Genomic DNA, 121,896 nt, shown 5'->3' with positions numbered 1-121,896 from the left:
TCAGATCACTCAGAGACGCCGCAGTGACGTCTGCTCTGCTTGTAACTTACATGGGACTGCCCTCCGAGCCTCACTGGTCTGCTAGTGTTTAATCCCTTGCCATACATATGCAGTCTCTGGAGTACCGCCCTCTAGCGGTCACACATTCCGCTGCTCGTCTCACATTCCCGAGGTGGGGGCGGGAGGGGAGGAGCCAGTGCTGCCTGTCACATGACGCCGCTAGGTGTAGTCACATGACCCGGAGAGTTCTCGCGCAGTAGTCGGAGCCCCGGAGTTGTTTCGCTGCTTTCCGTGAGGTGACAGCATGGCCTATCCCGGGCTCCTCGTTCCCATCATCGTCATGACCGTGTTCTGGGGCATTGTGGGCGCCGTGCTGCCGTGGTTTATTCCCAAGGGACCAAATCGAGGGTGAGGATTAAAATAGTTGTGAGTTCTTCTTCGGAGTGTGAGCTGCAGTGAGCGCCATATTCCTGCGACTTCTCTGCCGGAGACATTTCTTCTCTATAGACATGACGTGTATGTGAGCGCTCCACAGACATTAGAAGGCCGGAGGGTATGCCAGGGCATGTGCCAGCCCACCATGGTGGGCCATAGAGAAGAGCCTCGCCAGTGACTGCGGGCCTGACCGGAGATAGGAAATGGCTGCTGCGTCCACAACTTCCCCTATTACACAGGACAAGGCAGGAAAGGATCAGTCACATGTACCAGGGCGGGTGGGAAACTCTGATGACCTCCTGACCGCTGCAGCCAATCACTGTGCCAAAAAGTGGGCCTAGATAGCATCAGAGAAGGAACAGCAGAGGGGAGTATTGTTTTCTTTCTTAATCACAAACAATCCTTTAATACTACATGACTGTAATGCCCACCGCTGGGCTGTCTGCCGGTCAGGGGCGCCCGACGGCGGGACTGTCTGCCGGTCAGGAGGGGTAGGAGCGCCCACCGCTGGACTGTCTGCCGGCCAGGAGCCCTAGTTTCCCTGTAAGGAGCTGTATTTGCATGTATGACTACTGCTCCTCCACTGTCGGTGAGCCTGATGGAGATAGCCGCTTGCACACTGGACTCGGGGACCCCCTTTCTCCTGACCACTGAAATCCCCAGTGGTCAGGCCCTTCATCTGACAAGTATTCCTCCCAGCCCCTGATGCATTTGCCCGCTCAGCCGAACTGTTCATACATGTGTTGATAATGGGAAGGGGTGAATAAGCCTCTCTGGTAGTCTTTGTCCTGTTGATAGGGACAATTTTCCCCAGTGTCTGGGGTAATTCCATGACATAAAGTGGCGGTATATAGCTAGGAGGCAGCGTGCGTGTGTATGGGCTGAACGCTACTGACACATTAGATAATGGTCTGGTTCCTCTTGAATCGGAGGTGTTGCTGGCATTCACCCAATATGTATGGTCACCTTTCGGCTCTGCTGTATGTATTGTTGGGGTTTTCCTTCATGAGTACAAACATTGGGTTTGCTTTCTGTCTGACACTGCTCTTTATGGGGGATCACATCTGCCTTTTCTGTAGTGTTCCTCCTTCCAGCACATCTGGTCACCATGTTGGGATTTCTTCCCTCTGTGTACCAGTCGGAGTTCTCTTTAGCTGTTGGCTTGTTGACAGTGCGGCCTCCTCGGCTAGTTTATAGTGTAAACCTTCATTCGCCCATTCGTGTACAAGCAGCTTGTACTCGGTGTGTTTGCCTGAGACCAGATGGGAGTAGACGTCCCCAGGAAAAGCCGGCTCAGGTTACAGGATATACTGTACACATACGAGACCTCTCCAATGACAATCAGCTATGATTGTGAAAATAGGATACAAATACATTTCTATTTACTTGTTCACCCTGTATCTAAACATGCACACTGTGAACACATGCCACGATTGTCCTGGGAATATTCTCCTCGGCAGGGGTCCCCAGCCTGTAGCTTGGCGTAAGGTGGGAACCCCCGGATGTAAGTGTAACTCCTCAGTGTGATTTCAGTGGAAAAGCTTTGGCTGTCATTATACTGGTAATAGGGGGCTCTGGGTGCCACTACTGTGAGGGGGTGGGGTCTTTCAGACCAAGGTCAGAAAGGTTGGGAACCCCTTCTCTTCGTTATCATGCCATAGTATTTAGAACTACATACTATGGGTTTATTATTACATTTATTTTATATTTGGTGGCAGGTGGATTTAAATTTGACTTTGGATCTTTCTGGAAAAAAAAAATCAGAAACCGTGTTTTTCTGTCCCTTTGTTTAGCACGCTATGTTTTGATTAATTATAAACAGTGGCCCCTTTGTGAATACCTCCCCCCTATCCATTTCCTATAGAATGTTTTCCACTGTACATTATACATATTTGCCTTTATTGAGAGGCCATGGAGTTTCAATGTTTACAAATGCTATAAAAGCTGAACAGAGTGCATTGGCTAGAGCTGTGCAGTGGCTTTATTCCTGATATTACATTGACTGGCTTTGTCTGACAGATGTATAGCTAATTTTCCTTAGCTAGCCTCCACTCTGACTAATGAAGATTGGCTGCAAGTGGTGGACACGTCTGAGTCAGCTCTTTATACGGGTAATTCAGTAGCTTGCTAGGATGCAGCATGCATATATACTAGGGTGCCGGGGACGATGGCTTTCAGCTGGATGGTACTGGAGGTGTATGGGCACTCTATGTTGATCTGTTTCCTCATTTTCTCCACCAGCCTTCTAGTTTATAGACATGCCATTTTCTGTTGTTCTCGGGTGTAGGGGTATGGCTATAGCTGGCCATACACGAGCGAGCTGTAACCGTACTTTTGTATGGCTGCTTTTTCACCTGACTCCCTTATACACATGAGCACTCAGCCTGGCATAGCATTGTTGTGTTTTCACAATGGAGAGAGAAGAAAGCCATTGTCAGACAGGCTAGGGATTCCAACTGCCCCATTCTCCTCACCCGTAACATCATCTGTCGGGGGAGAGTTGGGAGGCCCCCCCATATACATCAGATGGTTGGCCAGCTTTCCTCTATGTGTGGGAGGTGGCGGAATGCTTAGTGGCAAAGTGTCCTTATTTAATGTAAAGGCCTGCAGTAAAGATAAAGGTCTTGTATGGCAGGTTTAGTTTCTGATGACCTCTAATTCCTGCTCTTCTTTCCAGGGTCATCAATACAATGCTGGTGACATGTGCGGTCTGCTGCTACTTGTTGTGAGTATAAACAGCTGTATTTTGTGTCCGTGTGCAATGACTTTGATCCGCCCTTCTGACTAGCCATAAATATGATCCTATCTGTCTACTAAACACAGTACTGGGGAAAGGACTTCTGGGTACATCTCAAGTGTAAAACCTTTTTACTTATTGCCCTGAAAATTAACAAAATAAAGCATATTGGGTCGTAGCTAAATTCAATTCATTTTAAAGGTGAATTCACACGAAGTAGGATCTGTCTTTTCAAAGCAATCCGTTTTTTAATGTATTGGCAGCCGCAATCACTGACTCTACTCCTGGCAAATAGCAGATCATCGGGGGAAGCCGCTGCCAGCTAAATATTTGCCCTGAGGATGAATAGCGTACCATGTCATAAAAGTATGGCATGAGTCCACCAACAGGAGAGACCCTTAAATAGAGCAGGTCTGTAGTCCCGTTCATAGGGGAAAGGGTGCTGAGCAGGAGGAACACCCCACTGCACCCCCTCATTATGTTTATATGTCCTAGTAGGGCATATGAATGGGGTTGTCTTCAGACAACTTTTTGAATATATCAAACACCAATAGAAATATAGCTATTAAGGTATATATAAAAAATTATAGCCACTGTCTGTCACTGTATTGCACACATTACAAGCTCTTTTCCAACTATACTCTTACAGCTGCATTAGTTACATGCCCGAGGTGTATAACGCCTGGGGACAACTTCTAAGTCCCCTTATTTGTAAGGTTGCATGTAACTTGTACTGCCTAAGATTTTATTGAGTGTGTCTTTTACTTTTGTTGCTTCTTCTGATACATGGTGTTCTTGGTAAGATAAGCTGCTGCCAGAGGAGTCTGGCAGCGGCTCTCACATAGAGATCACTCCACTGTTTGGAGGAGTCTTGAGAGATGGCTGCTGGCTGAACGATCAGTGGAGCCATCGTACAGCCAACATGTGTATGTGGCCCCTTAGTCTCTGCTCTGTTTCTGATGGTTGAAAGGCTGAGAAATACCTAAGCCATATGCATACATATACTGTCTCCAAGATGCCCCCATACACAGTCACGCTGGCCTGAGCATACATTTTTTTTATTGCATATAAGAGTAGGGGTAAGACACTGCCAATTCACATTTTTCAGTTTTGTTATCACTCTGCTTTTTTTTCACCTAAAACTCTTCTTGTTTCATGTCTGGCAGAGTAATTGTGGCCACAAGATTGTCACTTCCATAGGGATCTAATCTATGCAGCATCTCTGTAAAGGTTTTTAGTAACAGTACAGCTTCTGTATAATGTGAAGGTGGGCTGCGTCTGCCCTGTCATAGAGAAGGCCAGCAGGTTGTCATGAGATGAATTTAGTCCAGACTCCTGGTCGGCTCCCAGTTTCCACAACACACGCTCTAGCTGAAGGCTGACGTTAACTCCTGCTTGCCTAACAAGCCTCCGTATGAAATCACTGAGTGCTGAACTCTATTCTGATATCTTTTAAATTCTTCTGTGAGCTGCTGTTTTTATTGCTGATAGACTACATACATTATGCCTTTCCCCAGTAAAAGCCATTTATGTAATCATTTGTTATATTTATAAGGATATGTTCAACATTTTCTGAGGATTTTGCTGCAAATTCTTTGTAACCTAAATGTTAGGAAGAGCCATAATAAGCAAATTTCACATTCCTATTCGAAAAAAGTTGTCCACTACTTGGACAGCTCCTTGTCATACCCCACGCTTGGCCCCGATAAAATAAAAAAGCTTATACTCCCCTCCTGTGCCAGCGCCTTTCCAGCGGTGTAGACAATCTAGTTCCCGGGGCTCTCATGCAGTTTTTATGACAACTGAGCTTGGCGCCCAATTAGCGCTGGTGTCGCTGGCCCTGCCTTCGAACAAATCCAACATCAAGAGGAAGTCAGGGCTGCTCTGTCACTTCCTCTTGATGTTCGATTTTTCGCCAGTGCTGATTGAGCGCCAGGATCACGTGTCATAACAACCGCGCGAGTGCCGACACCGCTGGAACGGCACGGGAGGTGAGAATAGGCTTTATTTTATCGGCACCAAACATTTACATGAAGAAGGGGTTGTCCTAGTATTGGACAACCCCTTTAAACCTCAGTAATCAAACATGCCATTGCTGTGCATTGTCTTGTACTAAAAGATCAAGGGCTCATACTCCTCTGCGAGAAAAATGGACAAGTGTAATCCGATAAAAAATCACATTGCACTCTGACTAATGTTATTCTATGATTGCCTGCTCATCTACAATTTTTTTTCTCAGATAAAACTGATAAAAAAATCGTAGCATGCTGTACGTGGTCATGTATATTGGACGAGACTCGCCAATGAAAGTCAATGGGTGCGATAAAAAAAATCGCAAGGCACGCGGACCATGCGTGTGCCATCCGATTTTTACGCACCCATCTTCTATAAAACCTGACATTTGATCAGCCAAGTACAGTAAATTCACAGTATGACCTGTCAGAATAGATGTATACATAGAGTAGATATATACATAGAATAGATAGAAAGGTGTCAGTGACATATATATATATATATATATATATATATATATATATATATAATTAGTGTGTGTAGTTTACTGTACATGTATTTAGCTAATAATTCAATACATTAAAGAAAAAAATGGCGTGGGGTCCCCTAAAATTTTAATAACCAGCTGAGGGAAAGCGGTCAGCTGGGGCTGATGTTTATAGCCTGGGAAGGGGGTAATACACATGGAGCTTCCCAGGCTATTAATATCAGCTCACAGCTGTATACTTAGCCTTTACTGGTTATTAAAATGGGGGACCCCCCAAAAAAATGACGTGGGGTCCTACGGTAGTTAATAACCAGCAAAGGCTAGGCACGCAGCTGCAGGCTGATATTAATAGGCGAGGAAGGGGCCATGGATATTGGCCCCTTCCCAGACTAAAAACATCAGTTCTCAGCTGCTCAAGAAATGGCATATCCATAAGATGCGCTTGGCCTCCGCTCTTCCCAATTGCGCTGGTGCGTTGGCAAGTGGGGTAATAGGGTTGGGGTTGATGTCAGCTTTGTATTGGCAGCTGACTTCAAACGCAGAGGTTAGTAATGGAGAGGCGTCTGTTAGACGCCCCCATTGCTAACCCCATAGTAATATTGAAAATTAGAAAACACCCTGAATAAAGTTCTTTATTTGAAATAATGACACAGACTCCTTTTATTGAAATAAACACTCCCCCGTCCCTCTTTTACCCATTTAGTATGGAAAAGGGAAAAATAATAAACCACCATATTCCTCACCTGTCTGACAAGAAGATAGTCCATTTACCCTGCAACATGTCTAGCTCTGCTACATCTAGATTCCTTGCTTAATGGTTGCGTGATACAACCATTCAGCCTGGCATCCTGCAGAGCAGCTCAGTGACTCGCTGTGATAGAAATAAGGTGAGTGCAGTTTATAGCCAATGAACTCCGTTCACCTCAATGATGTTGGTTTTTTTTTTGGGGGGGTGGGGTCCCTATTTTATCAACCAGTAAAGGCGAAGTATAAAGCTGTGAGCTGATATGAATAGCCTGGGAAGCTTCTTGTGTATTACCCCCTTCCCAAGCTATAAACATCAACCCCCAGCGGTCGACTTTCCCTCAGCTGGTTATTAAAATTTCGGGGGCCCCACGCCATTTTTTTCATTTGTTTATTACTTAAATGTACAGAAAGCTACACACGCAAAGCACTGATTATATATCTCACTCACATATTTCTATTTGTATCTATCTTTTTTTAAGAATATTTAATTTGAAAACTATCTTTAAACGACATACAAAATTACTCTATGTAATAGCCAATGTTAAAATCGCATTGCATACGAATGTCGTTCTGATACTAGGTGAGAAAAATCATGCTGTACTTGCATGACACTCTTCTGACCTTTCAGGAACAACATCGGACCGATTTTTATTTTTTTTATATTTTATTAACGGTGATGGGTATGAGCCCTTGGGCATATTTTCTGAGTGGTATCCTGGCTGTCCTCCTTACGCAGTGGCCCCCTAAGTTACAATATTTTCATAGAATGATCTGCCTTGGATCAATATAGCTATCTGCCCACGATGCAGAAATTTCCTGAGCATTTCTGCATCTCCTTGGCAGAAAAGACGCATGCGGATTTTATATGCGTTTTTTTCAAGCGATTTTGAACATCGCTTGGAAAAGTGCTTGGCAAGTTGGTCACACTATATAAATCCCATGCAACTGGCATGGATTTACAGTTATATGAAAAAGTTTGGGCACCCCTATTAATCTTAAGCTTAATGTTTTATAAAAATTGGTGTTTTTGCAACAGCTATTTCAGTTTGATATATGTAATAACTGTTGGACACAGTAATGTTTCTGCCTTGAAATGAGGTTTATTGTACTAACAGAAAATGTGCAATCTGCATTCAAACAAAATTTGACAGGTGCATAAGTATGGGCACCTCACCAGAAAAGTGACATTAATATTTAGTAGATCCTCCTTTTGCAAAAATAACAGCCTCTAGTCGCTTCCTGTAGCTTATAATGAGTTCCTGGATCCTGGATGAAGGTATTTTTGACCATTCCTCTTTACAAAACAATTCCAGTTCAGTTAAGTTTGATGGTCGCTGAGCATGGACTGCTCCCTTCAAATGATCCACAGATGTTCAATGATATTCAGGTCTGGGGACTGGGATGGCCATTCCAGAACATTGTAATTGTTCCTCTGCATGAATGCCTGAGTAGATTTGGAGCGGTGTTTTGGATCATTGTCTTGCTGAAAGATCCATCCCCTGTGTAACTTCAACTTTGTCACTGATTCTTGGACATTATTGTCAAGAATCTGCTGATACTGAGTGTAATCCATGCGTCCCTCAACTTTAACAAGATTCCCGGTGCCGGCATTGGCCAGACAGCCGCAAAGCATGATGGAACCTCCACCAAATTTTACTGTGGGTAGCAACTGTTTTTCTTGGAATGCTGTGTTTTTTTGCCGCCATGCATAACGCCTTTTTGTATGACCAAACAACTCAATCTTGGTTTCATCAGTCCACAGGACCTTCTTCCAAAAAGAAATTGGCTTCTCCTAATGTGGTTTTGCATACCTCAGCCGACTCTGTTTGTGGCGTGCTTGCAGAAACGGCTTCTTTCGCATCACTCTCCCATACAGCTTCTCCTTGAGCAAAGTGTGTTGTATAGTTGACCGATGCACAGTGACACCATCTGCAGCAAGTTGATGCTGCAGCTCTCTGGAGGTGGTCTGAGGATTGTCCTTGACTGATCTCACCATTCTTCTTCTCTGCCTTTCTGATGTTTTTCTTGGCCTGCCACTTCTGGCCTTAACAAGAACTGTCCCTGTGTTCTTCCATTTCCTTACTATGTTCCTCACAGTGGAAACTGACAGGTTAAATCTCTGAGACAGCTTTTTGCATCCTTTCCGTGAACAACTATGTTGAATAATCTTTGTTTTCAGATCATTTGACAGTTGTTTTGAGGAGCCCATGATGCCACTCTTCAGAGGAGATTCAAACAGGAGAACAACTTGCAAGTGGCCACTTTAAGTAGCTTTTCTCATGATTGCATACACCTGGCTATGAAGTTCAAAGCTCAATGAGGTTACAAAACCAAAAAAAGGGCTTTAGTAAGTCAGTAAAAAGTAGGTAGGAGTATTTAAAACAAGAAAATGATAAGGGTGCCCATACTTATGCACCTGTCAAATTTTGTTTGAATGCAGATTGCACATTTTCTGTTAGTACAATAAACCTCATTTCAAGGCAGAAACATTACTGTGTCCAACAGTTATTACATATATCAAACTGAAATAGCTGTTGCAAAAACACCAATTTTTATAAAACATAAGATTAATAGGGGTGCCCAAACTTTTTCATATAACTGTATATTGTGTGACCAACTTAGAGGAAATTTCTACTTCAAATGCTGCATCTAAAGTCAAAAAAAAAAAAAGAAAAGAATTTAAAAGGTAAAAAGAAAAAAAAATGTTATACTCGCCTCTCCGGCGGCCCCTGGTCTCCTCCCGGAGGCGTCCTCTCTCCTCAGCGTCCCGCGGTTTACTTGCAGGACCTGCGGTGGCGTCATTTACTCAGCTGATGGTCACGCGACCATCACCTGACTGCTGACGTCCGAGGTCGCGTGACCATCAGCTGACTAAATGACGTCACCGCAGGTCCTGCGAATACACCGCGGGACGCCGCCGGGAGGAGACCGGGGGCGTCCGGAGAGGTGACTATGAATTTTTTTTTTTTTGCTTTGTAATTGTTTTTTAACTTGCAGGTACTATGGTACCCGGGTTGGAGGAGAGCCTCCTCTTCTTCAGACCCGGGTACCTTCCGCACATTGAACCGCATAACATCCGCATGTATACATGCAGGTATTATGCGGTTCAATACAAGTCAAAATGGCACCCAAATTGGTTGTGCTGCGGATTTTTCTGCAATGATAATCCGCAGCTGAAATTTCCTCAGCATGCACAGCACATGTGGATTATCATTGGGATACATCCCAGACCTCTTACCAAGCGATTTTAATGTGTTTCCACGGCGGAAATGCTGCCGCGGAAAATCATTAAATCCGCATCGTGGGCATTCAGCCTAAAGGGAATCTGTCACCCCCTGGGAGATATCAGACCTCTACTATGGCCATACAGGGTATAGAAAAGTAAATCTATATATACCTGTATGGCCCATAGTAGAGGTCTGATTGCAGAGAAAAGTGTTTTTATCCACTCTGCTTCCCACAGGATTGGCGCTAGAGCGCGTTTTGCTTCATCCCGACCCCGTCTCTCCGTGCACTGCGCTGCAGGTTTCTATTGCGGCAGAAAGTGACAGTGACTCCCTGGCACCAGCGCAATAGATTCCTGCGGCGCAGTGCACGGAGAGACGGGGTCGGGATGAAGCAGAGTGAGCTCTATGTGAGCGGTGCTTTGCGCATGCCCGGGAGTCGGGGAGCACAGTGCACATCACAGGGCCCTGTGACGTGCAGGGGAGGGGGGAATATGGTAACTAATCACATAGGCGGGGATTTCGGGGAATAATAAGCTGATAAGCGGGGATTTCTTGGCGTCCCCCGGATGCCAAGCCTGTGGAAAACAGAGTGGATAAAAACACTTTTCTCTGCAATCAGACCTCTACTATGGGCCATACAGGTAAGTATAAGTTTACTTTTCTATACCCATAGTAGAGGTCTGATATCTCCCAGGGGGTGACAGATTCCCTTTAATCCAAGTTCAACAAGCAGTGCTACATACACTTCCAATCTATGGCACCTCTCTATGTTACAGTATTGCTGGGTGTTACCAAGTGTAATAATGCAACAATGTTGCAGGTCATCTAGCCTATGTCAGTATGTAGCTCTACCATTACTAGGTATTTAAAGGGAGTCGATCAGCTTAAAATGACTGGTAAAACAAAGCACAGGTTCTCGGCCCACCCTCAGTGAAACTTTCCAGCTCCTTATTTTTCTTCGGTCTCCACCCCCATGTGGTGTGATTGACCGCTTTGGCTTTACAGGAGGGTGGTAACTAGTTAGGAAGATGAACTGAACTGTCTGGCCACATTGAGGGTGCACCAAGCAGCTGTACTTCGTTTGCACAGCCAGTGTGTGCTGAAACACTCCTTTTAAAGGAGCGCTATAAAGTCCCAGGTAATGGTATGTTACCATGGTCACTCGTATAACTTGAGCATATGTTCATGGAAGATTTCAGCTAGATAGCTTTGTATCCAGCAGAATGACAGAATACTACTTTTTTTCTGAAGTGTAATTTAAAGGGAAAATGCCCTTAGAAAATAATATAAGAAAATTACATTTGGCTGTAGTCCATCAGCCTACCTGTAAGGCTATGTGCCCAAGAAGCAGAAATGCTTCGGATTTTTTTCCCCATCTCCCTGGCAGGAAAAACGTATGCGGATTTTACATGCGTTTGTCAAGCGTTCTTCACATGCATTTCTGCATGCGGGTTATCACGCGCTTTTCCAAGCGATTTTATCATCACTTGGAAAAATGCTTGACAACTTGGTCACATTATATAAATCCATGCAACCGGCATGGATTTATATAGTGTGACCAAGTAATAGTTGAAAAAAGAATAAAAATGGTAAAAAAAAATAAAGAAAAAACATACTTACCTTCTGATGGCCCCTGGTCTCCTCAGCGATGCGTCCTGGCTACCCGGCGGTTTGCGATGGTGTAAAAGAACCTTCCATGACGTCATTTAGTCATGTGACAGGTCATGTGACCACTGACTTTGCTGTACTCATGCGGATATTAAGCGATTCAATGCAAGTCAATGGCGCCGTTTTTCCACAAAATGAATGGACATGCTGCGTTTTTTTTCCGCAATGATAATCCGCAGCGGAAATTTCCGCAGCCTGTGCACAGCACATGCTTATTATCATTGGGGACCATGGGGCACGTATTACCAAGCATTTTTTAAGCGTTTTCGCTGCGAAAATTCCACGGCAAAAATGCTTGAAAAACGCATAGTGAGCACGTAGCCTAAGACCCAGATCCTCTTTCAACCACTTTTAGAACAGGTGGCATTCTTATGAGGTTGTCTGCTGAAATCTGTGGGAGTTATGGAGACATTGAAGCAAGCATCTTTCTTAAAGGGAACTAGTTATGTAAAAAAAAAAAACACTAATAACTTGCAGATATGGGGTTAATCGGTTAATCTGTAGGCTAATGTCATTTTAAATGTAAAGAGAGGAGAGAACAAGGCGCAATGGGTGACTCAGTATTGCAATTGTTAGAGGGGTGTGGGGATGGCTACTAACCTTGTGAAGTTGTGCACCTCTGCACAACCCCAGTGTAAAGCTCCAAAAGCTCCGCTCTGTTGGTGGCTGTCATCTATTTCCAGCGGCGTTCACAGATCCTGATCTGTCGGTGGTGGATCACGTGGTCAGGTTAGTTGCATGTAACGCCGAGATGGACGCCCAGCTTCACCAACACCCCCGGCAGCGTTCCGGAGGGGTTAGGGCAGCGCAGCTTGGAAAACCAGGGTAGTAATTCTAATTAAATTGCTCCCACAGGTGAAAGAACAATAGATTAAAGGCCGCTCTACCGCACCCCAACAGGGGGAAAGGGACATTCAGTGAATATGAATAGCGGTACCAGAGGGCCAATAACAGGGCAAAAATATTAAAAGGACTGGTTTATTAATACACACTAGTGTGTATTAATAAACCAGTCCTTTTAATATTTTGGCCCTGTTATTGGCGCTCTGGTACCGCTATTCATATTCACTGAATGTCATTCTAAAGTCATGCGGCGGCTGCTGCATTGAGCCTGACTACTGAGAGGAAATGTAATTTATTCCTCCCGGCAGTCTCAGATTTGTCATAGAGGCCCGGCTTTAGACACCACTCGGTACATAGTGAGCGGCAGCTGTTACTACACCCCAGCACTGAAAGCTGGTGTGTACTGATGCATTGCTGAGCCAGCTGTCAGTCAGTGCCGGGGGTGTGATTACAGCTGCTGCTCACTATGTACTGATTGGTGACTGAAGCCTCGTCTCTATGACTGAAAGCTCCAGACTGGCAGGAGGAATAAATTTTAATTTTCTCCCAGTAGTCAGCATTCAGTGCAGCAGCTACACGGCTTTAGAACGCTATTAACCTGCAGATTAACCCCGTATCTGCAGGTTAATAGCCTTTTAGAATATGACAGGTTCCCTTTAAATTTCATTGGAGATGATACAAGACCACATCTCTGCCTTAGAGAGGAGCAGTGCTATTGTACTTTTTCAGTGCATTCAATGGATGAAAAACGCTATGTTTTGAGGCTGCGTTTTCCTGCCAAGAGATGCAGAAATGGTGCAGAAATTTCTGCACACAAAATACTCAACGCGTGCACATACCCATAAGCAATTCCTTACATATCAGGAATGATGATGCATGATGTGCAATTCCTCCAATACAGTATACACTTACTAGCTGAGCGCACAGAGAATTGACATTCTGCAGATTATTTTCTGCACCAAATGTACAAGTCAAAAATACTCAACGTGTGCGCTTGACCCTTCATGTTTCTCATTCACTTTGCTGGCATCATGTTTTGCTAGCAAATCTGCAACGTATGCACACAGCCTTAAATGTACCTCCATCTTGGAAGTATCAAGGCTTAAAGAAAGCTGGTCATAAAAAACAACAGCATTAACCTGCAGCAATAGTGCCAATCTGCCGGTGAATACCACTTTAAACGTATGTGGGTGCTTAACTGGATGTTCGGCTGAAGGGAGTAAATGAAGTTCTAGCCTCCATTCACTTCCAGTCCAGTGGGTTGTAGCGGGGGCTCAGAGCATTCAGCGCGCTCTGCACAGTGAGGTGCTGTAATCATGCCCACTGATCCCTATGTGACATACTGAGACATCAGCAACTGTAAACTCCTAGTAGACTGCCATATATGTGTGGCATGTTATGTACCTGTAAATTAGCACTAAAGCTGCAGGAAGGTACTGACAGATTCCCTTTAATACTTTTGTTATTTGATTGCTTGCATATTTACACAGGGCAGTGATAAGGAACGAACCCCTGAGTGGACACTCGTAGACCATGTTAAAAGAATGTGTCTTCAGAAAATGACCTATTGTTCAAAGGTTTTTTTTTCCCATGTGTAATTATTTTATGCTGTTGTGCTACCCCCCAAGGGAAAAGAGTAAATGGAGCCATTACTAATCTCCCCCTACTTCAGCACTGCTCTCTTGCCGCTGCTCCTCTTTGTGCACGTTCTGCAGTGGTTATGTCATAACAATAGTGCACATGACCGCTGTAGGCAATCACTGGGCTCAGCGGCTTGTTTGGTCTACTTTGGCATCAAATAAAAATAACTTGGAGTGTACTGAATGTAGATAGGGTGGAGGTGGAAGTAGATCAAGCAGCACACTCCTATTTGATGCAAATAAGAAGGTCATTATTAATTGGTTCCATAAGGTATATGAAGATCAATTCAGTGCTGTAGGCCACTAGATATATCAACATTTAGACTCCCGAGTGTTTGTCGCAGTACTGATATAATAAATCAAGCAAGGTAGATGTAGCTACTATATAGCTAAAGGGAGAAGTGGAGAGTGATGGCAGCAGCTTTAAGCATGCATCGGCATATTGACTGACAGCCATCTCTGCACTGATACATTGCAGAAACTGCTGTCGGTCACACTAGTTGGGTGTACTTACAGCCGCCATTCATTATGTACTGTGTGGTGGCTGAAGTCGCATCAGTACGTCTCCATGACTGAAAGCCCAAGGCTGCTAGAAGGAATACAATTATTTTTTTTTCCAGTAGTTGGGCTTCCAGTGTGGCTGTCGCACAGCTTTAGAATGCTGTTGACCTGCAAGTTAATCTCTTGTCTGCAGGTTGATAGCTTTTGTGGATATGACAGGTTCCCTTTAATGTAAGTTTTTAAAAAGCATAGCCGGGCTTGGATATTTTTCTTTGTAAGAAAAGGCTTCCATTTTGTCACTCTACTACACAGGACATACATATAAAGAATATGGGAGATTGTTACATACAGTACACAATCACTACTTGCCAGATATTGCTGCAGCCCCTTTAATGTTATAGAAAAAAGGGATTTCAGGACTATAAATATCCTAATTAACAAAGAAGACTCAGCATTATAGATATCTGACCAAATGAGTCAATACATCTTCACAGAGTTGATAAAAAAAGAATAGAATATTATTGAGTCAACATTTACAAACACTAGTAAAAATAGCCATGTTAGCACTGGCATAAGGAAACTGTTTTCCATACAAATAGATCAATTGAGGTTAGCAGACTGTGCTCAAAGAAAAAGGGAAGACAGAGCATGGGCATATGGGGTATATGGAAAGTAGTAATGAAAAAGTACGGTCATGGCACCAGAAAGCATATATATGGAAGAGATGATATATATATCTCCCTCCTATCACCAGTTCTCTTTTGGTCTTTGGTAGGATAGGCCTTTTAATGTTGCTGTAGGCCTCTTGACAGCCTTCCGGACCAATTTTTATTTTTGTATTTTCTTCACATTTTGAGAGACGTCTAGTTCTAATTAATGTCACTGTTGTACCAAATTTGAAGGCACTGGCAGCACAGAATAACAGTTCAAAGTAAGTACTGCCACTCAGTACACTAAGGCACGTGGCCAATCATTTAATACCACCCCCCCCCCTGCTTTTTTTCCCTCAATTCCCCCTCCCACCTTTTTTTTGATTGACAGCTCTTGTTTCATAGAGCCAGAGAAGAGTGGAGATTGCAAACAAACAGGCGGGAAGGTATATATAAATGATTGTTCCCGCCATGATGCCCCAAGCGCCTGTACTTGGTCCCTTTTAAGCCACTTCTTGATGACCATCTTCAGTGTTCCTTGGTATATTTAATGCCTTGGAGATTATTTGTACACGTCTCCTGACTGAAAACTTTCAAGAATGAGATCCCTTTGCTGTGTTGTAAGCTGTTTTACAGATGACTTTTGCTGTAAAATGTAACTAAAAATGTCATGCAAATCCTATTAGAACAGCTAAGCTTTAATTTGGGTTAATCAGTATCATTATAAATGATGATAGCTGTGTACGGACTACTATTTAACATGAGTTTTAATGTGATTGGCTAATTCTGAACCAGGGCTGTGGAGTCAGTCGGAGCCCATTTTGGTAGAGTCGGAGTCAGTATAAAATGAACCAACTCCGACTCCTAAAATATATAATAAATTGGGTACAGTAGTTCAATGCAGTTTGTGGGGAATACTTTTTCATATGAATTTGGGAAAGTTATGAAATGTCCTATAAATGTCTGTCCTATTCCTTATCTAAGGGTCTAGACTTAGCTGAGATGATTCTGTGCTACAGTAAGTTTATCAATTAAACACGAGCCACGTATGAAGGAGTCGGAGTTGGAGTCAGTGTCATGGAAATTGAGGAGTCAGAGGTTTGGCTTACTGACTCCACAGCCCTGTTCTGAACACAATCGCATCCCCAATTATAAGCGGATGTTCCCACTTATTTTTGTTTTAAGTTATTTAAATGAATTCAGTTGGTCTTTTAATGGATCTCTACAGATTATGGGTGACATTAAGAGTATGTTCACACATGTTGGTTTTTTTTCAGCGTCACAGATCTGCAGGAAATCAAGTTGCGTCAAAAACGCAGGTTTTGATGCGTTTTTTGTGCGTTTTTTATCACTGTCCTTCTGTCTTTATTTATGCATGTACATAAAGTTCTGTGAAAAAAATAATCTCATTCTGGTTTTGGCATAGTAGGGGAGGTGAATTGTTCTGGAATAATTTAGACACTGGCAATGCATTGAGTTTGTATGACACTATTTACTTTCACACTATGGTCGGCCATTCAGCTGCTCAGGGCATTGTTCAATTTCACACTTCCCTGGGCCACAGGTATTATACAATCTCACATGCAGCTCAGCCAATGTTTACACTGTACTCCTCACTAATTAAAACTCTCCTAATACAAACTACCATCTCAGTGACCAAGACAAGATGGTAAAATCACAAAAATAAATGTGTTTCACATACTGTTGGACTTGCTTATTTTCACTAAAAACGCAGCAAAACCTGATGGCTATGTTCACACGTCATGGTTTTTTTTCAGTACCCATTACTTCCATTGGCTGAAAAAAACGCTGAATGGTGATTCACAATAGTTGATAATCACAGCTCACCCCCCCCCCCCTCTTTGTAGTGACATTTGCCTAAATCATTCCTAGAAAATATTTCCATACCAGTCAGTGAGTCTGCCGGAAAGAACAGGAAGTATGACTTTAATATTAGGCCTAGTGGCCACTATAAAGATATATGGTATATATAATTTTTTAAATGGTGAAATGCCAAAAAATGTAATAAATGCATTTTTTAACATAAAACCTTATGTAAACTAAAGGTAATTTTCTGCCGACACATTCCCTTTAAGTGAGTGTTTACAGCTGACCCAGCTCTCATTTGAAGCTTAGCAACCATATAAATATATCTATAAGGTTGCCTTGGAACTTGATGGCGTATCTCATTCACTGCATTACAGATGCATTCATCCTCTGTATACTGGATGTTATACTGTGGCATAATGCTGCTGTCGTTTTTCTCCACATTTCTATATGCTAGTCCATAATGAAAAAACAAAACCCTTTATTATTCCTCAGCAGTGAACTGAACCAAGGGATCCATCTCAAGTAGCTGCAGGAGTTTCTGGGGCAGCGTTACATAACCACGCTCTTTCCAAGAGCTCTGCAATCTCTGCCTAGCTTCCTGTGTTTTTTTTCCCTAAACCCTGCAATGCAACAAAACAAGGCTGGAAAGTGCGGAGAATGAACCTCCTGAGGACGCCACTCTGACAACATTCGCAGTATAGATGCAGAGTAACGGCACAATGTGGGTTCTTGTTTGTTCAGTACGATTTCTCCATAAGCTTCACGTACCATCGTCATGTCTATGTATCAGATGCAAGAAGCATACAAGAATGACTTTCTTTAATGGGATGCTTGTTTCTTAGAATGCATTCTTGAACAATAAGCATACTGGAGTAAGGTGCGGCAAATTTATTAGGAGGCACCTGCCTCTTTGGGCTGACCACACACTAGAAAATGAAATCTACGCCAGCCACTAATAAGTGGGCATATGTTTCAGCTACAGTTTATGCCAAATTTCTAGCTTCATATTAATGCATTTGTTATACTATAACCACTTCCTACTTTTTAGAAATTTAGATACGGCAAACTCAGAAGGTCACAAAATATTTTCACAAATATATCAGAAAACTGGTGTAACTGGATTGATATATTCCTCTGTCAATTAATTTGGTGTGATGGAAGCAGGAAAAATAATCAAGTTTTATGGTGCTTAGTATCGTTTACCCAATTGTCCAGTCTTCGATTCCCATAGTATGTGCAAAATAACATCTTGTCCCAGTGTGCAGTGGTTAGTACCTACCAAGTGGTCCAAAGAAGGTCAACTGGTGAACCAGCAACAGTATTCCCTAAAGCCAGTGGCCTCTTGCAGCAGGATAGTTCCCACTTCCACATGGCAAAAATTGCTCAAACATGATTTGAAGAAGTTGAAGGCGTTCAAGATGTTGACGTGACTTCTAAATGCCCCAGATCTACATCCAATAAAACATTTATGGGTTAGCTGAAAACACGAATCTGATCCATGGAGATTCCACCTCACAAAGGATGAACTGCTACAGTCATGGTGGCATCTGACACCTTCAGAGGTCTTGTGAAGTCCAGGCCTCGATAAGTCAGAGCTATTTTTTGGCGGTATAAGGCTGAACTACACAATATTAGGCTATTCGGTGTATACAACACTTATAGGGTTTAGCAAAAATCTCAATTTTTATCACCAGCTAATATGTCAGCCTATAATTTCTGCTCAAGAAACAAGTTATAGATTGCCATAAGGCGCGGTCGTCTTCTGCTGATTTATTGTTGAGCAATGGTGGGAAATTTGCTATAGCCTTTTGAGTTTGCTTTTCTCTTAGGACGCTTAATTTACAAAGTTCTAGATTATTTTAATTGTGTGAGTCTATAGCCTTCCAGACAATATAGCTGCACTTACACATGATTATAAAGCAGATATATACTTTTGAGACTTGCAGTACAAGTTTTCTGTAAATCTATATTTGGCCTGTATATAGGTTTCTCAGAATCTTTCTCCACTTTTGGTCATTTGTACAGTACCAATGATAAGTTTACAAGCTAACATGACCTGTCTCATTGAGTTTTTATTAAATGATAGCCAGTACTATACAATTGGGTTGCCTGATCTCTGGTCTTGATCAATTACATCTAACATGTTCTCATTTTATGAATGTCATCACATACAGCTGGCTCATTGCAATTCTGTCCCAGTTAAATCCTTTGTTTGGACCACAGCTGAATTCTGAAGTTATCTATTACTTGAAAAACCATTGGCCTTAAACCGGCTCACCATTTCAAGGTAAGATATGTAACTGACCAAGGATGGGTACACAGGACAGTTTCGTAATACAGGAAAATGTAGCTCCCATGACTTATAGTTTCTATAGTTTTTAACCACATTCTGTTAGATGCTATGAATGTCTGATATGGATGGAATCGGACAGTTGAAGAACATTCCTTTTAAAGACTCGGCAAACTGTTAAGAGCCCAAATATACATCAGATTAAGGATAGCTAAACCCAGTGATTTCGACAGGACTGTCCTACAGTCTAATATGTTTAGGGGTTCTCCCGATTCTAACACGACATGACATGAGGATTGGGCGGTTTTACTTAAAACGTCTGATCCTTTTGTTCTATAGGTAAATAAATCACTGTCAGACGTATCCGGCTGCAGTTTTCTCCTCCCCATTGAAAACACCAGAATGCTCGCCCAAGCACTCATGAATATGGGAAGTCGGGTCAGGTAGCTGTTAGCCGAAGGCTGTCTAAGGAATAAATTTCCAAGTACCTGAACCTTTTGTTCTTAAGGGAGATAAGCTGCAATCCGTTGTCTGGCCATTCTAAAGGCCCCGTCACACTTTAGTGACGCTACAGCGATCCCGACAACGATACGACCTGTCAGGGATCGTTGCTGCGTCGCTATGTGATTGCTGGTGAGCTGTCAAACAGGCAGGCTCACCAGCGATCAGGGGAGCAGCAACTCCTGGTTACTAGCTTGCTGAAGCAGGAGCCGGCTGGTAACCATGATAAACAGCGGGTTACTAGGGGCACACGCGCACCTAGTAACCCGCTGTTTATCATGGTTACCACTCTGCTACGGTGAGCGGGAGGTTACCGCTCACCGTAGCAGAGTGGTAACCATGATAAACAGCGGGTTACTAAGTGTGCCTCTGCCCCTAGTAACACGCTGTTTATCATGGTTACCAGCCTGATCGCTGGTCACACACAGCGATGTGTGCTGACCAGCGGGAGGGCAAAGACCAAAAAATGGTCCAGGACATTTAGCAGCGATCAGCGACCTCACAGCAGGGGCCTGATCGCTGCAAAGTGTCACACATAGCGACATAGCTGGTGAGGTCGCTGTTGCGTCACCAAAACCGTGACACAGCAGCTATCTCGCTAGCGATCTCGCTATGTGAGACGGGGCTTTACTCCCTCTCCCCATTCAACACATTTATCTTTGGCCCAAATAGCTAGAAAAAGATGTCAACTGACAAATATTGAATGTGAATGGCCACTTTATAGGGGTATCCACAGAATTGAAAGGTAGCCCCCTATTCTTGGGTTAGAGGATAACTTACTCATAGATAGGGTTTTGGTCACTGTTGCCCTCAGGGATCCTGAGAACATGCAGAACCCCGTCTTGAATGGAGCGGAGGCACGCATGCTTGATCTTTGCACCTTTCACTGTCTATGGAACCGCTGGAAACCAGGGCTATGGAGTCGGTAAGCCAAACCTCTGACTCCTCAATTTCCATGACTCTGACTCCAAGACTCCGCAGCCCTGCTGGAAACAACTGAACGTGTACTCTATTTCCTCCACCAGCCTCATAGACAGTGATGGAGCATCTCTTAAGCATGTGGGACTAAGGCATTCAAGATGGGACTCTGTTCTCAGGATCCCTGGGCTTCTTGTGAGGAAGAATGAGCCCAGTGAGTAAGAACATGGCTAGAACTGAATAGTGTGGATGTCTTCTCCGTATTGGGTACATTTTGTGTTGCATCAATGGACTTATTCCATAATTATCTGTTTTGCTCTCTTCTGTTTTTCAGGAAAAGAACTCTGAAGATTTGCCTTAATTCTTTCCAGTACCTTAAATGCCTTAATATTTGTATTACTTGAATTTTCGCAGTTAATGCATTTCTAAACCTTGGCTACGTTTCCTTTTTTCACTCTAAATATTAATTTTTTATGTTTTTTTTTTCTTTTTATTTGGGATCTTAGTAATTCTGCGGGTCTATTTGGGACTTGACGACTTTTAAACAAATACTAGGGACATGAAAAACTGGGGAAAAAAAATTAGAGACTTCTCAATTTTTCATTTGTTCGTCATGATGGATTTGTTATGAGGTGGAAATATCCTATGGTAGCATGGCTGGCTCATTGGCTCAGTATTATATGCACAAACTTCTGGAGCCTTTGGGTGACTGGTCAGTGCATGTTGGGACATTATAACACTATGATGTTACTTTGGTCCTCCTATCACAAGAACATTGGCTACAACAGGGAGGCACAGAGGAAGGGTGGGAAATATATTAATATATATTTTTAATTTTCTGACATTTTTAATGTTTGTTTAAAATCGTTGCCCTCCCCAAGTCCCAGACCCCAACCTGCAACATCACCAAATAATTTTAGACTTCCAAAATCCCTTAACAAACCATTGCACTCAGTTGGTAAGGGATTTTATATATTTTATACATTATTGGACACTAATGCAGGAAAAATAGTGTTCAGTCTTTTTCTCTCCAGTATTGAACGATCTCCAAATATGTGTGCCCTATTTATGTAATTCCTTCATGTTTCCAACAAAGTACATTCTGTTCCTGGTTCTTGTCATTGCCACAACTCACTGTGTGCCTTTTAGTCTGGCTCTTGGAATTTGTTTTAGAAGAATAAAAAATAGTTGTATGGAAATCATGAGTTCTGTTTATGTCCTAGACTGAATGTAGGTTTTCATCTGAAAGGTTTTACACAAAGTGAGATTAAAAATATTTGTACTCCTTATGAAATCAACAGTTTAAAGGATTAATCATGCAATGGCTATGTACTACTGTCCTTTGTAAAAAAAATATATATATACTGTGGATGTATAGATTTTTTTTTTTTACTATGCACAGTATTTGCATAAGTTTTGTTACTTTATGTTGCACTTGTACTACAGTATATATTATTTTCTAGTCACTTTGTCTTTTTATCATCTCCTTCTGCCTCCTGTGCATCCAGCTTCACACGACTGAATTTTTATCTGCTAAAACTACATTTCTCAGCCACACATTGCTTCTTCTCAGTGCTGCAGGCCCCTTACTGTTTTTGTGTTCTTCCCGATATAGAGAAATCTCAACACTGGTCATTTTTATTTCTAGGGATAAGGTGATAATTGATAAAGAATATAGGGCATGAGACTCACTATTTCACCAATATTCATTACTATTTATAAGCTCCAGATTTCATTGATGGTTCATGGGGATCTCCACTGCATGACCATGCTCTCCCCTGCGTGCATTGAATTGGGTGAGCTGAGGATCATGAGGATGCTGTGAGCAAGTCTGGGGGGGGGGGGGGGTGTTTTATTAATCTAGACAAACAGCCATGACCTTATTAATGAAAAAGACAGTTAGCCCGGGTCATTTGGTGCAAATGCAGCTGTTATCAGTGGGATGTTCAGCATACCACAGCTGTTAGATGTATTAGGTGATCGGAACATGTTTGACCATTGGCATTAACACCACTGAATGGCTGAACAGTGGTAATGGAAAGTCAAGAGTTTTTTTTGGTGGGGTGAAGGGAGGGTTATCATTATGGAGTGATGGCTGTAAATCGATGCAAAAATAGGTTGTATTTATCACACATGATTATTTCTGTATGTACTGAAAACTTGAGACCACATTGGGATTAACAGTAAGAATTGAAACCTGGAGGTCATATTTGATGCAAAAACTACGTGTTTTACTTTCGGAGTGTGGGCTGAGCAAGCATATAATTTTTGTCAAGAACATCACTACCGCTGCCACCAATCTTTCACGAACACCACCTGTGTTTGATGCCCCACTTCCCACTCCTATCACAATAGGCTGACAATGAGCTGAGCACACCCCACAGCCAGGTCTCACATCTACCACTCGCCGTTTTGATATGCCAGCGAGATGCAAGCACTTGGTGGGACACTAGCACAGCTTTCCTGAGCACCAGATAGGTACTCTTTTTACCCTGTGATTTACCACAATGCAACACAATCAAGCTATACTCTCTTGTGAGTACGTTTAGAGCAGCAAGGAACAAATTTATTACATTTTGATTTAATATACAAAAAGTACAGTGCTAAAATAAAGTGTATCCAAAGCAAACCGCCTCTAATCACTCGGCTATTTCACGTACAGCTGAATTGTCACGATGGCAGTGAACAGAGTGATGCTTGGCAGCTGCTATTCTTTATTCTAAAAAATAATTTTGGGTAGACAATATTGCTTACGGACCAAAATGAAATTTCCAATAAAATCAGTGATACTGCACGCTTTAGTTCAAGTGCATGGCCCCTGAGACAATATTTTATTAACTGATCCCATCAATGTTGGCAGTGTTTGCCATCAATAATGATTGGACATCTAGATCATATGGTGGCCAAATCTCTAATTAGCTAAATATCAAATCATTTAACTTCTTGTTTTAGTCAGCACTTTGACAAAGTATAATTTGATATTTGGCTAAATGGGTATTCTGATACATTCCTAAATCCTGAGATAGTTGGGGAGAGGAGAACCCTCACATGCTGGAGCTGCAGTCTACACCAACAATCTCGTCCCTCATGATGGGTAGTACACCTGGGACTGCTGGCTTCCCAACCAGTCGTCTATCATTCCAAATGACTGAAGAAGTAGGCCAGGAGCATGACAGTCCACTGCTCTTTACTGTTCCTCTCCCCTGCAGGAATCCATGGAAGTGGCACGGTCTCTTGTTAAAGCAATCAACAGCAGTTCCTAAATTTGGATCCCAGCAATCTAACATTGATCACATATCTTTGTTGATAGATACTAAATGCCAATAGTAGCAGCACGGTGGCTCAGTGGTTAGCACTGCAGCCTTGCAGCGCTGGGGTCCTGGGTTCAAATCCCACCAAGGACAACATCTGCAAGGAGTTTGTATGTTCTCCGTGTTTGCGGGGGTTTCCTCCGGGTTCTCCGGTTTCCTCCCACACTCCAAAGACCTACTGATAAGGAATTTAGATTGTGAGCCCCAATGGAGACAGCGATGATAATGTCTGTAAAGCACTACTAAATATGTTGGCGCTATATAAAAATAAAGATTATTACTATTAATAATTAACCTAAAGACACATCTTGTTCATGGTTATGCTGCCCTGTGTACCTATTTAAGCACTTTTGTAGAGATCACACTTAGATATTGGGTCCATGGACATGCCTTAGCCATGTGCTTAAATATTACAATATAAGCTAGTGGAACAACTTATTTAGCGGGATTGAAAGAAATAAAAGTGTAAGCAGCAGAAAAAGCAAAATCACTAATTACTGCACGGATATAGCATACACCAAAATTTCTGTTTTGTTTCTTTGCATGGAGGGGATGATAAATTCCTTTTATTCTTTTTAACAGCTTAACTTCTTCACGCTCAGATATATTGGTCATGGAACTGGTCAGAATGTGTGCAGCTGGCATAGGAGTTGAGCTTGTTCCACACATGGCAGATGCCTATAACAGCAGCAATCCGAGTTAGCTCAGATCACTGCTATTGACCCCATGAATTCTCCTGTCAATTACTGTCAGTAATCCCCATAGACTCCGTCACAATGCAATTGTGGGATGTAGATACATTGGCATGGCAACCAGGAGCCTGCTGAAGTGCCCCCTTACTGCCATGTTGTAACTCCACATTGTTGAAGCCACAGGCTGGGCTTCATAGGAGACCATGATTAGGACTACACTACCGTTTGGGGTCATTTAGAAATTTCATTATTTTTTGAAAGAAAAGCACTTTTTTTTTTTTATTAAATGAACCAGAAATACACTCTATACATTGTTAATGTGGTAAATGACTATTCTAGCTGCAAACGTCTTGTTTTTATTGCAATATCTACATAGGTGTATAGAGGCCCATTTCCAACAACCACCGCTCCAGTGTTTTAATGGTACATTGTGTTTGCTGTGTAAGAAGGCTAATCGATGTTTAGAAAACCCTTGCACAAGTATGTTAGCCAACTGAAAACGGTTTGGCTGATTTGAGAAGCTATAAAATGTACCTTCTTTTGAGCTAGTTGAGAATCTGGAGCATTACATTTGTTTGTTCTATGAAACTCTCAAAATGGGCAGAAAAAGAGAACTTTCATGTGAAACTCGACAGTCTATTCTTGTTCTTAGAAATGAAGGCTATTCCATGTGAGAAATTGCCAAGAAACTGAAGATTTCCTACAACGGTGTGTACTAGTCCCTTCAGAGGAGAGCACAAACAGGCTCTAACCAGAGTAGAAAGAGAAGGGGGAGGCCCCACTGCACAACTGAGCAACAAGACAAGTACATTAGAGTCTCTAGTTTGAGAAATCGACGCCTCACAGCTCCTCAACTGGCAGCTTCATTAAATAGTACACGCAAAAGTCAAGTGTCAACGTCTACAGTGAAGAGGTGACTCCGGTATGCTGGTCTTCAGGGCAAAGAAATATCTGAGACTGGCTAATAAAAGGAAAATATTAGTATGGGCAAAAGAACAGACATTGGACAGAGGAAGATTGGAAAAAGGCTTTATGGACAGGCGAATCAAAGTTTGAGGTGTTTGATCACACAGAAGAACATTTGTGAGACGCAGAACAACTGAAAAGATGCTGGAAGAGTGCCTGACGCCATCTGTCAAGCATGGTGGAGCTAATGTGATGGTCTGGGGTTGCTTTGGTGCTGCTAAAGTGGGAGATTTGTACAAGGTAAAAGGGATTTTGAATAAGGAAGGCTATCACTCCATTTTGCAACTCCATGCCATACCCTGTGGATAGCGCTCGATTGCAGCCAATTTCATTCTACAACAGGACAATGACCCAAAGTACACCTCCAAATTATGCATGAACTATTTAGGGAAGAAGCAGGCAGCTGGTATTTTATCTGTAATGGAGTGGCCAGCGCAGTCACCAGATCTCAACTCCATTGAGCTGTTGTGGGAGCAGCTTGAACGTATGGTACGTAAAATGTGTCCATCAAGCCAATCCAACATGTGGGAGGGGCTTCAGGACGCATGGGGTGAAATCTCTCAAGATTACCTCAGCAAATTAACAGCTAGAATGTCAAAGGTCTGCAATGATGTAATTGCTGCAAAGGGAGCATTCTCTGACGAAAGCAAAGTTTGAAGAAGAAAATTATTCTTTCAAATAAAAATCATTATTTCTAACCTTGTCAATGTCTGGACTATATTTTCTAATCGTTTTGCAGCTCATTTGATAAATAAAAGTATGAGTTTTCATGGAAAACACAAAATTGTCTGGGTGACCCCAAACATTTGAACGGTAGTGTATATACTGCAATACTGTAGCCTTTCATTATATAGACCAAGTGATCAAATACTTGCACATTCAAGTCACCTATGAAGACAAAATATGGTGAAAAGATTTTTAAAAATATTATAAAGCATACACATTCTAATCAACTCAACTTTCCCCAGTAAAAAATTAATTTTAAATGTATAAAAATATATACATAGATGGTATAGCCATATCTGTAAAAATCAATATATCACACTCTATAATTGCTAAAACCATATGGTAAACCTCATAAAAACATTCAAAATAATAAAATTGCCATGGTCTTGGTCACCATTAGCCTTTTGTTGCATTTTTGTGGGACTATCAAAACTCAATATGTACTACAAAAGGGGGGCAGTAAAATCACTACATTGTCCTGCTGTAGAATAAATTTGGAGCCAATCTGATGCCTTACTGATGGTATCTGCCTGTAATTTACAGAATGGAGGACACCTTTTAATCTTGACCAAATCCCCAACTCCATTTGCTGAAAGTCAGCCCCAACCTTGAATGTCCATTATGCTTCACTGTTACCTGCAGACACTCATTACTGTACCGTTCTCTGGTGAACAGACTGCCTTGTATTATAGACAAGTATTTCACATTTTGACTCATCAGTTTAGTGCACCCAATGCCATTTTTCTGTACCCAGGTTACTATATTTACATACATGTGCACAGTTGAGTCACTTGGCCTTGTTTCCATGTTGAAGGTATGTTTTTTTGGCCACAATTCTAACAAAGACCACGTCTGGTAAGACACCCATCTACTGTTTGGGGAAGTATCTAGCTATCACTGTTTGCTGCCAGCTCTGTGCTGATGCCACTGATGGACATCTTCCACATTCCTAGGTAAGTAAGCATGATGTGTCTTTCATCTGCTGCACTAAGTTTCCATGGCAGACCACTGCGTCCATAGTCCTCAATGTTTCCCATTCCTCATGTTCAATGCTCTGAGAAACAAAGGCAGAGACTTATCCACCATTCAGTACCAGGGAGGCATCTGATTGGCTCCAAATTTATTCTGTATCAGGAAGACCACAAACATACAGCCAACGTCATTAATTTAAGAAGTACCTTCAGTGCAAAGAACAAGGAGTCCTGGAAGTGATGATAGGGCTCCACAGATCCCTGATCTCAATACCATATGTCTGTCACTACATGAAGAGACAACAGGATTTTCACAAGGCTATATGCACAGAAGATCTATGATTAGTTCTCCATGATGTTTGGAACAACTTCTCTGCTATGTGCCTCCAAAAACTGTGCAACTGTAACGAGAAGGATTGATGCTGTTTTGAAGGCAAAGGATGGTCACACCAAATATTGATTTAGATTTCTCTGCATTTTGTTACTTGGTAAAATAAATTAACGCTTTGTTCTTTGAAAGCATTCTTACTTTGCAGCATTTTTCTCCCGTCTCAAACTGTTTCATATCAATGTATTATTGATCTGGGGAGTACTGTCGCCAGGTAACACCGCACAATTAATGCTGTAAAAACAAAACATTGGGAAGATTGTGCATTTCATTCACATCACCTAGAATTTTTTTTTCTCATTTTTCTGTACACTGCAGTAAAGTTGGTGGTATCCCTCAAAACTACAACATGAGCAATGGTGACAGAAAAGTGAAAATCTGAAAGAAGCATGATGTATGGGCAGAGTCCCTGATTCAAGCGCTGTATAACTTACTGAAGTGCAGCATGATATCATTTTGATAAAATCCCTATTTTCTCTGCTGCAGATCTAGCAGTTCTCTGAATGCTGAGCTCTATAACCCCACCCCCACCTATGATTGGCAGATTTCTGCCCATGTACAGTGTACACAGGGCTGTCACAGTGGTGGGGGTGTAGTTATACAGAGCTCATGAATAGGACTACATGGCAGCAGGTTTACTAGTCCTCTAGTGACAAATCCTGCTGATAAAACATTGATTGCATAAAAATACACTAAGCAGCCCAGTAAGTGACACATCATTGAATCAGAGCCTCCATCTCTACATTATGCTGCGCTCAGATTTGGTTGCAAAAACCTAGTGACAGATTTCCTTTAAGGACCACCTACTGTAAATTGACCATGCTATTGCACACTTAAGCCACATGTTAAATAGACTTTGGTCATGTTATTGATCACATAATCATGGGGAACATGATGCATAAGTTTAGTAAACTCTACCCATGACCAGAAGCTGTCTGCCCACCACCATTTCCAGTACTGATAGCTTTGGTCCAATTACTTTGTTGTATATGTAATATATCAAAGTAAATACTGTAAAAAAAAATCAAAATATAAAAATAAAATCTATTCTAGTCTTACACTGAAGAAAAAAGGCTAAAAAAAAAAGCTTGAAAATCACACAGTAAAAATAAGACCGAGAATGTTTATACAGTTTTTTATATGAATTTTTCAGGCTGAAAATCCACATTAAAAGTTTTCTAGCACATTTTTTGTGCATGGGGAGAGGTTTTTTCTTCATCAGTTTGAGCTGTCAAATTTGGCGATTTTTTATTTTTTTTAATTTTTTTAATTTCAAGCATAAATGCCTCAAGAACGGATATGTTGCTTATTTTTCCACCGTGGAAAAATAAAACAGCAGTAGTCATGTTTTCCTATTGAAATTACTAGGAAGCTTATTCAGATTATTTGGATTTTGGAGTAAAATCCACATTAAAACCTCCATGTGAGCATACCCTAATAGCTATGAGACCATCACATTTGGGCTTGGTGCACTTCAGTGCAGATTCGGCACCCAAACCCAAGAAATTTAAATTTAGTAATGTCATCCTCTGACAAGCCTCGTTTAGTTTCCTTCATAATTGTAATGTACCTGAAAAAAGTGTGGCATATGGATGATAATCCGTATGTGATCCATTTTTTATACACCCATAACTCAGTGGGTGAGTCTGATCCAGAATGAGGATCGAAGTCATTTCTGCTGCAATATTTTTTTTTACATGCGGATCATCGGCCTGTGTGTAAACGCATTTGTGAACTGTCACATTGACTTGTATTGGTCAGTGGGCTGTCCGTATACTATTAGTTTCGCATACAGATAGCACACCGAACAAGACCTTTAAAGAGGGATTTTCAGTTGCACCATTGTTACATAACTTTGGAATAGAGGAGCTCAGAAGGGAAAGAAAAACTTCCAGAATCTGTGGAGCAACAGAGATTGGAGGAAGTACTCGGGGTAAATTAAAGGTCCTGTGTAAAGGGAACACATGCCTGACGTTAGGAACCTGTCCCTGAACGGGCCTTTCCAGAGTGTGACCAGAAGCACAGAACAGAGACAGAATTGGATTGCAGGAATAAAACAACCAGTAACTGGCTACTTTTTCCACTGGTGATAGATTCTCTTTGAAATAGGTTCTTCAGAGGTTATGAAAAATAGCATTGCGTTTTATTATTTTTCCCATGAAACCTGACTGAATCCAAGGCGTCCTATTGGGCAACACGGTGGCTCAGTGGTTAGCGCTGCAGTCTTGCAGTGCTGGGGTTCTGGGTTCAAATCCCACCAAGGACAACATCTGCAAGGAGTTTGTATGTTCTCCCCGTGTTTGCGTGGGTTTCCTCTGGGTTCCTCCCACACTACAAAGACATATGTCAATTGTGAGCCCTAATGGGGCTAATGTCTGAAAAGCACTGTGGAATTAATAGCACTGTATAAACAAAGCATAATACCGCAGATGTGAGCACAGGTGCAATCCCCCATGGATTTCTCCTCGATACCAAATCCCCCGCCCCTGTTTGCTTCTCTGATTATTATTATAGCGCCATTTATTCCATGGTGCTTTACATGTGAAAAAGGGGGTGTACATAATAAAAAACAAGTACAATAATTTTGAACAAAATGAGTCAGTGACTGGTACAGGAGGAGCGAGGACCCTGCCCGCGAGGGCTCACAATCTACAAGGGATGGGTGAGGATACAGTAGGTGAGGATATAGCAAGTCGTGCAGCGGCATGGTGGAGCGATGGTTACTGCAGGTTGTAGGCTTGTCGGAAGAGGTGGGTCTTCAGGTTCCTTTTGAAGGTTTCCACGGTAAGCGAGAGTCTGATTTGTTGGGGTAGGGGGGATGCACGGGAGAAATATTGTATGCGATTGTGGGAAGAGGAGATATTGCTATGTTTGTGGGGGGCTATGGAATCATTGCTCACTAAAGGTAAGAATGGGCACTACTGTCGAGGGAGGGGGTAGATGTCTGTGTGCTCACTGAGGGCAAGAATGGGCACTACTGGAGAGGGGGTAGATGTCTGTGTGCCCACTGAGGGCAAGAATGGGCACTACTGGGGAGGGGGTAGATGTCTGTGTGTCCACTGAGGGCAAGAATGGGCACTACTGGGGAGGGGGTAGATGTCTGTGTGCCCACTGAGGGCAAGAATGGGCACTACTGGGGAGGGGGTCGATGTCTGTGTGCCCACCGAGGGCAAGAATGGGCATGACCGGGGAGGGGGTATATGTCTGTGTGCCCACTGAGGGCAAGAATGGGCACTACTGGGGAGGGGGTAGATGTCTGTGTGTCCACTGAGGGTAAGAATGGGCACTACCAGGGAGGGGGTAGATATCCTCAGTGGGCACACAGACATCTACCCCCGCCCTGGTAGTGCCCATTCTTACCCTCCGTGGGCACACATACATCTCCCCCCTCCCTGGTAGTGCCCATTCTTACCCTCAGTGGGCACACAGACATCTACCCCCTCCCTGGTAGTGCCCATTCTTACCCTCAGTGGGCACACAGACAAGAATGGGCACTACCAGGGAGGGGGGGTAGATGTCTGTGTGCCCACGGAGGGTAAGAATGGGCACTACCAGGGAGGGGGTAGATGTCTGTGTGCCCACAGAGGGTAAGAATGGGCACTACCAGGGAGGGGGTAGATGTCTGTGTGCCCACGGAGGGTAAGAATGGGCACTACCAGGGAGGGGTAGATGTTTGTGTGCCCACAGAGGGTAAGAATGGGCACTACCAGGGAGGGGGTAGATGTTTGTGTGCCCACAGAGGGTAAGAATGAGCACTACCAGGGAGGGGGTAGATGTTTGTGTGCCCACGGAGGGTAAGAATGAGCACTACCAGGGAGGGGGTAGATGTTTGTGTGCCCACGGAGGGTAAGAATGGGCACTACCAGGGAGGGGGTAGATGTTTGTGTGCCCACGGAGGGTAAGAATGAGCACTACCAGGGAGGGGGTAGATGTTTGTGTGCCCACGGAGGGTAAGAATGGGCACTACCAGGGAGGGGGTAGATGTTTGTGTGCCCACGGAGGGTAAGAATGGGCACTACCAGGGAGGGGGTAGATGTTTGTGTGCCCACAGAGGGTAAAAATGGGCACTACCAGGGAGGGGGTAGATGTTTGTGTGCCCACAGAGGGTAAGAATGGGGAATACCAGGGAGGGGGTAGATGTTTGTGTGCCCACGGAGGGTAAGAATGGGACTACCAGGGAGGGGGTAGATGTTTGTGTGCCCATGGAGGGTAAGAATGGGCACTACCAAGGAGGGGGTAGATGTTTGTGTGCCCACAGAGGGTAAGTAAGGGCATGACCCGGTTGGTAGATGTATGTGTGCCCTGGGAGCGTAACAATGGTAACGACCTTCTTGGTAAATGTATGTGTGCACCAGGAGGGTTAGTATGGGCACAACTCGGGGCAGATGTATGTGTGCCCGGCTAGGGTTACTGGTGAGGGTAAGAATGAGCATGTCCCAAAGGAGAGGGGTAGATGTGTGCCCTCCTGGGTGATAGCTGTATGTGTGCCCAGCTATGGCAAGACTAGGCATGACCCAGGGGCTGGCTGTATGGGTGCAGAGATGGAGGAATGGGCACAGCCTGGGCGATGACGTGCCAGCATGTCATACCAGCGCTTCCCTGTGTGGCATAGCCCCCTCCTCGTTGTGGTAATGAATGAATGGAAAGCCCTCCCACCCAGGGATTCCCCCTCCACACACAGCGATCACACGTATGACAGTGACAGCACGCTGCAGGATGCCCCCGGCCCAGTGCTGGCACATCACACAGCGCGAATGCCCCCTCCCGTACGGATGGTGCAGGGTGGCACTGGGCAGCTGGGGCAAGGTGTGGGGCAGGGCAGCTACCCGGGCTCTACCGCCTTCTCTTCCTGCTCACAACTGCTTCACGTACCCCCACCCCCCATATTGCCACCCATGACAGCAGGAGCGCTGATTGGCCAGGCTCGGGTACCAAGCCGCGAGGATTGGCTCTCCTGCTAGTCACGTGGGCGGGGAGTCACGCGCTTTCCGGGAACCCGTCAGGAAGGAAATAAACAAAACAAAGCAGAAAGCATGGAGACCGTCCGGGGGGAAGAGCGGCGACGGCGGCGGCAGAGAGGCGGCTGACAGGGCGCACCGGGCACGGGTGAGAGCACGGGGCGCCTGGGAGAGTGGGGAGAGTGCCGCTGGCCGTGTGGCAGCAGTGTGACCCTGGCTCGTACCTGTGCCAGGGCTGCACGGCGGGGAGGCAGGTGAGGGGGCGTGGTGGCCAGTCACACACCGTGCCCCCCGGGGTAATGACCTCTGCTCGGAGCACACGCCCCCTCCCGGTGTGTCCGGGAGCTGCTGTGTGCCGGGCTTGTCTCCATGCTGTGCTGGCCGCGCTGGTGGCAGTGCAGGGGGTGTGTTGCTGGGTAGAGGGCTCTGCATGGCCAGGGGGTGTGCGCTGAGGGAGGAGCCGCGCCGTTTACATAAGCAGCCCTCCGTTGCTGGCCCCAGGTTTGCTGTGGGGGAGGAGGCGCAGCAGCAGCCGCGGCTCCTCTCCCCTCTCCCTGCCGCCCGCCCCTCACATTGAATGGAGCAGGAGATTGTTTATGTGTCCGCTCACAGCAGCTTTGCTGGGAGGAAGAGGGCGGGAGCGACTTGAGTGACACTGCATACTGTCCACTCACAGGCCTCGCTGCGAGGCGACTGTCCAATCAGCTGCCTCCTAGGCTGTGACGCGGGTTAGGTTGCGTCCTTGCTGGAGCTGAAGCCATGTTGGCTGTGTACACCAGAAAGGGGTGTGTATGCAGGGCTTGTTGTTGTGTGTGGCCCCAGTGCAGCATGGCAGTCAGACAGGCCTCCTCTCACCCCTCAACCTGCTGGCCTGACCCTCCCCTGTGTATTGTGGGCATACTCTGCAGAGCCAAACTTCTGGGCTGCCAGTACTTGTGCTGCTGTAGGGTATGTGCCCAGCTGGGCAGTCCCCTGGCCCCCCACAATGCTCACTGTAACCTTACTGCTTCCAGTTTGGAGCAATGCTTTATTTCTGTGTTGTGGGCTGAAGTCATGTGATGACATACAAGTCTTGTGTAATAAATAGGCATTATACTCCTCTTGAGCCAACTTTGAAGCGCGTTACTGTGTTGGACAGTGTGCACGTGACGCCTCACTAATCCTAGTCAGGTAAGAATGGTTTTCTGGTCATTATATAGGATTTATGCCCGGTGTAAGTGCATGCACCTGTCCAAACTTCGTGTACAGACCCCCATATTCACACATCCGGGATCACACGTCCATGCTCTGATCACAATACCTGGCCCAAACGGAAAGTGTCCTGCTACATCAGGTTCAGGTCAGGAGAGCTGTCAGTCAATCCAGGTATTGCCCTCTAAGCGTGCACCATCGAGCACGGATGTGTGACCCAGTGGCTGGCTGTGGCAGTTTCAGAGGTAACACCATTTTGCAGACATATCCTGTCTACATTTCAGTACCAGTTTCAATAATACCATTTGATAATATTAGCTGAAATAGTTATCTGCAAATTGAAATTTTGCCATTTTGTGTTTTTTCTATATAAAACATACAGTTGAAACCAGAAGTTTACATACACTATATAAAAAGACACATTCATGTTTTTCTCGATATCTGACATGAAATCAGAATAAACCTTTCCTGTTTTAGGTCAGTTAGGATTACTATCATCTTTAATATTTGCCAAATGCCAGAATAATGAGAGAGAATGTTTTAAGGCATTTTTATTATTGCAAAGTCAAAAGTTTACATACATTTCATTAGTATTTGGTACCATTGCCCTTAAACTGAATGACTTGGGACAAATGTTTGGGATATTCTTCCACAAGCTTCTCACAATAGTTGGTCGGCATTTGGGCCCATTCCTTCAGACAAAACTGGTGTAACTGATCCAGGTTTGTAGATCGCCTTGCTCGCACATGCCTTTTCAGCTTTGCCCATAAATTTTTAATAGGATCGAGATCATGGCTTTGTGATGGCCACTCCAAAACATTGACTTTGTTATCCTTAAGCCACTTTGTTACCATTTTGGCAGTATGCTTCGGGTCATTGTCCATTTGGAAGACCCGTTTCCGCCCAAGCTTTAACTTCCTGGCTGATGTCTTGAGATGTTGCTTCAGTATTGCCACATAATCTTCTTTTCTCATGATGCCATCTAGTTTGTGAAGTGCACCAGTTCCTCCTGCAGCAAAACAACACCACAACATGATGCTGCCACCCCCGTGTTTCACAGTTGGGATGGTATTCTTGAGCTTCCAAGCTTCTCCCTTTCTCATCCAAACGTAACGATGGTCATTATGCCCAAAAAGTAACATTTTAGTTTCATCAGAGCACAGGAGATGTCTCCAAAAATTAAGGTCTTTGTTCCTGTGTGCATTTGCAAACATGAATCTGGCTTTTTTATGTTTCTTTTGGAGTAATGTCTTCTTCCTGGCAGAGTGGCCTTTCAGCCCATGTTGATATTGACACAATCTTACCAGCTTCCGCCATCCTCTTCATAAGGTCTTTTGCTTTTGTCCTTGGGTTGATATGCACATGTCGGACCAAAGCACATTCATTTCTGGGACACAGAACCCGTCTCCTTCCTGAGCGGTATGATGGCTGGACATTCCCATCTTGTTTGTACTTACATATAATTGTTTGTACAGAGGAACGAGGCACCTTTAGGCATCTTTAAATTGTACCCAAGGAGCCAGACTTGTGCAAGTCCACACTTCTCTTCCTGATTTCTTGGCTGATTTCTTTAGACTTTCTCATGTTGCTACACAAAGAAGCAGTGTGTTTCAGGTGTGCATTCAAATACATCCACAGGTGTGTCTCTAATTAACTCAGATGTTGCCAAAAAATCAGAAGCTTCCAAACACATCACCTCATCATATGGTCAGTATAGCATTGTTGAAAGGCATAGTAATCTTACTGTGTGCAAACTTTTGACTTTACAGTAAGTAATAAAAATGACTTTAAACATTCTCTCGCTCTCATTATTCTGGGATTCAGCAAATATTAAAATTATGGGTATCTTAATTGATCTAAAACGGGAAAGGTTTATTCTGATTTCATGTCAAATATTGAGAAAAACATGCATATGTGTCTTTTTATATAGTGTATGTAAACTTCTGGTTTTAACTGTATTTTTACTAATATTCGGCTCTCATCTGCTCAAATGAATGTGGATCGCCGGGTATAGAAGGTTAGGGATATTTGGTAATAAGCCAATAGCAGTCTGTAAAGCCAGTTTCACACATGCGTGTACCGTCGTAGCGAATAGTTTTATGCTGAACACAAATTTTGGTTTTCAAAAAATTTGCTGCTCAATATTTACAGTGTTGACCCTTCTACAATCCGCTTTGTCATGTGGATATCAGCTTTGAGGCAAAATCCTGAATGATGACAACCCATTCTTGTCTAATCAGTGCTTGGAACTTATCACAATTTGTGTTTTTGTTTTTTTTTTTTGTTTGTCAATCTGCTTTTTGAGAATTGATCACAGGTTCTCCATGGGATTAAGATCAGGGAGTTTCCTGGCCATGGACCCAAAATGTCAAATGTTTTGTTCACTGAGCCATTTAGTTATCATCACTTTTCCCTTGTAACTTGTTGCTTCATCATGCTGTAAAAAGCATTGTTCATCACCAAATTACCCCTGAATCATTGGGAGAAGTTGCTCTTGGGGGATGTTTATATGTCATTCTTTATTCATGGGAGTTTTCTTAGGTAAAATGAAAATCAACCCAACACATGAATGATCTCAGGATGCCTTACTGTTGGCATGACACAGGACTTACGGCAGCGCTCACCTTTTCTCCTCTGGACGATCTTTCTTCCAGAAGTCCCAAGCAGTCTGAAGGGGGCTTCCTCAGGCAAAATAACTTTACCCCAGTCCTCTGCAGTCCTGTCCCTGTACATCCTGCTAAATGTCAGTCTGTCTTTGATGTTTTGGTTTTTTTTTTGGAGAGAAGAGGCTTACCTACTGACATCAGGTCTTTGCCTCACTGTGCGTGTAGATGCACTGACACCTGCCTGCTGCCATTCCTGAGCAAGCTCTGCTCTGGTGGTGACTAGTGTTGAGCGAGTATGTTCTGTCCGAGTATGCTCGGGCCGAGCTCCGAGTATTTATAGCTGCTTGGTGATATGGTTGAATCCCTCCCGTGTGCATGATTTGCAACTGTTTGGCAGCTTTATTACGTGTGAGGAATGTGTAAGAAATAGACATTCCTCACATGTAATAAAGCTGTCAAACAGTTGCAAATCATACACACGGGAGCGATTCAAACACATCACCGAGCAGCTGTAACTACTCGGAGCTCGGCCCGAGCATACTCGGCAAAAGGGTTAATAGAACATACTCGATCAACACTAGTGGTGACCTGATCCCATAGCTGAATTCTCCTTCGGAGTCTGTCCTGGCGCTTACTAGACTTTCTTGGCTTCCTTCTTCACAGCAATTGAACCACTCTCTTTGAATGGAGTTTTTGTGATTGTTAATTTTCATGGCAAGGAATTTGGCTATGTGCCCACGATGCAGAAATGCTCCGGATTTTTCCTGAGCGTTTCTGCATCTCTCTGGCAGAAAAAATGCATGCAGATTTTGCATGCGTTTTTCCTGCCAGGGACAAGCGTAAGTGAAGCGTTTTTCACATGCGATTTCACATGCGGCTCCTTATTTTTAGCATCACTGGGAAAGTGCTTGACAACTTGGCACACTATATAAATCCATGCAGCCGGCATGGATTTATATAGTGTGACCAAGTTATAGTAAAAGAATGGTAAAAAATAAACATTATATTCGCCTTCCGATGGCCCCCGGTCTCGTCCGGTGTGGCGGTCGCGTGACCTGTCGCATGACTAAATTACGTCACGGAAGGTCCTTTTTAGATCATCGCTATGGAGACCGGGGGCCATCAGAAGGTAAGTATAATGTATTTTTTTGTTTTAAATTCTTTTTTTTTTTTTTACAGGTACTATGGTACCCGGATCTGGAGGAGAGTCTCCTCTTCTCCAAACCCGGGTACCATCCGCACATTGAATCGCTTAATATCCGCATGTGTACATGTAGTCACGCGGATGTTAAGCAATTCAATGCAAGTCAATGGCGGCGAAAACGCCGTGATTACACAAAATAATTGGTAGTGCTGCGGATTTTTCCGCAATGAATAATCCGCAGCGGAAATTTCAGCAGAATGTGCACAGTACATGCGGATTATCATTGGGGAACATGGCAGACCTTCTACCAAGCGTTTTTTAAGCGTTTCTGCAGTGGAATTGCTGCTGCGGAAACGCTTAAACGCATAGTGGGCACACAGCCTTACTTTATAATTATTTGCAACTCATCTGATCAATTCATAACAATCTAGGGTTAATGCGAATTACCACTATAATGACAATAATGCAGCAAAATTTCTGAAAACCAAAATTTCAGTCTGAAAACTTTTGGCCATGATTTCCGGACTGACTGCAGCAATCCTGACCCAAACTCAACAGTTTTATAGGCATGTATGAGGCTTTTAAGCTCCGATCAGGAGACCTGCGTCCAGTCTGCAATTCACTACATACATGGACTGTGAAGATCTGAACAGTATTGATCAGTGGTGAACATATAAACAGCGTCCAATCCAAGATGGTATAGTTCAAAATCTGAAGTTTATTCTGCCATCAAATTACAACATTTCGACCCATTATAGGTCTTTGTCAAGGATCCGTGACAAAGACTTATAATGTGTCGAAACGTTGTCTTTGAGAAATTATGCACCAGATTTTAAGGATAGTTGACTTTTGATCATTTCGTTCTTCTTGGCTACATTATTCCTTTATTGACCAGGGAATCTTTTTTGTGTTTTAATTTTTTTTCTCATTTTCTTCCATGAGCCATAACTTTAGTATTTTGCAATTGACATAGCCCTAAGAATTTTTTTTTTTTTGGGGAACAGTCATAGTTCTGAATGACACCATTCATTTTACCATATAATGTACTGACAGATGGGGGAGGAGGCGGAACTCTAAGTGGGATGAAATGGGGGAAAATATAATTCCAGCATTTTTGGGGGGGTTTTGTTTTCACTCTCTTCATTAGACCTGATTGGCTAGGTCAGTGCGATCATGGCGATACCGAACGTGCATACATTTTTTTTTCTTCTATCTAAAAGACATTTATTTTTTTTGTGTTCCTTATACCTGTGCAAATGTTAATGTACAGTAAAGTAGTGTCATTGTGTTTGATAAACTTACCGACCACCATCTTATCCGGTGTCCAGCGATGTTCCGGCTCTCTTCTGAGACACGTGACCAGTCGGGTCCCACCGCGCTCTGTGAGCCGAAAGTGGCTTTTATAATCTAAGTCAATGGAGTCTTGTTCTGACACTCTGTAGGCCTGCATTGATAGAGCCCAGTGTGATCCAGCAAGTCTGAAGAAGAGGACCGAAACGTCGCTGGAAACTGGGAAAGACGGTGATCGGTAAGTATAGTAACATGCTTGTACGATACTACACTAACGCTTACACAGGTTTATGGCTAAAAAAAAGTAACAAATGCTTCTGTAAGTGCTGAGAGAATGCTGTAACCAATATTTGCTTTATGTCGCCATTTTTACCAGATCGCTAACATATTTTTATTTTTACGTTGATTTGAGACTTATTTTTTGCATAATGAGCTGACATTTTTATTGATTTTTTTTATTTTTTATTTTTTACCCCTTCTAATTGCCTTTCTTAGGGAGCTGAAGTAACAAAAAAAAAACCCTCATTTCTTGTATTTATATTTGTTTTTTCCACTTTACAGTGTTTACCATACAGGTTAATCAATTTCATGTTTAGATCACTCTTTTGCGGACGACACGATGCCAGATATGTTTATTTTTATTTTTTTCCCTTTAACGGGAGAAAAGTGGGCAGTATGGATTTTTGTGTTTATTTTTTTAATCATCTTTAGGAGACTTGTACCTGTGATTGTTTATCACTTGTACTATAGTATTGCACGACGTAGTAAAAATCCCATCCCCCGATGGCGCTCAGCCTGTGGTTGAGTATGAAGATGGCAGCCAGGGAGCCTTCTGTAGGCCAAGTGCTACTGTTGTAACCCATTGACACCCTGCAATCACAGCTTCATGTTGTCAGATGTTGAGCAAAAGTACATTTTCTATTAGTTGCACACTTTTTTTTTATTAACCTCTCATAAACTGCTGGAAAACTGTCGCTTTGTTTTTGGTTGAATGTATTGACAGAATGGCGGGTTAACTATTAAGTTGCCATGGTAGCAACCAATATGGCTGCACTTCCTCTTATAATTCTTGAGAATAAGACTGCCATAGCAAAACAATAAGAGGAATATTTGGAACTTCTCTTGGATATACAATAGTAATTTTTTGTTTCCTGTGGAAATCCTTTTTAAGCAAATTTGACATGAATTAGAATCTCCCAGTGATGGGATCAAAGAGCGATAATGAGAACACAGAGAAGTGCTGTCTATCCCCATCTACACCGCTCCTGAGCAGGGTCACTGTGCTGCCTAGCTCTGCCCATACCTCACCAGCACTAGTGATATGGTTCCTGTTCTGCTGCCACCTGCCAATTGTTCTGACTCTTGGCAAGGTTACATAAAGGCTTTTATTGCATTGTAATCAGACGGAAACGTATAATCGGGTGGATCATGCACTCATTAAAGGATATAGACCATTCGTGACTTTTTTTTTTAAATACAGCACGTTAACTGCATGTATTTTGGGTTAAAAAGAAATTAACTGTTTTGTGAGAAAAAAAAGAAGCATTAACAATCGAATAAATGAATGAAAGACAAATACAGAATCTCATCTTTATAATTGTAATGTATCCGTGTAAAACACTTAACATACATATAATAACCCATACATTCAGTCCGGTTTTTATGCATAATGGACAAGCCAATCCAGAATATGGATCAAATATTATTTATTATGCTCACTTATTTAGCCCCATCGTATCCTACAGCACTTTACAAACATCACCGCTGTCCTCTTGGGGGATTTAGATTGTGAGCTCCAATCACTGCCTGTAGAGTGTGACGAAAACACTGGGAGAACCTACAGACTGCCGCAGATGTGACCCTTGGTGGAATTTGAACCAAGTACACCAGAGCTGCAGTTTTAACCACTGAGCCACTGTGCTGCCCATATATCAAAGTTGTGCATGCTGCAAATTTTTTTTGGGGGGGCTTTATTATTTTACACAAATACCATTGGTCTGTGTGTAATAACGTTCATGTGAACTGCCACATTGATTTTTATGGTCAGTGTTATGTCCGTATGCTGTTTTGCATACGGAAAGCAAGCAGACATTTACTACGCTTGTCTGAATGAGCCCTAAGGCCACGTTCACACAATCAGTATTTGCAAATTGCCTCTTCAGAGAGGAAGAGGACTAGAATTCTATAGCGCCACCTATTGGAAGCAGCGATCCTTCAAGTCACAATCAACCCTTTAACGAGCCTTGCAATATGACTTAGGATAAAAGCCAAAGCGGAATCTCAATTTACAGACAGTGTTTCGGGCTATTGCCCCTCGTGAGTGCAAAGTATGAGATCTGATTTGGCTAGATGAGAGGCTCTGGACTGAGGTCTAAGGGGTATCGTTTCTCCTTGTGGAGAGTGACATACCGGATCTGGCATGTCAACGTAAGGAGGCTTTTTCGCCATGCAATGCTTCTCTGCACGGCGAATAAGCCTCCTTACATTGGTATACCAGGGCCGGTATGTCACTCTCCACAAGAAAATTGTCTCTTCAGAGGGTTAATTTTAATTAATAGATCTTGGAATAATAATAAGTTCCACTATTGGATATGATTAAATAAAATATTCCTGTGCTGAGATAATCTTATAAATGTTCCCCTGTGTAATGGCTGTGTCTGAGCGTGTAAGGAACATGGTCTGGTCATACCACATCTCCTGGGCAGGGAAGGAAGTAAAAGAGAGAATACAGACATTTCAGCATGGGATCACAGCTGATTCTTTGAAGTAAAATATTGTTTAAAAACAGGCAGGGAAATGTTTTACCTCACAAAGAATCAGCTGCAATTCCCTGCTGTAGTGTCTATATACTCTTTTGCTTCCTCCCCTGACCATAGCCGATGAGTTGGCATATCAGCCGGGGGCCATTAGTGTATGTCTATAAGGCACAATACACTGCGATACAGGATATTAATCTCAGATATTGTTAGGCCATCACTTGACCTGGGGGAGATTTTATCCATTGGAATAGCTTGTAAAAAAAAAACAAGCAACTTTCCAATTTACTGATTAAAGAAAATCTGTCAATAGGATCGCTCCTCCTAAGCTGGCTATATGGTTATGAAGGTCATAGGAAGCTGAATAAAATATCTTGATATCTGTGATCCAATGTCTTAGTCCAGAGAACGCCATGTTTTTCCTATATGTAAATGAGCTGTTAAGATCTATGGGCCTGACATAGATCTACATGAGTATCTGCTTCCAGAGCTTAATTTATATGAAAGGGGGCGTCACCAGTGTGATATGTACTGAAGGACACTTTGCACCCATAATCTCACAGTTCTGCAGTTAGAGCTGAGCTAGCACAGCAATGAGACATAGTTCACTTCGGTTGTACTACTAACACATTTGCACTGAAGGTGTCCTCTCATTAGTGTTTCAGCTTCTATCTCACAGACAGTGTGTGTGTGGAAAGCAGTACAGCAGAGCTGCCAGCCCTGCTATTGTGTTTGCTATGAAACAAGGTTCAACTCTGCTGTACTGTGTTGGCTATAATCAGGCACAGCTCTGCAGAGGAGCTGCCAGCACTATGAGATGATGAGTGCTGCTGCAAATGTCTGTAATGAGACGAAGTTCCCCGCTGGTGTACTGTGTAATCTCTGCTGTACTGTGCTAAGCCCCGTCTCACATGGCGAGTTCGCTGCTGTGTCACGGTTTTGGTGACGCAACAGCGACCTCACCAGCGATGAGCGATGTCGCTATGTGTGACACTTTGCAGCGATCAGGCCCCTGCTGTGAGGTCGCTGATCGCTGCAAAGTGTCCTGGACCATTTTTTGGTCGTTGCCCTCCCGCTGGTCAGCACACATTGCTGTGTGTGACCAGCGGGAGCAGCGATCAGGCTGGTAACCATGATAAACATCGGGTTACTAGGGGCACACGCGCACTTAGTAACCCGCTGTTTATCATGGTTACGAGCCTGCTAAAGTGAGCGGTAACCACCTGCTCAGTAGCAGAGTGGTAACAATGATAAACAACGGGTTACTAGGTGCGTGTGTGCCCCTAGTAACCCGATGTTTATCATGGTTACCAGCCTGCTCCTGCTTCAGCAGGCTGGTAACCAGGAGCAGGACATCGTGGAAAGATTCTTTCCACGATGTCGCTGCTCCCCTGATCGTTGGTGAGCCTGCCTGTTTGACAGCTCACCAGCGACCACATAGCGACGCAGCAACGATCCCTGACAGGTCGTATTGTTGTCGGGATCGCTGCAGCGTCGTTAAGTGTGACGGGGCCTTTAGTTATTTATGATCTCACTGAAGAGCTGTGTATGATTGAGAGCAAAACATGCACATTGCCTCGTTAAATTTCCTAAAGAAGCATTGCATGGCTTATAAGCCTCCTTACACTAGCATGCCAGGCATGTCACTCTCCACAAGGAGAAAGTCAACCCCTTAGATATGAGAGCAAAGTGTCAGTCATTACATATCACACTGGTAATGCCCCCTTTTATTTAAAATAAGCTTTAAAGGCAGAGTGTCAAGGAGATCTGTTTACAATTATTTTTCTTTTTTTACTGTTTATAGCTTAAGGTAACCGTCCATTGCTGCTGTCAAGCAGTGGTGGACAAATATGTACAGTGCTGTCAAGCTCTTTTCTATAGAGTTTGTAAACTGTCCAGGATCTGTGGTTTACACTGTTGGGTCCTAATGCCAGCCAGATTGCCTGTCACTGCTCTACTCCAGTGCTGCCAAGGCAAAGCCTCTTCTAGCTGCATCACAGGGTGCACAGTTTGGACACAGCAGAGAGCTGGGAGGCTGGGGAGTTGTATGTGGCTTAAAATCACCATTGCAATAACTCTTTAATACAAAAAGTAAATTGGAAAATTGTATTACATTTCCTAAAATTACAATAACCCCTTAGTATATCAGCAAAGAGTTCCAATTTCAGGGGCCTGACTGCCCCTTGATGTCTGTCGTGGCGGTTAAGAGCTTCTTTTCCACTGGAGATAGCTAGTTTCTGTGTATAAATTGCATTACGTTACAGAAATGCCCTGTGAAGTTGATGGGACAGTGAATTTATGTTCTATGTAGCTCAGTCATACGAGTACAGTAAAATATAAATATACATTTATAGGGGATCCACAAGCTCTATGGGTTGCTTAGTTGGCTCTCTCATAACAATAAGTGACCTTTGGAATAAAACACGTTTGTTGTTTTTGGACTGACACCGCTCCATACATTGTGTAGTGGCCCTGAATGGGACTGCAAGCCCTCTCCTATTTACATGTGTGGGGGGATCATGAGAATTTGTAGTACCGTGATTCACAGCCACTATAAATGTGGAGCTGTGTTCCTTCCAGTGCATTGTGGTCTTTTCAATTGCTTGATTAGTGGGGGTAGTTACTCCAACTGAGGACAGGTCATCAATATTAGTCTTTGGAAAACCAATTCAAGGCCCTCGTTAACATGTCTTATTTTGGTTCCTAAAAATGTTTTTCTTTTGGAAATGCTAGATATGTATTTTGTTATGTACAAATTATCTTGGTTTCCTGTACTTGTATGCATTTGCGATTACGCAAAAAGAGACTGTATTTTGCTTTAGAAATGTGTTGTCATTGATGCCTGCACATTTTTTCCACTGGGGGAAACCTTACACTGACCATGACAAATGTGCTATGCCTTAAATGTCTTCCTCCTAGATTCTGAATGTTGTGTAATCAAGAGGAAAGGTTGTGCAATGGATGCTTGACCGGTTTACAAACATCACTTGCTTTCTAAACACTACTTCTGTAGTGAAGCTTCTATTAAACCTCTAGTTTTGCCTGATTTTAATCCCTTCCTGCCATGCCAATTCTATGGCACGAGATGTAGCGTTTTTAATAGCTCCATTCACTTTACTATTAAATTTATTGGGAAGTATCAAAAAAAATCTTTGTGGAATGGAAGGAAAAAACAGCAATGGCATCTTTGTTCTTTGAGAGTTGTTTGTGTGGCTTTTACTGAGCTGTAAAAATAAGACCATAACTTTATTGTGCAGGTCAGTTCGATTACAGCAATACCTTCTTATTGATATGTGATATGTTAAAGTTTGGACTTTTGGAAGCGATAATACCAAATATATTTTTATTTCACAAAATGGAAATGGGAGTAGTTTTCAGTGTTTCTTTTGGGATATTTTTTTCTACTATTTTGAGCCTTTATTTGACCTATTTACATGTGGATCTGCAACTCTTCCTTTTCACCCATTAAGTAAAAATGAAAACCCCCTCACTTCTGTTGTATGAAGGGTAATGTTCTTGAACAGTAAGACACTTTGATATTCACATCTATGGTGGAAACTCTTACAAATGTTGTCATTTTAACCGGTACAAATAGTGCATCGTACTGCTCTATTGCTTTGGCAAAATGCCGGCTTCTGTGCTTGAAATGTAATGATCCCTGTTGTAGTCAGCGGCGTCTGTTTGGGTGCTGCATGTGTCCGGCATGCAAGGGATCTGAATTTACAGATTTCTTTTCCTGTTATGAACTAAACTATTGAATACTAGTAGCACAGATTATGAATAATCTAGAACCCCAATTCCAGAAAAGCTGGTGCACTGTGTAAATTGTAAATAACACCAGGATGCAATGATTTGGAAATCTCCTATAACCATATGTTATTCACAACAAAATCTAGAACCTATCAGAGGTTCTAAGTTACCTTTTGTTTTTTTCCATTTCATTGGAAAAAATTAACTCCCATTTAGTAATTGATGGCAGCAACACTTCTCAGAACAGTTGGGCTAAAGCCATGTCTGCCATTGTGTAGCATCCCCTCTTCTTTTACAAAAGCCTGTAAACATCTGGGAAGTGAAGAGACCCGTTTTTGGAGAATAATTCTGTCCCATTCTTGTCTGATGTAGGATTCTGTCTGCTCAACAGTCTTGTGTCTTCTTTGCTGGATTTTTTTGTTTCATAATGCGCCAAATGTTTTCTATTGGTGAAAGGTCTGGACTGTTAGGCGGCCAGTTGATCACCCGAACTCTCTTTTTCTGTGAACCCATACTATTGCGGATGCAGTATGTGGTATGGCATGGTCTTGCTGAAATATACACGGCCTTCCCTAAAATAGACATTGTCTGGATGGTTGCACATGTTGCTCTAAAACCTCTATATAATGCTCAGCATTAATAGTGCCTTTCAAGATGTGTAAGCTGCCCATGTCACAGTGACTTAGTGACTAATGCAGCCCCATACCATCAGACGTGTGCTAACAATGAGCTCCTCTTCCATGGTTTCCATAAAGAATTTCATATTTTCATTCATCTGACCACAGAACAGTTTTCCATTTTGCTTCAGTTAATTTTGAATGCGCTTTGACCCAGAGAAGACTTCATTGTTTCTGAATCGTGTTGACATAATTCTTCTTCTTTGTATGATAGAGCTTTATCTTGCACTTGTGGATTGCACGGCGTACTGTGTTCACTGACAACGATTTCTGAAATATTCTCAAGTCCATGCAGTGATTTGACCTGCCAAATTATTTCTGTTTTTACTGCAGTGCCACCTGAGAAACCCTAGTTCACAAGCATTCAATATTGATCTTCGACCTTATCATTTGTGCACATGGATTTCTCCAGAACCTCTGAACTTTCTGGTGATATTTCCTATAGATGTATTTTCAATTTTACATTGAACATTTTTTGTGAAATTGTTTTGCAAATTGTATACTCAGATTGGGGAGCCTCTGACCATCTTTGCTCCTGAGAGACTCTGCCTCTCTAACATCCTCTTTTTACTCACAATCATAGTTGCAAATTGACCCTCTAGCTGTTATTCTTTAGTGCCACTTACTCTTCCAACATTTTTTAACCCTATCACAACCCTTTTGAATTGTGTTGGCGACAGCAATTTCTAAATGAGTTAATTTCATCAAATTAAATGGAAAAATGAGTAGCTTTTTGAATTTTCAGATGTGTTCTGTTGTGAATAAAATATGGCTACAAGAGATGTCCAAATCCATTGCATATTTTGTTATGCACAGCGTCCCAACATTTTTAGAATTGGGGTTTTAAAATGAAGCGTGTGTTTTAGAACGGTTTTAAATACCTCTGCTTCCTGTCTTTCTGGAGCCTTAATTCTCTACTTGTCTGGTTACAGTATTTCACACATGTAATGTATATACATAGACAATTAACACCTTCCTGACATCCAGCTTGTATGGAACATGCCCTGTGCTCAGGAGCAGAGTTGTAAATCTGGCACCTGGCTCTTACCTAGCTCTGACAGCTGCTCTTGACTACTTAGGTGATGCTGTCAATCGGTTATGGCAGCTTATAAGTAGATTCTTTGGGGTGTATTTTCTGTTTCTATCTCATTCAACATGATTGCTTGGCGTTGATGGGCTTTCATGGCAGCTGGGGCATGCTGAAGGCCAATATCATTGCCGTCTTGGCACTCCATTATATGACACAAGCAATATTACAGTAGCTGATAAGTCCCCCTCGGAGGAGGGGGTGGGCTATAAAAGTAGTTTAAAGTGGATCTGTCGCTTGTTAAAAATTGAGTGAAACACGTTGTAAAAATCCCTGACTGTGTCGCTCTTTTTTTGTCTTTTTCTGCATCACTCCATTGCTGAGATATTCACATTTGTTTCTCCTGGAAATCTCGGCTTTGCAGTCTAACCGGGAGTTTCTTCTGAGCCTTCTCTGAGGGTGTGCGCTCTCACCCATCTCTGCATATGCCAATTACAGCTTGGCAGCTTATTTAGCAGGCTCAGACGCTGAGCTGTGATTGGCAGAATCTGAAACAATGGAGTTATAGCGCACTCCCCAAGAGAAGACTGAAGAAATGTCCTGTTGAACTGCAAGCAGAAATTTCACATTCTGCACTCCAGAGGAAACCAATGTGAATATGGGTATTTCCTTGCTGAGGTAGTATTATTTATTTATGGCATGGAGTTACTCCTCACCAGAAATATTGAATGCACTCGCAGTACCCTTACCTAGGTCATTTTTTATTTCTTCTCAGGTTCTGTTTGTGACGCAGGCTCTGGATGGAGTGCCTGTGTTTCCCTTGTCCTCTCTTGTGAATCTCTACTCTTCAGTGTATGTATACTTTTTTTGATAATAAAAAGAAGCTTGTCAAAAGGTCTTTGGAGAAGAAGAAAACCCATTCAGGACATCTGGAAGAGCCTGGCTTTGAAATGCCTCAGGTGAGTTTGTATTCAAACAAATCATCATCACACAGGTAGTAGAGAAAAAAATAGGAGAACAGTTAGATAGTGAAGTTAGGGATCGGTAGGGAATAGTGATGAGCGAGTATGTTTTGTTAACCTTTTCACCGAGTATACTCGGCCGAGCACCGAGTATTTATAGAATGCTCGGGCTTTACGTTTTCGTCGCTCCGTGAACATGATTTGCGACTGTTTGACAGATTTTAATACATGTGAGGAATGCCTGTTTCTTAGGCATTCCTCACATGTATTAAATCTGTCAAACAGTTGCAAATCATGTTCACGGAGCAACGAAAACTTAAAGCGCGAGCATTCTATAAATACTCGGTGCTCGGCCGAGTATACTCGGCGAAAGGGTTAACCTAACATATTCGCTGATCACTAATAGGGAATTGTTAATGCACATATATTAGAAAATAGCTCAGATTATGGCGCTAAATAAATAGGGATTCACAATGAAATTTACTTTGACATCGGATCACCCATTTAACACCAAGAACAGATCTTGAGATTTCTCATATCCCAACAGTCAGACTCCCAGTGATGAGCAAGTGATCACTGAAATGATGTATGGGGGATAACTTATTATTTTGCGAATACCCTATTAAATACAGTTATGGTGTCTCTTGTTTTGAGCCTATGAAGTTTCTATCTATTGATCTTGGATTTCCGCATAAAATTGCAGCCTAATTGTGGCGTTTTGTAGCAATGACCGCTTTTACAAACTATGATCTGGTTGCAAAGAGTAAATATGACCTTAAAGACTTAGAAATGAAGTCGTGAACATAAAATATTCCATAGAAATGTGTCCAGTTAATTGACATAAAATACAAGTGCTTCTCACTAAATTAGAATATCATCAAAAAGTTAAAGGAGTTGTCCACTACTTTTTATTATCCCCCTAATGTATTCCCCCCCCTGGGGGGCCCATAAGGGTTTTTGTAAATGCCTTGCGTTGCAGCTACTGCCTGTGAGCTGCGCTATCACTGGCCGCTCACAGGCTGCGCTATCACTGGCCGCTCACAGGCATCACGTGACTCCGGCTGCAGCCGGCTCTGACATCCGCTGATGTCACGTCATGTTCTGGGTGCAGTCGGGGGTCGCTCTCTTCTGCGTTCCACGGTGGATGCTGGGTTGTGGGTGGGGTTACCCCGCGCGTCACACCCGGCATCCACCACGCGCTTTCCCTCTCATTCATTGTGAAAGCGCGTGGTGGATGCTAGGTGTGCCGCGCGGGGTAACCCCACCCACAACCCAGCATCCACCGCTTGGACCGTGTCACTGATGTCACGCCTCACTTGACGTGACATCAGTGGCAGGTCACGTGATGCCTGTGAGCAGCCCGCAGTAGTGCCACTCACAGGCAGTAACTGCAACACAGGGTATTGACAAAAACCCTTTTGGGCCCCGGGGGAATACATTGGGGGTATAATAAAAAGTAGTAGCCATCTACTTTAATTTATTTCAGTTTTTCAATTCAAAAGTGAAACTCTATATAATGAGTCATTACAGAGCGATCTATTTCAAGTGTTTATTTCTGTTAATGTTGATGATTATGGCTTACATCCAATGAAAACACAAAAGTCATTATCTCAGTAAATTAGAATAATTAACAAAAACACCTGCAAAGGCTTCCGAAGTGTTTAAAAATGTTCCTTAGTCTGTTTCAGTAGGCTCCACAATCATGAGGAAGACTGCTGACTTGACAGATGTAGGCTGTCATTGACACACTCCACAAGCTACAAAAGGTCATTGCTAAAGAAGCTGGCTGTTCAGAATGCTGTATCCAAGTATATTAATGGAAAGTTGAGTGGAAGGAAAAAGTGTGGTAGAAAAAGGTGCACAAGCAAACGCGATAACCGCAACCTTGAAAGGATTGTTAAGAAAAGGCCATTCAAAAATTTGGGGGAAGATTCACAAGGAGTGGACTGCTGCTGGAGCCATTACTTCAAGCTATCACACACAGCCGTATCCAGGACATGGTCTGCAAGTGTCGCATTCCTTGTGTCAAGCCACTCATGACCAATAGACAACGCCAGAAGAGTCTTACCTGGGTCAAGGAGAAAAAGACCTGCACTGATGCTCAGTGGTCCAAGGTGTTGTTTTCAGATGAAAGTAAATTTTGCATTTCATTTGGAAATCAAGGTCCCAGAGTCTGGAGGAAGAGTGGAGGGGCACACAATCCAAGCTGCTTGAGGTCTAGTGTGAAGTTTCCACAATCAGTGATGGTTTAGGGAGCCATGTCATCTGCTGGTGTAGGTCCACTGTGTCTTATCAAGACCAAAGTCAGTGCAGCCGTCTACCAGGAAATTTTAGAGCACTTCATGCTTCCCTCTGCCGACAAGCTTTTTGGAGATGGAAATTTCATTCTCCAGCAGGACTTGGCACCTGTGCACACTGCCAAAAGTACCAATACCTGGTTTAAAACCAACAGTATCACTGTGCTTGATTGGCCAGTAAACTCGCCTGACCTTAACCCCATAGAGAATCTATGGGGTATTGTCAAGAGGAAGATGAGAGACACCAGACCCAACAATGCAGACGAGCTGAAGGCTGCTATCAAAGCAACCTGGGCTTCCATAACACATCAACAGTGCCACAGGCTGATCGCCTCCATGCCACGCCGCATTGATGCAGTAATTGATGCAAAAGGAGCCCTGACCAAGTATTGAGTGCATTTACTGAACATACATTTCAGTAGACCAACATTTTGGATTTTAAAAACATTTTTCAAGCTGTTGTTATAAAGTATTCTAATTTACTGAGATAATGACGCTTGTGTTTTCATTGGCTGTAAGCCATAATCATCAACATTAACAGAAACAAACGCTTGAAATAGATCACTGTTTGTAATGACTCTATATAATATATGAGGTTCACTTTTTGTATTGAAGAACTGAGATAAATGAACTTTTTGATGCAATTCTAATTTAGTGAGAAGCGCTTGTACATGCTTGGTTTCTTTTCTCGAGTCAGTTGCTAGGTTTCGATTCCATGTCTACTCTGGGTGTAGTTATTTTTGGTTGATGCATTTCTGTTTGTTAAAGATCTGTAACCTTGTTTAGCTAGACTGTATAAAACAGGGCAGATTATTTGTCTGCCACATTATAACAGAAATTCCATGCTAATATACAGTTCCCTAGGACAATAAGCTATTTTGCAAAGCAACTATCTTTATATAGTGCATTGTGAAGGGAATTGTTTGCCATCGGATTACTCCCTTTCCGATTGGGAATTGTGACTATATTTGACTCTGCTGTAGTCTTATAACTGTTTTTTCTCTCTCTCATCTCTTACATAAATGTTTTTGTTTGTTTCTTTGTGCTTGTATTATTGACACTTGTTTTATATTCTTTCTATCCCTCCATAGCCAAGTGTAAGTGGAATGGATCCTCCTTTTGGGGACGCTTTTCACAGTCCTGCATTTGCTGAGCAGACTTTAATGAGCACAGAACTTTTGGCCACCAGCTCTGACCCAGACTTCATGTATGAATTGGTAAGCCGTGGTCACTAAAAATCCTTACATTACTAAAATCAGTTGGCTAGTTAAGCCATTTTAGATGCACAGAGCTAGGTTTGATGAAGAACTGTTCAGATGTGCTGTTTAAAGTAAGTCTGTCATGTCCCTGCAGCTAGGATTAGTGACGGACACGCTGATTTCAGCGTTCTTGCACCTAGGAATTAATGTGAAGCAGTTTTTGAGACCTTGTATGTTCACTGTGCAGCAAAGAGTCTATTGATATCATTATATGTATGATCTCCTCATTCTCTAGATTGGCAGATTTCTCTGTTACTATGCATAGGTCGAAGCCTGTCTTCCAGTTGCTGATTGACAGGGGGAACCCACATAATGGGAATCCTTGCTGCATTCATGCACAGTTTAACATATAATTTCTCAAAAATGATTTCACATACACAATGCTAACCCCGATTATTTTTTTATTTTTTTTGCACACCTTGTCAACCAAAGGTGGGCTCACAAGTTTTGTGTTTATTAGAGAAATACACTCTTTTGTATAATGTCTCTCCAGGATCGAGAGTTGGGTTACCAGCAGAGCCCAACGGATAATTTTCTAATGCTGGAAGACTGCAAAGATTTGGAATCCTTGGACTCTTTGGCTGACATCCTGGGAAATGGTCCATCCCTATCTTCTCACTGGGAGCAGTGGGACACTTACTGTGAGGATCTGACAAAGTATACAAAGCTTACAAGTTGTGATATTTGGGGAACCAAGGAGGTGGACTATCTTGGCTTGGATGACTTTTCAAGTCCCTATCAAGATGAGGAGGTCATCAGTAAAACCCCCACACTTGCTCAGCTTAACAGCGAGGATTCACAGTCCGTGGTTGACTCCCTTTGTTACACAGAAGGCTTATTAGCCGCTAGAGCTACATTTCTTCCAGGAAAGAAAGTGTCCTCTGGGAGGGTTAGTGCTCCAGTTAGCGCATCTAAGACTTCTCCAACTGACATGCCATCATCTGATTGCTCCCTAAAAGCCGTCAAGGCTGCTGCAAGTTCACAGATGGCAGCAAAGACTAATATTTCTTGTGAGGAGAAGATCAACATTCATGTGGAATGCAAGGACTATGTAAAGAAAGCAAAGGTAAAGATCAGCACGGTACTTGCTACCCGACCGACAAGCACAGTGGTTGCACTAGACGCATCCAAGGAAAACACGTGTTTTTGCGGAGCAGTGGCCAAAAAGCAGGAAAGAACAATTGGTGAGACTTCATTAGGCCGGAAAAGCTGCGCTATCTTGCCTTTTAGAGAGACTCAAAAGCTATTTTGCCCACCTCAGAATGTGGTGACCATTGGCGCCGTGGAAGGGAATGTTACTGTATCTGCTTCCGTTTCTGACCCCTCACAAAAGAAGGAAGAGCACAACTACTCACTTTTTGTCTCAGAGGGACTTACAGAGTTGGTCAAGGGTGAAGGACCAGGAGAGGAAGAAGATGAAGATGAGGAGGTTGATTTGGATGAAGAAGATCACGATGAGGGATTTGGTAGTGAGCATGAGCTGTCTGAAAATGAAGAGGAAGAGGAGGAGGAGGACGAAGAGGAAGAAGACTTTGAGGATGATAAAGATGATATTAGTGACACCTTCTCTGAACCAGGTAATAATTTGAATACATAAAATGAACTGTTATATTTGATTCTGAACTTTAATATGCCAGACTCACAGGCCATAATTGTGAATGGTGTGGGTGCTGAGACCCGTACTGATGATGATGATCAGTGCTTTACCCCTTCGGCTGTGATCAGCTCAGCTATCCTTGTAGGTCGGTGTATGGACTCATATACTGTGTTTGAGCCTGTACGCCTCCAACTCTGATTTTCCATGGATCAGCTGAGCATAGCTAAAAGGGCACAGTGTAGGGTACACAGCGCTGTACACCGCAGGGTGCTTCTGATTTTTAGTTTTATGCAATCGCCACACTAGTTTCTTTATTAATCAGAACTATTTGATGTGTCAAGAACTGGAACTTCAGTTAAATCGTAGTTACACCCTAGTAACGATTTAGTCTTAATAGCCTCAAAGCCTCTGAAATAAATGAAACAACCTTGTTATACTTATTACATTTTCATTGCAGAAAATGATAGGTTTCACTAATCCTTTAATACACGCTTCCTACGATTATATATCCTGGAAATCAAGGGAGCAGCTAAAAGAAAAGCAGAGGTAGTAGTCACATCAAACACTGCTGCCAGATGGAAACACTAGTGTTGAGCGCAAGTGCTCACTACTCGAGTTTTGCATTGGGTGCTCTGGTATGAACAGAGTATCACGGGTGCTCAAGTACCCGCCCGTATGTTTTGCAACTGTTAGGTTATGTGCCCACGATGCAGAAACGCTCCAGATTTTTCCTGTGCGTTTCTGCAACTCCCTGGCAGAAAAAACGCGTGCGGATTTTACATGCTTTTTTTCAGCCAGGGACAAGCGTTTGTCACGCGTATTTCACATGCGATTTCGCATGCGGGTTGTCAAGCGCTTTCCAAACGATTTTAGGATCACTTGGAAAAGTGCTTGACAACTTGGTCACACTATATAAATCCATGCAACCGGCATGAATTTTATATAGTGTGACCAAGTTAGTTTAAAAAAAAAAGAATAAAAATGTAAAAAACAAAACAAAAAAAAAAACCCATTATACTCGCCTTACGATGGCCCCCGGTCTCCTTCTCCGGTCTTCCCATTGTCTCGCGGTGGTGTAAAAGGACCTTCCATGACGTAATTTAGTTATGTGACAGGTCACGCGACCGCTGACGTCATGGAAGGTCCTTTTACTCCATCGGGAGCCAAGACGTACCGGATAGAAGACCGCGGGCCATCAGAAGGTAAGTATAATGTGTTTTTTTTATTTTAAATTCTTTTTTTTTTTTTTTTATTACAGGTACTATGGTACCCAGGTCTGGATGAGAGTCTCCTCTTCTCCAGACCCAGGTACCATCCGCAGATTGAATCGCTTAATATCCGCATATGCACATGTAGTCATGCAGATGTTAAGCAATTCAATGCAATTCTATGGCGGCCAAATTGCCCCAATTCCGCAAAATAATTGGTAGTGCTGCGGATTTTTCCGCAATAATAATCCGCAGCGGAAATTTCCGCAGAATGTGCACAGAACATGCAGATCATCATTGGGGAACATAGCAGGCCTTCTACCAAGCGGTTTTTAAGCATTTCTGCAGCGGAATCGCCGCTGCTGAAATGTTTAAAAAAACGCATAGTGGGCACACAGCCTTAGACAGCCAAAAAATATCTGCGGGGACTGCCTGCCATACACGGACAATCCACGCATGTTTTTTGGTTGTTTAACAGCCTCAAAACACACAGGGTGGGGACTCAAGCATGTCACTCGAGCACCCGCGATACTCTGTGCATACCAGAGCACCCGATGCAAACTCAAGTAGCGAGCACTTGCGCTCAACACCATTAGACACCAGTATTAATGACCAGACTTCACATTGAGTCCAGAACTTATACCTCTGTTAGGCACCTGATATTCAGGAAACTTGCATTGAAGACAACGTCAGTACCTAATGAATCTTTACAAGACCCCTGACTTTGATAGAACACTATCATAACATGGTTTTTACTTTAGGTTATGAAAATGACTCTGTTGACGACTTAAAAGGGATAACGGCTGTGTCATCAAGGAAAAGAGGGAAACGGCGGTACTTTTGGGAATACAGTGAGCAGCTCATGCCTTCTGACCAAGAAGCAATGCTGAGACCATCTGAGTGGAACAGAGACACTCTGCCCAGTAATATGTATCAGAAAAATGGCTTTCATCATGGTAGGTAGTATGATAGGTCAGGCAGTAGTGCCTGAAATCATCTCATCTAGTTCAGTTGTAATGTGTTGGCTTGTGCTGTTTTAATTAGCTGCCAGTGATAGATTACTTGAGATCTTATCAGGAAGTGATTAACAAAAAGTATTTAAAATTTAATAAAAAAAAGTTAAGAATAACTTTGGACTTAAAAGTATCTGTAGCGTAAATACTAATAATTAGAATTAAATGGATTGTCCACGCCTAACATTGGTGGTTCATGAGCAGGTTATGCCAAAATTGTCCTATCAATAGAAGAAAATGACAACCAAGCTAGGAAAGTGGCATACCACTTTATCATCTGCAGACTTGTGGTGGGCGCATTATGATCAGTGATGACTGGGCGTCCCTTTGCTGTTTCCACATTATTCTACTGATAAGACATTGGTGGTATATAAGAGTATGTACATGAGAACATCTGCTAAAAGATTGCATTTACAATCTGTATGGTAATATATTTACTGACAAGTGAACTAGAATTACACCTTAAATGTTTTGTGGACAGGCAAATACACAGTAAAGAAGTCTCGCAGAACTGATGTGGAAGACTTGACTCCCAACCCCAAAAAGCTTCTACAGATTGGAGGGGAGCTACGTAAACTGAACAAGGTGATCAGTGACCTGACGCCTGTATCCGAGCTTCCCGTAACTGCCAGGCCACGCTCTCGAAAAGAAAAAAACAAACTGGCTTCCAGGTAACTTATCCCATATTGTTTGGTGACTGATGAAGGTGTTAATTTAAATATATGAAAAAGATAAACTGTAGGGCTTATATGGTTCAGAAACAAACCAAAAGTCATTTCACGCAATGAATGAGTGTCTTGCTCGTTTGTTTGGTGATCGGCAGCCTGTTCACACTGCACGATTATTGGGAATGAGCATTCCTAGTAATAATTGTTTCCCAATAACCGTGCAGTGTAAATGAACTTATGAAATCTGCCTATATCTGCCTTGTGTAAGTGCAGATACTGGGGGCTGGACCTATGTACCAATGTTCTCAATGTGTGGAGCATTTTCTGACCTTTTTTCACATCCCCTGAATTAATTTATAAGTTTGTAGAATGTTTTTAATAGACTTGGCTACTCCTTCAATTGCAGAGCTTGTCGGCTAAAGAAAAAGGCCCAATACGAAGCTAATAAAGTTAAGCTGTGGGGCCTGAATACAGAATACGGTAAGTTCTTAATAAGCGCATATGACATTCTGTATGACCTCTCTGCTGATGTCGTTATTGGCATATACTGTATATTATATATATATATATATATATATATATATATATATATATATATAAATATATATATATATAAATATAAATAAATTTTTACCCCTTAATGACCACAGATACGTATTAAAACAGCGGCAGCTAAGGGGCCTTATTCCCTCATTGCCGTTTTAAAACAGCAATTGGGAATAAGGGTATAGGGCCTCCCAGAGTCTGAAAATCTCCAGGGTTGGCTGAAATCCTGGAAAAACACGATCAGGGGCAGATTTTCGAGTCCCTGATCACGTGATTGCCGTTATTCAAGCATGTCACTCGAGCACCCGATGCAAACTCATGTAGCAAGCACTTGCGCTCAACACTAATGATGATATATTCACAGAATTTACTAACATTAGGTCATCGTATTGAAGTATTTTTTGGGTTCAAAATGCTCACTATACCCCTGGATAAAATTCTTGAGGGGTGTAGTTTCCAAAATGGGGTAAGTTGAGGGGGCTTTCTGCTGTTTGAGTGCCTTAGGGGCCCTGTAAATGTGACATGTCACCCGCAATCTATTTCAGCCAATTTGTTTCCCAAAATTCAACTATTGCTTCTGCCGTTTGACCAAACAGAACTTTTTGACTACATTTTGGGGTATCGCTGCGCTCATAAGAAAGTTGGCAACAAACTGTGTAGTCCACCCTTTGGTGTTGCCTCTTGCAATAGTGAGAAATTTAGGGCTAAAGCAAGATGTTTGTGAAAAAAATGAACTTTTCAATATGATGACCTAATGATATCAAATTCTGTCGTACCTGTGGGTTCAAAATGCTCACTATACCCCTGGATAAAATCCTTGATGGGTGTAGTTTCCAAAATGAGGTCACTTGTGGAGGGTTTCCTCTGTTAAGGCACATCAGGGGCTCTCCAAACTCAACATGGCGTCCTCTCCCAGCTATTTTTCATTGAAAAAATCAAAAGGTGCTCCTTTCTTCTGAGCCCTGCTGTTTGCCCAAACAGTAGTTTTCTCCCACATATGGGGTATTGAAGTACTCAGGAGAAATTGTACAACAAATTTTGGAGTCCATTTTCTCCTGTTATCCTTGAGAAAATAAAAAAATTGGAGGTAAAGTAAAATTTTTGTGGGAGGAAAAAAAAAAAAAAGTAAAATGTTCATTTTTTTTCCTTCCACATTCCATTAATTTCTGTGAATCACCTGAAGGGTTAATCAATTTCTTGAATGTGGTTTTGAGGGGTACAGTTTATGGATTAATGTGACTTTTGGGTATTTTATGTCATACGGGCCCCCCAAAGTCACTTCAAATGTGATGTGTACCCTAAAATTACCGGTGTTTAAATTTTGTTGGAAAAATGAGAAATTGCTGATCAGCTTTTAACCCTTCTAATGTCCTAATTTTTTTTTTGTTATGTTTCAAAAATTGTGCTGATGTAAAGTAGACATGTGGGAAATGTTATTTATCAACTATTTTGTGTGGTATAACTATCTATGTGATTTAAGGGTTAAGTTTGAAAATTGCAAACATTTTTAATTTTGTCAAATTTTCGATGTTTTCATAAATATATACGCAGATCATGTCGACCATGTTAATAATTAAATTTGAAGTACAATACGTCACAAAATAACAGTCTCAGAATCACTGGGATCCGTTGAAGCGGTTCAGAGTTATTACCACATATAATTGACACTGGTTAGATTTCAGAAATTTGACCTGTTACTTGAGGTCAAAATTGGCTCCGCCATTAAGGGGTTAATATATTTTTACAGATAATTTGCTGTTTGTGATCAATTCAATCAAGCAAGAGATCATGACTCGTATGCAGATTCCATGGGAGGAGTGGTCAGCAAGCATGGAACAAAAACTGGATAATCTTATCAAGGATACACTAGGTATGTGCGTTTTTTTCCATTTCAGAGTACAGTAGATAATCCTATCCATTGTATGGGAGCCTTTAGGATGTGAGGATACATACCAGCCTAAAGCTGGCCGAACCCGCATTCTGTTGTGTATGGGAGTCTCCAGACTTACCCTGTACAGATAATGTCTGGAAAGCAAAGGATTTGGTCTGCTGAATTTGCCGCCAGAGGAGTTAGGCTGTGTGCCCACTATGCTTTTTTTTAAGCGTTTCCGCAGCGGCAATTCACCTGCAAAAACGCTTAAACGCTTGGTAGAAGGCCTGCCATGCTCCCAAATGATAATCTGCATGTGCTGTGCACCTTCTGAGGAAATTTCCACTGTGGATTATCATTGTGGAAAAATCCGCAGCACTGCCAATTATTTTGCGGAAGCACGGCGTTTTCCCCGCCATTAATTGCATTGGACCGCATGGAATCCGCATCACTGGATCTGCAGATGCGGATTCCATGCGTTTCAATGTGCGGATGGTACCTGGGTTTGGAGAAGAGGAGACTCTCCTCCAGACCCGGGTACCATTAGTACCTGTAAAAAAAAGAATTAAATAAAAAATATACATTATACTCACCTTCTGATAGCCCCCGGTGTCCTTAGCGATGCGTCCTGGCTTGCCGGCAGCTCGCGATGGTCTAAAAAGGACCTGCCATGATGTCATTTAGTCATGTGACGGGTCACGCGACTGCTGACGTCGGCGGTCGCATGACCTGTCACATGACTAACTGACGGCATGGCAGGTCCTTTTAGTCCACCGTGAACTGCAGGCAATCCAAGACGCATTGGATAAGGACACCGGGGGCCATCAAAAGGTGAGTATAATGTATATTTTTTATTTTATTTTATTTTTTTTACAGGTACTATGGTACCCGGGTCCGGAGGAGAGTCTCCTCTTCTCCAAACCCGGGTACCATTCTTTTACAGTCACACTATATAAATCCATGCCGCTTGCACTTTCCAAGTGATGCTAAAATCGCTTGGAAAGCCCTTGACAACCCGCATGCGGAAATGCATGTGAAGAACGCTTCACTTCCGCATGTCCCTGGCAGGAAAAACGCATGTACAATCCGCATGCATTTTTTCTGCCAGGGAGATGCAGAAGCGCTCAGGAAAAATCCGGAGCATTTCTGCATCGTGGGCACATAGCCTTAGGCAGCAGCGCTCTCATAGCAAACAGAAATGTTAGTGTATTATTATTATTATTATTGCGCCATTTATTCCATGTGAAAAAGGGGTATAATACAAGAACAATTACAATAATCTTGAACACAATGTGACAGCGACTGGTACAGGAGGAGCGAGGACCCTGCCCGCGAGGGCTCACAATCTACGAGGGATGGGTGAGGGTACAGTAGGTGAAGGTAGAGCTGGTCGTGGAGCGGTGGTTACTGCAGGTTGTAGGCTTGTCGGAAGAGGTGGGTCTTCAGGTTCCTTTTGAAGGTTTCCACGGTAGGCGAGACTCTGATATGTTGGGGTAGAGAGTTCCAGAGTAGGGGGGAAGCACGGGAGAAATCTTGTATACGGTTGTGGGAGGAGGAGATAAGAGGGGAGTAGAGCAGGAGATGTTGTGAGGATCGGAGGCTGCGTGCAGGTATGTAACGGGAGACTAGGTCGGAGATATATGGAGGAGACAGGTTGTGGATGGCTTTGTATGTCATGGTTAGGGATTTGAACTGGATTCTCTGAGCAATGGGGAGCCAGTGAAGAGATTGACAGAGAGGAGAGGCCGGAGATGATGAGGGCGTGCACTAGTGTTTTTGCAGATTCATGGTTGAGGAATGTGCGGATCCGGGAGATATTTTTGAGTTGGAGTCGGCAGGAAGTGGAAAGGGCTTGGATATGTGGTTTGAAGGAGAGTTCCGAGTCCAGGGTTACCCCAAGGCAGCGAGCTTGAGGGACTGGGGAGAGTGGGCAGCCATTGACGTTGATAGATAGGTTAGTTGGGAGGGTTGAATGAGATGGCGGAAAGATGATGAATTCTGTTTTGTCCATGTTAAGTTTTAGAAATCTGGCAGAGAAGAAGGATGAAATAGCGGACAGACATTGTGGGATTTTGGTTAGTAAGGAGGTGATATCGGGTCCAGAGAGGTAGATCTGTGTGTCATCAGCATAGAGGTGATAATGAAAGCCATGAGACTCTATGAGCTGTCCCAGGCCAAAGGTGTAGATGGAGAAGAGCAGGGGTCCTAGAACTGAACCTTGGGGGACACCGACAGATAGGGGGCAAGATGAGGAGGTGGTCTGTTAGTGGGAGACACTGAATGTTCGGTCTGTTAGGTATGAGGAGATCCAGGATAGGGCCAAGTCTGTGATGCCGATAGATGAGTCTGTAGTAAGAGGGAATGGTCCACTGTGTCAAAGGCAGATGACAGGTCTAGGAGGAGGAGGACAGAGTAGTGTCGCTTAGATTTGGCGGTTAGTAGGTCGTTGGTGACTTTAGTCAGTGCAGTTTCAGTAGAATGGTGTGGTCGGAAACCAGATTGTAGGCGGTCAAAGAGGGAGCAGGAGGAGAGGTGGGAGGACAGCTCAGAATGGACGTGTTGTTCCAGTAGTTTTGAGGCATAGGGGAGAAGTGATATGGGGCGATAGCTAGACACGAAGGATGGGTCAAGGGAGAGCTTTTTGAGGATGGGGTGTGATTAAGGCATGTTTGAAGCATGAGGGGAAGACACCAGTTGTTAGTGACAGGTTGAAGAGGTGGGCTAGAGCTGGGATGAAGATGGTGGTAAGGTTTGGGATGAGGTGGGACGGGATTGGGTCACGTTTACAGGTGGTGAGGTGTGATTTGGAGAGTAAGGAGGAAAGTTGATCTTCAGAAATGGTGGAGAATGTAGTTTTGGAGGAGGAGGGTTGAGTAGGTGTGGGGGCTTTAGGCAAAAGCTTTGTCTGATGGTGTCAATCTTCGGCTGAAATAAGAGGAGAGGGAGGAGGCACTGGGGGACGGAGGAGAGAATTGAAGGTGTTGAATAGTTGTTTGGGGTTGTGAGACAGGGAGGATATGAGAGATGTGAAGTATGTTTGTTTTGCTGCAGTGAGTGTGGACTTGAAGGTAGTGAGGGACTGTTTGAATGCGATGAAGTGCTTATGGGAGTGGGACCTTTTCCATCTACGCTCAGCAACCCTGGAGGCCCGTCGCAGTTCTTTAGTTAGGCTGGTGTGCCAGGGTTGTCGGTTGATTGTGCGAGCCTTGGTATGTGTGAGGGGGGCGACCAAATCGAGAGCTGCAGCTGTTGTGGTGTTGTATAAAGTGGCAGCAACATCTGTATCATGTAAGGAACTAATGTCTGTAAGAGGGAGGAGGGATTCAGAGAATGAGTGTAGGTATGTATGGGTGATGGAGAGATGGTTGCCGGCCAAACAGTTATTTAATGTGTGTGGGAGCCTTTAGTATAGGCAGCAGGAGTCGCAACAGCTGTAGCACAGTTTTTCGTTTTGAATTGTCCCATCCAAAATATTTATGGAGATTATGGTCCACTTTTGTGGCCTGCTGCCAGTTTGTACCAAACCTCCAATAAAAAATATATTCCTTTCTGACTCACTGGTGAGTGTGGGGGTGGGGGGGGACCTGAAAATGGAAATTCAGAAACCTTGTGTAACTGCTGAAAACAGGAACCTGTATGGGAATGTTGACAGAGCAATTGTAGTGTACACAGTAATTATTGTATTTCCATTTGCAAGTTCAACTTCTACAAATATGAAGGGTCAATTCTGATGGAATTGATCTTTAGCATACATTGCACTTTGATTCATGACTGATGAGAATCAACCAGACTCCAACCTATATGGCATATTCATATCAGTAGACATATACACCCAGGACATTAGTTGTTCATTGGAAAATACCTTTCCAATAACTAAACTGATGCCTGATTCACACTTTTCTCTGTCATTAGGCAGCAAGGGTGTTGTGGTGACTTTTGTCCGTAAAGGCCTTTTCACCTAGGGTGATCTGTTGAATGACCATTAATAGGAATGTCTGTTTCTGGTGATTGTCAGTGTAAATGTGCTTAGAGATCAGTGTTAATTTGCATCCTTTACACATGCATAAAAATCCTCAGTTGTTGGCAGCACATCTCTTCTTGTAAATAAGGATATGCTGCCCGCAGTGATGCAAACTACACAGTGACAACCAATTGTAGTAATAATTGTCCATTATTATACTGGGTGGGCCATTTATATGGATAGACCTAAATTAAATGGGAATGGTTGGTGATATCAACTTCCTGTTTGTGGCACATTAGTATATGGGAGGGGTAAAACTTTTCCAGATGGGTGGTGACCATAGCGGCCATTTTGAAGTCAACCATTTTGGATCTAACTTTATTTTTTTCAATGGGAAGAGGGTCATGGGACACATCAGACTTATTGAGAATTTCATAAGAAAAACAATGGTGTGCTTGGTTTTAACGTAACTTTTTTCTTTCATGAGTTATTTACATGTTTATGACCACTTCTAAAATGTGTTCAAAGTGCTGCCCATTGTGTTGGATTGTCAATGCAACCCTCTTCTCCCACTCTTGACACACTGACAGCAATGCCGCAGAAGAAATGCTAGCACAGGCTTCCAGTATCCTTTTTCAGATGCTGCACATCTTGTATCTTGATGGTATGGGGTGCAAAGATAGTGGGGCCATTCTTCATCAATGGAAACCTCAATGCCACTGGATATCTGAAACTGCTACGTGATGATGTGTTGCCCTCTTTATGCACTGAAGATGGCACGTTCCCTGAGTTTTTCCAACAAGATGGTGCACGATCACATTATGGGTGTCAGGTCCGAGCATTCCTACATGAACAGTTTCCTGGAAAGTGGATTGGTCGTCGTGGGCTAGTTGAATGGCCACCAAGGTCTCCCGATCTGACCCCCTTAGACTTTTATCTTTGGGGTCATCTGAAGGCAATTGTCTATGCTGTGAAGATATGAGATGTGCAACATCTGAAGCAACGGATACTGGAAGCCTGTGCTAGCATTTCTTCTGCGGTGTTGCTATCAGTGTGTCAAGAGTGGGAGAAGAGGGTTGCATTGACAATCCAACACAATGGGCAGCACTTTGAACACATTTTATAAGTGGTCATAAACTTGTAAAAAACTCATGAAATAATAGTTACGTTAAAACCAAGCACACCATTGTTTTTCTTATGAAATTCTCAATAAGTTTGATTTGTCACATGACCCTCTTCCCATTGAAAAAAATAAAGTTGGATCCAAAATGGCCGACTTCAAAATGGCCGCCATGGTAACCACCCATCTGGAAAAGTTTTCCCCCTCCCATATACTAATGTGCCACAAACAGGAAGTTGATATCACCAACCATTCCCATTTAATTTAGGTGTATCCATATAAATGACCCACCCTGTACTTTTCGCACATTCATGATGATTGCCATTTGTTAGACTAGGTCCGACTTCCTATATTATATTATAATAGCTGCTGAAAAGTGATCTCTACAAAACCGGGAGTATAGGGAGTCATATGTTTTAAGCAAAATGGCATGTGTTTTTGTAATAAAAATGAGGATATGGAAAAATTAAAAAAAATATATATCAAAGATGTGTGAATACATGTAACATAACAACCTGATTTTTTAATAATTGGGCATTTCCTGATAACTTATTCCCTTTTAAGCATAATTGTTTTACTCGAAGCCTAATTTTTTTTATAAACCTAATCTCGTCTGATTCTTTCAGGTTCATCAGTAGCCAGCCAGACATCTGAGTTTGTAAATCAAGTTTTGGAAAAAACTTCAGAGGGAGATCCCACTGGTGGCCTAGTGGGACTCCGTATACCCACTTCAAAGGTGTGACGCCTTCTCTTCACAGCCAGTGCTGATGCGTCATCTTCTCCCAAGTCTGCACTAAAAACTTCAATTTTGCATGTATATCCTCTCCTAATCTGTTATGGTTCTATTTAGCAGGTTTGTTGGGTGGAGTAAGCAAACTGACATGCCGATAAGCGCGAATACCCATTGCATGGAACTCTCATCACAATGTCTGGTTCTTCGTGGCTACTTGTTCATAGAGTACTATTGGCAGCAATTCTATCATTGCCATGAAGTTTATATATTCAATTTAAATGTGCAAAAAAACAAATAGGCAACATATAATGTATTTGTAGTGTTTGTCTTAGAGTCAGAAACCAATTTATTTTTTCCTTTTTAGATTCATAGTTTTTAGCTAATGCCAAAATTAGCTGGAATAAGCTTCAGACACAAGTGATAATAAGCCACTATCTGAAATGGGAGGTAAAGACATGATTCCTGCTCTGAATGCAGAACTTGCACAGGTACACTGCACTAAATGATGCGGTAGCTGTGCAAATGTCAAAAAGTGGCTTTATATATAATGTGTATTTGTGGATAAAATAACATTGCGATTGCTGATAGTTTGTCGCAAGTGGAACTTTGATCTTAAAGACTCATCTTTGTGCCTTGTTATTTGCGGAGTGAAAAAGACTCTTCTACAGCTTAAAGCCGTTAAGGATTTTTGTATGCTTTAAAACATAAGATATTTTAAACCTTGTAGTGTAGTGGCCTAAGATGCATAGTTTGGTGCATATTTATCGGGTTAAGCTTCAATGTTTAAAAAAACAAAATCCTTGTGACTTCCTCTCTTTTTCTTTTTTTTTCCGAATGTACATAGGAACATGTTAAAAATGTAGATATGTGCCACAGAGTCTGTGAATTGTAATAGATACATAAAAAGTAAAAAAAAAACAAAAAAAAACAAAAAAAAAAAAAAAGAAAAAAGGTGGCTCTTGAACTATAAGCCGCACTTTTTTTCCTTGTTCGTTCTTTTTCTTCTCTTTGGTACTTTTAACTTGGAAAAGAGAGAAACAAAAATTGCACATTACTTTGATTGTTTTCTTTTTATTTTGTACCAAAGAAAAACACATTGAGGTGGCAGACTACCAGTCAAAGTAAAGATTTGCACAGCTTATAAAATACTGTAATGAATGTAAAAATAAAAAATATAACTATATATAAATATATATAACAGAGGTCAGCGGAATTCTGGGACAGCTAGGGAATTTAACAAACTGTGAATTTTTTTTTCTTTGTAGTGGTCCAATTTTATGAGTATCAATATATACATTTGGAGGGTGCATTCACAGTCTTGTGTCTACATTCAAGAGACCGATTTTTCCCATTGTAGATAAAGAAAGACTAGATTTTTTTTGTTTTATTAGAATATTGAATTTTCAGATTTTTGGAGGATAGGTGGAGCTGCTACATTTCATTTATCTAGTTCTACTTCCAGAATCTGATATTTCCCATCCTAGCAAGGTGGTATGAAACTGGTAGGCCCATTGGCATTGTAAAACAAATAAATATATATATAAATATATCTATTTTTGCTATTGTAACATGCACCTGAATATATTAATCTTCAGACCGAAGGGTAGAAGAGAGACAGAAATTTAAATATTGTAATATTTGCCAATATTTTTTTTTCTTAATGTTCTTGATCATTCAGAGCATGATCTGAAAGATATAAAAAGGTTTATGATGTTAAAAAATAAAAATAAAAAAAAGTAAAAAAAAAAATAGATTTTATATTTTTGTATTAGTACTGCAGGAACTGCTTCTTTGGATGTTAGGGACTTGAATTTATTTCATGTTTATGAATATGTTTTTATTTTATCCTGCATGTAGTATTTCTGCAGTTGCATGGAGTGTAGTAATACTCCTTTCCCAGTAAAGAAAGTGCGGCAGGGGAGTGGCTCTATATAACTTTGTAAAAAACAAAAAAAAAAAAAAAAAAGCAAAAACCTTTAAAGTCAGTGAGTTGAAGTGGATGTCTGTTCTGGCTCGGTCCTGATCAGTCTGTGGTTGGCTCACTAGTGGATTTCTTCACTTGGATCAATCTCTGCTCTTTAAAGCAAAAGGCACTGCTTGAGTTTCCATTTCCGACACGTGTATCTATAGCCTTGTTGCATTCGGTTCCAATTTATTCATAGAAATTCTTGAAGTATATGCCATAAAAATGAAATGATGAATGTTGTAGATTATGCTTTTTTTTATTTATATGATGTCCTATGGTACTGTGGTAGTTGTAATGCCAAAAATGAGATGGCTTCCTATGATGTGCCTTATATATTTTGTAAATTTGGGGGGTTGATTTTTTTTTTTTTTTTGTGTATGGTCTTAATGAAGTCTTAACTATCTAACAACCTGTGCGATACAGAAATATTCATCACATTTTCCTTACATTTTAGTTACCTAGCGAACACCTGGTCTGTAGAATGCAGGCATGGTATATTAAACTTCACTGTTGGGGTACATTGTTGGTTGTAGTTTTATCACTTTGTGCACAGTAAATGGGGAGTTTAGGAGCGGTGAGCCTTGCTGGAATGAGCTCTGGATCAGTGTGAACGTCTGTGCTGCTGAACATTAGCCTTATAGCCATAGCAAGCTGCATGTAGGGTCAGGTCTGTTGTCACTCTGTTAGGTAGACTTCATACGGTTAATCCGTTTCATTTGAGTCTCTGTTTTATACAGCAATATTTTTAGTCTGGGTTGGATTCTTTATACAACAGATTCAGGGAAATCTGATATATTTGTTGGACTTTTAAAGCCTTGATATATACTATTAGATGGCATACAGTGCCATTATAGCTTAGTATATTGTTTTTCACATACCACTAAAAGAGTCCCTTTTCAATTTTTATTTCCTGAATCCATAGTACACATGAAAATAAGTAACTTTGTAATATTTCTTATTAGAGAAATCTTTTTCTCTCTCCTCCTGGACTGGTCATTATTTTTTAAAATTCGCAATTTACAGGTAAGATTTGTATTCGGTGAAGACACGTTATTACATTACTGGGATGGAAGAGGACCATTGTTACTGGTGAGATTCTATGGACATAGGAGATAGAGGGCCGAGCTCTTGCCTCCTCTTACCATGTCCTGTCTACATAGAATTTCATCTTCTATCTCATTAATGTGAAAATCTGTATCAATGAATACAGATTTTACACATTAATTCCAAATTTTGAGAATTGATGATTAGTCCTGGCAGAGAGAGAAGCAGTTTTCTCTGATAAGATAATATTACAAAGTTGCTTATTTTTGTGTGTACTATTGATTCATGAAACAAAAATTAAAACGTCTGTTATTCTTAAAAGAGGAAGTTTCACAATTTTTTTTCATGTTGAACTGGACACACAATTCAGAACTTTTTTTTTTTCTTTTTAATTGTCTCGCCTCTCTTTTGGGGAGATATTGGCAATCAACGTATTTGGCACCTAATGCATTAACCTTTTATAAAGCTGAGTGTTATCAGACCGTTTTCACTGAGGGTATGTACTCCTTCTCCAGTCATAAGAAGACAGCAACACACAAAAGAAAGAAGAACACATCCACACCATAGCTCAGAGCAGGTTTCTCAGTGTATGAAATGTATGACACACAGCCCTGATCTTTTGGTCTAACCTCCTGCATGATTTGAAAGCACAGATGATTAACACTTTTCAGGTAAGGTCCCTGTGAGGGGAGGGGAAGCATATCTGAGTTTAGCCATGTCACATTACACACCCTTCTGTCAGCTTTGCTGTACTGCCTGTTTGGAGATGAGAGCTCAAAGTGTCAGCATCACACTTTTATGTCTCTTATGATCGACTTTTACTCGTTCTGCAGTGAGATTACAGCAAGGTGTCATTACATTTCACGCAGGCATAGTCCAGAACAGGCAGGTTACTCCTGTATGAGATGTATTGACAACCCTGCTTTCACTGCAGAGCGAGTACACGTTGCTTGAGCACAGCAGACATAAGTGTGATTACATCTCACACACTCCGTAATCACGAAAGCTGATAGTTTGTAATGTGACACCACTAAACTCTGCTGCACTGCCTGTCTTCCCACAGGGACCTTATCTGAAAAATGTTGGTCATCTGTGCTTTCTAATCATGCAGGAGGTTAGACCAGGAGATCATAGCTGTCTGTCATACATCTCACACACTGAGATATCTGCTCTGAGCTTTGTTGGGGGTGTGTTCTTCTTTCCTTTTGAGTGTGTTGCTGTGATTGAACAGCATCATACAGGTAGTCAAGTACATGCCCTCAGTGAAAACTGCCTTAAAACACCCACTTAAAAAAATAAAAATAAGTTATTTTCTAAATTTATCTCAGGTTGCAAATACTTTAATTGCTAAGATGAGCTTTCTCCTCTCTCCCCTTTGAAACACTTGAGTATTTTGGCTGAGCTGAATGTTCATGTTTATGGAGGAAAAGGTAGCGATGACGGACAGCCAAATAAGTGCTCAGCTGTGAGCAGTCATGTGCATGGCCAGCTTTACATCTACACTAAATGGACTCTGTTTTGGCACCAGTCAGACGAAAGCTGGCTAATCATCTATTGAGGATGGGGATGCTACAACTTTCTTCGAATAGCAGATCTCGAGGTAAAGATGATTTAGGCATGTTTCATTTCAGAATGCCTGATACTTTGATTTCAAGGGAGTTATCAAGGTGCCATAGGCATCTGGCATTGACCAGTATCACCATCAAGAACACATGCATGCTCAGTTGAGCGTTCATATGTATAGGGGAAGGGGAGAGAGCACTAGCTGTTGGCCTGCAATCTAATGTCTATGGCCACTTTGAGAACATTTTTGGCATAAATATTAGGAGTATTTAATGGTTTATTTGGTTAAAACAGAGCCTTATTTCCAGTTTAGATCTTTTCTGAAAATAAGTTTGGATCTCAGAAAAAGAGGTTATATAACACGGACTCAAAATGTAACACTGTAAAAAGCCTTTAAACTAGGTTCATGCTTTGCAGGCATAGGCGGAAGAAATACCATATTGGCATCCATTTTTAAAGGGCATAGCAATTTGGGATTTTTGTAATGTTTTAGATACAGGTGAGAAACACCAGTGGTTCCCAGAGTGAAAGGTCCTTCTGGAACTATTATACTTAAATAAATGGACATTCACATTGGTGACAGTATGATGCCATAGATTCTTCATTATGGAAATGAATGGTGGTCTTAGACCAGAGGGATCACCAAGATGATGATCTTGCATGTATGTTTTTATGTACCTATAGTGAGGGAGGATACACTGAGGCTCTATACAATTAAATGACTTGAGACCTCAATCATGTTGCCATGTTATATGCTTACTACAGTAGTGATGGCATTGACATCGCCTTTTTAAGTATTTCTTTACGTAGCATGGTTTTTTGGAGATCTACTGTGCTACAGATTTCCGACTTATACCCTTATGAATGCGCCAAGCTTGCTAGATGCAGGATAAAAGTTTGTCATTGGTAAGCTGGTGTAGAGAGCTGACCAGACACCATGAAGTTGCTTTTATGATTTGATGAAGAGTTCACCATGACTAGAGACATTGTGCACTTTCATATTGTGCAAATGATTGTTCCGCAAGATCAGAATACCAGATACTTTATGACACAATTTTCCAGCCCGTTATCAATGCAAACAATCATGTTCCATTGCAGGCAGTGGGCATTGAAATGATCTCTTCTGCATATTAACAGGGTGGTAACACAAATAGGTGGCAAAGATACCATGATTTACGGTGCAAGAGCAACACCTTATTCAATAGAGGCAAAATATCAAATACCTTACCTAAAGGCAAAACAGGATAAAGCGGGAGATGCTGAGTTTGGGAATATGTAGGAGCCAATACATCAATTGTTTATGGCAGAGAACTGGCGTATAACACTTTGTCTGGTCCCAACATTTTTGTACAATGCAGAGTTGTGCAAAAACTGTTGTGAAATTTGACATTTTCATGGCAGTTTCAAGCAGCTGCACCATATTGGGCATAGCCAGGACATGGAATGGCTGCGCCCGCCTGTTAAATTCATTGAGTGTGGTGGCTTTAGCTAGAAATGTTACTCCGGTCATGACTTGAGTAACATTTCTGGCAAGGCACACGCCACTGATAAGATGCGCCAAATTCATTAACTGGCGTTTCTCCTCTTATTGAATTTGGCACATCTTATTCCTGCACCCCCATCATTAAGACTGGAATATGAAACCCCAATCTTAATAAATTGGGGGTCATGTAGTGTTTTATTATTCACACTATGGCTGTGGACTCATGGGGTTTTACAACATTTAACCATTTTTTACATTAAAATACTACATCAAATGATAGAAGTTAGAGATGTATACAGTTTTCTATCCGGTGTTGCTACATAGAATGGTATAAGTGACCTGACAGCCACTGTAAGCACTGTATGTCATGTCTGCAGCCAGTGGTTGCCTGAACCATAGACCTGCGTCCACCTCCTACCTGCCAGCACCTTCCGTGCCTCTTCTGACTAGTAGGCCCAGCTCAGTCATGTGTGCTTCATGTGGCAAAAATGACATTGCGCCGGGCCTACTAATCAGAAGAGGAGCCATGATAACACATTTATGCATTTCACTTTGTATGTTGGGAGAATCCCTTTAATTCACTGTTAATGTCCGGAACTAAAGAACAGACTGGTCTGTTTTGAGTCTTAAGGGAGATCTAACAGGACATGTTTCATTATGTGAAATTTGCTCTCCATTTGGGTTCAGTAGAGAGATTGACTTCATCGTATTAAAATTGGTAGATTGCCTAGTAGAAATATGGCTTAACTTCAGACTCCGCACTGCATTTTCCATTGATGTAAGCGGCAATTACTGAAAGTCCCAACCAATTTTCAGATCTCACATTGAACTATTCGTTGTGTTACAATAGACGTGTGCCTCTTGGCCCACAAACTGAAGAAGTCCTCTTTGGTAGCTGCTACATTAATGCCCAACTATGTTTTGGGAGGTGCTCCTATTCTTTTTGCACTTTGTTGTCTGATAGGAGGCCAGATCGTTCCTCATGACATTTCTATTTTTACCTTATTGGTAATTCTGTTTGTAAGTTGGTGGAAATTTTGGAGTGCCTTATAACCCACTGGTGTTGCTTCCTGGTTTGCTTCCTCAAGATCTGCTTTTGAGGGGTGAAAAAAAAGTTTTCCTTCGAGAAATACAGATATTTTTGAGTATATGTTCTCTCTGATATTCTTCTTTTGCCACCGTTTGTGTTCTGCAGACTTTTTTTCTGATTCTTCTTGACACAGAAAGCGTATAAAATGACATCCATCAGCTGATGTTTGTCAGCGCAGCGCACAATTGTAATGCCAAAACCCTTTTACCTAGGGTATCTTAATGTACTGTATACTTCAGCCCTTTACTGCTGTAATAACATCCCAAGCCATTTCAGTAGTAAACTCTAACTTCGGAAAACACATCACCACTTCCACAAATCCTGTACTTTTTGGCTTTTGCATCTGCCAACTGCTTTATGACAAATACAGGGCTATGTAAGAAAACAACACTCCAACCATCTTGACACCTTGCTACCTACACTTGTGTCCACACCAGTAACCCTGCTCTGATGTCCTTAAAAGCACAAACGACTCAGGAAACACGCTAATACAATTCAATATTTAGCAGCTCTTCTTACTCGGTATGGTATTTGTCACATATTTCATGTCTTGAGAAACTTGTGGGATGTAATGTATTCTAGATTGCTGTTGGACTGGAATGTGTATTGCATTAGCTTTCTCTTTGCGGGGCCATCTGTATTGGCTGGTATAGTTCACTAATGACAGACTGTGTGGATATGAGTTGCTGTGCTTTTTGGGGTTTTTTGTGATTGCCTTTTATAGATTTTTTGACACATTCATGCTTTTCATAGAATGGGTTAGGCTGAGTTTACATTCACGTTGTCATTTCTTGTTTTCTGATCCATCAAAGGATTAGAAACCCGAAAATTTCAGTAATACTATGTATTGTGCTTAGTATGTGTGGCCTTCAGGAAACAATTTTACTTTTTCATGCATTCTTTTTGGATTAGTGTAAGTTGTAGGGAATTTGTAGCAGAAATTTAAGAGAGAAATAATTCTGGTTGGCTGTTGTTTCTAGAAAATTTAGACGCAAGGCCCAAAGATAATGTTTAGGAACCAGTTACAGCATTAGACCATTCACATCAGTGCTAGTATTACCATATTTCTGTTTTTGTTATAGGAGCAGAGATATGAGAAGAACAGTAGTGCCTGGTGTCATCGGCACCTAAATGGACTCCAATGACTATAATCGGGTCAGTCTGGTTTCCATCATGGCATCCAGCATTTTACCGGAGCATACGGTGCAGCATATGCTACACTATTTATTCCAGGTAAAATGGGGGGAGCCTGACCGGTCCTCCTAACTGATCCTCAAACCTTGTTGTGTATGGAGCTCAAGTTGGCTACCAAACAGATACATTCTCAGTCGTACATCTGTAGGGCCTCTACAAAGATATTCAGCACTTTATAGCTAGGGTTATATAGTGACTTTTTAGCACCCACACAATGTAAAATTTATGTTTTTGGTGCTGTTTTGTTGTGATTCATCCACTATTGAGATTTGCAACGGCCATTAGACATGTTTCAGTTGAGTGGCAATTGCATTTGACTGCAGCCTGTGACCAAAAATCCAGCAGTCTACTTGTAGACTTATGCAGTGTGACCTTATCCACAATCATTGCATATGATTGTGTAATGTCACATTACCAGATTTATCTTGCTCAACCAAATTTTAGGTGTATCCCTAGCCTTAATCTTTGTGCAAGACCTACAGAGTTCACATTTCATGCAGGCGTAAAGATGTTTTGAGTTGAAGAAAAAGAAAGTGTGGTGATTTTACGGGGAGGTACAGTTTTTCTTGACTTTTCCCCAAATTATTGGATCATGGGGACTAGTGAACCTGTCAGGAGGCCATAGTATGGAACAGAAAAAGACGACCGTGTTAAATTAGTCTATATTGCACTTGTGTGAGACTAAAAATGCATTAATTATGCCATTCTGTGCATTGTACTTTCTCTGTAGTTGTAGTAGTCTAAACTGGGCCTTGCTTTTCTGCTACTGGACAAAGAAGGGCAGTCATTTCCCCGTATAACAGAAGGGTTTCCTTTTGACCAGAACCTTGCACCCACAGACACTTATCTCCATCTTCCTAACCCTTTTGGTGGTTACCGGACACATTTCGCGTTGCTTCTCCTGCCTCTGTGGCCATGCAGTGTTATTGCCAGCTTGTGTAGAGCGCAGGTTTTATGAGACCTTCTGTTTAGGTTGTTCTAAGTGACACTTTATTATCTTGTAAGTATTTATGTGTATATCAGTTAAGCACTTTGTTTCAAAGGAAATAGATTTGTTTTACATCTATATATTCAGATATAGTTTCCTGCCAATTGCTGCTAACTCTGGACAGCTCTGTACGCTGCAGCAATACTTGACATAAGAAAAATGTCGCTGGCAGTTAAGATACAGAGAGACGTTAAGCCTCAGGTTAGATTGAAATCACACGGTTGTCTATTTGACTATTGTCATCCGGGACATGGTCAGACAGTCCTGAATTTCGATATTACTACTCTACAGGTCCTGAATGTTGCGGAATTTAACCTAAGTGTTTGTGTTTTGCATGAAATATTTTAAGATTAATGTGCAATCTTTGATGTTATTAAGGAGTAGGTTGCATGGTCAATTTCTTAAAACATGTTTCCCTTTTAAACTTTTATTTTACAGTTTATATTGCCATGTAATGTACAGATAACTTTGAGTAACTTGGGTAAATCTATTGCATTACCTGTGCTGATGGATATTTATTGGAAAAAGTCAAACTTCTAATGGATACGTGTCTAAATAACAGTTTAGCAGAGTATCTACAATGCAGTGGGATAGTTTTTGTACCATTTAGTCTATTGTATCCTGTATGGGTGAAGGCAAATTCTGCCCATAGTGAACATCACATTATGTATAGAGATTGCGGGTCATGGATGGAGACTGAGATTGGCCAACTAGTATTAGGGAGCAGCGCATTGGAGAATGTATGCTTTTCACCCAGCATAAGCCACCCAGGAAGAGACCATCTGGAAGACCATGTCTACCGAATGTAGAAGAAATGCTGGGAGATGCCAGCTGTGTACTACAATCCAGACTATACCAGGTTTTAGTACAACATATGTAATACAGTGTATTTACCAAGTTACTCAACCTAACCTTTTATGTAGAATATAGGGTTATTTCCATCTTAATCATGGCTGAGACTTGAATATCTGTCTCTCTGAGTTAGCCACGGGATATTAGAGAATTGGAAACACGGTGTAGCACAGCTCACATGGCCATCTGTAATTCCCTATCGTTACTATGGAAGTTTTGGAAATGGCATAACGCAACCTACTCTGCTGTTTGTGGAGGTCTGACCTCCTGTGCTCAAGGAGACAGATATTACAGTCTCTGCCATTACTGGGAATATTTAGAGATGAGCATTTTGATGCAAGCTGCCATTGTATGGCTTCCAGTCCTCTACTGGCAGCCAGTCTTCACTTCTGCACCTGGCATCATCAGCCCAGCATCCTTTGCGTTTCCTGCTCTAAAAGGGCTTGTCCACTTTCTTTTGTTAGTGCGGCTTTCCTCACCAAGTGACCAGCACTTCTGCCCACAAAATGGCTGCTGATGGAGGGTCATGTGAACAGACTTGTCCCTCAGCCTCCTCCAATAGAAAATCAGCTTTCCCATGCGAGATGATTTACAATTGGACAATACTTAAACTAGACAGTCGCATGCTCCTCCACCAGCAGCTATTTTATGGACTGAAGTGCTGGTGAGTTTGTGAGGAAAGATGGCTGGCAAACCTCTTGCTACTTTTGTCATGATGTCTTGTGAGATCTTGTGATTAGGCCTTATGAATGTCATGACTTGGCAGAGCCTAGCAAGTGCCCGAGGCACTAAAGATACCAGGAGTAGATTGGAAGACCATCTGCCATGCACTGAGGACCAGAGTGGACACAACACCAGGGCAGCGCAAATGTAGGGTCTCATCTCTAGGAATATCCCTTGAATTCTGAGTATACCATACTGTCAAGTGGTGTTCAAAGGTGAGCATAAGCTTTAAGAGAAGGTACAATAAGGGACTTTTTATGATCTTTTTCCATAAACCGCCTACATGTAACCTTTTAAAGCTATTCTGGGTATTAAATACAAAATGTTGGTATGGTCCGATCATACAGAAAGCTCTTACAAACCAACCCCCACATCCTTTTCTCAGGCCGATCTAATAGAAGATAATAAAGCAATTGTTGTAACCCAGGACCAATATGACCATAAATCCATAGACGTAGGGAAACTGTCAGCCTGGCCCAGTCCACCAGGAGCCACCGTGCACCCTCCACATAATGACACAGTTTCAAAGGAAAGCTGTGCGGCTTTACACATTAACCAGGAGACTCTGTGGTATTTAAAACAGTCTAGATATGGTTGTACTTTCATGCCAGTAATATTCTGCTTCCTCTATTGTCATAAAACATATATCCATATATTCTATTGTCAATCTTCTAGTGTACTTAATGCTGTCATGAAGAAAATGTATGTAATACATCAATATATGTTGATTTCTGCATTTTGTGTCCTTGGGGACAGCCAGATTCCAGCTACATAAGGTGGCCTAGCTGTGGGTTCAGCTTGGATTTGAGAATCCTATATAACCCACCTGTGTGTGTTGTTAACATGTAAAAACTCAATGTTCCATTTTGCACAGCATGCACACGTCACGCAAGGCTGAGCTATCTCACCAGAAGAAACCTTACTGGATTTTATACCTGGGGATGTTATCTCTGGGTTATAGATCTGGTTAAACTTGATTAGGGCAGTTGTGGGTCTAGGAATGTCCCTGTGTGGGGGAAATCCTGAATTGTAGAAACTCGTCACTTTAGAGGCGACCACCGTACAATTTTGTCATTTATCTTCTGGTACTTGCCCATATTTGGTGCATTTATTGCGGTGGTCTCTCACTATTTTCCAAATTTGTGCTCTGATTGCCTAATTCTGAAGCCAACAACCAAATGAGGTTATTGGGCACAAACTCTATTCCAGTATTACTGTCTCTTCTTTATATACTTATTGACTGTTTGCTGCAGTAGACCCAACAGGGCTCGGCACTTTGGATGGTCACGTATAACACTTAACCATTTTTCTTTGGATGGTCACGTATAGCACTTATTAAGGAGACCTACGTCTTGTTTGTTAACCCTTGCCTGTCGTGCGTGTGATGTGGCTTTTATAACTGTGCCTTACTTGTACATTCAGAATAGTAGTGGGGCATGTCCTAGGCCCTTGTTGACTTGGACCATTGAAGAAAAAAAAAACTTTTACAATGTGTGTGTTATGGATTGGAAAAAACAAAACAAAAACCTGTACATTTGAGTGCCTCTCCTGTCATGGGCAATGCTTGCAAACAATCTCAGCGATCACATGATGAGTGGAATAAGATGTCATTACAATAAAGTTGTATGTCAGATTCCATTTTACTTTGTTATAGCTTTGGGCATTTTTATTTATGTTCTATTCAATCTCCTGCAGTTTCCATTGCTAATATGACGTTTATTAATGTTATTGTAAGTCTGCATACTGAGTGGCTAGCTAAAGTTCGAAAATGCTGGAGACAGCAGTATCACTCATTTTACAGTAGAGCCCACTTCTTGCAGGCAATTTTTATTTTTCAATTTAGTTATCAATAAAAGCTCTAATTTTACAATAAAAAACTAAAAATTGTATTATGAATAGATTAATCTCACCATTTAAAAGAAAATCTAGTACTAAGCCCAAGAGTTGGTGCGAGTTGCTTTTGCGGGACCTGCTTTATGTGCCAGGCCTGTAATCTGTGGCCGCTGGACGGGAGGCCTGAAAGTTGCCTCCTACCTCCCTGCATCTACAACTCTTCATTTATTTAACCAGCCTAGAGTGACATCACCTGTGTCATGTGACCACGATGGCGCTGCTCCAGGCCAGCTAATCAAAAGGAAAGCTGTGGATTCCAGGAGGTAAGAGGCTGTCTGCAGGACTCCCGTCCTGCGGCCACAGATTACTGACATGACTGATGGGCCAGATCCTGTAAATCGATTCCCACAAACTCTACTAAACCTGCAGGGTTGTGGGAAAATCGTATTTCCTACTTGTCTTAGAGGCTTCCATGGCCGGACCTCCACTCATGTATATGACTCCTGCATTCTGTAATTGGGCAATTCTACGAATATCAAAATATTGGGCAATTACTCATAATACAATTTTTTCAATGTTAAGATGAAATGGCTCCTAGTTTTGAGATTGTGTTTTTTCTAGGAATAACCCCATTCAAATAAGTTATAACTTTGTCAGCAGTCATACATGTGATAGTACTTGCAAGTAGTTGCTACACTGCTTGTCTCAGTGCCTCTCCACAGTTTAAGGTGGGTTGATTTTATTTTATTTCCCAAACTATAGTTTTACATTGCAAAGTCACTCAAAACTCGGTATCCTTTTCCTGCCGTGGATACGCTCTGGAAGCTCTGCTTAATGCTGCTACAGGTCCTTACCCTATGTTCATAGGTCTTCATAGTATTTTTGCACGAGATTTAGCAGATGGCACTTTAGTATGTTATATTGCTGATTCATTCTAGTGGGCTTGACCCATAAATTAGCTGCAGTCTTTCTTTGTACTTGCTGTTCTGGCAATTAACAGGCTGCTAAATGGTGTCTATAATTGTAAGCCGTGTTCTGCTTCATCTGCAGAAAGAAGTCGCCTTCCAGCGAGGATCATTACTTGGTCCTGTGAGAGAGGCATCCGTTTGTTTGTTGCACTTGGCCTTTGCACATTTTTCTTTGCTTGATATATAGCAGCCTTCCATTCCATACTAGATAAAATCTAGATTGACTTGCTCTGTGTTGTTTTAATGTACAGACGTCCTTATTGTACCACTCACTGTAGGACTTTACCCCATGGACTCTAAACACACAGGATGAGGATGTGTAGCTGGAACCCAATCTGGAGTTTGTAATACAAAAGTTAAGATACTGTAAAAAAAAAAAAAAATATTGGTATTTAAGTTTATTTTTTCAGTCTGTTATCTTCTGTTTGCCTTTTATTTAATAAAGCTGTTTGTCTCTTCACAGACAAGATGTGTATGTGCTTTCTTATTTCTAGCCAATCCTATTGTTTAGCCCAGTCTGTTTCTTATTAAAGATTTGCTTACAAAACAAACCCCCTTCCTACTACTCAACCAACGATGAAGATACAAGAGGATCAAGTACGTAGATCACAGCACTATTTTGATTGAGTAGTAAAAACTCTGGAAAAAGAAGATATACTAGGGGGAGAATACTCGTCAGCATTACAGACAGGTTAAGGAGGTATACCTTGAGCTTTAAAAAAGAACCATCTATATTTCACCAAAATCGAGACTTCCTCAAAAGATAACAATTACAGAATTGGAACGTTTGTACAAAAAGCAAGGCAGGAACATTGCTCAGCAACCTTAGTATTAGATTAAAATATTGTCCCTATTTTTAAGTTGCTGACCTACCCCTACTATAATTCAGATGGGTGGGTGTCCGACTTGCAGTACCCATACCGATCAACTGATTGAAGGGGCTGTCGCACACCAGAACTGGCACAACTCTGTACATTGTGTTGGGACCCTGAATGGCACTTTCTCTTCTCAGGTGCACTTGAATGGAGGAGATCTACAGTACCAATGACAACCAATCACTCAATGTACCGAGCTCTGCCATTTCCAGCGTGACAAAGTCTGTTTAGTCAGCTCCTCAGTGGGTTTACCTGGAGTCTGGCCGCCATTGATTATAGATGACCTTTCACAATAGACCATCAATAGTGACCTTTCTGGACAACCCATGACACCCTCAGCGTATATTTGATCAAAGTATTATTATTTTTAACTGGTAGCTCCTTAACGACTCTAAAATATACACTAGTGCAGTGCCTAGAATTGTATATTTTACTACAGATTGTCCATATTTTCCTTATTGATCCAAGACATTTACAATAAAAATGAGGCAGATTTGCAAATAGTCTTGTTTCCTGCTAAATATGGGTATACAGCTCCAATACAGATATGTCTCCATGGTTACAGACTACAAACCCCGTGTAGTCCCATCCTTCAGTAATGTACCCATCCCCTTCTTGCACACATATCAAACGTATACTAGCACCTTGAAGTTTAAACTGGTTTTGGCATAAAATATGACGATCACATGGACTGGGCAGCCAAGCATAGAGAAATATAGTAGCAATATATTCCTATTGTTTCATAAATGCTTCCTACATTATCATTTGTATGTGGTCATTGCTAACTGGTGCTCTATCCACAGACCGCATGTATCAGGCACGGTTTGTATGATCGCTGCCAGGGATGTTTGGCTTGGAAATACTGCAGTGTTTCAGACAAAAATGTACTTTAAAAGCTTCTTTGGACCAGACAGCTTCTATCTGCCTGCCCCTTGAGTGACCGGTCTCTCGGCGTGTGTATAGGAAGAAACCTGTCACTCATGGAGAGCAGGCGGGGGACACCACCAGGGACCTGCCTGTCTAACTAGTCATTATGCAGATCGGTCCCTAGCGGCTATTTAAGTATGTTTTTCTCTGGAGCGTTTCAGAGTCAGACATACCTGGCTGGGATCATACAGGCAGTGTTTGATATACGCCGCTTGTGGATCAGGCAGCATGCATCAGCAGTCAGGCAATCAATCAATCGTTCTGTGTGCATAGACTTGTGGTCAGCCATTTCTAAACACGACATTAAAGCTAACCAGTCAGTTACAAAAATATGCAGAGAATAAATTCAGTTAATTTCTCCTTGCAACTACTCGCTGCATTGGGGCGATGCAGACGGCAGCAACAGTCCTCGGTCACTATACACTGTGTGGCTGTAATTACTCTCTCTGCACCTTAACTGATAGCGTGAGAGCAGTATATGCACGGAGCAGGCTGTCAGTCACGGTGCAGGGGGAGTGATAACAGCCCGCTCATTCTGTAGTGCGTGCAGTCTGCTTCAGTCCCTTGCACCATACCGATGACTGGAAGCAAGCGGCTGCAGGGGGAATATACATGTTTTATTCTCCTTGTAGCCGCTGAACATTTTAAATCACTATTTACCTGCAAAGTACCATTATGTCTGCAAGTAAATAGTGTTATAAATTCCCTTTAAATTACAGCTGATTAACGTGCATGTAGATGTTCGGTCAATGTGTGTAAACCTGGCATAAGTGTTCATCCATCAACTTTGCAGATTATAGTGCAAAATTGCTGCACATTTACTGCCGACTTCACAGGCATTTCAAAGGGTGATACCCATGGAAAAAATCCACAGCATTGACAAGCCGCCCATGTCACATCCACTATACTGCTCAATCTACGCTGCTGATTTTTTTTCTACAGGGTGTGGATGAGATTTCGTAAACTATAAACCCAACAGTGCAGAAAACCTGTGGCGTAAATTGACCGGTGCTACAGATCTGAAATAACACAAACTTAATTTCAGCCTCAGATATTCTCCATCGACTTTGATTTTTGCAATGTGAAAGGTAGCGTCTGCGGTATATCTGTAGGAAATATATCAGCACAATTCCTGTTGTGGAAATTCTGCAGTAAATATTCCTTATCAATAAATGTCACCGTATCATAATTCCATAAGGCTCGCTGGCACTTTACAGCTGACCCCAGTAGATTGCGGCTGCGCAAAGAGTTAAAGGGCTTGTTTCCCACTGGACAAACCCAGCTCAATAAATTCAGGATCCTAATTAAAATAAACATATTGTATATCCCCTCCCCCCCCCCTTCCCCAGCAATGCCATTCCAGCAAAATGGGCGCCACTGTTCCCAGTGAGTGACGTGACCTGTTGGAGTGGCTGCGGTGCTGATATCACATCTACTGCACGGCAGCCAATCAGTGAGCCCAGTGGCTGTGCCCATGTAGAAGGAACACTGTCTAGGGGGCGCTAAGCTGATTGCTGCACTGTCGACATGACGTCCGCACCACTGCCGATACCAGACACTGGGAGCAGCGGTGGAGACTTTCCATTGGACCCGGGGAAGGTGAGTACAACACAGTTTGTTGTCGTTTTAACAGACAGCAGCCAGGGCTGAATATTATCTTTAATGACTTATGACGTACTATGTCTGTTATAAGTTGTCTCCCTGCCTTTGATGCAGGCTCACAAGCCTAGCCCGCATCTTTCCCAGCAGATAATGGCTGAAGTATTCAATCGTCATCTGCCTCTGACAGGGGCATTTAAAAGATTACTAGTGCTCCACCCACGGCTGTTAATCTGTGACAGCACATCAGCGGGGGGAAGGGATGATTGCTGTTCTATCTCCTCATCGGCGATCCCGCGATGTAATCGCCGATGTGTTGCTGCTGAAGACCCCGGTGTCTGTGTGGAAACCAGCCCATGGCGTTCATAGGAGGTGATGATCTCTGCTATATACAGCAATGCTCTGGCATTGCTGTATATAGCACAAGCGATCAGACAATCACATGTCCAAGTTCCCTTAGGGGACTAACAAGTACGGTGAACAGTATAAAAAAAAAAAAAAAAAAGTTAAAACATATACTAAAGTTCAAACTCCTTTTTCCCCATTAAAAATTAAGAAATACAAAAAAATACACATTTGGTATCGCTGCGTTCATAAAAGTCCAATCTATGAAAATGTAAATTAATCCGAACATTAAATGGCGTAACGAGAAAAATAAAACATCAAAATTGCAGTTTTTCAGCAGCTATAACAATAGAAAAAAAAATTAATAACATGCGATCAAAACATTACCCCAAAATCATATAATGAAAACAAAGGCTGGACTACGCCCACTTGGCTAAATGACTGGATTAATATACAGGTGAGAGGGGGCCATATTTAAGGAAAGGAAAGAGTATGTCAGCACCTACAATGACTATTTAGAAAGCAGTTTGCTCCCTATTTAGTGGCAATGGGGCCATTGTATCAAAGCTATCAAGGACAGAACTCGGCCTGTAAATTCTGGCTGCACAATTTGGCGACCACACGCTAGATGGCGATAGAGCGGCACGTTGAACGCTGCTTCCTGGCTTTTGAGCCACATCGCGCTCCGTAGCAGGCAGGAAGCACAACTGCCATGGCGACTTCCCGGGACGTCCACGTCGAGATCTGTCACCAGGAGATTGTCAAGTATGATCTGGAGATCAAAGCGCTGATCCAGGTAGGTGATCGGCTGCAGCTGCCCCCGGTGCTAGCTTCCCAGGCTGCTCGATCTCTGGCCGAGTGTGCAGCTGTCACCATCAGATCCTGACTTGATATTAGATAGGCTCATGTCTGCAAATGAATGGAACTACTGAAAATGCACGTAATACCAAGCTGTCAGGAAATCTCTGCCTGCAGTGTCTTGTATTAGGAGAGCTGGGTGACAGGCAGGCTTAGCTGGTATTGTAGGGTTGTCACCAGCCCTGAGGTCAGTCTTTCCTGATTGATGCAGGAGAAGGGGCTGATCTGCCATTTAAACGTTTGTCTCAAGCAGTACCATCCGTGTTTTCCCAGTAGTATGATATGTTGACAGCGCTGCAGCCAATCACTGAGCTCAGCAGCTCTGTCTGAGTTGAAGGCATGAACCACTCAGTGATTGTCTGCAGCCCTGTCATCACTGCTGCCAGTAACAGAGCAAGGAGCATCTGCGGAGGCTCAGCACCGGACCCGAGGAAGGTGACTAAAGGACAATTTATTATTTTTTTTTTTGTTACAGACTGCACCCGGAGGTACAGATTTTTTCCAAGGCCAGTTTCACACATCCGTCTTTGACAGTCCAAGTAAGGACCATGATGTCCGAACCGGACGCAGATTCCTGACCTGAATTCAGTGGCCTAATAATCACATATGGCCCTATGGGGGTCTCATTTTTCCCTCATCTAGCCACTTAGATGTCACGGTCACTGTGCACCTACCACAGCATCTAAATGGTTAAATTCCTAGGATCGGAGCTAGACCGAATCACAGCAGGTGCCTGCTGTACAAAATAGCCAGCACTCGCTGGGTACGGCGCGGGTCAGAGCTTGAGCCTGCTCCATATTTCTCCCTTAAAGGAAATGTTGGGCAGACACTAGGCAGGGGTGGGGCGATGCAGGAAAGGACCCCACATCTCAGGGGCCCCATAGCTGCTGTGTGGTACCCCACTGCTCTGTACAGGACATCTTATACGATATATGGGGCCCTATGTATACTTTGTATATGACCCGGCCTCCCCAGCTCACACTTTGTAGTCCACACTTCATTCCTGTAGAGACCCTAAGCTCAACTAGAAGAGGTGCAGGGTGGGCATCAGTAATGCAGATAAAACCTCGAGTTTATGTTCCCAACATCATCGCCCGGAGCTTGTACATGGTGTGCAGAGCCGCTGGACGCCTGAGATGTACTTTTGCTTATAAATCTCTTCCTGCCGTTACTAGGACATCCGGGAATGTGAAGGCCCCATAACTACACTGAACGACCTCAACGCACAAGTGAAAGACAAGTTCCGCCTGTTGAGGTTGAGAATCCAGGTAGGATGGAGTTCTCATGGAATCCACTGTAATGATGGCTGACCTAGCGATAACCTGGGATGACGGCTTTAATTTTAAAGGGAAGTTATTACTGAAACAACACTTTTTTCATTGCCCAATAACACTGATCCTGAATACTGGATCCAAAACACCAAACCTGTGAAAACCTTCCCTGAGGAACCCTAACTGTTGTCCCAATGTACGTTACATCTGCACACTGCGACAACCAGGCAGTGTTGGTGCTGCGACATTTGGGGGCACATTCACTAATATTCATATAACCACCAGGGGCGGACAGTGAACATGCGTGCATTAATGAGCGCCATCGAACATGTCGCAGCGTCTGACTGCATTTACCCAGAACCAGTTCTCCTCTCTTGGTGACCCCATGATTTTGTGGAGCAGACTTTGGCAACCACTGCTCAAGAGAAAACGACAACAAGGTGACCAGGAGTATGCCAGCAGTGCCATATGGGACGGTCACTCCATGAGATCTCTCTGCCATTTAACACCTTAGTATGGTTCTAAAGAGTTAAAAGCAAGGGGCTCATTTATTACTGGTCCCTGGGTTTACACTCACGGGTGAAATGAGTTGTTTGCACATGTTCCCTGCCACCCCAGTTCTCAAAATCAATGGGGTCTCCAGATATAAAACATCCTATTGGTATGTCATCTCTTACTGAGATGTGAACCCATCTGCTAATGCATGCTGATCTGTGGGCAGCATATATCATCTACTGACTGTATGATACCAGCCAGGTGTGTGGGACTTTCAGACGCTGTGGCATTTCATGCTTTAAAAGCCCCCGCGAACTGAGTCGCACTGTAGACTAGTCGGTGGTCCCCGGCGGCTTCTCCTTGCCCGCTGCCCTGGATTGCCAGGTCCCTCCCTACTTGCACATTCTAGGGGCAGCATGTATGATTTGTCAGGTTCTTTGTGTGTAGTTAGTTACATTCTTAATTTTACTTTTATACCCCTTTGATTGTCCTGTCCCATGGGTAAACTGTGATACTTATCGGTTTGTGTATTTCCTGAAAGGATCTGGAGCAGATGTCCAGAGAACAGGACAAGGAGTCTGACAAGCAGGCGTTATTGAAGGAGATGGCGTGTCACAAGAAGCAGATGCTCAGGTGTGTATAGGGTCTGACAGAGCCCCAGCTGATGACAGACATCCGGTATACTCTGTAGCCCCATCACTGTAAATCTGGTGTTGTGACTTATGGGCACTGTGCTAGGAAGAACTGCAATCATTGGGGATCCCCAGTGGTGGGATCATATGTATACCCTAGTGATGTGACCTAAATGTACGTGCTTTCGGAAATATGTGTAATTAACCACATGGGGATGTAATACCAGTGTGTGCCCACCAGCTACAACAAGGCATATCTCTCTTTTATATAGTGAAATTGAGCAATTTGTGCTCTACATACCTCAATTTTATAAGTATAGTCTACATGACAGTAATCCAGTTTACATGTCATGTATTCAGTGTTTGGACGTATCGTGGCGGACACAGTGTGCTGCTGTATTCTTTAGTATGTACAGGCTCCAATATGGTCAATGGTGACTTCCTCCCTGCAGAAGTCTTGTCTTATGCAGCACAAAAGATCATTTCACTTGACGAACAAGCATGTTGCACGTTGATCGGGCAATCGTTATACTGCGAGATAAATGTAAATGCGCATTCACCGGGACGATAATGGTGCAGTGTAAATGGACATTAGGTGCATTTCCTACCTGTGTGAATTGCACACAATCTGCGTTGTGTTTAGTCATTTCCACATCTTCTTCATTTTAGCAATCAGACGGTGTGGAGGAAAGCAAACCTTTCTTGTAAGCTGGCGATCGATAATGCCGAGAAGGATGAACTTCTTGAAGGAGGCGATAATACAAGGCAAAGGTACGCTTCCTTCTCTCCCATGACGGAAAAAGGTTTTTAACCTATTAAAAATGTTTAAAGGGACAAGTTGTAGAGTCTGAGGGCACCATGTTATAGAGCAGGAGAAGCTGAGCAGATAGATGTAGAGGTTTGTAGGAAAAGATCCAGCGTGACTTGGATGGTATGAAATTTATACTCAATCCAGGGTTAAGAGTCAAGTGGGCGGGGCCAATCGGTGTTTGACAGCCTTCCTCGTATATAAGTGTATATGACAATAAGTATCCAACATTGATTAGGACCGCCCACTTGACTCAAACCCAAAATGAGCAGAGATTTGAATGGATAAAATACAAGTTCCACTAAATAATTTCCCACAATCCCCCACCTGATGTATAACCATGCTGCCGGCAGGTCAGACTGTATCTTTAATGTGACAGCTTCTTTTTAAGGAGGCCATAGTAAATCTCCACTCTTTGTGACTGAAACCTTTAAAGTGGAAAGTGATTCATACCGTCCCTGTGTCAGTGCAGGCCACAATCAGGTTAGTGGGAAATGCTGTGATGGGGACCTTTTATCATAACTGAGAAATATTTTAACCACTTCACTACTGAACATTTAACCTCCTCCCAGCTTTATTTTTTGGCCTGTTATTTAAAAAAAAAAAAAAAAAAGGTCGTCCGGCCTTAGGCTTTAGGTCTGCTGTCACTCTATGTAACTACAGACTTGTGAATCCTCACATCTCGCGTACTGCACTCTGTGAGGATTCTCCAGCCCCAGGTGCGGTGGTAATGTGCAAGTATGTGATATGCATACTTCCAGCCACATTCCGACTAGACTCTATCAGGCCTTGTTCAATACACTTGCATTGAGCAAGGCAGCGCTCCTCTAGTTCAGAGGTCCCCAACCTTTTTTGCACCAGGGACCGGCTTTAAGCAAGACCAGTTTTCCATGGCCCGGTGGGGGTGGGGGCGGGGCTTTGGTCATATGGGGGTGGGGTTATGGAGGGGTGGAGCTGTATGGGGAGGATACTGGCGGGACCTCGGTGTACAGCGCTGCTAAGTAGCAGCATTGTACATTGAGCGTCAGTGTATACAGCGCTGCTGCTTAGCAGCGCTACACACTGAACACCGGTACCGGGAGCCGCGTCACTGAAGCCAGTCTGCTGCCCCAGCACGCCCCACATAGCATGTTCTGCCGGGGGCGTGTCAGTGAGGAGAGCCTGCCGCCCCACCCCGTCAGGAACACACCATGCTGTGCAGGAGGGCCGCGTCACTAAGACCCGCCCCGTGACGTACAACAGGTACCATGCTGTGCTGTGGAGGGCTGCGTCACTAAGACCCGCCCGACGCCCCACCCCGTCCTGCATAATGTTCTCTGCCGGGAGCTGCGAGCTGTCACGGCTATGGCAGAAAACATTATAAATCCACACAGAGCGAGCTCTGACCAGGCGCAGGGCCGCGGAGCTAGCTGTCAGCGGCGCCGCGGACCGGCTGAAAAACCCCAACGGCCCGGTCCTGGTCCGCGGACCGGCGGTTGGGGACCTCTGCTCTAGTTGGCACGTGACCGCATGTTGCAAATCACATACTTGTGGTCACGCTCCTTCTGCACCCAGCATCGAAGAGTCCTCACAGTGCGCAGTGTAAGGATTCACAAGTCTGTAGTCACATAGAGTGACTGCAGACTTGTAGCTTAAGACCGGACAACACCTTTAACCCCTTCTTGCCTCAGCCATTTTCCGTTTTTGTGCTTTCGTTTTTTGCTCCCCTACTTCCCAGAGCCATAACTTTTTTTATTTTTGTGTCAATATGGCCGTGTAAGGGCTTGTTTTTTGCAGGAAGAGTTGTACTTTTGAAGGACACCATTAATTTTACCATGTAGTGTACTGGAAAACGGGGAAAAAACTTCAAAGTGCAGTGAAATTGCAAAAAAAAGTGCAATTCCACAATTGTTTTTTTTTTTTTTTTACCATGTTCGCTAAATTCTAAAACCGACCTGGCAATATGATTCTCGAGGTCATTATGAGTTCGTAGACACCAAACATGTATAGGTTCCTTTTTATTTAAGTGGTGGAAAAAAAATCCAAAGTTTGCTAAAAAAAAACAAACAAAAAAAAAAAAATGTTGCCATTTTCCGAGACCCATAGCATCTCTATTTTTCGTGATCTGGGGCCGGGTGAGGGCTTATTTTTTGCACACCTAGCTGATATTTTTATTAATAACATTTTGGTTTAGAAATTATGTTTTGATCGTCTATTATTTAATTTTATTTATGTTGCAGCGACCAAAAAAACATAATTCTGGTGCTTAGATTTTTTTTCTTGTTATGCCGTTTCCTGATCGGATTAATTCTTTTTATACATTGATAGATCGGGCGATTCTGAATGCAGCGATACCAAATACGTGTATATTTGATTTTCTTTTAATTGTTTTATTTTGAATGGGGCGAAAGGGGGTTGTTTTGAACTTTTTATATTTTTTTTTAATATTTTTAAAAGCTTTTTTTTTTTCTACTTTTTACATGCTTCAATAGTCTCCATGGGACCTTCAGCCCTAATATGTGTAACAAAAGTGCTCATCTGCTATGGGCGGCGCTCATAGCAGATCAGCTATGACAACCACAGGGGTCTCCTGCAGACCCCAAGTTGTCATGCCAAGCCATCGGCAACCTGCAATTATGTGACAGGGGCGCTCCGATGGGTGTGGTTTGTGATGCGCTTCCGCCGCAGCCATGTTAAATGTCGCTGTCGGAGTTTGACAGAAGCTTTTAACATGTTAACTGCTGTGGGTGGGTCACGATTCCACCCGCGGCTGTTAGGGGCACATGTCAGCTGATCAGATCAGCTGTCAGGTGCCGAGAAAGATGCGGGCTCAGCGCCGGACCCCACATCAAAGGGGGAGACCCGACATGTGTCGCACATATACGCCGCATGTCATGAAGTGGTTAAGGACCCCAGTGTCATGCAGCCTTAAGGGAGCGTAGCTTTTAACCTCTTTCGGACAAGGTCAGTAATAGTACGTAGCTGCGCACTGGGACTTATGGACCAGCTACGTACTATTACGCGTGCGGCGATCGTTTGATTGTCACAGCTGACACCCGGTGCTATGTGCAGGGAGTGGCCCCGCACCGCTCCCGGCACATTAACCCCCACAATGCTGCGATTGAAGTCGATCACAGCATTGCGGTGGCAAGGGGAGAGGTGATCGCTATACTCGCCTCTCCTGCCAGCGTCCAGCGATGTCTGCGGCGGCTTCGGGATGTTGTCATGACGACCCGATGTTGTCATGACGACCCGATGTTGTCATGACGACCCAATGTCGTCATGACGACAACCGGGTCACCAGGAGGCAGGACGTTACTTTGGTCATGCGCAGTGCATGACCAAAGTAATGTCTCCCCTGTGTGCAACGCTGACAGGCTGCATGGCATAGGGAGCTGCTTCTCTCTATGCTATACACCCAATCAGGCTGCAAAAAGTGAAAGTCCCATAGTGGGACATAATGTAATAGTAAAAAAAAAAAAGAAAAAAATAATCCCTAAAAAAAAAAAAATATATATTGAACCCTTAATATTTATTTATTATGAAGAAAAAAAACAACAATAAAAGTACACACATTTGGTATCGCCGCGTCCGGAACCGCCTGACTTGTAAAACTGTCCCACTAGTTAACCCCTTTAGTGAACAGGGTTAAAGAAAAAAACGAAGCAAAAACAATGCCGCTGAAAATGTCATCTTGTCCCACAAAAAACAAGTCGCCATACAGCTCTATCATCCGAAAAATAAAAAAGTTATAGCTCTCAGAATAAAGCGATACAAAAAATTATTTTTTCTAGAAAATATTTTTTATTATGTAAAAGCACCACAACGTAAAAAAACGATATAAATGTGGTACCGCTGTAAACGTACGAACCCGAAGAATAAAGCTGTATTGTTGGTTTTTGTTTATTCTGCCTCCCAAACATAGGAATAGAAAGCGATCAAAAAATGTCACAGGCCCGAAAATGGTACCAATAAAAACGTCAACTTGTCTCGCAAAAAACAAGCCGTCACATGACTCTGTCAGCCAAAATATGGAAAAAATATAGCTCTCAAAATATGGCGATGCAAAAACTAGTCTTTGCAAAGAAAGCGTCTTTTAGTGTGTGACAGCTGTCAATCATAAAAACCCGATGTGAATCTGGTATCGCTGTAATCGCACCGACCCGAAGAATAAAGTCGTCTAATCACTTATACCGCAGGAGGAACGGTGTAAAAGAATAAACCCTATTGTTGGGGTTGTGCTATTGTTGGGGTTATTGGTAGGGTTGGTTATTGGTAGGGTTGGGGTTATTGTTGGGGTAGGGTTGAGGTAGGGTTAGGGTTGGGGGAAGGGATGGGGTTGGGGGTTGAGTTAGGGTTGGGTTGGGGGTAGGGTTGAGGTAGGGTTGGGGTTATTGTTGGGTTGAGGTAGGCTTAGAGTAGGGTTAGGGTTGAGGTAGGGTTAGGGTTGGGTTGGGGTTATTGTTGGGGTAGGGTTAGGGTTGAGGTAGGGTTAGGGATGGGGGTAGGGTTGGGTTAGGGTTGAGTTAGGGTTGGGGTTAGGGTTGAGGTAGGGTTAGGGTTGAGGTAGGGTTAGGGTTGAGGTAGGGTTAGGGTTGAGGTGGGGTTAGGGTTGAGGTGGGGTTAGGGTTGAGGTGGGGTTAGGGTTGAGGTGGGGTTGGGGGTAGGGTTAGGGTTGGGGTTAGGATTGGGGGTAGGGATGGGGGTAGGGTTAGGGTTGGGGTTAGGGATGGGGGTTGGGGTTAGGGTTGAGGTAGGGTTGGGGTTGAGGTAGGGTTGGGGTTGAGGTAGGGTTAGGGTTGAGGTAGGGTTAGGGTTGAGGTAGGGTTAGGGTTGAGGTAGGGTTAGGGTTGAGGTAGGGTTAGGGTTGAGGTAGGGTTAGGGTAGGGTTAGGGTTGAGGTGGGGTTAGGGTTGAGGTGGGGTTAGGGTTGAGGTGGGGTTAGGGTTGAGTTGGGGTTAGGGTTGAGGTGGGGTTGGGGGTAGGGTTAGGGTTGGGGTTAGGATTGGGGGTAGGGATGGGGGTAGGGTTAGGGTTGGGGTTAGGGATGGGGGTAGGGTTAGGGATGGGGGTTGGGGTTAGGGTTGAGGTTGAGGTAGGGTTGGGGTTGAGGTAGGGTTGGGGTTGAGGTAGGGTTGGGGTTGAGGTAGGGTTGGGGTTGAGGTAGGGTTGGGGTTGAGGTAGGGTTGGGGTTGAGGTAGGGTTGGGGTTGAGGTAGGGTTGGGGTTGAGGTGGGGTTGGGGTTGAGGTGGGGTTGGGGGTAGGGTTGGGGTTGGGGGTAGGGTTGGGGTTGGGGGTAGGGTTGGGGGTAGGGTTGGGGATGGGGGTAGGGATGGGGGTAGGGTTAGGGTTAGGGATGGGGTTGAGGTAGGGTTGGGGTAGGCTTAGGGTTGGGTGGGCTTAGGGTTGGGGTTGTATTAGGGTTGAGATTTTTTCAAAAGTAAAGAAAAAAAAATGATGACGATATGGCGACCAGTGTTGAGCGCAAGTGCTTGCTACTTGAGTTTGCATTGGGTGGTCGGGTATGCAGGTGCTCGAGTCTCCGTCCCATATGCTTCTCGGCCAAAAAAACGTTGCTGGGATCGCCTGCCATGCACAAGCGATCCCCGCATTCTTTTTTTGGGTGTCTAACAACCGTGAAACATGCTTGCGGGGACTCGAGCATGTCACTCGAGCACCCGCGATGCATGGTGCATACCTGAGTACCCAATGCAAACTCAAGTAGCGAGCACTTGCGCTCAAAACTAATGACAACTTATTCAATATGATGACCTAATGTTATCAAATTCTGTGTCGTACCTCTGGGTTAAAAATGTACCCTATACCCCTTGATAAAATCCTTGAGGGGTCTAGTTTCCAAAATGGAGTCAATTGTGGGGGAGCTCCACTATTTAGGCTCATCGGGGCTCTCCAAAATCAACATGGCGTCCGCTAATTATTCAAGCAAATTTTACATTCAAAAAGTCACACAGTGCCCCTTCCCTTCCGAGCCCTGCCGTGTGCCCAAACAGTGTTTTTTCCCCACATATGGGGTATCTGCGTGCTCAGGGGAAATTGCACAACAAATTTTGTGGTCCATTTTTTCTTGTTACCCCTGTGAAAATAAAAACAATGTGGATCTAAAGTAACATTTTTGTGAAAAAAGTTAAATGTTCATTTTTTTCTTCCACATTCCAAAAATTCCTGTGAAGCACCTGAAGGGTTAATAAAGTTCTTGAATGTGGTTTTCAGCACCTTGAGGGGTGCAGTTTTTAGAATGGTGTCAATTTTTGGTATTTTCTGTCATAAAGACCTCTCAAAGTGACTTCAAATGTGATGTGGTCCCTGAAAAAAAATGGTTTTGCAAATTTTGTTGTAAAAATGAGAAATCGCTGGTCAACTTTTAACCCTTATAGCTCCCTAATAAAAAATAAAAAAAAAATTTGGTTCCAAAATTGTGCTGATGTAAAGTAGACAAGTGGGAAATGTTATTTATGAACTATTTTGTGTGACATATCTCTCTGATTTAAGGGCATGAAAATTCAAAGCTTGAAAATTGCAAAATTTTCGCCAAATTTCTGTTTTTTTTCACAAATAAACGCAAGTGATATCGAAGAAATTTTACCACTATCATGAAGTATAATATGTCACGAAAAAACAGTCTCAGAATCAGGGGAATCCATTGAAGCGTTCCAGAGTAATTACCTCATAAAGTGACAGTGGTCAGAATTGTAAAAATTGGCCTGGTCATTAACGTGCAAACCACCCTCGGGGGTAAAGGGGTTAACGTGCAAACCACCCTCGGGGGTAAAGGGGTTAAGGGAGCCAAAACAGCACAGAGTTTCTGAAAAATGTGTCATACATATTGTATAGCTAATAAAATTCATGCTTCCAATGCATTTCTTCCGATTTTCCTAAAGCGGACGACCCCTTTTTAGGGATTAATTTTCTTCTCCATCAAATAATTTTTTTTTCTGTGTTGGATATAAAATTGTAATGTATTCCTGATTCTCCAACAGGAAAGTAACAAAAGAAAACCTGGCTCAGTCCACGAGTGGCATCACTGAGAGTCTGATGAGCATCAGCCGGATGATGTCCCAGCAGGTGCAGCAGAGCGAAGTGACCATGCACACTCTAGGTGAGAGCTCCGAGAAAACCGCGTAACCCCTTACCTATCCATCGTACTAGAATAATTCCTATTATACGGGAAAAACGCCACAGTGACGATAAAAGGGAAGCCGTCACCTTATGACCACTCCAAGGAGGTTTTATTAGAGCACGTTAACTGTCAATCAGGAGAACCATTAATGGTCGTATGACCTAGTAGTGCATATGGATGTCATACACAGAGGCCCGATTCTAGAACCAAATAGTGCGTGAAAAGGTCCTCGCTTGCTTTGGAGGACTGTGTGGTCCACATATTTTTATTCACACAGTGCATGAGATAAAGATTTCGGTAAAATTTGCATGACATGGCCTCAAGGTCTCAGTATATAAGCTCCTTTTCAGAAGTAAGCCATGAACATGCCGTTAAAGAGAACCAGTCACTGCATTTTATTTAATTAAACCTGGATACATTCTCCATTTGTACATTAAAAAGCCCTCTCTCAGCTGTGTGACCCTCTGCCGCTTCCCTTTACAATAAGAGCTAATCATAACACATTTTAAAGAGGACCTTTCACTGGATGTAACGCTTCCTATTAATGCAGCCCCCTGGTTCTGGAACAGTTTTTCTTTTTCTTCTGTGCCCCTCTGTTCCAAAGTTATGCCCCACCGGTAATATTGGTGCAAATTTTCGCTTCAACCACCTGCATGTACCACAGACCTTCTCTGTGGGTGTTTGGCTTTTCTCCTAGGATGTTGGCTAATCAAAAAAATGGCCGCTCCCACTTTGTTGAAGGAAAAATTTGCACCATTATTAACGGGGGACATAACTTAAAAACCGAGGGGCAGAGAAAAAAAATTGTTCCAGAATCAGTGGAGCAGCATAATTCAAAGATGTACTCAGTTTAAAAGGAACCTGTCATGTAAAAAAAACCCCGCTATTCCCCTGCCGATACGGGGTTAATCTGCAGGTTAATAGTGTTCTGAACCTGCCCAGTGCCCGCACAGAGACCCCTGCTGTCAGTAGGAAATTAACTTTATTGCTCCCTGCAGCGTTCCAGTTTCAGTCATGGACGCAGCAATGGCGCGGATTCAGTCACAGCTCTATGTATAGAGAGAGGCGGCTGTAACTGTGCCCCCGGGCCTGACTTATAGCCCGCCATAATGGCGAGTCTTCTGTCAGACAGTGCTGGGGTGTGGTTACCACCGTTTTCTATGCTGCATTGAAATTTTTATACATTGCTTATTGATTCTTCTCAGCCACCTCATCCAGGACCATCCAAGAAGCCAATGAAGAGTTCAAATCCATGTCTGGAACCATTCAGCTCGGGCGAAAACTCATTACCAAGTATAATCGTCGTGAACTGACCGACAAGCTGCTCATTTTCTTAGCGCTCGCCTTGTTTTTAGCAACTGTCCTCTATATCCTCAAGAAAAGGCTGTTTCCCTTTTAGCCGATACTGTGCTCGCCATTTCCAGGACCTTTTGTTAAGGATGGCTGCTAGCATACCCTGAGAGCCTGACCAGATGGTGCTGCTAGCATACCCTGAGAGCCTGACCAGACGGTGCTGCTAGCATACCCTGAGAGCCTGACCAGACGGTGCTGCTAGCATACCCTGAGAGCCTGACCAGACGGTGCTGCTAGCATACCGTCCATTCATGTCTTATGGAAAGATGCATGCGTAATGAGTGGCAGCAAAGAAATCCGGAGTCATCACAATCTTTTTTTTTTTTTTTTTTCTCTTTGATTTCAGTTTACACATTAGATAAAAGTATGAAAATTTAAACAGCAAATGTATTATTTGTTTTTGGTAAATTTTATTTTCCGCTACTTCCAGTTTGTCATTTCCCCATATTTACATCCCTGGTTACTTCTATTGATGTCTTTTAATGGACACTACATCTAGAAATTGATCTGGAGAACTGATGTCTAATACGTGTCACAAGTTCCTGCCACTGTAGAGAAAGCGTGGATTGGTGGTCTCCGCTCCAGATTGGGGGAGAGGATGATTTCTGCTGCAGCATGCTGCCTCGAAACCGAAGACAGAGCGGCTCAAGTCCTTCTTCTCTAAGCTAGAACTCAATGGGTAGACGCAATGGATGCCTCACATGTTCTATAGACGTTCAGGGTGAGCAGAAGTGTGGAAATGGCTACGCGTGCAAAATCATCAGATGAAGACATGGATGCAAACCACTAAAAGAACATAATACTGAAAGGACATTGACATAAATGATCAATAAAGAAATAATAGTGACTTTATATGAAGTATGTTGAATATTACTTCCATTATTATCATATTTATGTAATACATAGAATGACTTCTGTTAATGATCGTCTATTTCCTAGAAGCAGGCAGAATGTATGTCAACCACTAGTAGTTACTAAAATAGGCTGCAGTTTTACTTAAAGGGAATCTGTCAGCAGGTTTTTGCTACCTCATCTGAGAGCAGCATAATGTAGGCAAAAATACCCTGAATCCAACGATGTATCACTCAGTTTAATGGGTGCAGCAGTTGTGACGCAATCAGTGTTTTTGGATTTAGCATGTAGCTGAGTGGAGGAAGCTAACCTCACCCCACCAGGCTCTGTATATACAATGTCTATAGTCAGTGAGCTACTTATCACAGGCAGGGGCGGAGTCAAACCAGGAGGCATGCACTGCTGTGTCCAGCAATGATAAGCGCCTGGTGCTAAAACACTCATTGCAAGTGAACAAAACCATAGAGGTTGATAAGAGAGGCATTGCTGAAATCTGTTTTAACCCCTTAATCATGCTGTCTTCAGATTACATAACAAAACCCTGCTGACAGATTCCCTTTAAAGAGGGCCTATCACTTGCCATAAATGTCATTTTTATTACCTGGTCTAAATGCTGTTATCCTGAATTTGCCATTGTTTTACTTTTATTCTTGCTCCTCTTCTTTCCTGAGGCCTGACCCCCTCTTCCCCCTCTGAAGAAGACTCCCATAGAGAAGAGTTGATGCCACACCCATTTGGTGAACAAGACTAGATTTAACTACAGGGAGGAGGAGGAGGCCATATCTCAGGAATAGAGAGGTGCAGGAACACATGGAAAATAATGCCAGATTCAGAAGAACAGCGACATTTACATCAGGTCAGACAATTGTATATTAATGGTGACAGGTCCTCTTAAGTCATAATAAAGATTATTCTCTGTATATTACTTTTAGGAATCACAATACCCTATCACGCATTAAAGGAGTGAGTTTCAAAAATTTGGCTGAGAATAGGGATCATTATAAAATAAGTAAGCACCACCTGCCAGTTCAGTGGTCTCCATCAGGATCGAGTGCTTATGGCCGATCCCTGAGACCACTGCAGTCTGAACTGCTTTGATACATGAGCACAAGCTGCTCGTTCCCATAAAGTAATACTACGTTAGGGAGCCAATCTTCATATTCTAGAGTAAGGCATCATTCAGATGTAAGGTCAGAAATGGGGTCCAAAGTGTAGACCATCGGATTCTTAGGGAAATATTCCATGATGAGGGATCTTCATATTATCAAGGATGTGGGGACAACACTGACAATTTATGAGTTATGTATTCATTTGGCAGGGAGCCCGTGTCTTGCTTTTATCTCCCTTTTAACTTCCAATTTAATCCAGTTTATGTGGCAGGCAATATTCATGTGTCAATCTAAGTTCATGGGGTCAGACTTCCTGTGACCAAAAGGACCAATTATTTTCTTGAATAATCTCCTGATTTTTATTATTCGGTTCAGTGCCTAACGTCTGTATTTGATAAACTATATTTATTACATATATTTATGCCTTGTGTTTTCATACTCTATTTTAATGCTTGTATTAAAATACAGTCCCTGTGGGTTTACTGAAAAAAAATGATGATCTCATAGAACTCTATAGTGATCTCAGTACAGCTGTAGTGGATCTGGGATCCATATTTCCCCACCCCGGAGTTCTTCTTTACAGATGGATAATATCTCGTTAGTATCTGCTCTTACTCCTGCTGATAATTTATGCAGGAGTAAGTCTAATACGGCCTTAAGTCTACTACGTCTCAGTGTTTGCCTCTAGTAGGGGTACATGCCCGAAAATGATGCATGGCAGAGCCCTTGTGCACCATTTTTGGGCATGTGGTTTGGACTCAAGCCTCAACTGGGCCAACCAACGGGTGTCTGAACGCAATGTGATAGCACCCTTATATTCTCCTCACTCACTAAATAGTGAGAGCGCTGTGATCACTCCCCCTGCACCTTGACTGATACTGCAGCGTGTGTGCACAGCAGGATGTCAGCCAGGCAGAAGGGGGAATGATTACAGCGTGCTCCCTGTATAGTGATCACTGCCTAGAACGGCTCCCTGTGCCACCTCAATGACCAGAAGTGGGCAGCTGCAGAGAGAATACACCTCCATCTTCTCCCTGTAGCTGCACTTCGAAATAGACTACCGAACCTGTTTAAACCTGCATTTACCTGCAGATTACCATTATGTTCCAGGTCCTGGGTAATACCTTCACATTTATTAATTTGTAATTAAGATACCCTTCGGAAATTACAGGTAAAGCAACACCTTTCAAAAGCAGTCCGGCGTTTTCTCTCAAAGTTTACTGGTAATATATAAGGGTCACATGTTAGTCATACAACCACCTATAGGATAAAAATAATAAAAGGAAATATAAATAGTAACTTATGAAACACTATCACTATTGATGAATTTGACGGGTGGGCATAGCCACACACTGTCCAGCTCCGACTGGGGCTCTACCCATTTTGGCGTGTAAACTCTAAAAGTCATTTCAGTATTTTATGACCGTTTTCTGATGTAAACTCTTCGATGATTTGGGGCCTTAGTACTTTTTCAGAAATAAACTAATTGATTTACAGTAGTCCATAACTGCTGGATGGGAGCCCTGTGAGCCTTCTCTTATCTGCTTGGATTGAGCACCTCTTCTGATTAGTTGGCCTGATGACTTTGCGTCGCTGGCTACTGACTTTGACGCTAGTATAGGATCCTATGAGTGGATTTGCTTATCTCTAGTAATTTTATTTCACAAGAACTGTCAAGCAGCAGAAATTCCCTTCTCTGTATTAAAATAACTGCATACTTAGAGGGGTGGTCCACTGCTCGGATAACCCCTTCTCAATCACTTTGTTCCCCCTCTTTATAAAGTAATAACACCTATACTCACCTTGAGTGCCCAGCACCAGCCCACCGCTGTCAGCACTGGCTCTCCTGGGGCTCTCGTGACATATCACGCAATCCCTGTAGCCCAGTGTTCCCCAACTCAAGGCCCACCAACAGATCCTGATTTCGTTAGTATTGCACTGGTGATGGCATTATCACCTGTGCAATACTAAGGAAATCCTGAAAACCTGACCTGTTGGTGGGCCTTGAGGACTGCTGTAGCCAAGCAGTGGCTGCTTCACTCTATGCTCCTTCTTATGTAATTGACATCCAGAGGAGTTGAGAGAGCAGCTACAGCTCTGATGTCCTGCTGATGTCTTTAAGAGGGGTGAGTGAAGTGGCTGCTGATTGGCTGGAGCAGCACCCGCACCAGAGGTGAGTATAGGTATTATTATTATAAGGGGGGAACATAGTGGTTTTGCAATGTCAGAGGTCTTGACCCAGTTAGGGTCCCCCGAATCGCTAAAACAGAGCACAGAAATGCTCAGGATTGGTTTTCCTTGGACAGCAGAGAAAGCCGCACATTGACTCGTAGACTTCAGCTCAAATCACCACTTGAGCAAATTACTGAGCCCTGCCGACATGCCGATGTAGACGGCACAAGCCACTGGGCTCAATTATTGGCTGCAGCGGTGACATGTACTGTAGTCATGACACCACCGCTGCAGCTAGTAAAAAGGACGGAAGGAGAGGCAGCACTGTACCAGGGGAGAGTGCGTAACATCTGATCTTGGTACTGGCCACTAGAGGTCAGAATGCTGTACGTGTAAAACCCCTTTAAGTATCACTAATAAAACTGCATGCTGTGGTAACTTTTGTCCTTCATTCATTTATCATAGTGTTGAAACAAACATACTTCTAGGGCTAAAAAATGCCAATGATCCTAGTTTGATGGTGACAAAGCCAAAATGATAGAGGGAAAACCAAATAGTTTTACAGTCGTTGCCCAAACGAAAACATTTCTCCAAACTCCTCGATGACAACCTTGCCTGCTTTTTATCAGATTTTAAGGTGTATGACAGTATGAAGGAGATAGCCAAGGAGCCCACAAAGGGCCTGGCATTGTTCCAGCAACCCGTACGAACAAGGACATGAAAGCCGGGCAGTCACCTTACTGCTCGCTGATACAGATGTGCCACGGCCAGGGAACGCTGAACTAAAAGCTTCCACAATATCAAAGACTTAGATTACACGTGTCTTGTGGAATTCTGTCATCGCTTGATATTTCATTTCTACACATGACCGACGTGACCCATCTTGACATTTATAGGCCATGTTCAAACTGTGCATTTTAATGGCGCATTTTTGTCTACACACAAGGATTAGTTGTTGTTTTTTTAGTGAAAAGTTTGTTGCCAAAGCTACCAATCGGCCTCTGAGAAGTGGGATTTTAGTTGGAGGAGTGAAACAATGGATTTCTCCTGCACCAAAGCTTACTATTAATCACTTTCAAGCAGGGGCGTACATAGGAATCATGGGGCTCCTACCCCCCCCCCCCAAAAAAAAAAATGTAAATAATTGTCGGGGTCACCAAAGATCAGATCTCACAACTTTCCATCCTTTACATAGTAATTTTCCTCCTGCTGACGTCCTAGATCTCTCTTTCATTGCCCCATAAAGTGTGATGCCAATAAAAGGGCCCCCCAAACACAGTATGAAACCCCCATGGTGAATTCCTCCACATGCGCAGTATAATGACCCTACTGTACCTCACCTCAACTCCCAGGGTAAAGTATGCTGACCCCAACACAGTATGATCCCCCAACTGTGAGCCGCTAGAGAGGATGGTACATAATAAGGGACAACGCTATACATAATAAAAGAGGAAACAATATAACTAAGGATGGCGCTATACATAATAAGTGAGTGCACTATATACTAAGGGAGTATGCTATACATAATAAGTGAGTACACTATATACTGTACTAAGGGACTGTGCTATACATAATAAGGCTACATTCCTGCATCTGTGTGCAGTGTCGGTGTGCTGCCCTGTTTTACTGATGCATTGAGCATGTCCTATTCTAATCCTCAAAATCAGATCAGAACAGGACATTCTCTGACCCTCTTAGATCTCATTCGCAGATCCGTGATTTTCATGGATGTGTGAATGGATCTATAAAACTGTACGAGTCCGTGGACCATCCGATAAAAAGATCTGGCTGCACACGGACATTTCACACAAATGTGAGAATGTGGCCTAAGGGATTTTACAGATAACATTATCACTCCAAGTCATACAGCGCAGATACAGAATAATATTTACATCCAGGCACTTACCGCTGACGTCTCGTCTGATCAGAGTCGGTTTCTGCTGCTTCTTCTCCATCTGGTCAGACCTTCATGTCGACATCTCCCAGCCACGACTCGTCTTGTCACGATGATCTCCAGCCTAGAAAATAACAAGGTCATACATTGTATGCATACATGTGTCTCCCCCACACTGCGTCCTCGAATACAGATATGTAACCCCCCCCATTAATATACTATTAGCCACTTAGTAATCAAAATATAAAGTGATAAGCAGCACTGTGCCCCCCATTAACTATAATCTGCACCGGCCAATAATATAAATTATTCAGTCTCTGTGACTCTCCCCAATTAACTGTAAGGCTATGTGCACACGGAAAACATACAAGGCTTCACAGTACAAGCAAAGTGAAACCCCCATAATTGCTCTCTCTCCCAGCACCCCCCATCATTGCTCTCTCCCAGAACCCTTGTCATCGATCTCTCCCAGCACCCCCGTCATTGCTCTCTCCCACCACCTCCATCATTGCTCTCTCTCAGCACCCCCATCATTACTCTCTCCCAGCAGCCCCGTCATTGCTCTGTCCCAGCACCCTCATCGTTGCTCTCTTCCAGCGGCACTGCTCTCTCCCAGCACCCCCATCATTGCTCTCTCTCAGCACCCGCATCATTGCTCTGTCCAACCACCCCCATCATTGCTCTCTCCCAGCCCCTATCATTGCTCTGTCCCAGCACCCCCATCATTGCTCTGTCCCAGCACCTCCATCAATGCTCTGTCCCAGCCCTCCTATCATTGCTCTCTCCCAGCACCCCCATCATTGCGCTCTCCCAGCACCCCCATCATTTCCTCTCAGCACTCCCATCATTACTCTGTCCCAGCACCTCCATCATTGCTCTCTCCCAGCCCCATATAATTGCTCTCTTCCAGCCCCCCACCATTGCTTTGTCCAGCACCCCCATCATTGCTCGCTCCCAGCACCCCCATCATTGCTCTCTCCCAGCACCCCCATCATTGCTCTCTCCCAGCAACACGTCATTGCTCTCCCCTTCCCCACCATCCCCATCATTGCTCTCCCCAGCCCCATCATTCCTCTCCCCAGCCCCATCAGCCCCATTATTGCTCTTCCCAGCCCCATCAGCCCCATTATTGCTCTTCCCAGCCCCATCATTCCTCTCCCCAGCCCCATTATTGCTCTCCCCAGCCCCATCATCCCATCATTCCTCTCCCCAGCCCCATCAATTCCATTATTCCTCTCCCCAGCCCCATCAGCCCCATTATTGCTCACCCCAGCCCCACCATCCCATCATTGCTCTCCCCAGCCCCACCATCCCCATCATTGCTCTCCCCAGCCCCACCATCCCCATCATTGCTCTCCCCAGCCCCATCATTCCTTTCCCCAGCCCCATCATTGCACTCCCTAGCCCCACCATCCCATTATTCCTCTCCCCAGCCCCATCAACCCCATCATTCCTCTCCCCAGCCCCATTTTTGCTCTTCCCAGCCCCATTAGTCCCATTATTCTTATCCCAAGCCCCATCACTCCTCTCCCCAGCCCCATCAGCCCCATTATTGCTCTCCCCAGCCCCATCAACCCCATTATTCCTCTCCCCAGCCCCATCAACCCCATTATTGCTCTCCCCAGACCCATCAACCCCATTATTCCTTTCCCCAGCCCCATCAGCCCTCTCCCCAGCCCCAATATTTCTCTCCCCAGTCCCATCAGCCCCATTATTGCTCTTCCCAGCCCCATCATTCCTCTCCCCAGCCCCACTATCCCACCATTGCTCTCCCCCCACCTCCCCTCCCCAGCATTTCAGTAAAAAAAAACAACAACTTACCTCAGCTTGCTCCCCTGCAACAGCATCCTCCTGGTTACCGGCAGCTTTCTTCCTGACCCAGACGCACGCTGCATGATGACGTCATCAAGCTGCGCGCGCCTCGGTCAGGGAGAAAGCAAAAGACGAACCCTCCAGCTCCGCTGCTATTCTCCTCCTGACAGCAGCGGAGCTGCAGGGATCACTCCCTGACCGCCATGTGCAGGGAGCAGCTGCACCTTGCGGGCCCCTTGGTGCAGCTGCATGGTGGGGACCCGGTGCAGCTGCACCGGCGGCGGTATGTCCATCCCTGGACTGCTATGGGCCCCCCCCGGCTCACGGGCCCCATAGCAGTCGCGTTGTCTGCCGCCATTGGCGGTACGCCACTGCTTTCAAGCTCTACTGCAGTCTTGGGCTATGTTCACACACGTTGTGTTTTTTTCTGCTACAAATCTGCTGACCACTTTTCTCTGGCAGTAAAACAGCTGCGTTAAAAACGCAGGTTTTGATTCGTTTTTTTGTTGCGTTTTTTTGCTGCATTTTTTTGACCACCCATGACATGACTTTTTTACTTCAAAGTTCCAGCTATGTTTTATCCATTTTTTAACTCCTCCCTGATATCCGCTGCATATGTACGGCGTAAGTCAGGAGCCGGTGCATGAAGCTGTATCAGAGTCTGCCCCATTCCCAACAGATGATGGCTGCGTTATTCAGCCATCATCTGCCCTTAACAGCAGAGAGTGGAGGTGGAGCTGGGCTCTATCCGCTACGGTTTACTACTTAAATGGCAGTTAGTCTCTGACCATGGAATTTAAAATGCGCAAATCAGCAGGCACACAGTTCCACGCACCCATTGTTCCCCTGCAATGCGATTGCGGGGTGAAAGTGGGTTGCCATAGCAAATGGGAGTCTGCTGAAGACCTCGGTGCCGACCATGATGATGCTCCTTTGAAACCCAGTCAATGATTTTTACAACATACTGCAATATAGTGGTATTGCAGTATATAGTATAAGTGATCAGACAATCACAGGTTTAAGTCCTCGAAGGGGACTAAAAAAAAAAAAAGTTAATACAAAAAATATTTTAAAAAATAGATTAGGTACAACCACGTCCATAAAAGTCTGATCTTTCAAAATCTAGAATTAATTAACCCAATCGGTAAAAACTGTAAAGAGAAAAAAAAATCTAATTAAGAGGACTGCGGTTGTTTGGTACCCCAACTCTGCAATAAGAAGTGATGTAAAAATCTATCCAAAAATGATATTAATAAATAAAATAAATTTTTATTGCGTGACTGGTCCTGTTTAAAGGAAATCTGACACCCCCAAAATGCAAATGAAACTACTTCAACATTTAAATGATCACTGGCTCCTGTCTGAAGCCGATCACTACACTGATGCACCCAGAAGGGGAGCGAGCGGCTTTAGAGAGGAGCCAGAGATCAGAACGCACACCCATACCCCTATATAAATTTTTAAGTTTTTTAATTGCATGATTGGGGTGACAGACAGCCTTTAAAACAATGTAAAACCATAAGAAACAAATACATTTGAGAATCTGTGGTGGAGCTTTGCCAAGGCTTGTTTTTTGCATGATGAGATGACATTTGTTTCACCCGGTGTAAATGCCGTTATTCTCATGCTTTTAGCATGGTTTTTCTTTGGTTCTTGAGTCTCTCCATTCTAGAGGTATGGCCCCCTTTTCTGTATGGGAATCTATCTCTAGAATGGAGGGGTGCAGGAACTAAAGAAAAACATCACCAGATTCAGGAGAACAACGGCTTTTACATTGGTTAAAAAATACCTAATTATAGCAAGTGATGGAACTTTGTAAATCAATTCTTCTTGGAAAAAATGAGAAATATATGCCAGCTGCAACTGTGTCTTATTTCTAGTAAAGTACCACAGAGCCAGAACTGTAGAAAGACTGCAAATAAAAATACTGTTAGAATTCCATTTATTTTCTCCTATTCCAACTATAGCATTATTTCATATAATTGACTTGGATTTACTAATGTTGTAACCTGATTACATTATTGGTAGTGTTGAGCGATACCTTCCTATATCAGGAAATATCATATCGGATTGGATCGGACCGATACCCAAAAAGTATCGGATATCGCCGATTCCGATACCGGAAACCAATGCAAGTCAATGGGACACAAATATCGGAATGAAAATAAACCCTTTCTTTCCTTGTAGGTTAATTCTACATGAAGTAAAACAACTAAGAATAATGTAGAATGTATTACATGAAAAGCCGGCAATTCAGCAGCGGCATACACCGGTACCCGAGAATTTACAACAGAAAGAATAGAGCTTTACACATAGATTAGATAGATAGAAACATGTCAGTCACATATATATGAGGTACAGTGACAGTGTTGCTTACTGTACTTGTCATTTAGTGTAAAGGATTTATTAAAAAAATAATAGTGTTTTCATGCACCGTCTCTTTAAAAAAGCCGGCCGGCAATTCAGCAGCGGTACCCGACAATTTAGAACAGAAAGATAGAGCTTCACACATAGATTAGATACATAGAAACATGTCAGTCACATATATATGAAGTACAGTGATAGTGTTGAATACTGTACTTGTCATTTAGTGTTAAAATAAAGGATTTATTTAAAAAAAAATTGGCGTGGGGTTCCCCTTAATTTTAGTCTCTAGCGGAGGTTAAGCAGACGGCTGGGGCAGATGTTTGAAGCCTGGGAAGGGGGTAATACCCACGGAGCTTCCCAGGCTACTAATATGAGCCCCCAGCTGAATACCTAGCCTTTACTAGCTATTAAAATGGGGGACCACCTCAAAAAAATGACGTGGGGTCCCCCCTAATTTAATAGCTAGCAAAGGCTAGGCAGACAGCTGGGGGCTGATATTAATAGCCCAGGAAGGGTGCCATGAATATTGGCCCCCTCCCAGGCTAGAAACACCAGCCGTCAGCCGCCCCAGAAATGGCGCATCCATAGGATGCGCCAATTCTGGCACATAGCCTCGCTCTTCCCACTGCCCTGTAGTGGTGGCAGTGAGGTAATAGGGCTGGGGTTGATGTCAGCTTATAATGCCAGCTGACAGCAAGCCCAGGTTAGTAATGGAGAGGCGTCTATAAGACACCCCCATTACTAACCCCATAGTCAAAGTTAAAAAAAAAACACAAACACCCAAAATAAAGTCCTTTAATTGAAATAAACACACAATTCTTTATTGTTCTAAATTAAACTCTACTTACCATCACGCCCATTCCAGCTGAAGCCAACGATCTCCTGCAATAAAAGAAAAATAATAAAGCAACCTCATCCTTACCTTTCCATGGTTCCCAGGACAGCTTCAGCTCTGCTACATCGAGATGACAGGCTGGACCGCAGCAGAACGCTGCCATCCAGCCTGTCATCCCGCAGACACTGAGAAGCACAGGCATGCTTGCGCTCCTCAGTGTCTCTCTGTGACGGCATCCAGATGAGCCGAGTTCATGTCCAATGAACTCAGCTCACCTCATGCACGTCACTGACAGCGTGGGAGAATTCTCCTGCACTCAGCGCTTCAGCGTGAGAATTTTCCCACGCTGTCAGTGACGTGCATGAGGTGAGCTGAGTTCATTGGACATGACCTCACCTCATTCACGTCACTGACAGCGTGGGAAAATTCTCACGCTGAAGCGCTGAGTGCAGGAGAATTTTTCCACGCTGTCAGTGACGTGCATGAGGTGAGCCGAGTTCATTGGACATGACCTCGGCTCATCTTTATGCCGTCACAGAGAGACACTGAGGAGCGCAAGCAAGCCTGCGCTTCTCAGTGTCTGCGGGATGACAGGCTGGATGGCAGCGTTCTGCTGCGGTCCAGTTGGTCATCTCGATGTAGCAGAGCTGAAGCTGTCATGGGAACCATGGAAATGTAAGGATGAGGTTGCTTTATTATTTTTCTTTTATTGCAGGAGATCGTTGGCTTCAGCTGGAATGGGCGTGATGGTAAGTATAGTTTAATTTAGAACAATAAAGAATTGTGTGTTTATTTCAATTAAAGGACTTTTTTCTGGGTGTTGTTTTTTTTTAAATACTTTACTAGAAATTCATGGCGGTCATGTCTAATATTGGCGTGACCCCATGAATTTCGGGCTTAGGGTCAGCTGATAATGCCAAGCTGGCCTTAACCCCTTTATTACCCAGTGAGCCACCGCACCAGGGCCCTGGATGAGTGGGTACAGCGCCAGAAGATGGCGCTTCTATGAACGCGCCATTTTCTGGGGTGGCTGCGGACTGCAATTTGCAGCGGGTGGGGCCCAGAAAGCTTGGGCCTCCCTGCGCTGCGGATTCCAGCCCCCAGCTGCCTAGTTGTACCTGGCTGGACACAAAAATAGGGCGAAGCCCCACGTATTTTTTTTTTTAGTTATTTCATGAAATTCATGAAATAATTAAGAAAAAAAGGGCTTCCCTATATTGTTGTGTCCAACCAGGTACAAATAGGCAGCTGGTGGTTGGGGGCAGCCCGTTCCTGCCTGCTGTACCTGGCTGGACACAAATATAGTGCGAAGCCCCACGTCAATTTTTTTTTAATTATTTCATGAATTTCATGAAATAATTTAAAAAAAAAATACGTGGGGCTTCTCCCTATTTGTGTGTCCAGCCAGGTACAACTAGGCAGCTGGGGGATGGAATCTGCAGCGCAGGGAGGCCCAAGCTTTCTGCCCCCCCCCCCCCCCCCCGGTGCAAATTGCAGTCCGCAGCCACCCCGGAAAATGGCGCGTTCATTGAAGCTGGATGCTGTACCTGGCTGGCATACAAAAATATGGCAAAGCCCACATCAAAATTTTTGGGAAAAATTAATTAAAAAATAAATAATAATTTAGGGACTGCATCTTTATTAACTCCTCAAATGTCATTTAGTGTTAAAATAAAGGATTTATTTAAAAAAAAATTGGAGTGGGATCCCCCATAATTTTAGGCTCTAGCGGAGGTTAAGCAGACGGCTGGGGCAGATGTTTGAAGCCTGGGAAGTGGGTAATACCCACGGAGCTTCCCAGACTACTAATATCAGCCCCCAGCTGAATACCTAGCCTTTACTAGCTATTAAAATGGGGGACCCCCCCAAAAAAATGACGTGGGGTACCCCCTATTTAATAGCTAGCAAAGGCTAGGCAGACAGCTGGGGGCTGATATTAATAGCCCAGGAAGGGTGCCATGAATATTGGCCCCCTCCCAGGCTAGAAACACCAGCCGTCAGCTGCCCCAGAAATGGCGCATCCATAGGATGCGCCAACTCTGGCACTTAGCCTCGCTCTTCCACGCTGCCCTGGTGCGGTGGCAGGGGGTAATAGGGTTGGGGTTCATGTCAGCGCCAGCTGCCATGAAGCCCAGGTTAGTAATGATGGGCGTCTATAAGACACCCCCATTACTAACCTACAAAGTGTTAAAAAGAAAAAACACACTACACCCAGAAAAAAATAATTTATTTGAAATAAAACACACAATTTTATTTAATTCTTAGTTTACTAAAAAAAAATAGTTACCTGTCCACGTTCCTGCGCTGATCTCCCATGCACAGCTGTCACATCTGGAGATGGTGACAGCTGTGCATGGCTGCTGTAAGCTCACGCTGCCGGGAACACGTCCGCTCCCGGCAGCGGGAGCCACTGACTGAGGTCACCGGAGTGCATTCAGGCAGCGCAGCTCCGGAGACCTCCTTTACGGCACTGCTGTACCATGGGAATTTCTCACGATACAGCAGGGCCGTAAAGGAGCTAACCGGAGCAGCGCTGCCTGAACTCCGGCGAACCCGCTTATGCAATGACGGGGCTGCTTTACGGCCCCATCATTCTAGCGGCAGCGGTTCAGAGCGGTCACATTCTATGTGGCTGCTCTATCCTGGAGATCTTCGTGGGACACTCGTGGACTACTACGGAGGGGTAAGGATAAGGTTGTGGTTTATTATTTTATATTTTATTACAGGAGATCGATGGCTTCGGGGAATTAGGTGTCTAGGTGAGTATAGGTGTAGTTTTTTATTTTTTACTTTATTTTAGGTGGCGATCAGCGGGGACAGGTAATGTATGAACTAATTTATTGTAGGCAACCACTGGCCACCAATGACATGTATTTAAAATTTATTGGGGACACAGTAGGGCAATTTAAATAGCAGGATCAGGCTGATGGGAACTACTGCTCCCATCAAGCTGATCCTGCTGGCACGAGTGGACGGGGGACAGACATAGGCCGATGGGAGTAGTAGTGTCACATCGGCCTATGTCTGCCTGCACGCACACACCCGCACACATCGCACAGACACCGCGCACACCCGCAGACATCGCACAGACACCGCACACATCGCACAGACACCCCGCACACACTCGCAGACACACGTACAGACACCCACACACACCAATCATGACGGGTCTGGGAGGTGAGGCTGACCTGTGCGGCCGTGGGAAAGTTCATGTGAGTTCATGCAATGCAGTCAAGCATGAACTCACATGAACCCTCTGAGGGAACCGCGGCTACTTCAAATGAACAGCTGATCGGCATCACCTGATACCTCAGCTGTTCATTTGAAATAACCAGCGGGAAAGCGCAGCACAGAACGGGAAAGCCGGCGGTGAAGTCTTTTCACTGCCGGCTTCCCCGCCCGGGTCCTTCGCTCCCCGCTCCTTGGTGCTGCGCTCCCCGCCCGGTCCTAACTTACGATCGGGATGGGAGGTGGCGAGGGGAGCGTAGGATCGGGGTGGGCGGCTGCGGGGAAGCAGTATGGGGCTGTGTGGTTGTTTAAAAGCCGGCGGCTTTTTACCGCATGCCGGCTTTTTACCGCCCGCCGGCTTTTAAACAATCAGGAGAATTCTCCCACGCTGGGATGGCATTCTGATGACAGGCTGGATCTCAGCTGAGCGCTGCCATCCAGCTTGTCATACTTCAGAGACACTGCAGAGCGCAGGCATTATGGGAACTTCCGATTCCGGTATTCGATATTGTAAAAGTAACGGAATTAAGTATCGGAATTCCGATACCGCGAATATCGGCCGATACCCGATATTTCAGTATCGGAATGTTCAACACTAATTATTGGCAGACAAGATCATTGGACACAATTATGGAACTAGTCTGTCCAGTCATTGGTCACATTAGGTAATTTATCCTAATAAATACCGGTCCGAAGACCATCTGATATATAAAGAATAAAAAAGAATACTGAGACTGTGGAAAATGTGTGGAAATGGGCTAAAATCTTACTAAATGAGATAGGATCTGTAAAATATTGCAATATGGATCCTCACCAACGCCTCAGAATGGACAAAAATACATGCCCCTCCGAGGGTACATTGAAGTCCTTATTGTCATATACAAAATCCTTTGGACTAAAAGGTCAACAGATTTTCATTAATTCATTAAAGATGGCCTAAAATATTAAAGTTTTTACAGTGTTGCAATGTGTATTTTTTAAACATGTTATTGTCTTTAACGTGCGTGTACAGGCAGAGACCTATGAATCCAGGGCAGCGGGCAAGGATAAGCCGCTGAGGACCCGCCTGCCCAACTAGTCTACAGGGCATCAGATATTAAAGTATGTTTTTCTCTGAAATGCCACATTGACAATTGGTAATGGTCTCATTGGAGCTGTTTTGCTTTTATTCGGATTATAGGGTTTAGATTGAAACCCTGTGCTTAAGACTAACTCTAATCAGTCAGAGGGTAAAGCAAACTAATATGTTGTCCATCAAATTTTGGACCTGATGTGGAGACTGAGCTGAGGATGGATAAATCATCCTAGGGAAAAATTCCTACCTGACTCCAAATATGGCAATCAGAATAAATCCCCAGATCAACCATCCATCTCTAATTGTCATGCAAGGTGTGGGAAAGACTTAGTGCAACACTAAGGGAAGAGGGAAAGGGAGCCCGGGCTCTAGGGAATGGGTGGGAAGTGGAGACCTCCTAGGTTGATCTATCGTCACCCTGTCTCCCCTAACGTCCCTGTATTGACTCTTTACCAATCGCCGCATGCCTACATCGCCCTGTGTTTCCCTGACGTTTGGCTCAGGCTAGGGAAGGGAAGGGAGGAGATGAGCACTAGTCGATCTCCACTAAACACTATAGACAACAAGGAAGGACAAACAGGGAAATTGCTTAGCTTTAGATGACTCCAGACAAATGTGCACACGTCCTCAAGCTCCAGAGAGGACAGAGTACTGCTCTCGCTAAAGCCTTCACCAGTAGTAATGAATATCCCCGACACCTCCCTCTAGAACACACCAGGTATTTATACACCCAGGTCAGGGAGTTAATTAGCCAGAGGAAGGTAGCCGCTGGGTCCTAGAGACAGACTCTAAGAAGATGTCTGTAATGCTGTAACTGCAGGGTGACTGTCTGTCACTTCTGACACATCCGTGACAGTACCCCCCCCCCCCCTCTACAAGTGGCCTCTGGACACTCAGGACTGGGTTTCTCAGGACAAGAGGTGAGGAATGAGCGAACCAACCTGGGAGCGTTCACCTCTGACGCTGAAACCCACATCCTCTCCTCTGGACCATAGCCTTTCCAGTGCACCAAGTATTGTAGAGAACGAAGTTGGAGACGAGAATTTACAATCCTTATTACTGGGGGCGGTGGTAGAGGTGAGGGCTCAAGAGGTTCCACATACTTTTTGAGTAAGGACCTGTGGAACACGTTGTGGACCTTAAGGGCCTTAGGAAGTTCAAGATGAAACGCTGCTGGGTTAATGACGGCGGTTATTTTATAGGGACTAATAAACCTAGGTCCCAACTTCCAAGAAGGAACTTTCAATCTTATATTCCTGGTAGACAACCACACAAAGTCATTCACATTCAGGTCCAGACCTGGCAAGCGTTTTCTGTCAGCCATACGTTTATACCTGACTCCCATGATCTTTAAATTAAACACCCTGCCATACCGAGGAGAGCGACGAAGCAAACCATTCCTCCTCAGGAACTCCTGAAGCTCCTCCCCCACTAAAGGTACCAAACTGTGGGTGATAACCGTATGCACCAAAGAACGATGACATGCCAGTGGATTATTGACAATGATTATTAATGGCAAATTCTGCCAGCGGTGAGTAGGATGCCCAATCCTCCTGCACCCGCAGGACAGCTGCACCCCTAGTCAAGAACAGAATGCCTTCCAGAACTTGGAAACAAACTAAGTCTCCCAATCTGACACCACATCGGCAGGAACCCCGTGAAGCTTCACGATCTCATTTATGAACACCTAAGCAAGTGCAGGCAATGCGACGAAGTGAACCATTTTACTAAACCTATATACTACCACCAAAATCACTGTTTTGCCTGCAGAAACCAGTAGGTCAGTAATAAAATCCATGGACAAGTGTGTCCATGGCCTACTAGGGATAGGTAGCGGAAGAAGAGTACCAGATGGACGGGTATGCGAAACCTTAGAGCGCGCGCAAATACTACAAGCAGCTATGTGTTCAATCACATCCCGATGCAACCCCGGCCACCAAAAACGAGAGAGGAGGTCCGCGGTTGTCTTACCACCTGGATGCCCAGCAAGCACAGAGTTATGATGTTCCTTAATTACTTTGTGGCGCAGATGGTACAAATAACCTTCCTGAAGGGCGGAAGGCAGGGCCTTCTCCATGAGCCTCCAACACCTCACCCTCCAGTTCAGGATACAGTGCCGAAATGACTACCCCTTTCTGTAAAATCGGCACAGGGTTCTCATGGTCACCACCACCAGGGAAGCTCCGGGACAAAGCATCAGCCTTGACATTTTTGACCCCTGGCGAAAAGTGACAAAAAAATTGAACCTAGTTAAAAACAGGGACTATCTGGCTTGCCTAGGGTTGAGACGTTTAGCTGACTGGAGATATGACAGGATCTTATGGTCAGTAATAACAATAATAGGATGGACAGCCCCCTCCAACCAATGTTGCCATTCCTCGAACACCATGTTGTTCTCCAAAAGTTTCCTATTATCCACGTCATAATTTCTCTCAGCCGAAGACAATTTTTTAGAAAAGAAGGCGCATGGACGCCATTTACCAGGGGACGGACCCTGAAACAACACCGCCTTGACATCCGATGCATCAACCTCCACAATAAAGGGTTGGGAAACATTGGGTTGACTGAGTATAGGTGCAGTGTCAAAATGATTCTTTAAGGAAGAAAAAGCCTGGATCGAAGCATCCGCTCATTTGGAAAAAATCAGACCCCTTCTTAGTCATGTCAGTAAGGGATTTCACAATAACAGATTAATTTTGGATGAATTTCCGGTAAAAATTAGTAAAGCCCAGAAAACGTTGTAAAGCCTTCAGGTTCTCGGGACGTTCCCAAACAAGGACTGCACGGATCTTCTCAAGATCCATTCGAAAACCCGAAGATGACAAGTACCACAAACACTGCACCTCCTGAACAGCGAAAACACATTTTTCCAGTTTGGCATAAAGTTTGTTATCCCTTAATATCTGGAGCACCTGCTTAACATGCCCCCGATGTGTCTCAAAATCAGGTGAGTAAACCAAAATATCGTCCAGATAGACCACCACAAACCTCCCCACCAAATGATGGAAAATATAATTTATGAAATGCTGGAATACCGCAGGTGCATTGGTCAAACCAAAAAGGCATAACCAGACTTTTGAGATGTCCTTCCGGGGTATTGAACGCTGTTTTCCATTCGTCCCCTTCTCTGATTCTAACCAGATTGTAGGTTCCCCTTAAATCCGACTTGGAGAATACCCTAGCTCCTACAACCTGGCTGAACAAATCAGGAATCAGAGGAAGAGGGTATGGATGGTAATTTGATTTAATTCCCAAAAATCTAAACAGGGATGTAGACCAAAATCTTTTTTCTTCACAAAGAAGAATCCTGCCGCCACAGGCGAAGATGAGGGTCTGATATGTACCTTCTCCAGATTTTCCAGAATGAAACGCTTCATGGCTTGTCTCTCAGGGCCAGAAAGATTATACAGTCTGGACTCCGCTAGTTTAGCTCCGGGGGTCAGGTTAATAAGACAGTCATAAGCACGACGAGGAAGCAAATCCTGACACCCCCTCTCAGAAAAAACGTCCTTAAAACCAGACAGAAAAGCAGGTAATATTTCTATAGAGACAGTAGCAAGGGAAATATCCAAACAGTTCTCATGGCAGTAATCTCTCAATTCAGTAATCTTCCCAGTTTGCCAAGCCACCAACGGATTATGTTTAACAAGCCAAGGAATACCCAAAACAATCGGTGTGGGAAGATTGTCCAGGACATAGCAAGGGATTATTTCACAATGAACTGACCCCACCCTCACTTTTACATTATGTACAATCTGAGTAAATGCTGTCTGTGCAAGTCGCACCGAGTCGATGGCAAAGATGGAAATAGGTTCAGCTAAAGCATAGCAAGCAAGACCATGAGTTTTCACAAACTCAGCATCAGCCATGCTGACTCCGGCTTCACTGTCAACAAACACAAACATTTTCTCGGTTTTGCTCTCTAGCACCACCTCTGCTGACAGGACAAAGCAGGAACTGCAGGTTGGTAACAAATGCACCTCTTTTTTATCCAAGTCCAGACTACCAAGAGTTAATCAAGACTCCTTTTGTTTAGGAATTGAAGGACAGGTCCCAACAAAATGTCCCTTTTTCCCACAAAAAAACATACGCCTTTTTTCCTTCGAATATCTGCGGAGATGTATGATGTAGATGTGGCACCCCAGGGGTCTGGTTTCCCACAGTAATGTAATGTTATGTCTGAGAGCAGGTGGGAGGTCCTTTGGTCAGGGATCCTGTGCATGCCACACCTCCTGCCCAGTCTTGGGAGGGGAAGAACTTCCCCTATATAAAAACCCGGGGCTGAGGCAGGGTGAGGAGTCAAGGAAAGTAGAGACGAGAAACAGTCATAGGAAGAAACAGCAGGAGCTCTGTGGGAGCAGTGTTACAAGGAGTCAGGGGCTGGCAGCTGCAGAGCTCGCCCTGACTGAGAAGATTTCTTACCGGACCCGGAGTCCGAGGCTGTGGGGACTAACTCCTACCCAGCAGAAGAATCCGTCAGGCAGGGGATTTCAGGTCCTCTGGCCAAGAAGCCCGAAGGCACGGTCACACGCATGGGACCAGCACCGCCGTCGTGGAGCGGAAGCTACTAGAAGGCCCCGAGTCACCGGCCATACGGGTGAGCACCACACGGTACACTCAGGGACGTGGGCTACTTATACCCGCCTCTAACAAGGTAGCCAGAAGAGTACAGTCAGTTTGGGAGGCCTACAACTCCGCCTGGCCAGGGGAGATCCCATCTGCTCAAGGACTGACCAGGCCCCAATCGCTAGCCAGTACTCCGGGAGGGTCTATCGTTGTCACCAGTAAAGACCCTGAACTACACCGTACCGTCTCCGAGTGGTTCCTGCTACCCCCATCATCCACATCTGCTGCCCTGAGGCCATACCCCTCCCGTTGGGGGTTATACCATCTACGCTGCACCATCCATCCACCGGCCTCAGCGGACTGTCCTGCAGCGGCAGCTCCATAGCTGCAAATCAACGGGTGGCGTAGTCGACACTCAAATAACACCTATCAAGACTGCCACACACTGAGTTTGACTCCCTGGGCACGGACCGGGTCCCCGCCACTCGGAGACTACAACCCTCATCTGATCCGGTTCCGGGTAAGCCCCCGTGCGCGAGACGCTGCGCGACACAGCAGGCCCAGGTCAACTTTTGGCGTAGTCGGCAGGATTTCGTGCCCGCAACCACCGGGTACTGCGTGCCTGAAAAAGACTGTTCAAACTTACCTGTGGTGAAGATTCCCGCCATCCGGCGCCATCTTCCGCTTCCTTCCCGCCATCGGTGGAGTTTTCCCGCCATTCGGCGCCATCTTCGGCCTTCTTCCCGCCAGCCGTGGAGTTTTCCCGCCATTGGACGCCATCTTGAGGACGCCGCGCGGGAAGAAGAGGGGCGTGGACTCCGAAAGCGCGCGAGAAACTGAAGCCCCGCCTCACGTCCGGACGTTGCGTAAGGTCCTGGAAGGAGCCCAGCAGACGCCGACGTCACAGGAGCGCGACGGAAGGTCCTCAACCCTGACGATCCACTGCGGAGCCGCGGCCTACGGAAGAGGATCATCGCAAGGTAGGCCACGGTCCACTAGGGGGGAGAAGGATGTCGGATACGGAGGAGAGCTTCACCGCTTCAACCCCCGCCAGCGCCACCGCTGTCGCGGTCATGCCTTTCACCATGCCCTATATCCCGGGGGCAGCCTGGCTACCCCAGTACTCAGGGGAGTCACATACCCTGCAGGACTTTAGAGAAAGGCTGGATAGCCTCTTCCAGGTGTACCCCCTCACAGAAGAGCAAAAAGTGAGCATCCTGGTGGCCCAATTAACCGGAGCAGCCCGAAGGGAGGTAAAGTCCTGGCCACCTGGGGGGAGGACTGTCGCAGGGATACTAACCCGGCTGAGGGACACCTTTGATACCCGCACCTCAGCCGAGATCAAACTTAGATTCTACGGGTGCAAACAGCGGGCCCATGAGAGTATAAGGGACTATGCCCTGAACCTACAAGAGGCCCTGAGAGCCGTTAAGCAGACCGACCCTGACGGCGTGGGAGACGAGGACAGGCTGTTGACTGAACAATTTATAGAGGGTTTATATTGCAATGCCCACCGAACCCAGTTGCGGGCAATGGCCCTACAGGACCCTCATCTGGGATTTGCACAGTTCAAGGACAGAGCCATCCGGGTGCTCCGAGAACCGGCACCGGATGGCGTTGTGACCCACAGGCGCCCAGCTATCACTTACCACCAGGAGGCGGCGCCCTTGTCGGCAGGGCCTGTAGGGGCTGATGCGCAGGCTTTGAACAATGACCCGGCTCCAGACCTGCACCATCAGGTCCAAGAGCTAGCTAAAAGCGTTGCCGCGTTAACCCGAACTGTGCAGTCTTTACAGGCTTCCACTCCAGGGAAGATCCAGCTGGCATCCGGACCGGAGAACATCCCGTGGCGTCGACCAAGGAGGACCCCACCGGCCAGAGGAAGACCCAGTGACCGGTACTACGAGGACGGACGACCCATCTGCCGCCGCTGCAATCAACCCGGACATATGGCAAGGTACTGTCCTTTAGACTGGCACAGCCTGGGGGTGGAGGGCCAACCCCCAGGAAAAAGATCACCAGGCCCATCGAACTGGCGCGACAAATATGTCGGAGGACGTCCAGTCTTGCCTGTGGTACTGGATGGCATCCCTATGAGTGCCCTACTGGACACCGGGTCACAGGTCACCACCATCCCGTACGTGCTCTTCAAGCAGTACTGGAATGACTCGGATATAACCCGCTACCCTGACGACGACTTGAGTATCATCGCCAGCAATGGTCAGCCCGTGCCACAGATCGGATTTAAAGAGGCGACCATTAAAATTGGTAGAGTCGAACTAGCAGCACAGGGACTGATTATTGTAGACATTGACAAACACGAGAGTCACCCAAAGATAACGCTAGGAACTAATGTAATTAAAAATTGTCTTGCAGAGGTGATTTTCCTTTTACAACAGGTTGCCAAGAACGCCAGCTCCGGCGAGCAGCGGGTGCTCCAGAAAGAGATCCGGGCACTGATGCGACGGCAACAGGTGGAACTCTCCGGCGGTGAGATTGGTAGCGTAAGAATGTGTGACCCTTTTCCTATTGCCATGCCCCCAAAAAGTGAAATGATGATTTGGTGCCGGGCAGCTATTGGTCTGAGAGGTAGAGATTACCAGGCAATGGTAGAACCAGTTTACTCAGACAGTAAGCCCACCATCTTGACAGCACGGGGGGTGGTTAATGTACGCCATGGGAGGGTGCCCGTTCGCATAATCAATATCGGGAAGAGGGAAGTGTACCTGCCCCGGTATGCCACGCTAGCCAAATTATATACCATTAACCAAAATGCTATACAATCTGTGGAACCCTTGCCTCCATCTCACCCGGAGGAAGGTAACGGCTCTAAGAAAACAATGGAGGACTGGTGTCAGCAACTACATTTGGGTACTGACTCCACTCCCTCACATCAGAAACAGGGAGTCTATCGGGTGGTTCAAGAGTACGAGAGAGTGTTTAGTAAACACCCGTTAGACTTCGGGCGAGTCAAGGGGGTAGAACACCACATCCCCACGGGAGACCATCCTCCCATAAAAGAGAGGTATCGACCCGTACCCCCTGCACACTACCAACACGCCAAGGGGATGCTTAGAGACATGAAGGAGGCTGGGGTGATCAGGGATAGCTGTAGCCCCTGGGCAGCTCCACTAGTCTTAGTCAGAAAAAAAGACAACACCATGAGGATGTGTGTAGATTACCGGAAAATCAACCGTATCACACACAAGGATGCGTACCCCTTACCAAGGATAGAGGAGTCATTGGCTGCTTTAAAATCTGCTAACTTCTTCTCTACCTTGGATCTCACTAGCGGGTACTGGCAGGTTCCTGTAGCAGAGGCGGACCGGGAGAAGACCGCATTCACCACCCCGATGGGACTTAGCGAGTTCACCTGCATGTCGTTCGGACTCTGCAACGCACCAGGAACCTTCCAACGACTAATGGAGTGTTGTCTGGGCCACAGAAACTTCGAGACGGTCCTGTTGTACCTGGACGATGTCATCGTATATTCCAAGACGTATGAGGACCACCTGAAACACCTGGCGGAAGTGTTCGAAGCTCTGGCGAGTTACGGCCTAAAGGTGAAACCCTCCAAGTGTCACCTCCTGAAACCAAAGGTGCAGTACCTGGGACACGTGGTGAGCGCTGACGGAGTGGCTCCCGACCCTGATAAGATCACCGCAATTAAGGAATGGCCAAGCCCCTCCAGCGTAAAAGAAGTGCGGCAGTTCCTCGGGTTGGTAGGCTACTACCGAAGGTTTATTCCCGGTTTCACCAAAAAGGCAGCACCTATGCAGGACCTCCTGATAGGCCAGTCCCGGAAGGCCAAGAACCAGAAGCCGCCCTTCAAATGGGAGGAGCTGGAAGAAGAGTCCTTCCGCCAGCTGAAGATGGCCCTCACGGGGGACAAAATCCTGGCGTACCCGGATTATAGCCAGCCCTTTATCCTCTACACCGAGGCCAGTAACATCGGGCTAGGAGCCGTACTGTCCCAGATCCAGCAGGGGAAGGAACGAGTAATCGCCTACGCCAGCCGAAAGCTGCGACCCACCAAAAGGAACCGCGAGAATTACAGCTCATTTAAGCTAGAGTTCCTGGCCGTAGTATGGGCAGTCACCGAGCGCTTTAAGCATTATCTCGCTTCTTCCGGGTTCAACGTGTACACGGATAACAACCCGTTGACACACCTGGACACGGCAAGACTCGGTGCCCTGGAGCAGAGGTGGATGGCCCGTCTGTCCAACTACGAGTTCACAATCAAATACCGGGCCGGACGCTCCAATACCAACGCGGACGCCCTGTCCAGGATGCCCAACCTGCCGGACGAAGGAGAAGATCCGGAGGGACTGGAAGAAGTTGAACTCCCTGCGTTCCACCGTCATGGGACTATCCAGTATTCCCACCGGGTAAGGAGTAAGCAGGCTGCTACGTTGAACCCCTTACCTCACTACAACTGGGCGGAAACGCAAGACAGCGACCCTGCCGTCCGACTGGTGAAGGAGATGCTGACTCGCCCGGAGGCTTGCCTTGAACCAGACGCTCCGGAGGAAGCCAAACAACTATGGGCAGAGAGGAGTCGACTGTTCCTTTACAAGGGGAAGTTGTGCCGCAGAATGGTTAACTCCCGGACGCATGAACTACTCTGGCAAGTAGTGGTGCCACGAAGAGACGCAGCCATGGTGATGGAGGCATACCACGACGGAGCTGGACACTTCGGGTGGAAGAAGTTGGAGTTCCTGCTGCGCGAGCGATTCCACTGGGTAGGCATGAGGGGAACCATTGAGAAGTGGTGCAGAGACTGTGGCCCGTGCAACCTAAGATGGAAGGACCGTGCCAGCCAGAAGACTCCCCTGCAGTCCATCGTCACCCGGCAGCCGTTGGAACTGGTAGCCTTGGATCATGTAAAACTGACCCCAAGCAGAAGTGGCTACGTCTACGCACTAACCATCGTGGATCACTACTCCCGGTTCTTGGTTGTCGTCCCCGTCAAGGACTTAACAGCTCGGACAGCAGCGAGAGCCTTCCAGCAGCATTTCTGCCGTCCACACGGGTACCCGGACCAAGTGTTGACAGACCAGGGACCTGCCTTTGAAGCGGAGGTCTTCCAAGAATTCTGCACTCTGTATGGCTGCCGGAAGATAAGGACGACACCCTATCATCCGCAAACTAATGGACTTTGTGAGAAAATGAACCAGGTGGTAATGGATCTTCTGAAAACGTTGCCCCTGGAAGAACGCAGTCTGTGGCCTGAGAAGCTGCCCGATCTGGTGGACTTATACAACCACATCCCGGTAGGTTCCACCAACTGTACCCCGGCTTACCTAATGAGGGCAAGACCTGGTAAGTTACCTGTTGACCTGGAAATGGGAGTCCTGACACCCGAGGACACTTCACCAGAAGCAGACTGGGACACAGAGAGGCAGCAGCAGTACCGGAGAGTACAGGAGAGCGTGGAGCGAAGTCTCTGTCAGGCTAGGGAAAGACAAGAGAAAACTTACAACCAGTATGCTCCCGCTGTTCCCCTGGTACCCGGAGAGCAGGTCTTGAAGAGGAAGAGACGGCTCCACAAGTTGGACGACCAGTGGGAGAAGGACCCGTACACCGTACTGCCCTCAAGCCACGAGAGCCCGAAGGTTTGTACCATCAGTAAAGACGGAGGGGAAACCACAGCCATTGTATCCCGGGACCACCTGAAGAAGTGTCCCGAACAACTGAGGAACCCTGAAGAGGAACCAGAAGACCATCGACCCGTAGAGGAAAGGGAAGATATGGTTAGTACTGTGCTCGGGGACTTCCCTCGGTCTTGGACTCAAGTCAATGGTGCAGTTGTGGTACCCGTACTCACCTTCCTCCAACCAGCATCCCAAGCACCTACGGAGCAACAGGTAGAGCTGGAAGAACAGCCGGTCCAGGAGGCAGAAGACCCCACACCCGCAGACCAGGAGGATCAACCCTCTGCTTGCAGTGAGCCTGCCATATCCCTAGTGAGCCAAAGAGCCGGTAGACAGCTGCCCAGTTTACCCTTGACAGCTCCTACACCCTGTAGTTCAGGGCTAGACAGTCAGCTCCATAGGTCCAATAGGGCCACTAGAGGCCAGTTACCCGCACGTTGGAGGATTTGAAGTGTATAAATTGTTTTATTTATGTTTACCTGTGTATTGTTGCTTGTGTATAATTTTGTATTTCTAGTTATTTGTAGGAGTCCTTGGTGGATTTACCGGGAATCCTTTGTACATAGTTGGAGCGTAACCCAGGACGGACTAAAGACTGTTAAGGACTCGGGGCAGGACAAACCCCTACCTGGTTACGTCTCCCTGTTTTGGTGAAATGGACACCTTGCTTTTCTTCAAAGACTACACCCGGTTACGGACATGCCGTGACCACCTTTATGTGTTTCTTCTTATTGTACTATTATTGTTGTTATATCTTGTTATGTTTTTCCAAGATATGTTTAGTCCTGGAGTACTAAATTTCACTAGGGGGGAATGTGGCACCCCAGGGGTCTGGTTTCCCACAGTAATGTAATGTTATGTCTGAGAGCAGGTGGGAGGTCCTTTGGTCAGGGATCCTGTGCATGCCACACCTCCTGCCCAGTCTTGGGAGGGGAAGAACTTCCCCTATATAAAAACCCGGGGCTGAGGCAGGGTGAGGAGTCAAGGAAAGTAGAGACGAGAAACAGTCATAGGAAGAAACAGCAGGAGCTCTGTGGGAGCAGTGTTACAAGGAGTCAGGGGCTGGCAGCTGCAGAGCTCGCCCTGACTGAGAAGATTTCTTACCGGACCCGGAGTCCGAGGCTGTGGGGACTAACTCCTACCCAGCAGCAGAATCCGTCAGGCAGGGGATTTCAGGTCCTCTGGCCAAGAAGCCCGAAGGCACGGTCACACGCATGGGACCAGCACCGCCGTCGTGGAGCGGAAGCTACTAGAAGGCCCCGAGTCACCGGCCATACGGGTGAGCACCACACGGTACACTCAGGGACGTGGGCTACTTATACCCGCCTCTAGCAAGGTAGCCAGAAGAGTACAGTCAGTTTGGGAGGCCTACAACTCCGCCTGGCCAGGGGAGATCCCATCTGCTCAAGGACTGACCAGGCCCCAATCGCTAGCCAGTACTCCGGGAGGGTCTATCGTTGTCACCAGTAAAGACCCTGAACTACACCGTACCGTCTCCGAGTGGTTCCTGCTACCCCCATCATCCACATCTGCTGCCCTGAGGCCATACCCCTCCCGTTGGGGGTTATACCATCTACGCTGCACCATCCATCCACCGGCCTCAGCGGACTGTCCTGCAGCGGCAGCTCCATAGCTGCAAATCAACGGGTGGCGTAGTCGACACTCAAATAACACCTATCAAGACTGCCACACACTGAGTTTGACTCCCTGGGCACGGACCGGGTCCCCGCCACTCGGAGACTACAACCCTCATCTGATCCGGTTCCGGGTAAGCCCCCGTGCGCGAGACGCTGCGCGACACAGCAGGCCCAGGGGCGCGTCATAGAGACACCCCCTAACTGCATGGGTACCTCCACCTCCCCCAGTACTGGCTCAACCCCAGACCGCTCCCCCAGCAGAGGTACACAATCCTGACAAGAAGGCCCGAGAGAAGGTGGTCTCACCCATCTATCCCGAAGGCGTCTATCAAGACGTATGGCCAACAACATGGCAGCCTTCAAGGACTGAGGGGTTTCATATACTGCCAATGCATCTTTCAACCTTTCAGTAAGCCCCTCACAAAATTGACTTCTAAGGGCTGAGTCATTCCATTTGGAATCCGTTGCCCAACTACGGAATTCCAAACTGTACGTCTTCACTGACCAATTCCCCTGCTAAAGGCGACGTAACCTAGAC

The 121,896-nt window shown here is 44.1% G+C and overlaps 3 protein-coding genes and 1 long non-coding RNA gene across 4 annotated transcripts; 3 read left to right on the top strand and 1 right to left on the bottom strand.

Annotated features, from left to right (window-relative positions):
- Positions 1-204: 204 nt before the first annotated feature.
- On the top strand, positions 205-21,686 carry ATP6V0E1 (ATPase H+ transporting V0 subunit e1). The gene is made up of 4 exons (XM_073651306.1): positions 205-408; positions 3,113-3,160; positions 18,953-19,065; positions 20,822-21,686. Exons 1-3 carry the CDS (start codon positions 305-307, stop codon positions 19,044-19,046), a joined length of 246 nt encoding a protein of 81 aa, XP_073507407.1. The 5' UTR covers positions 205-304; the 3' UTR covers positions 19,047-19,065; positions 20,822-21,686.
- A 3,485-nt stretch (positions 21,687-25,171) lies between these two features.
- On the bottom strand, positions 25,172-32,895 carry LOC141165590 (uncharacterized). The gene is made up of 4 exons (XR_012251178.1): positions 32,724-32,895; positions 27,683-27,775; positions 27,361-27,554; positions 25,172-26,344 (listed from the first exon to the last, which is right to left on the bottom strand). It is a non-coding gene; the product is annotated as an uncharacterized lncRNA (long non-coding RNA).
- Positions 32,494-78,345, top strand: CREBRF (CREB3 regulatory factor). The gene is made up of 9 exons (XM_073651305.1): positions 32,494-32,647; positions 47,716-47,899; positions 51,291-51,416; positions 51,952-53,035; positions 55,025-55,219; positions 55,758-55,947; positions 56,351-56,424; positions 58,238-58,360; positions 64,068-78,345. Exons 2-9 carry the CDS (start codon positions 47,795-47,797, stop codon positions 64,181-64,183), a joined length of 2,013 nt encoding a protein of 670 aa, XP_073507406.1. The 5' UTR covers positions 32,494-32,647; positions 47,716-47,794; the 3' UTR covers positions 64,184-78,345.
- Positions 78,346-82,268: 3,923 nt separating this feature from the next.
- Positions 82,269-96,535, top strand: BNIP1 (BCL2 interacting protein 1). The gene is made up of 6 exons (XM_073651303.1): positions 82,269-82,420; positions 83,658-83,750; positions 84,790-84,881; positions 85,550-85,651; positions 92,665-92,783; positions 94,010-96,535. Exons 1-6 carry the CDS (start codon positions 82,337-82,339, stop codon positions 94,201-94,203), a joined length of 684 nt encoding a protein of 227 aa, XP_073507404.1. The 5' UTR covers positions 82,269-82,336; the 3' UTR covers positions 94,204-96,535.
- Positions 96,536-121,896: the final 25,361 nt, after the last annotated feature.

Source organism: Phyllobates terribilis, unplaced genomic scaffold (assembly GCF_046119375.1).
Source record: "Phyllobates terribilis strain yellow unplaced genomic scaffold, ASM4611937v1 Scaffold_11__3_contigs__length_659146591, whole genome shotgun sequence".
In the NCBI taxonomy this organism is placed as follows: domain Eukaryota; kingdom Metazoa; phylum Chordata; class Amphibia; order Anura; family Dendrobatidae; genus Phyllobates; species Phyllobates terribilis.
The sequence above is the reverse complement of the archived record's forward strand: the minus strand, read 5'-3'. Positions and strand labels throughout refer to the sequence as shown.

Excerpts from the sequence above, each read along its gene's own strand:
- ATP6V0E1 (XM_073651306.1), top strand. The coding sequence starts at position 305 with ATGGCCTATCCCGGGCTCCTCGTTCCCATCATCGTCATGACCGTGTTC. Across the intron at positions 409-3,112 it reads CCCAAGGGACCAAATCGAGG|GGTCATCAATACAATGCTGG; the intron begins GTGAGGATTAAA and ends TCTTCTTTCCAG. Across the intron at positions 3,161-18,952 it reads GCGGTCTGCTGCTACTTGTT|CTGGCTCATTGCAATTCTGT; the intron begins GTGAGTATAAAC and ends CATCACATACAG.
- CREBRF (XM_073651305.1), top strand. The coding sequence starts at position 47,795 with ATGTATACTTTTTTTGATAATAAAAAGAAGCTTGTCAAAAGGTCTTTG. Across the intron at positions 47,900-51,290 it reads CTGGCTTTGAAATGCCTCAG|CCAAGTGTAAGTGGAATGGA; the intron begins GTGAGTTTGTAT and ends ATCCCTCCATAG. Across the intron at positions 55,220-55,757 it reads GAAAAATGGCTTTCATCATG|GCAAATACACAGTAAAGAAG; the intron begins GTAGGTAGTATG and ends TTTTGTGGACAG.
- BNIP1 (XM_073651303.1), top strand. The coding sequence starts at position 82,337 with ATGGCGACTTCCCGGGACGTCCACGTCGAGATCTGTCACCAGGAGATT. Across the intron at positions 84,882-85,549 it reads CACAAGAAGCAGATGCTCAG|CAATCAGACGGTGTGGAGGA; the intron begins GTGTGTATAGGG and ends TCTTCATTTTAG. Across the intron at positions 92,784-94,009 it reads AGTGACCATGCACACTCTAG|CCACCTCATCCAGGACCATC; the intron begins GTGAGAGCTCCG and ends GATTCTTCTCAG.